Here is a 144179-nt window from a genome sequence, read left to right as displayed (position 1 = left end):
ACCGTATGTGCAGTTGACGGACTTTGAGCGAGGGCGTATAGTGGGCATGCGGGAGGCCGGGTGGACGTACCGCCGAATTGCTCAACACGTGGGGCGTGAGGTCTCCACAGTACATCGATGTTGTTGCCAGTGGTCGGCGGAAGGTGCACGTGCCCGTCGACCTGGGACCGGACCGCAGCGACGCACGGATGCACGCCAAGACCGTAGGATCCTACGCAGTGCCGTAGGGGACCGCACCGCCACTTCCCAGCAAATTAGGGACACTGTTGCTCCTGGGGTATCGGCGAGGACCATTCGCAACCGTCTCCATGAAGCTGGGCTACGGTCCCGCACACCGTTAGGCCGTCTTCCGCTCACGCCCCAACATCGTGCAGCCCGCCTCCAGTGGTGTCGCGACAGGCGTGAATGGAGGGACGAATGGAGACGTGTCGTCTTCAGCGATGAGAGTCGCTTCTGCCTTGGTGCCAATGATGGTCGTATGCGGGTTTGGCGCCGTGCAGGTGAGCGCCACAATCAGGACTGCATACGACCGAGGCACACAGGGCCAACACCCGGCATCATGGTGTGGGGAGCGATCTCCTACACTGGCCGTACACCACTGGTGATCGTCGAGGGGACACTGAATAGTGCACGGTACATCCAAACCGTCATCGAACCCATCGTTCTACCATTCCTAGACCGGCAAGGGAACTTGCTGTTCCAACAGGACAATGCACGTCCGCATGTATCCCGTGCCACCCAACGTGCTCTAGAAGGTGTAAGTCAACTACCCTGGCCAGCAAGATCTCCGGATCTGTCCCCCATTGAGCATGTTTGGGACTGGATGAAGCGTCGTCTCACGCGGTCTGCACGTCCAGCACGAACGCTGGTCCAACTGAGGCGCCAGGTGGAAATGGCATGGCAAGCCGTTCCACAGGACTACATCCAGCATCTCTACGATCGTCTCCATGGGAGAATAGCAGCCTGCATTGCTGCGAAAGGTGGATATACACTGTACTAGTGCCGACATTGTGCATGCTCTGTTGCCTGTATCTATGTGCCTGTGGTTCTGTCAGTGTGATCATGTGATGTATCTGACCCCAGGAATGTGTCAATAAAATTTCCCCTTCCTGGGACAATGAATTCACGGTGTTCTTATTTCAATTTCCAGGAGTGTATATTAAGAACAACAAAGGACCCAAGACCGACCCTTGTGGAACCCCATTCTTGATAGTTCCCCAGTTTGAGGAATGTGCTGATCTTTGCATATTATGAGAACTGCTTACTTCAACTTTCTGCACTCTTCCAAAAAAATGGTTCAAATGGCTCTGAGCACTATGGGACTTAACTTCTGAGGTCATCAGTCCCCTAGAACTTAGTACTACTTAAACCTAACTAACCTAAGGACATCACAGCACCCATGCCCGAGGCAGGATTCGAACCTGCGACCGTAGCGGTCGCGCGGTTCCAGACTGTAGCGCCTAGAACCGCCCGGCCACCCGGCCGGCCACACTCTTCCAGTTAGGTACGAATTAAAACATGTGTGCACTGTCCCACTCATGCCACAACACTTGAGCTTGTCTAGCAGAATTTCATGATTTACACAATCAAAAGCCTTTGAGAAATCACAAAAAATCCCAATGGGTGGTGTTCGGTTATTCAGATTATTCAGAATTTGATTGGTGAACATATATGGAATTTTCTGTTGAAAAACCTTTCTGGAAACCAAACTGACATTTTGTTAGTACTTCATTTTTACATATATGTGAAGCTGCTATTGAATACATTACTTTCTCAAAAATTTTGGATTAAGCTGTTAGAAGGGAGATTGGACAGTAATTGTTGACATCAGATCTATCCCCTTTTTTATGCAAAGGTATAACAATAGCATATTTCAGTCTATCAGGGTAAATGCCCTGTTCCAGAGAGCTATTACACAGGTGGATGAAAATCTTACTTATCTGTTGAGAACAAGCTTTTAGTATTTTGCTGGAAATGCCATCAATTCCATGTGAGTTTTTGCTTTTAAGCAAGTTTATTATTTTCCTAATTTCAGAGGGAGAAGTGGGTGAGATTTCAATTGTATCAAATTGCATAGGTATGGCCTATTCCATTAACAGCCTAGCATCTTCTAATGAACACGTGGATCCTACTATATCCACAACATTTAGAAAATGATTATTAAAAATATTTTCAACTTCTGACTTTTTGTTCGTAAAGTTTTCATTCAATTTGATGGTAATACTGTCTTACTGTGCTCTTGATTGACCTGTTTCTCTTTTAATAATATTCCAAATTGTTTTAATTTTATTATCAGAGTTGCTGATTTCAGACATGGTACACATACTTCTGGATTTTTTAATAACTTTTCTTAATATGGCACAGTAGTTTTTATAATGTTTGATAGTTTCTGGGTCACAACTCTTTCTTGCTGTCAGACACATTTCGCTTTTCTGATTACAAGATATTTTTATACCCTTAGTAAGCCATGGTTTGTTATATGGTTTCTTACGAGTATATTCAACTATTTTCTTGGGGAAGCAGTTTTCAAATGCATTTACAAAAGTGTCATGAAATAAATTATATTTTAAATTGGCATCAGGTTCACGGTACACCTCATCCCAGTCTAACTGCTGTAAGCTTTCCCTGAAATTTACAATTGTTAAATCGTTGACTGAACGTACTACTTTGGACGATTGTTTAGTACTGCTGAATGGAGCTATGTCATATATTGTAACTAACTGTGCACCATGATCAGAAAGACCATTCTCAACAGGCTGAGCATTTATCTGGTTAAACTTATCTTGGCCTATAAATAAGTTATCTATCAGTGAGCTGCTATCCTTTACCACCCAAGTAGGAAAATCAATAACAGTTGTCAAATTGAAAGAATCGAGTGATACTTCAAGGTCATTTTTCCTATTACCCTCTTTCAGAGAATCTACATTGAAGTCCCCACAAATAATAATTTGCTTCCCCCTGTCTGACAGATAGCACAACAAGAAGTCCAAATTTTTCAGAAATAGATGAAAATTTCCCGGTGGGGACCTATATACAGTTACAATTATAAATGTGCCTTTATTTAATTTAAGCTCACAGGCACATGCTTCTATATGTTTCTCCACACAACATTTTTTTTCTATACTTTTTGCACAATGGTAACTTTTGACATATATGGCAACTCCTCCTTTCTCCATATTTTCTCTAATTACATGTGCAGAGAGCTTATATTCACTTACATTTACCTTATCCATATCAGTAACAATGTGATGCTCAGACAGGCATAGTATATCTATTTCATCCTCAGCTTCTAAATCTTCTGAACAAACCAGAAGCTCATCTATTTTATTCTTTAAACTCCCAATATTTTGGTGAAATATACTTACATTATTTTTAATTATAGTTTTATGAGAACCTTTCCTTAATCTAACATTTGCAGTGCTCTCCTGTCTGAGTTTCTCATATTGCTTAGGCCTAGTTCCTATACCAGTGGTCACATGGTGTTCAGAGAGGCAGATTATGTCAACTGGGTTGGGTGACTTTAATTCATCAATGCAATTACCTAGGACTGAGATACAACTTGGTGGAGATAACATTTCTGGTGGTTGGTGAAAATTTATAATTGACAGCTGTGATTGGTGATCCAATGTGCTAGAATTGTGCTGTTTAATTTCTTTCCTAAACTGAAGATTTGTTTCAATCCTGACCTCTCGTAGAACTTGACATCATTCTGTCTTACCTATCTTAAAAAAGGTGCTGCTCCAACGCCTGTAACCACTGGTATTTCACCATTCATGGCAGTCTCTCCCCCCCCCCCTTAAATTTCCTGCTATTACCCCAGCCAGTTTACCCTTCCCTTTCTTGTTATGTAGGCTGTACCTGGTATAGTCCCACCTACTGAGAGAATCAACAGGAACCACACCAATATAAGCCCCCGCACCCGACCCAAGCAGCCGTTCCAACTCCAAATTAATTCTCTGAACAGAAGAGTTCAAATGAGTCCGGTCATGGCGTCTCAGGACAGATACAAATTCAACATTGGTGTGTCTCGATGCCGACGCAATCTTTACCAGGTCACACTCTATACTGTAGCCAGGATCTCTGTCGATACTGTTCCCTGGCCCTCCCACAATAGCCACGGTGTCTTCCCTGGTAAATCCTTTACAGAGTGAACCTAAATCCTCTGTCACCTGATCCAGACTAGCACTTGGTTTGAAAAAATTTGTAACCTGGTATTCTGGTCCTAATTCCTCCTGCAAACGTTGGCCTACACCTCTGGCATGAGAAATGCCTAACAACAAAACTTTCTTCCTTTTCGATGACTTTCCTACATTCTTTTTCAATTTCCTATTGAAAGTTTGTTGTGTCCTGTCTACACCTACCTCTGCTTGAGGCTCATCAGTTTGTAACTGAAGCAACAGGTCAAACTTATTTTTGACATTCACCACAAAACTGTCAGACTTAGTTCTAGGCCTGTTCCTTCTGTTACCTGTTGCCACTTCCCACCTCTCTTTGCCCTTCTCCCTCCTTAACCTGTCCAGATCTTCCCTAGCCTGATCTAGCTCAGCCTGAAGGGCAGCAATTTTCCCCTCCTGTTCCACTATCTTCCTATCTCTGCTGCAAATCCTACATGACCACTGATGAGCCTGATTCACTTCCCCGACACCCACCCACGCCACTGCAGTCCCCCCAGTGAAAAAAACTACTGCATCCATCACACCAAACCCCGGAACTAACAATTCTACGGCAAGTCAGGCACTTCTCGCTCATGGCAAAAATAATACTTTAGGTAGAATAAATCAATTAAATTACCGAAAATCAAAAAAAGACGTTACACGAATTAAGCCTATTCACAAATGTATATAAGCAAGTTTCTGATTTAAAATTCCGCTGTTTTTCTGAGATCTGTATTAAAACAATGAAGGTATACGCTATTTACTATATATTTCACTCGATGGAATGAAAAAAAGGACAATTAAACGAGATACTTTAAGTTTGATTCTCCAAAAACGTTACGAGAATTAGGCCTATAAACAAATGTATATAAGCAAGTTTCTGATATAAAGTTGCGCTGTTTTTCTGAAATCTGTATTAAAACAATGAAGTTATACGCTATTTACGGTAGTTTACTTATTTGTTACCGAGAAACTAGTCAAATTACCGTGAAACAAGAAATAAACACGTTTACAAAATTTAAGCCTAAACGCGTCTTCGCGAAGTTACGATCTTTTCATGTTTTCTGAAAAAATACGCAAAGAAAAGTAGAACCTTTAACGGCAAGACTAAACGATACACGAATGCACGTATTTAATTTGTTGTCGGTGTTAAACTAAAAGGAATGACATTATGTTTAACATTGTACCGGGAACCCTCTGAAGCTTATATTGAGCCTGAGGCGCAACCACGAAAGGCATGTACTAAAGTGCAGTGCACAAGTGTGAAACGCCTTGAACTAAATATGTCGTGATGGACGGGGAGCAGAAACCAGTACCTACGTGAATTGTTAACTAGGAACAATCAAGTGTCAGATATTAAAATTTATGTTCACCAATAGCATGCTATTGGAACCTGAAACGACGATACAAATGGTTTTTGCGTGGCAGGGTTTCCAACATGGCACCTTTCGCTATAATCTTATAGCCACGAACAGACATGAAATATTTATTGTTTCTTCAGCAGTAGCGAGATGTGCCATGTTCAGCTAGAGATAACGCAACGAAAAGTTCTGTGCTACCTGTAACTCCAACCCCGTACATATTGTCATTGTTGACCGCACACGAAAAGGTGTCAACTGTCAAATTCGCTTTCAGTAGTAGTTAGGATCGCGCCGTTTGTACAGACCTGGAGGAGTTGGGCATCGTGAGGAAACAACGAAATGATGAGACAGTATCATCTCGAAGGGTTCAAATCCAGAGAAGAATTGGAATCGGAGCTCGATTCCCAGTTCAGTGCCAACATATTCAAAATCTCGAGGCCACTTAAAATAAGAAATGAAGGTCCTGTGACCTTACATGAGGATTGTTTCGTGAGCTAAAGTAACATTACTAGTGTGAGAAGGCTTATTAGAGACAGAGTTTCTGCAAGCAGCTTCTTCCGCCACTGACAGCCGAAATTAATTCAATTCTGTTCCAGTCAGTAGCAAATGGACACGTTTAATGTTGATTTGGAACCACGGCACGTCGTGCGTTCTTTACTTGGCTGGAGGTGAAGGGGGTATGTCTGTGGCTGTTAACATCGGGTACCCTAGCGGGAAAAGAACCCACACCTTAGCCATTACATACCAGTCTCACACCTTCCAACCACCGAATCTGGACTTCCACTTGATCTGTTGTTATGAAGAACCTATTCGTGGTCTAGTAGACAACGTCATGCAGTGCGATGATGATGATGTTTGGTTGCCGGCCAGAGTGGTCGAGCGGTTCTAGGCGCTACAGTCTGGAACCGCGCGACCACTATGGTCGCAGGTTCGAATCCTGCCTCGGGCATGGATGTGTGTGATGTCCTTAGGTTCGTTAGGTTTAAGTAGTTCTAAGTTCTAGGGGACTGATGACCTCAGAAGTGAAGTCCAATAGTGCTCAGAGCCATTTGAACCATTTTTGATGTTTGATTTCTAGACTGCTCAACTGCACAGTCATCAGCGCCCGTACAAAGTCCCAATTTTTACACAGTCCAATTTAGCCACTGACACGAATGATAGCGATGATGAAATGATGATAACACACTCACTCATTCTGCGGGCAGAGAAAACCTCAACATGGCAGAGAATCGAACCCGGGACCCCGTGATCCAGAGGCAGCAACGCTAGTCACTAGACCACGAGCTGCGGACGTCATGTCAGTTAGTTATTTAGTTAGTTCGTAGCGTGTTCCATTGATCAGTTGCTCGGTACAGTAGCCGTTAGATGTGGAACATGTCAAGTGCACAATGGACAATGAAACAAAATATTTAATACATATATATATATATATTAAAAATTTTGTTTCATTGTGCATTGTGCACTTGATATATATATATATATATATATATATATATATATATATATATATATTACAGTACAGTGTTAAAGGTTAATATTTCTATTAATATTTACATTATTTACCCCATTCCCTTAAACAGCACAATATGCATATACTATATTTATAGATTTATTTATTCCTATTCAGAGATTCATCTATGGTATAGAAGGAGTTGTCAAGGAGATATGTTTTCAATTTATTTTTGAAGCTATAACCGCTATCTGTCGGACATTTTATTTCATCTGGTAATTTGTTAAAAAAATTTTTAGCAGCATATTTTACCCCTTTCTGTGCCAAAAATAGGTTGAATACGAATACAAAGCCATGATTCCAGAATGAGATTATCACTATGCAGCGAAGTGTGCGCTGATATGAAACTTACTGGCAGATCAAAACTGTGTGCCGGACCGAGACTCGAACTCGGGACCTTTGCCTTTTGCGGGCAAGTGCTTTACCAACTGAGCTACCCAAGCACGACTCACGCCCCGTCTTCACAGCTTTACTTCTGCCAGTATCTCGTCTCCTACCTTCCAAACTTTACAGAAGCTCTCCTGCGAACCTTGCACAACTAGCACTTCTGAAAGATAGGATATTGCAGTGACATGGCTTAGCCACAGCCTAGGGGATGTTTTCAGAATGAGATTTTCACTCTGCAGCGGAGTGTGCGCTGATATGAAACTTCCTGGCAGATTAAAACGGTGTGTGAAAATCTTATTCTGGAAACATTCCCTAGGCTGTGGCTAAGCCATGTCTCCGCAATATCCTTTCTTTCAGGAGTGCTAGTTCTTTAAGGTTCGCAGGGGAGCTTCTGTAAAGTTTGGAAGGTAGGAGATGAGGTACTGGCAGAAGTAAAGCTGTGAGGACGGGGCGTGAGTCGTGCTTGGGTAGCTCAGTTGGTCCGCAGGCACGATAGCTCAGCGTGTTGGGTCAGAGGGTTAGCTGCCCTCTGCAATAAAAAAACTGAGTTAATGGATCAACAACGAACTTAAACGGATGTCTTACAACGTCCGCCTCAAACAAATGCAACGAACAAAAGCGAACAAAATGAGATTTTTAAAAAAGTTGGTAGAGCACTTGCCCGCGAAAGGCAAAGGTCCCGAGTTCGAGTATCGGTCTGGCACACAGCTTTAATCTCCCAGGAAGTTTCAAAAAGCCGTGATGTTAAACTCATCCTTTTTTTTTTTAAGCCGTATTCCGTCAGTGTGCTAAGAGCATCAGCCTGACAGAGGGTCAATGGCTATATCATTCAGTTTATAACCAGCCAGTAATAGAAAAATCTTTTGGACACATGTTCGTGAAAGGGCTTGTGGGTGTCTGTCATGATAAGACCAGTTTCAGCAATATCAGCCAGCGGCCGCTTGATAAAGATCGGCCTCCGTATCAGGCATATAGCTTATGATATCAAATCGGACTTTCCTGCGCTCGTATAAAGTATACCATTGCGTAAGTTGCGTATGCTATAATACGAAAATCTTTATGTTCGAGTTCTAATGTCTCTTATGTTATTACAGCTGTAATATCATCCTTTGTATGGTGGTGGCGATAAGAACTGTTTGCATTTGGAGGAGAAAGATGGTGGTTGAACGTCGTGGAAATAACGTGCCACAGTGAAAAAGCGTTTGTTTTAAAATTGAATCCCCAACTCGTCCTCCTGCCCCCGCGCACTCCAATCTCAAGGAAAGATAGATAAAACATCCACGACACTCTCCCCCCTAATTCGCTACACTACAAAATCAACTGCCTTCTTTCAACGTTTTAGATATCCTCCGTCAAACCCATCAGGTAATGATTGTAAAAGTGCTCAGCAATGTTCCAAAAGATGTCGAACAACTATAATGCGGGCTGTCTCCTTAGTAGACTTCTTGGGTGTTCTAAGGGTTGTGTGAATAACTCAACACTTGTTTCACCTTTGCCACGGCATGTGATGTTTCCCAGTTACGTTGTATGTATTTGTAACCCCCAGGATTTTCGTTATATCCTTAATCCTCAAATTTGTTTTTCTTGTCGATTTCTCGAAGCTTGACGAAACCTTCTTAGTAATCATGTGGAGAATCTCACTTTTTTTGTTTACGATCTATTGTCAGGTTTTGTACCGTGAAGGTATATTTTCAACGCCATTCTGCAATTCGATTTGCTCTTCTGAGGAGTTTACTAGATAGCTGCATCACCTGCCACAAATCTAAGAGAAATGCTCTCACTGTCTCCTAAATACACTCCCGGAAATGGAAAAATAACACATTGACACCGGTGTGTCAGACCCACCATACTTGCTCCGGACACTGCGAGAGGGCTGTACAAGCAATGATCACACGCACGGCACAGCGGACACACCAGGAACCGCGGTGTTGGCCGTCGAATGGCGCTAGCTGCGCAGCATTTGTGCACCCCCGCCGTCAGTGTCAGCCAGTTTGCCGTGGCATACGGAGCTCCATCGCAGTCTTTAACACTGGTAGCATGCTGCGACAGCGTGGACGTGAACCGTATGTGCAGTTGACGGACTTTGAGCGAGGGCGTATAGTGGGCATGCGGGAGGCCGGGTGGACGTACCGCCGAATTGCTCAACACGTGGGGCGTGAGGTCTCCACAGTACATCGATGTTGTCGCCAGTGGTCGGCGGAAGGTGCACGTGCCCGTCGACCTGGGACCGGACCGCAGCGACGCACGGATGCACGCCAAGACCGTAGGATCCTACGCAGTGCCGTAGGGGACCGCACCGCCACTTCCCAGCAAATTAGGGACACTGTTGCTCCTGGGGTATCGGCGAGGACCATTCGCAACCGTCTCCATGAAGCTGGGCTACGGTCCCGCACACCGTTAGGCCGTCTTCCGCTCACGCCCCAACATCGTGCAGCCCGCCTCCAGTGGTGTCGCGACAGGCGTGAATGGAGGGACGAATGGAGACGTGTCGTCTTCAGCGATGAGAGTCGCTTCTGCCTTGGTGCCAATGATGGTCGTATGCGTGTTTGGCGCCGTGCAGGTGAGCGCCACAATCAGGACTGCATACGACCGAGGCACACAGGGCCAACACCCGGCATCATGGTGTGGGGAGCGATCTCCTACACTGGCCGTACACCACTGGTGATCGTCGAGGGGACACTGAATAGTGCACGGTACATCCAAACCGTCATCGAACCCATCGTTCTACCATTCCTAGACCGGCAAGGGAACTTGCTGTTCCAACAGGACAATGCACGTCCGCATGTATCCCGTGCCACCCAACGTGCTCTAGAAGGTGTAAGTCAACTACCCTGGCCAGCAAGATCTCCGGATCTGTCCCCCATTGAGCATGTTTGGGACTGGATGAAGCGTCGTCTCACGCGGTCTGCACGTCCAGCACGAACGCTGGTCCAACTGAGGCGCCAGGTGGAAATGGCATGGCAAGCCGTTCCACAGGACTACATCCAGCATCTCTACGATCGTCTCCATGGGAGAATAGCAGCCTGCATTGCTGCGAAAGGTGGATATACACTGTACTAGTGCCGACATTGTGCATGCTCTGTTGCCTGTATCTATGTGCCTGTGGTTCTGTCAGTGTGATCATGTGATGTATCTGACCCCAGGAATGTGTCAATAAAATTTCCCCTTCCTGGGACAATGAATTCACGGTGTTCTTATTTCAATTTCCAGGAGTGTATATTAAGAACAACAAAGGACCCAAGACCGACCCTTGTGGAACCCCATTCTTGATAGTTCCCCAGTTTGAGGAATGTGCTGATCTTTGCATATTATGAGAACTGCTTACTTCAACTTTCTGCACTCTTCCAAAAAAATGGTTCAAATGGCTCTGAGCACTATGGGACTTAACTTCTGAGGTCATCAGTCCCCTAGAACTTAGTACTACTTAAACCTAACTAACCTAAGGACATCACAGCACCCATGCCCGAGGCAGGATTCGAACCTGCGACCGTAGCGGTCGCGCGGTTCCAGACTGTAGCGCCTAGAACCGCCCGGCCACCCGGCCGGCCACACTCTTCCAGTTAGGTACGAATTAAAACATGTGTGCACTGTCCCACTCATGCCACAACACTTGAGCTTGTCTAGCAGAATTTCATGATTTACACAATCAAAAGCCTTTGAGAAATCACAAAAAATCCCAATGGGTGGTGTTCGGTTATTCAGATTATTCAGAATTTGATTGGTGAACATATATGGAATTTTCTGTTGAAAAACCTTTCTGGAAACCAAACTGACATTTTGTTAGTACTTCATTTTTACATATATGTGAAGCTGCTATTGAATACATTACTTTCTCAAAAATTTTGGATTAAGCTGTTAGAAGGGAGATTGGACAGTAATTGTTGACATCAGATCTATCCCCTTTTTTATGCAAAGGTATAACAATAGCATATTTCAGTCTATCAGGGTAAATGCCCTGTTCCAGAGAGCTATTACACAGGTGGATGAAAATCTTACTTATCTGTTGAGAACAAGCTTTTAGTATTTTGCTGGAAATGCCATCAATTCCATGTGAGTTTTTGCTTTTAAGCAAGTTTATTATTTTCCTAATTTCAGAGGGAGAAGTGGGTGAGATTTCAATTGTATCAAATTGCATAGGTATGGCCTATTCCATTAACAGCCTAGCATCTTCTAATGAACACGTGGATCCTACTATATCCACAACATTTAGAAAATGATTATTAAAAATATTTTCAACTTCTGACTTTTTGTTCGTAAAGTTTTCATTCAATTTGATGGTAATACTGTCTTACTGTGCTCTTGATTGACCTGTTTCTCTTTTAATAATATTCCAAATTGTTTTAATTTTATTATCAGAGTTGCTGATTTCAGACATGGTACACATACTTCTGGATTTTTTAATAACTTTTCTTAATATGGCACAGTAGTTTTTATAATGTTTGATAGTTTCTGGGTCACAACTCTTTCTTGCTGTCAGACACATTTCGCTTTTCTGATTACAAGATATTTTTATACCCTTAGTAAGCCATGGTTTGTTATATGGTTTCTTACGAGTATATTCAACTATTTTCTTGGGGAAGCAGTTTTCAAATGCATTTACAAAAGTGTCATGAAATAAATTATATTTTAAATTGGCATCAGGTTCACGGTACACCTCATCCCAGTCTAACTGCTGTAAGCTTTCCCTGAAATTTACAATTGTTAAATCGTTGACTGAACGTACTACTTTGGACGATTGTTTAGTACTGCTGAATGGAGCTATGTCATATATTGTAACTAACTGTGCACCATGATCAGAAAGACCATTCTCAACAGGCTGAGCATTTATCTGGTTAAACTTATCTTGGCCTATAAATAAGTTATCTATCAGTGAGCTGCTATCCTTTACCACCCAAGTAGGAAAATCAATAACAGTTGTCAAATTGAAAGAATCGAGTGATACTTCAAGGTCATTTTTCCTATTACCCTCTTTCAGAGAATCTACATTGAAGTCCCCACAAATAATAATTTGCTTCCCCCTGTCTGACAGATAGCACAACAAGAAGTCCAAATTTTTCAGAAATAGATGAAAATTTCCCGGTGGGGACCTATATACAGTTACAATTATAAATGTGCCTTTATTTAATTTAAGCTCACAGGCACATGCTTCTATATGTTTCTCCACACAACATTTTTTTTCTATACTTTTTGCACAATGGTAACTTTTGACATATATGGCAACTCCTCCTTTCTCCATATTTTCTCTAATTACATGTGCAGAGAGCTTATATTCACTTACATTTACCTTATCCATATCAGTAACAATGTGATGCTCAGACAGGCATAGTATATCTATTTCATCCTCAGCTTCTAAATCTTCTGAACAAACCAGAAGCTCATCTATTTTATTCTTTAAACTCCCAATATTTTGGTGAAATATACTTACATTATTTTTAATTATAGTTTTATGAGAACCTTTCCTTAATCTAACATTTGCAGTGCTCTCCTGTCTGAGTTTCTCATATTGCTTAGGCCTAGTTCCTATACCAGTGGTCACATGGTGTTCAGAGAGGCAGATTATGTCAACTGGGTTGGGTGACTTTAATTCATCAATGCAATTACCTAGGACTGAGATACAACTTGGTGGAGATAACATTTCTGGTGGTTGGTGAAAATTTATAATTGACAGCTGTGATTGGTGATCCAATGTGCTAGAATTGTGCTGTTTAATTTCTTTCCTAAACTGAAGATTTGTTTCAATCCTGACCTCTCGTAGAACTTGACATCATTCTGTCTTACCTATCTTAAAAAAGGTGCTGCTCCAACGCCTGTAACCACTGGTATTTCACCATTCATGGCAGTCTCTCCCCCCCCCCCTTAAATTTCCTGCTATTACCCCAGCCAGTTTACCCTTCCCTTTCTTGTTATGTAGGCTGTACCTGGTATAGTCCCACCTACTGAGAGAATCAACAGGAACCACACCAATATAAGCCCCCGCACCCGACCCAAGCAGCCGTTCCAACTCCAAATTAATTCTCTGAACAGAAGAGTTCAAATGAGTCCGGTCATGGCGTCTCAGGACAGATACAAATTCAACATTGGTGTGTCTCGATGCCGACGCAATCTTTACCAGGTCACACTCTATACTGTAGCCAGGATCTCTGTCGATACTGTTCCCTGGCCCTCCCACAATAGCCACGGTGTCTTCCCTGGTAAATCCTTTACAGAGTGAACCTAAATCCTCTGTCACCTGATCCAGACTAGCACTTGGTTTGAAAAAATTTGTAACCTGGTATTCTGGTCCTAATTCCTCCTGCAAACGTTGGCCTACACCTCTGGCATGAGAAATGCCTAACAACAAAACTTTCTTCCTTTTCGATGACTTTCCTACATTCTTTTTCAATTTCCTATTGAAAGTTTGTTGTGTCCTGTCTACACCTACCTCTGCTTGAGGCTCATCAGTTTGTAACTGAAGCAACAGGTCAAACTTATTTTTGACATTCACCACAAAACTGTCAGACTTAGTTCTAGGCCTGTTCCTTCTGTTACCTGTTGCCACTTCCCACCTCTCTTTGCCCTTCTCCCTCCTTAACCTGTCCAGATCTTCCCTAGCCTGATCTAGCTCAGCCTGAAGGGCAGCAATTTTCCCCTCCTGTTCCACTATCTTCCTATCTCTGCTGCAAATCCTACATGACCACTGATGAGCCTGATTCACTTCCCCGACACCCACCCACGCCACTGCAGTCCCCCCAGTGAAAAAAACTACTGCATCCATCACACCAAACCCCGGAACTAACAATTCTACGGCAAGTCAGGCACTTCTCGCTCATGGCAAAAATAATACTTTAGGTAGAATAAATCAATTAAATTACCGAAAATCAAAAAAAGACGTTACACGAATTAAGCCTATTCACAAATGTATATAAGCAAGTTTCTGATTTAAAATTCCGCTGTTTTTCTGAGATCTGTATTAAAACAATGAAGGTATACGCTATTTACTATATATTTCACTCGATGGAATGAAAAAAAGGACAATTAAACGAGATACTTTAAGTTTGATTCTCCAAAAACGTTACGAGAATTAGGCCTATAAACAAATGTATATAAGCAAGTTTCTGATATAAAGTTGCGCTGTTTTTCTGAAATCTGTATTAAAACAATGAAGTTATACGCTATTTACGGTAGTTTACTTATTTGTTACCGAGAAACTAGTCAAATTACCGTGAAACAAGAAATAAACACGTTTACAAAATTTAAGCCTAAACGCGTCTTCGCGAAGTTACGATCTTTTCATGTTTTCTGAAAAAATACGCAAAGAAAAGTAGAACCTTTAACGGCAAGACTAAACGATACACGAATGCACGTATTTAATTTGTTGTCGGTGTTAAACTAAAAGGAATGACATTATGTTTAACATTGTACCGGGAACCCTCTGAAGCTTATATTGAGCCTGAGGCGCAACCACGAAAGGCATGTACTAAAGTGCAGTGCACAAGTGTGAAACGCCTTGAACTAAATATGTCGTGATGGACGGGGAGCAGAAACCAGTACCTACGTGAATTGTTAACTAGGAACAATCAAGTGTCAGATATTAAAATTTATGTTCACCAATAGCATGCTATTGGAACCTGAAACGACGATACAAATGGTTTTTGCGTGGCAGGGTTTCCAACATGGCACCTTTCGCTATAATCTTATAGCCACGAACAGACATGAAATATTTATTGTTTCTTCAGCAGTAGCGAGATGTGCCATGTTCAGCTAGAGATAACGCAACGAAAAGTTCTGTGCTACCTGTAACTCCAACCCCGTACATATTGTCATTGTTGACCGCACACGAAAAGGTGTCAACTGTCAAATTCGCTTTCAGTAGTAGTTAGGATCGCGCCGTTTGTACAGACCTGGAGGAGTTGGGCATCGTGAGGAAACAACGAAATGATGAGACAGTATCATCTCGAAGGGTTCAAATCCAGAGAAGAATTGGAATCGGAGCTCGATTCCCAGTTCAGTGCCAACATATTCAAAATCTCGAGGCCACTTAAAATAAGAAATGAAGGTCCTGTGACCTTACATGAGGATTGTTTCGTGAGCTAAAGTAACATTACTAGTGTGAGAAGGCTTATTAGAGACAGAGTTTCTGCAAGCAGCTTCTTCCGCCACTGACAGCCGAAATTAATTCAATTCTGTTCCAGTCAGTAGCAAATGGACACGTTTAATGTTGATTTGGAACCACGGCACGTCGTGCGTTCTTTACTTGGCTGGAGGTGAAGGGGGTATGTCTGTGGCTGTTAACATCGGGTACCCTAGCGGGAAAAGAACCCACACCTTAGCCATTACATACCAGTCTCACACCTTCCAACCACCGAATCTGGACTTCCACTTGATCTGTTGTTATGAAGAACCTATTCGTGGTCTAGTAGACAACGTCATGCAGTGCGATGATGATGATGTTTGGTTGCCGGCCAGAGTGGTCGAGCGGTTCTAGGCGCTACAGTCTGGAACCGCGCGACCACTATGGTCGCAGGTTCGAATCCTGCCTCGGGCATGGATGTGTGTGATGTCCTTAGGTTCGTTAGGTTTAAGTAGTTCTAAGTTCTAGGGGACTGATGACCTCAGAAGTGAAGTCCAATAGTGCTCAGAGCCATTTGAACCATTTTTGATGTTTGATTTCTAGACTGCTCAACTGCACAGTCATCAGCGCCCGTACAAAGTCCCAATTTTTACACAGTCCAATTTAGCCACTGACACGAATGATAGCGATGATGAAATGATGATAACACACTCACTCATTCTGCGGGCAGAGAAAACCTCAACATGGCAGAGAATCGAACCCGGGACCCCGTGATCCAGAGGCAGCAACGCTAGTCACTAGACCACGAGCTGCGGACGTCATGTCAGTTAGTTATTTAGTTAGTTCGTAGCGTGTTCCATTGATCAGTTGCTCGGTACAGTAGCCGTTAGATGTGGAACATGTCAAGTGCACAATGGACAATGAAACAAAATATTTAATACATATATATATATATATTAAAAATTTTGTTTCATTGTGCATTGTGCACTTGATATATATATATATATATATATATATATATATATATATATATATATTACAGTACAGTGTTAAAGGTTAATATTTCTATTAATATTTACATTATTTACCCCATTCCCTTAAACAGCACAATATGCATATACTATATTTATAGATTTATTTATTCCTATTCAGAGATTCATCTATGGTATAGAAGGAGTTGTCAAGGAGATATGTTTTCAATTTATTTTTGAAGCTATAACCGCTATCTGTCGGACATTTTATTTCATCTGGTAATTTGTTAAAAAAATTTTTAGCAGCATATTTTACCCCTTTCTGTGCCAAAAATAGGTTGAATACGAATACAAAGCCATGATTCCAGAATGAGATTATCACTATGCAGCGAAGTGTGCGCTGATATGAAACTTACTGGCAGATCAAAACTGTGTGCCGGACCGAGACTCGAACTCGGGACCTTTGCCTTTTGCGGGCAAGTGCTTTACCAACTGAGCTACCCAAGCACGACTCACGCCCCGTCTTCACAGCTTTACTTCTGCCAGTATCTCGTCTCCTACCTTCCAAACTTTACAGAAGCTCTCCTGCGAACCTTGCACAACTAGCACTTCTGAAAGATAGGATATTGCAGTGACATGGCTTAGCCACAGCCTAGGGGATGTTTTCAGAATGAGATTTTCACTCTGCAGCGGAGTGTGCGCTGATATGAAACTTCCTGGCAGATTAAAACGGTGTGTGAAAATCTTATTCTGGAAACATTCCCTAGGCTGTGGCTAAGCCATGTCTCCGCAATATCCTTTCTTTCAGGAGTGCTAGTTCTTTAAGGTTCGCAGGGGAGCTTCTGTAAAGTTTGGAAGGTAGGAGATGAGGTACTGGCAGAAGTAAAGCTGTGAGGACGGGGCGTGAGTCGTGCTTGGGTAGCTCAGTTGGTCCGCAGGCACGATAGCTCAGCGTGTTGGGTCAGAGGGTTAGCTGCCCTCTGCAATAAAAAAACTGAGTTAATGGATCAACAACGAACTTAAACGGATGTCTTACAACGTCCGCCTCAAACAAATGCAACGAACAAAAGCGAACAAAATGAGATTTTTAAAAAAGTTGGTAGAGCACTTGCCCGCGAAAGGCAAAGGTCCCGAGTTCGAGTATCGGTCTGGCACACAGCTTTAATCTCCCAGGAAGTTTCAAAAAGCCGTGATGTTAAACTCATCCTTTTTTTTTTTAAGCCGTATTCCGTCAGTGTGCTAAGAGCATCAGCCTGACAGAGGGTCAATGGCTATATCATTCAGTTTATAACCAGCCAGTAATAGAAAAATCTTTTGGACACATGTTCGTGAAAGGGCTTGTGGGTGTCTGTCATGATAAGACCAGTTTCAGCAATATCAGCCAGCGGCCGCTTGATAAAGATCGGCCTCCGTATCAGGCATATAGCTTATGATATCAAATCGGACTTTCCTGCGCTCGTATAAAGTATACCATTGCGTAAGTTGCGTATGCTATAATACGAAAATCTTTATGTTCGAGTTCTAATGTCTCTTATGTTATTACAGCTGTAATATCATCCTTTGTATGGTGGTGGCGATAAGAACTGTTTGCATTTGGAGGAGAAAGATGGTGGTTGAACGTCGTGGAAATAACGTGCCACAGTGAAAAAGCGTTTGTTTTAAAATTGAATCCCCAACTCGTCCTCCTGCCCCCGCGCACTCCAATCTCAAGGAAAGATAGATAAAACATCCACGACACTCTCCCCCCTAATTCGCTACACTACAAAATCAACTGCCTTCTTTCAACGTTTTAGATATCCTCCGTCAAACCCATCAGGTAATGATTGTAAAAGTGCTCAGCAATGTTCCAAAAGATGTCGAACAACTATAATGCGGGCTGTCTCCTTAGTAGACTTCTTGGGTGTTCTAAGGGTTGTGTGAATAACTCAACACTTGTTTCACCTTTGCCACGGCATGTGATGTTTCCCAGTTACGTTGTATGTATTTGTAACCCCCAGGATTTTCGTTATATCCTTAATCCTCAAATTTGTTTTTCTTGTCGATTTCTCGAAGCTTGACGAAACCTTCTTAGTAATCATGTGGAGAATCTCACTTTTTTTGTTTACGATCTATTGTCAGGTTTTGTACCGTGAAGGTATATTTTCAACGCCATTCTGCAATTCGATTTGCTCTTCTGAGGAGTTTACTAGATAGCTGCATCACCTGCCACAAATCTAAGAGAAATGCTCTCACTGTCTCCTAAATACACTCCCGGAAATGGAAAAATAACACATTGACACCGGTGTGTCAGACCCACCATACTTGCTCCGGACACTGCGAGAGGGCTGTACAAGCAATGATCACACGCACGGCACAGCGGACACACCAGGAACCGCGGTGTTGGCCGTCGAATGGCGCTAGCTGCGCAGCATTTGTGCACCCCCGCCGTCAGTGTCAGCCAGTTTGCCGTGGCATACGGAGCTCCATCGCAGTCTTTAACACTGGTAGCATGCTGCGACAGCGTGGACGTGAACCGTATGTGCAGTTGACGGACTTTGAGCGAGGGCGTATAGTGGGCATGCGGGAGGCCGGGTGGACGTACCGCCGAATTGCTCAACACGTGGGGCGTGAGGTCTCCACAGTACATCGATGTTGTCGCCAGTGGTCGGCGGAAGGTGCACGTGCCCGTCGACCTGGGACCGGACCGCAGCGACGCACGGATGCACGCCAAGACCGTAGGATCCTACGCAGTGCCGTAGGGGACCGCACCGCCACTTCCCAGCAAATTAGGGACACTGTTGCTCCTGGGGTATCGGCGAGGACCATTCGCAACCGTCTCCATGAAGCTGGGCTACGGTCCCGCACACCGTTAGGCCGTCTTCCGCTCACGCCCCAACATCGTGCAGCCCGCCTCCAGTGGTGTCGCGACAGGCGTGAATGGAGGGACGAATGGAGACGTGTCGTCTTCAGCGATGAGAGTCGCTTCTGCCTTGGTGCCAATGATGGTCGTATGCGTGTTTGGCGCCGTGCAGGTGAGCGCCACAATCAGGACTGCATACGACCGAGGCACACAGGGCCAACACCCGGCATCATGGTGTGGGGAGCGATCTCCTACACTGGCCGTACACCACTGGTGATCGTCGAGGGGACACTGAATAGTGCACGGTACATCCAAACCGTCATCGAACCCATCGTTCTACCATTCCTAGACCGGCAAGGGAACTTGCTGTTCCAACAGGACAATGCACGTCCGAATGTATCCCGTGCCACCCAACGTGCTCTAGAAGGTGTAAGTCAACTACCCTGGCTAGCAAGATCTCCGGATCTGTCCCCCATTGAGCATGTTTGGGACTGGATGAAGCGTCGTCTCACGCGGTCTGCACGTCCAGCACGAACGCTGGTCCAACTGAGGCGCCAGGTGGAAATGGCATGGCAAGCCGTTCCACAGGACTACATCCAGCATCTCTACGATCGTCTCCATGGGAGAATAGCAGCCTGCATTGCTGCGAAAGGTGGATATACATTGTACTAGTGCCGTCATTGTGCATGCTCTGTTGCCTGTGTCTATGTGCCTGTGGTTCTGTCAGTGTGATCATGTGATGTATCTGACCCCAGGAATGTGTCAATAAAGTTTCCCCTTCCTGGGACAATGAATTCACGGTGTTCTTATTTCAATTTCCAGGAGTGTAGTTTACATATATTATAAATAGCAGAAGGTCTATATCACTTTACTTGCGGAATCACACTCATTACTTTTGTCTCACTGGGTGACGTCCCGCCAGTTACTGTGACCTTTCAGACAGGAAATCAGGAATCCCGGCACACAACTGAGACGGTAGTCCATAGGAAAGCAATGGGGGGTGGAAGCCGATTATGAGCAAAAATGTCAACAGCCTTTTTGGAACTCTATAAATACAGAATCAATTTGAGAGCCTCTGTTCGCAGTACGTTGTGCCAATAAAGTACCAACTGTGTCTCACAACGAGTGATACTTTCCAAACCAATGCTGGTTTGATGTCAACAGGTAAAGTATTTCGTGGTATTTCATAACGTTGGAACGTACTATTTGTTCACTCGTCCTGGTACACATCGATGTCAATGAAACAAATCTGTAACTCAGTGGATTACGTTTCTTTTCTTTCGTATGTACTGCTGTGATCTGTGCAGCTTTCCATTCTTCTCCCTCACCATTTATACTGCATTACTCCTCATGACGTCGTAGGAAAAGTAATTAAGCCTCTGCATCGTTGATACAAGAGATGCACTCCTAAATTGTTAGTCCACTCAAGAATGATTTTGCCTGTAGAAACACAATCGTTCTGCTGTGACTACGATAGGGTCACGACAACGTAGTGGGACGTGTCTGGTTAGGCTGTGATAATTTTGTTATTTCCCGGAATGACACAGAAATACCTTGCAAGATTCACTCGATATATTCGTGGTATAGTAATCAAAGATTCTGAATGCTCTCCACTTTGGTGTGTCGTCAACTTACCAAGTATATGTTTACAGACAGGAGAGATTACTTTCACGCAGCAATTACAACTAATCTCGTTGTCTACATTGCGAATTATTTGTATCAGCCGTCAAAAAGGCAATGAGGAGACGATGAACACTGCAGTTGGTCACTTGCTCCATTGAAATGTCTCGCTATGTTCAGTAACCAGTAGATCTAGATGTAACAACATAAAATACTGGGGAATTGACACTGTAAATACACAAATCGGCTAATGAAATCGTATCACTGAATACTCTGTTAACTGTGTTTCTTTCAGCGACTACTCTCACAGCCACATTGTCAGATTTATGTCGTATTCCGGTAAAGCTACTTGAATATGACAAAAGACTTCATGTACAATTAAGATAGCCATTCGTTGTATGATATTGTGATCAAACACTAACTGTATTAATGTAGTGCATACTAATAGCGTTTAACGTTAGGTTATTGCGCAAAATGGACAAAAATATCGGAGAAATTGTCAACAATAATTCCATCTCGTTAACGAAAACTGTCTGATGATGATGTACAGGTAATTTTCCGATCCCACACATGTAGCGACTTTGTGATTCTATGCCACGTCTAAAGTGCAGTCGCCAAAACAAAACAAACAGAAACAAGTAAAAGAAAACAAAAGCCAACTTTCTTTGTGTTTTATCGATAAGGGGCGATAAAGGTAAACACATATGGGTGCCAGATTAGAAGTAGTGCAGTAGGCGTGTTTGCCAATCAAGCTCCTTCGTGCCGTCTTCCATCTCGCATTTATTACTCTTCGACTGCAAAACATCTCATTTGTTGGCTAGAAATATCAGCTGCGAAGGACACATCCTAGTGTAACAGTTCGTAACACGAAACACCTTCTTTGAACCAGCAGATGTATATCAATAACAATACATTTTGTAAATGTATACGGGCAATCGTTTGAGATAATGTTTGTTATGGCTTACCCACTATTTTCTCCTTATGAAGATACCATATGGTACATCAAATTGCCATCAGGCTGACTGATTTAGGTTCATGGTGAACTCCTTAAATCTATCACGGTAAATGCCAGAATGAGTCCTTTGAAAGAGCAAAGACAGCTTCCTTCCCCACCATTCCCAGTTCGAGATTCTAGTTCGCTTCTAATCTCGTTTTCAACGAGACGTTGTATTGTAATTTTTCCTTTCTTTTAATCTCAGTATGTCTACTGAAGGCAAGTGTCGCATGAAGCTTAACTGGTAGTCACACAGGCCACTTATTGGATGTACTGTCATCGACCATGGTAGTAAATCGACGAAACATCCACCATCAATGCCTGTTTGTCTTACTGAATTTGGTGATTAATTTATTTCAAAGTGATCGTACTTGGAACGATACAACTTAACTTTCTCGATAGTACTCACTCCATACAGGGCACAGGTGGTTTCAACTGCCTCCACTGCTTTACTCTTTTATTAAACTCGAACAGAACATAATGTCACAAATACTAGACTTTACTCCGTCTTAGACTTCGTTTTCTAGTGTATAAAATACGGTCCTCATAAAGTTAAAAATGAGAAATATTCAAGTTGTCATGGAACGAGTTATATTACAAACTTCAACAAAATAAGATCATAGTTAACACGCTTATAGCAACATGCCATACAAAACCGCCACGGAGCGTGCTGAAACATAGTATTGTACCATACGCAACGTTACATAATGTTATATTTGCTAACTCAAGCGCAGTTAAGTCCGCTGGAGATCACAGGTTGTATGCCCGATGGGTCACGATCGCTTGGACGGACCCAGGTCTGTATCAAGCGGCCGCTGGCTGATGGCGCTGGAATTGATCTTACCATTACAGACACCCACAAGCCCTTTCACAAACATATCTCTAACAGATTTTTCTATTACGTGTTGGTTAGAAAGTGAATGTCTCTGACCTTCTGTCAGACTGACGCTCTTATCAGGCAGACGGATATGGCTTAAAAAACAAAGAAAAAGGATGGCTTTGCATCCGCACTGCAAGACGTTGACTACGACACTACGAACAGGCTATTCACAACAACAGCTCAAATGGAAGTCCTCACTTCTCGTACTGTGCGCTGCATAGCCCATTGTGATAAAAACATGATGCTAATGCGTTTGAAATTCGTGGTTCCAAATCAACATTAAACATCTCCATATGCTACTGACTGGAACCGAACTGGATTAATTTCAACTGTCAGTGGCGGAAGTCGCTGCTTGCAGAAACTCTGTCTCTAATAAGCCTTCTTACACTAGTGAGGTCACAGGGCCTTCATTTCTTATTTCAAGTGACCCTGAGATTTTCAAAATATTGGCACTTCACTGGGATTCGAGCTCCGACTCCAATTATTCTTCGGATCTGAACCCTTCGAGATGATACTGTCCCATCATTTCGTTGTTTCCTCACGATGCCAAACCCATCCAGATCTGTACAAACGGTGCGATCCTAACTACTAGTGAATAAGGGAATTTGACAGTTGACACCTCTTCCGGTGCGATCAACAATGACGGTATGTACTGTGTTAGAGTCACAGGTGGCACATCACTGTTCGTTGCGTTAGCTCTAGCTGAACATGTGCACATCTCGCTACTGGTGAAGAAACAATAAATATTTCATGTCTATTCGTGGCCAGAAGGCTATAGCAAAAGGTGCCATGTTCGAATCCCTGCTAAGCAAAAACAATTTTTATCGTCGTTTCAGGTTCCAATATCATGCTATTAATAAACATAAATTTTAGTATCTGACATCTGATTGCGCCGAGTTAACAATTCATTTAGGTACATGGTTCTGCTCCCCGTCCATCACCATAACTTAACTTCATGGCGTTCCACACTTGTGCATTGCACTTTAGTACATACCTTTCGTGGTTACACCTCAGGTTCAATATAACTTCAGGGGGTTTCCTGGCGCAGTGTTTAACGTAACGTCATTCCTTTCGGACATTCGGCCTTGTAAACTGCTTCTGGTGAAAACTCCGATATTTTACGTTTCTTTATGTGTAGTCAAGTCTTGAGCGGAAAGACAGCCTTTGTTTGGTTACCAGTGGGTTCAAATTCAGATCACGAACAAAAATGTCATGTCATTCAATGAGTCTGATAAGTCTTCTGAAGTGTCAAGTATTGTAGTGAAGTTTAATTTACCAGTGTTAAGAACTGTTTCATCTCTAATAATGTATTTTTAATATTTGCTGTATAATGGTATTAGTTTACATCTGGAATGACTGTCATAATGAGCAAAGCTCTCTAGTGGTCTCTTGTGGTAACCATTGTGTATAGTCAAATGACTGTACCCCACGGGGTTTTGGCGTTACGCATTCGCCAGTGGCCCACTATTTAGCGTTCAAGCGTACATCAACAGGTATAGTCTTAATTGTATCACATTCAACTCTATTATACTTCCTCAGTAATTTGTGGGAGAAGGTCTAGTCATGTGTATGAACCACGAAGATCAAATTGTATCCACATATGGGTTTTCTTCCGAGCTAGCATTGCCTGCTTTCATGTGGTCATGTGGGAGAATTTTCAGGAGTGGTTTATTCCTTACCACTCTATTACACACTTGAAATACTTATTGTAAAATTCACCTCCATGGTCAGTTTGTAGATTGTCAGCACACTGATTTGTACCAGTGTGCAGCAGTTCTTCAAACATTCATGCAGTTCCCCTCCCAGTCTTTGCCTTCACAGAAAGGGGCCATTAAAATTTGGAATACGAGACTATGGTCTTTAAAATATATTTCAACTCTTTATTGAATCGTGAATATTCTCTCGTATCCATAAGATTGGTCTGACCTAAATCATCTAAATCACATATTATGAGTTGTCTGCGTTGTAAAATTTTGAGTGCAGGCCTGTGGAGTTCATGATTTGATTTGATTGATTTGATTTATTTTGTGGCTTATAGGTCCAACTGTGTTGGGTTCACAAGGACGTGGAACGAGTCAGTTTTTTACAAATACAATCTGATAATCTTATAGCATATACATAAATTTTAGTACATAATTATATAAAAATTTATACAGTAAATTCTTTCGGCAGCAATACAGAAAAAGAAAATACAGATTTTCTTAGAATCATTAAAGCACTACAGAAAACAGATTGAGAGCACACACATATACAGAGCTCAGGTTAAATAACATTCTTAGTGGCATTATGTCAACTTGAATTATATAATATTGAAATTTTACAATATATTTAGTTAAAAATTCATCTAGACTGTAAAAAGCTTTTTCTGGCGGAAATATTTTTAGTGCTTTCTTAAGCTTACTCTTGTTCTGTAAAAAGCTTTTTCTGGCAGAAATATTTTTAGTGGTTTTTTAAACTTACTCTTGTTATGAATCTCTCTTTTTATTTCAGGAGGAAGAGCATTGAAGAGTTTTGCTCCAATGTAGTGGACACCCTTTTGCGCCAAGCTCAAATTTCTGTGCTAGCTGTGTATGTCATTCTTCCTCCGTGTGTTATTCCCATGATAATTACTGTTTGGTTGAAATATCTCTATATTTTTACAAACAAAACACATGAGAGAAAAAATATATTGGCATGTAGTTGTGTATATTTTCAGTTTTCGAAAGCTATTTCTACACGAGTCTCTTGGGCACAATCCACTTATAATTCTTAAAGCTCGCTTCTGTGCAATGAACACTTTCCTTGCTAATGGTTGGTTGCCCTAAAAAATAATTCCGTACTCAATGAGAGAATGAAAGTAGCCATAGTATACCACTTTTGCAGTGTTAGGTTCAACACACGTAGTGACAACCCATAAAGCATAGGTAGCAGAGCTAAGCCTCTTACAGAGATCAATAATATGTGAAGACCAGTTCATTTTCTTGTCAATGAGCACTCCAAGAAATTTTGTTGTTTCCATTCTTCCTATTGGTTGACTACCACATGTCACACTTATCTCTCTCTCTTTTTCTGTTTTTGTACAGAACTGAATAAAGCTGGTCTTACTGGAATTTAGTGAGAGACCATTCACCATGAACCAATTAACCAGATCTGAGAGTATGTGATTAATGAGTTCCTCAAGTGTCACATACTCCACCCGAGAGCTATTTTCTGTCTTGGAGGTACGACTGTAGCCGATTGCCTGCAACACCACTTATTCCTACTAATTTTGATTTTTGCAAGAGAATCTGGTGATCAACACAGTCAAACGCTTTGGATAAATCGCAGAAGACACCAAGTGCTAGCATTTTTCATTAAGGGTTTTTAGGACTTCATTTGCAAGTGCATAGATTGCATCTTCTGTTGAACGGCCTTTTTGAAAGCCAAATTGGCTCTTGCTGAGAACTCCATTCTTCATGAGATGATCAGTAATTCGTACATGTATTAGCTTTTCTAGAATTTTGTAGAAATCTGTCAGCAAAGAGGTAAGTTGATAGTTAGTTAGTTCAGCTTTATCGCCCTTTTTGTACATGGGCTTCACAATGGCATACTTAAGTCTACTGGGAACAACACCTTTCTGAAGGGAATCATTGAAAATATGACAGACAATGTCCCTTATTCACACACAAGAATATTTCAATAAAATACTAGATATATTATCAACCCCTGCAGAGTTCTTACTTTTTAGAGACATGATGAGTTTTTGAATTTCTTCTACAGTGACAGGATTATGGTGCATTTCTGAAATTCTGTTTGAATATACTGCTTGACAAAGAGTTACAGCTTCATCAACATTGGGCTTGCAACCAATCTGTTGAGTTACTGATAGGAAGTGTTTATTAAAAATTTCAGCCTCCGTTTTGGGGTTATCTACTAGAGTACCTTCATATCTGATTTTATTTACATCTTCTTTGCTTGTTGTATCTCTTCCTGTTTCTTTTTTTACAATGCTCCAAATTGTTTTTGTTTTATTATTAGAATTATCTATTTACTTCTCATAATAAAGGACTTTTGATTTCCGTATTAGTTTCTTCAAAATTTTACAGTATAATCTATAGTGTTCCCATTTTTCTACATCTTTACAGAATCTTATTGCAGCATAAGTTTCCCTTTTGGTTTTACATGACTGTTTTATACCTTCTGTAATCCAAGGCTTACTTACAGAATTGGAAGCACTGTTTCTGACCCATTTCTTGGGAAATATTTCTTCAAAATGAGCACAGAATTCATTTATAAAACAGTTAAATTTAGTATCAACATCATCATCATCATACTAAAGACCAATCCATTTGCTGCAACCTGTGGTTGAAAGCTCCTTTTGCCTCTTCATTCATTACTCTTATGAATTTCCATTGAGGAAATTCTTTTTTGAACATACCAATGTCATAAAGAGTGAGAATTTGTCCATCATGATCTGAAAGCCCACTTATAACCTGCCTGACAGTATAATTCTGATGTGTACTTACATCTAAAAAAGTGTTGTCTATCATAGTTTGGCACTTGGGTGTAATTCTTGTTGGGAAGTTTATTACTGATGTCAGATTATGTAAGGTCATCACAATCTCAGAGTCAATTTTATTCTTATTTTCTGTCATGAAGTTTATATTGAAATCACCTAAAACTACAATATCCTTTGCTTTTGAAATGCAGAAAAGTTTTTATGTCACCTAAAGGAGCCCTGTACACAGCCAACAATATTATTGTCTAGAATTTAGTTATTATTTCTGTTGCACATGCCTCAAATTGTTGTTCCACACAATATTTCTTAATATTTATAGCTTTGTATGCTACACTATCTTTAACATAAATTGCTACTCCATCTTTGTCTTTACTTTCCCTACAGTAGTATGTTACTAAACTATAACTTACTATAGATGGCAAGGCACATTTATCAGTAACATGGTGCTCAATTAAGCACAAAATCTGAGCATTATTTATACTGTCCTTTTCACTAGTGTTAATAAGAAGTTGATCTGTTTTGTTTAAGAGGCCCCTATATTTTAATGAAAGAAAGAGATGCCTTCCTTTTGCTTTTGCATTCTGTTAGTGCTGTTACGTGACTGAGAATCCATTGGAGTCTGTCTTCAGACAGGAGAGAGGAGACACTTGACACTACCTACTGTTGTCCCTCCTTTTTCTTCAGTCCCACACATAAAAAATCTTTGAGATAAAAAGGAGGCTCAGCATTTCTTCTGCCCAACAGCCTTCTATTTGTTGTTGTCGATGGTGAAGCTGTCTCTGACACTTCAAATGTTGGTTCTGCCACTACTGCTGTGTTTCCTTGTGAACTTGGAGTCTTATCGTTTTTATTTTTTCCGTCGAATATAATATTTGTATGATGAGGAACTGTAGTTCTTTTGTCGTTGAAATCGATGTCCACTGTTCTTTCTGTTAAAATTTCGCCTTTTTTTACATGTTTTGCTGGTGCTGATGATGGTTCTAATGCTTTTACCATTTTTTGAAGTGTTTTCGTTATGGAGTCAGGTGATGGTGAGGCAATTATGGTTTTCGTTTTGAATTTATTTTGGTGGTTTTTTATTACCACTGTTACCAGGTTTGCCATATATTCTTTCCCCAAACCGTTCAGGTGAAGTCCATGTTGCGTGTGGAATCTACATCCAATACTGCTTATATCAACGCATTTCACGTTATTAAAATGTCTGCAGATTTTTGCAAACTGATTGTTGGCACTTTTTATTTCCCTGTTAACACATGACCATCTTACAAGATCATAGCGATGCGGAATATTGACCGGTATTACGTTAGTGTGAGTGAGGTTCCTCAGACACTGTTTAAGATCGCGCGTTGCACTCGCTGCTTCATTTTTGTAGACGTCGTTTGCGCCTCCCGGAAGTACAACGAAGTCTTTATCATGCAGATTTTTTGCCTCTGCCGATACATTCATTTATTTAATTTCGCTAAGTGGGGCTCCCAGTTTCACTATACCACACGAATATGTTTTAGTTGTTTCTTTTAGTTTACTCGCAAGTCCACGACCATGGCTGTCTGAAAATACAAACAGTTTGCCGTTATTGGAGTTCCCAATGTGCGAATCGTTTTGTATTGTTTTACTAAACAAAAAATGGTTCAAATGGCTCTGAGCACTATGGGAATTAACTGCTGTGGTCATCAGTCCCTTAGAACTTAGAACTACTTAAACCTAACTAACCTAAGGACATCACACACATCCATGCCCGAGCCAAGATTCGAACCTGCGACCGTAGCGGTCGCGCGGTTCCAGACTGTAGCGCCTAGAAGCGGCACAATTTTTGGTCGGCATATTTACATTGACCTCATTCACGGTTGTTTGCGTCAGTAAATTTTCTTCTCTTACCTTACTCGCAGTGCATTTTTGCTTTTCCCATCGTTCATGCGAACTGTAAGTTGCATTTTCACTATCGGCGGTTGAAAGTACTTGAAATGTGTTTTCGTGCACAAAGCTTGCGTAACTTTGGCACATTTTCCGAATTTGCACTTTGGTCTTGCTGTTATTGCACTTTACATTTGACCACTTTTCCATAACGAACGAACTATCTCGCGCAAGTTTTAGCGTGTTCAGTTCACTATTTTCTTGTTGTATTTTTTAAATATCCGTTTTCAAACTGCCGATTATGAACTGTAAGCTCGTTATGCGTTCATTCAGTTTCTTTATTTCGTCCTTACAATTTTCACACGATTTCTTTTTTACGGAAAAATTTGTATTTCTGGAAGGACACTTGCTTAACTTTTACTCTAGCCGCCATCTTGAAACACATGGATCACTGTCTTCATTATTACTCAGTAATGCATCTTTCTCGAAGCTCCAAAATAATTAATGTTGTTTTGAGCATTCGTATGAATTGTATTCTCTGTGGTGGCTGATACTGTCAGTTGTCGTAGTCAGCCTATGATTTCTTTGGGATCATTGCATAGAGTAAATATCTCTGGAGTGAGCATTCACATGCGCAGAACAGATTTCGCATTGTCAACATACACTGCCGGCCTGGTCACGTGATCTCGGGACGTCGTGTGTTTGTCCGTATAGCGCCCTGTATATTTAGAATGTCACTACATCCCTAATGCAGACGGATTCTTTTCGTACGTGTCGTGGATTATTTATATATGTTGCGCAGGCATTTTAACAGTATCCTTTTGATAACGGGAATAAACCAGCTACGTAACTTTTAAGGAAAAGTGATATTGCATTCTGCTTCTTTGCGATAGGTGTCAGAGCTCAGATGCACAGTAGCAGTACCCCAAGGAAGTGTATTAGGCCCCTTGCTGTTCCTCATTTACATTAATGATATCCAGGTGTCAGAGAGAAAAGCTAGAATCATGTTATTTGCTGATGATACTAGTTTAATAGTTAGTGATATGAAGCAGTCATTGCACAGTACTGTGGACCATGTCCTACAAGATAACAAAAATGGTTTTGTGCTAACAAGCTAACACTGAATGCAAAAAAACTAATTATGTGCAATATGGAAAAATAAGTGAACAGGACGACCTAAGTCCCACCATGGAGGGCAAACAACTTGAAAGAGTACAGTGTGCAAAATTCCTGGGTATGCACATTGATGAGAAGATTAATTGGAAGGACCATATGGTGAATGTAGCACTAAAACTAAATTCAGCATGTTTTGTGCTTAGAATAATTTCAAGAGTTTGTAGTAATGACTGTACCAGATTAGTATATTTTGGCTATTTTCAGTCCATTACATCCTATGGGATAGTATTCTGGGGAAAAATAAATTGTCATCTAAATGAGATTTTCAAATTACAAAAACGTGCTATTCGGATAATGACCGACAGCCCACCTCAAACACATTGTAGGCCCCTTTTTAAAGCATTGAAAATTTTAACAATTCCATCATTATACATTGTGAAATGTCTGTTGGTGATCAAAAGAAATCAGGACAAAATGAAAACCAATACAGACTGCCATAATTACGATACACGGCAATGTAAAGATCTCCACATACAAGCTGTAACAAGGACCCGAAGCCAGAAACATGTATGTAATCAAGGCATCAAACTTTTTAATGCACTACCAAAACATATCAAAGAGCTGGAAAATGAGGATAAATTTAAAACTGTTCTAAAGAACCACATGCTTGACAAATGCTATTACAGCATAAGTGAATATCTCTGTGCAACTGTATAAAATATATGTTTAAGTTAATGTGACAAATGAAATTACATCAGTGCATAATAAATTATGTTATAAAAACACTTATTAGTTGTATATTGTATTAAACATAAGATAGATTAATATGAATTCAGCACAGATACAAATTTTGTAAAGATATTATATAGTTGTTAAAATGTACCCTGACAAATCCTATATCACAAATGTGATCATTGGGATGATAATAAATAAATTTTTGGTAGTTTTCGGTATGATACGGCACTTTATAGTATTACAGAGTCTGACGTACATTTTTGCAGTGATAGTACGCTAGTACTTTTGCAAATGTCCGAAAAACACCGAATTTGCCACACATTAACGATTATATCCCTACTAATTCGTCCTTTTTCCTGCTATTTCTGCGTATTTATTTTCTCGTTTTTGCGATCTAAAGCACAATTTTTCTTATTGGTGACACTTTGGAGTATTTATTTAACGCATTTTACGTACTTGCTCCCAGTTTATTAAATAAATAGTAGACTGAGTAATCTATATATATAATCGACAAGTCACTCATAAATGCATGGAGGATAGTATTTGCTGAAACAACTAACCATTCCCTTTCCTGTTCCACTAGCAAATTTACGAGAGGAAGCGATTGTTTGTAAGCTTTTGTACGAGCCGTAATATCTATTATATAGTCATAAAATCGTAGAAAAATAGGTCTACAGAATCAAGCCTTAATTATAATGCGTCTCGAAATTTTTAAACATATACAGTGTCTCTTACTAATATAACTATAATTAGAGCTATATGGTATGTACCCATGAAAAGTTACTATCCCTCCTTTCACATATTTTTCTTTGCATCCGTAACAACAACAGTAATTCACCATCGCTATTACACTATCAACAAACGGTGAAACACAACAAAAACTCTTGATATTATAAACTTCAAACGCTGCGGAAAGCACACAGGTACAGCAAAGTCCCGAAAACACGTGACAGTCCTGGTTTAATGTTGACAACATGTGCAGAATGCAATGCTCACTCCAGAGGTATTTACTCTATGGATCATTGTAATGAATATACTCCGAAGGTAATCTGTTCAGCTTTTTTATGCTTGCCCTCCACTATGTTCACCACTTAACATAGGTCTAATAATGCCAATGTATGTTCATGTTGACTTACCTACGTGCATTAGTCATACATAGTATTTCAACATATGGTCTCTTATCTTTTTTCGAATACTTTTTAGGGTTCGCAGTTTTTAGGAATATTAACTCCAATAAACCAGGTGTCCACGCGAACTTCCTGTCTCGAACATGTATGGTATCTTTAATAAGCATATAGGTAGTTTTTACAGCATATATGGCTGATCTTGACTAACGCCCTATATTGTATCTAATTCGCTAGTACTCTGAAGGTTTGTGAAATTGGTGGTAGTATATCCTTATTCTCCTTCTTTGACTTTTTCCTCTTCCTCTTCTTCGTCTTTCTGCTCCAATGTGTGAGAGCTGTTTACTGTTGTGGGTCCACACGTTTCAGAGAAAGACTGTTTACTTTCCAGCTGTCCCAGTTTTAGCAGTCATAGTTTGTCATGAATAACTTTCTGCCCCTCTGACTTTGCATTTTTTGACATGCTGTCATATATTCATCGCATTTTGATATAGTGCACATCTTCTATACTGTTATACATAGCTTTCTCAAGCTCGTCAATCTTTCCATTTACTGCATTGAGTAGCCTCACAACGGTTTCATTGCCTTCTTCTGGAGATTTTTTTCCATGATATTTACAGGAGGGGATTTTTTAAGTACCTTTTAACGTTTTTTTTTTGGACCTTTACAGTCACTGTAAGAACTTTGTTGATCCTTACGTCCTCACCTCGATGTATGTTCACATTTATCATTCAAGTGTTACATCTGCAATTCACCTTTCATAGCAGATACCTTGTGCTGATTGCTTGCTGAGTTCGCTGGATTCTGTCATTCACTGATATTCGCCTTTCACAGCTGCTTACTTGTCACATATTGGTGCACACGTCAGTAAAAGCAGAAACGAAGGCAGCAGCCAGACGGGAGAGGCACCTATGGAAGAGTAACCCAAATCAACGAAATGCGACAGGCTATGAAGAAGACAACAGACCAGGACACACGTAGCTCTTAAACAAGTGATTCCCAACCTGGAGCTAACTACCCCCTAAGGGACAAAATGAAATTTTCTGAGGGGTAAAAACTAAACGAATCGATTCTGTTTCAGTCAATTATTTTCAAAAGATCATTACTATTATCACAGTTTTAGAAGACTCTAATATTGATCATATAAGTTATCAATAATTACTTTTTCTCAAATTGTAGCATTAATGTGGTGGTGCTTACAGGTTCCTCACATAATCCACCCACGACACACAAATGTTGTGCTTTGTCCGGTAAATAGCTGATGATAAAAGTAAGACATATACGTAAGAAATACTAAATGTATCGAGACAATGTCTTCTCCAAGTTGTAGATAGTACCCATGGTGGTTCAGAAATTGCTTCAGTACTCATTTCTGCACAGATAAACGAATTAAGTGACAGCGCGACACATCAGTAACTATATAAGGGCTACTATAGTGCAGTATACATTATTATTATTATTACCATTACTATTAATGGCTGTGGTCAGACACAAAGCATTAATAGCCTGAAGTCTTTCAATTTCTGCCTGTTTGGAAGAAAGGAGTGCAGCAATCAAGTGATTTACGAACAGACAGTATAGTGCACACATTTTAGCTTGGTTGATTTCAAATTGGGTTGCAGTGTGCAGATCAAGCAAGTGCGGCAGTGGAGAGGAGTAATGCAGGGGAAGGTTATTTTGTAACAAGTTACAATCCTCAATAGGGATAGTTTTCTTTCTTATCTGAGAAGGAGGTGAGGTTAGCACTTACGATGAACCACAATCTCCTTTATCATTCATACTAACACACATATACAGACACACACACACACGCACACAAACTAAATATCATTCATCTCTCACCCTTTAAAGAATAAAAGTGTTCCAAGAAAAGTCATTCATTCTACAGTTTATGTGGGGGAGTGGAGCAATAGATGGCGAGGGGGGGAGGGGGGGATGACGACAGGGGTACTAGCTAATGTCTAATTTCACTCAGTGGTGATTGTTTCCCTCCATACTGGCACAATATGAATCACAGAACTGAGCGAGCTAATTCCAACAGTTAACTCCACAATGTCCCATAGAATCGATGGCTTTACGATACCCGTTATAATCGACAGTCTACACAGTCTACAGCTACTTTATACACTGAAGTGCCAAAGAACTCGTATAGGCATTCGTATTCAAAAACAGAGATATGTAAACAGGCAGAATATGGCACTGCGATTGGTAATGCCTATATAAGACAGCCAGTGTCTGGCTCAGTTGATTGATTCGTTACTGCAGTGGTAAGTTATCAAGATTAAAGTGAGTTTGAACGGGGTGTTATAGTTGGCACACGAGCAATGGGATACAGGATCTCCGAGGTAGCGATGATGTGGGGATCGGAAAACGATCCTGCAAAAACGGGACCAACGACGATTGAAAAGACTCTTTCAACGTTTCAGAAATGCAACCCTTTCTCAAATTGCTGTAGATTTCAATACTAGGCCATCAAGAAGTGTCAGCGTGCAAAGAGTTCAACGAAACATCATCGATATGGGCTTGCAGAGCTGAAGGCCCACTTGTGTTCCCTTGATGACTGCACGACACGAAGCTTTATGCCACGCCTGGGCCTGTCAACACTGACATTGGACTGTTGATGACTGGAAACATTTTGCTTGGTCAGACGAGTCTCGTTTCAAATCGTATCGAGCGGATTCACGTGTATTGAAATGGAGGCAACCTCATGAATCCATGGACCCTGCATGTCAGCAGGGCACTTGTTCAAGCTGTTGGAGGATCTGTTATAGTGTGTTACACCTGCAGTTGGAGTGATATTGGACCGCCGAGACGTCTAGATACGACTCTGACAGGTGACTCATACATAAGCATCCTGTCTGATCGCCTACATTCATTCATGTCCATTGTGCATTCCGGCGGACTTTGGCAATTCCAGCAGGGCAATGCAACACCCTACACGACCAAAATCGCTACAGAGTGGCTCCAAGAACACTCTTCTGAGCTTAAACACTTCCGCTGGCCACCAAACTCCCTAGACATGATCATTATTGAGCATATCTGGGATCCCTTACAATTTGTTGATCAGAAAAGATCTCCACCCCGTTGTACTCTTACAGATTTATGAACAGCCCTGCAGGATTCATGGTGTCAGTACCTTCCAGCACAACACTACTTCAGACATTAGTCCATGCCACATCCTGTTGTGGCACATCTGCATGCTCGCAGGGGCCCTACACAATATTACGCAGGTGTAGCAGTTTCTTTGGCTGTTCAGTGTAGAATAACTCGTGTACACTAGATTCTTAAACATCTGTTCCTGCAGATGTATTCACACTGTCCTATTAAATATTTTTATTTTCCTAGGGAAGTCTCCTGCTGTGATCATATGAACTCCAGTGGTGACTTGGTCCATTCTGTTCCAAAAAAATATTCCCTCGGAAGTGCCGAATCGCCGTTCTGGTGTGTTCTGGACCAAATTAAACCCTGTACTCGACTATTTTATTCATATTTTGACTATCCCCCTATATTCTGAAGGAATCTTGCCCATGCTTTTTAGAATTTTCTGTGCTGCTTTGGAACTTCATCCAATCTATGTACTAATCATTTGTGCAGCGCTGCAGTATCAGTTACGCTGTGTATGTTTTATTGTTGATATTATCGCTTTATTGAGCGCTAAGTTGAATTTCTAATAATACCAGGTGCGTGAGGAATGTTTTCCTTGCACGTTATGTATTACTTTTTCAACACCTCAAGGACACATCAGGATTGAATAAGTTTAATAATTACTGTATTTTAAATGTCAGTCTTCTCTTACTGATGAAATACTTTAATGTTATAATCTTTGGTAGAAAAATGTACCACATACGAATATCAATGGCTCTGCAAAGAAAGTGCTTCTATGAAATACTACTTGTATTTGTCAAATCTCTACCATAGCAGTCGGGCAGCATGACAAGAAAATGGTGTGTGTGTGTGTGTGTGTGTTGCTTGCACTGAAATAAGATAGTGCAGGACTCAACAACCTATATAATATGGCCCTCTTCGACGTTGCAGATCATCAAGGAGGCCCATGAAACAATTTGGTCTACTAGATGGTCTTCAAGACACAATGCTTTATCAGCTGTAAAAATAAATTACTCATTAATAATGAAAACTTTGTATCAGACAAATTTAATTTCCACCAAAAGAGACAACCTTGACAAATGTAAAAGTATGATTAATATTTTAGAGAACTACGATTTTATAGTACTTGTTGTCTTTTTAATTCATTATTTGAAATCATTATTTCAGTTTCTAAGGTTCTACTGCTTGAAAGTAACGACTTACAGGAAGCTAGTATTTTACTAAGTAATGTTTTGGACAGTCTGAGTCAAATAAGAAATCAAAATTCATTCCACAGTTTGCTAAACGTGTCCAGAGACCTAGCAAAAGAGTGGCAGGTGACAACTGTTTTCAAAAAAGAGCCAGAAGATGATGGAGCGATATTTTGGTGAGTTATCAGAATATGAGAGAATTTCATACCCAGAATCGTACTTCAGAGCCAATGTGTACTATTGCTGTTTAGATATATTAGTTTCTCAAAGTATACAAATATTTCAAAGTCTTGTGACCTTAGTAACACATTCTAAACCTCTGTGACCATAGTAATACATTCGAAGTGTTACAATAGGAGAAACTCTTGTCATTTTCAAATGAAATAATAAAAAAGGAAGCAGGAAAAATAACTGCTAAATACAGTAAAGACATGTCGCTTGATGTGTATGAACAGTTAATTTCTCTAAAAATGTGCTTAAAAATTAAAATTCAGAAAATCCATTCATTTAAGAAACTTGCGGAATTTTTACTGGTTAAATTCAGTAGCCTTCCATCCAGTTTTCCAGGGGCAATAACAGCATGTTTCCTATTTTTGACTCTTACTGTAACAACTGCAATAGCTGAAAGAAGTTTTTCCAAATTAAAATTGATTAAAAACTATCTTAGGACTTTTATGACCCAATACCGACTTACAGACTTGTCAGTGCTGTCTGCAGAGGCAGAACACCTTGAAAAACTAAAATCGTCTGCAGCTATGGCTAATTTAATAAGTAAGATAGCTAAAAAAGAAGGTGAGAAAAGTATATATTTTAATTGTTTGCCTAACTTAGCTCCTAGGAGCATTAATTGTAAATAATTACTTACCTGTGAAACCTATACTTAACCAATAAATATTTATTTTATTGAAAATGAGAGTTTTTATTTCTTCTATGGAAAATCTTAAGCCTCGATTTGGTCTTCTCCACAGTCGAGTAAAAGGATCTCGCAACAAATTTTGATATAAGGCCCGTGTAAGACAAGCTATGTCACTGTTAGAAAACTAGTGAAATGCAATCACTACACAAAGGAGACTGATTTAAACAGTCATGTGAATAATCCTACAGTACTACTCAAGTTTGTAGAACCTGTACCAAATACTATTAACAGAGCACATTGACCACATACAGAGAAGGGCAGCATGAATAGTCTCAGATTTGTTTCCCATGGGAGAGTGTTGTGGACATACTGACAGAACAGAACTGTTCGACACTTGTAGATAGACATAAACTATCATGAAAAACACTGGTTACAAAATTTTAAGAACCAGCTTTAAGGGATGACTCTAAGAATGTACTACAACTTCCTATTTACCGCTTTCGTAGGGATCTTGAGGACAAGATTAGATTAATTACAGCAAGTACAGAGGCAGAGTATAGCTACAGATATAGAACTGAAAAAATGGAAAAATGATCATCCATAAATTTGCAAATACCTTATCTACATTTATTTGGTAGAGAAAATATTTACATACAAACACTTCAAACAAATTTAGAAGGTACACATAGAGGCTCTTTACCTTAACCTCTGTTTTATTCCTCTATAAGTACCAAATAATGTCAAAAAGAACCTTACTTTTCTTCATCAATTGAGCTGACTTCTGCACTGTTTAAAAATGTAGTTTTATGAAAAGTATTTAATCAATTTCCATTCTTATTTGTCGACAATATAGGATTTTCCTTTATTCAGGTATTGTTACTCCCATAATTTTTCGCTGTCCGATATAGTAGTAGTATGGTATTCTGCGTTATGGCAGGTCTTGTCGTGGGTTAAGCCTCTTCCACTTATGTCTGTCCATAGCAAGTCTTTTCATTTCTGAATATCTGTCTCCTTTGATACTGTCCAGCATTAGATATCTTCTTTTTCCCTTCAGCATTTCTTCTATTCCTTCCTTAAATAAACAGTCCCTCTTCAAACAATGTCGAGTCCAGTTCCGTTTTCTCGTTCTGATGACTTTCAGCATGTTTCTTTCGTCTCCAACTCTTTTTAATACCTCTTCATTCCTTACTCGGTCTTCCCATTTCACTTCTCCATTCTTCTCCACATCCACATCCCTAGTGCCTCCAATCTTCTTTCATCTTCCTTCCTCACTGTCCAGGTCTCCGCACAATACAGTGCAACGCTCCAGGTGTAACATTTGGCAAGTCTTTTTCTCGGATCTTTGTTTAGTGGTCCTCTAAGTAATTTCTGTTTCCCCTTGAATCCTTCTTTTGCCATTGCAGTTCTTTTCCTAATTTCTGTTGAGCAATACATATCATTCATTATTGAAGTTATTCACTTGCTCTATTTCCTCTCCCCCTATTTTCACACGGTTCATTGGATGGACCTCTTTGTACATATCCGATATATGGTCTCTTTTGTGATAGCACACACAGGAAACATGCAAGGACACGTTCCATCTTTGAATTGTCTCTTACAAACAAAGTAAACACTGAAAGCAAGATTAGAAGAAACAAAAGCAGATTATCTACAACTGTGACATGAATGGAGCAGAGACAACAGGTTGACTTCCTATGTCAGCGTCAAAAGTTCTTCCTCAGAAAAGTTGACATTTCGTTGTCTTGATACGCAGTGTGATGTCACCATTTGAAATGCATTGTGTAATGTTTTGATTTTCAGTAACACAACGTATATCGTGAATTGAGCTTAACTTCCGATGCTAGCAGACGACGCCACTGTCGGACCATAAAAGACGCGTGTATGATTGTTGTAAAACCTTTGATGTACTTGCTTTATCTAAGATCTTTTGTGCAGTAGCGCTTGAACTTGAATTAGCAGTGGCGTTCACAATGCGAATCGTATATATGTGTTTTGTGTGATACTGTTGTGAAGTATACGTAAAGTGCTTGTCTCGAAAATTTTGAGAGCAAATGTTTTTTTAGTTTTTCTGGTAAGTTTATCCACGATATTCTTGCATAAATTTTTTATCTGCACGAGCTGTCGTATATCAGTGACATTGTAGGCAGAACAAACACTATTTAAACCAATTCGGAAACGATAAAGCAACTTGATCTATTGGAGAGGAAAATATTTATTCCTATGCTCCGTATACGACAAATCAGAGCTACTAAGAAGCTGTATGATTACACACAAGCCCACTGTTTGGCGACTAATAAGCTGTAACTATTGTGTACAAAATATCAGTGTATATATAAACAAATAAGGCATGTCACGGCAGTAAAATTTTACTGAGGGAAACAGGTAATCAGATCTGGAATTTGCCAGTGTTTGAAAAATAAAGTTGACAAAAAATTACATAGTTGTGTAGTGTCAATGTTTGACGTTACACATTTACCGAAAGTACTAAGATTGTGTTGGAAGCAGTTTGTTGCGTGGAAAGAATGAGAGCTGTAGTTCATTGAATATGAAGTTGTGGTGTAGCAACTGGCCAGTAGTGGGTGATAGTCACATTCTATTGGTTGCGTTTGCAGTAGCTCACTGCTGAAAGATTGTAAACTGTTTCGGTCTGCCACTAAATGACCGCAGCATACATTCGAAATCTTGGTTGTGGTCATCTGCTGTAGCTAACCCCAAGTTCCACTACGTAATTGGGGTCAGTCGATATGAAGTGGTCCAGTGATGGTTGCTTGACAATTTTTTAATATGTGATTGGCCTATATTTGAGAAGTTCAAAACAGTTTTTTAAAATAATTTATCTTGCATCTTTACTGGATGGCGGCCATTTTTATTTGTAGGCGCGCGACGATTTCTTAGGCTGGAGACATTAGCGAAAATTTGAATATCTCTACAGCGGGTTAAGTTACAACATTGCAATTGACATGATTGTTTTTAGAAAAGTGTCCTTTACAACATTGTCTATTACACAAAATACCCTAAAATCAAAAACAATTAGCAATATTCATTTACTTTATTTATTTTTAATAATGCAATAATGGTTCATGGTGTGGGTTCCTGTAGTCATGTCCTAGTTCATGAACCATGGGCAACATATAAGTGGCCAAGTAAGTGGTCCTGACAGTCAGGATACTAGTTACTTCGGAATAAGGCTGGGCATCTCGGACATATTCCGAGTCGTGGTCACCTTTGTGCTCATATGGCAAAGACTACCAAATCCACCGGTTAGTCCCTCAGCCGTTAGGGGTAAAACCCAATGGGACTCGGGGCAAGTAAGGCTAGCAACCTGCTTCCCTGGTACTTTAAATATGATGCTGGCAACAATCACAGCAAAATACCTCGGACCTTCGAAGGTGACGGAGCCCCACCTCTAACTGACAAACCAGGGACTCCTAAGATACGACTTGGCAAACAAATGGTAATGAGATGGGGAGCTATTAATATCAATGGGGGCTACTCTGAGAAGAAGGTAGAGCTGGCAGAGGCTGTAAGTAAGATGGGGCTGGACGTTTTAGCTGTTAGTGACATTCGAGTAAGGGGTGAGAAAGAAGAGGAAGTGGGAGAATACAAGGTCTACCTGTCAGGAGTCAAAGCAGAAATAGCACAATGGGGTGTAGGGCTTTACATCAGGAAAGAAATGGAACCCAGCGTAGTTGCAATAAGGTATGTAAACGAACGACTGATGTGGATAGAATTGACAGTGTCTAGCAAGAAAATTAGGATTGTGTCAGTATATTCGCATTGTGAAGGGACAGATCAAGAGAAGATGGATAGTTTTTATGAGGCACTCAGTGATGTAGTTGTTAGAGTAAAGGACAAGGACAAGGACAGTGTTCTGCTCATGGGTGATTTTAATGCCAGGATTGGTAATCGAACAGAAGGGTATGAAAAGGTTATGGGTAAATTTGGAGAGGATATGTAGGCCAACAGGAACGGGAAACAACTCTTGGATTTCTGTGCCAGTATGGGCTTAGTAATCACAAACTCCTTTTTTAAACATAAGAACATTCACCGGTATACTTGGGAAGGCAGGGGAACCAGATCTGTCATTGACTATATAATAACAGATCAGGAATTCAGGAAGGCTGTGAGGGACACACGTGTATTCAGTTCTTTGATGACACTGATCATTATTTAATCTGCAGTGAAATTGGGATTGTGAGGCCGAAAGTGCAGGAGGTCAGGTCCATATGTAGGAGGATAAGAGTGGAGAAACTTCAGGATAAGGAAATCAGGCACAAGTACATAACAGTGATCTCCGAAAGGTACCAGTTAGTTGAATGTAGTCAATTACAGTCATTGGAAAAGGAATGGACAGGGTACAGGGACACAGTACTAGAAGTGGCTGAAGAATGTCTTGGAACAGTAGTGTGTAAAGGTAGGATGAAGCAAACAGCTTGGTGGAATGACACAGTCAAGGCAGTCTGTAAAAGGAAAAAGAAGGCGTATCAAAAATGGCTACATACTAGAACTCAGGTAGACAGAGAAAGTTATGTCGAAGAAAGAAACAAAGCCAAACAGATAATTGCAGCATCCAAGAAGAAATCTTGGGAAGACTTTGGAAACAGGTTGGAGACTATGGGTCAAGCTGCTGGAAAACCATTCTGGAGTGTAATTAGCAGTCTTCGAAAGGGAGGTAAGAAGGAAATGACAAGTACTTTGGATAGGTCAAGAAAACTGCTGGTGAATCCTGTGGATTCCTTGGGTAGATGGAGTGAATATTTTGAAGAGTTGCTCAATGTAGGTGAAAATACGATCAGTAATGTTTCAGATTTCGAGGTACAATGGGACAGGAATGATGATGGAAATAGGATCACATTTGAGGAAGTGGAGAAAATGGTCAATAGATTCCAGTGCAATAAAGCAGCTGGGGTGGATGAAATTAAGTCGGAACTCATCAAATACAGTGGAATGTCAGGTCTTAAATGGCTACACAGTATAATTGAAATGGCCTGGGAGTCGGGACAGGTTCCATCAGACTGGACAAAAGCAGTAATCACACCAATCTTTAAACATGGAAACAGAAAAGATTGTAACAACTACAGAGGTATCTCTTTAATCAGCGTTGTGGGTAAAATCTTCTCAGGCATTGTTGAAAGGAAAGTGCGAGTATTAGTTGAGGACCAATTGGATGAAAATCAGTGTGGGTTTAGGCCTCTTAGAGGTTGTCAGGACCAGATCTTTAGCTTACGGCAAATAATGGAAAAGTGTTATGAGTGGAACAGGGAATTGTATCTATGCTTTATAGATCTAGAAAAGGCATATGACCGGGTTCCTAGGAGGAAATTATTGTCTGTTCTACGAGATTATGGAATATGAGGCAAACTTTTGCAAGCAATTAAAGGTCTTTACATGGATAGTCTGGCAGCAGTTAGAGTTGACGGTAAATTGAGTTCATGGTTCAGAGTAGTTTCAGGGGTAAGACAAGGCTGCAACCTGTCTCCACTGTTGTTCATATGATTTATGGATCATATGTTGAAAACAATAGACTGGCTGGGTGAGATTAAGATATGTGAACACAAAATAAGCAGTCTTGCATATGCGGATGACTTAGTTGTGATGGCAGATTCAATTGAAAGTTTGCAAAGTAATATTTCAGAGCTAGATCAGAAATGTAAGGACTATGGTATGAAGATTAGCATCTCCAAAACGAAAGTAATGTCAGTGGGAAAGAGATATAAACGGATTGAGTGCCAAATAGGAGGAACAAAGTTAGAACAGGTGGACGGTTTTAAGTACTTAGGATGCATATTCTCACAGGATGGCAACATAGTGAAAGAATTGGAAGCGAGGTGTAGCAAAGCTAATGCAGTGAGCGCTCAGCTACGATCTACTCTCTTCTGCAAGAAGGAAGTCAGTACCAAGACTAAGTTATCTGTGCACCGTTCAATCTTTCGACCAACTTTGTTGTATGGGAGCGAAAGCTGGGTGGATTCAGGTTACCTTATCAACAAGGTTGAGGTTACGGATATGAAAGTAGCTAGGATGATTGCAGGTACTAGTAGATGGGAACAATGGCAGGAGGGTGTCCACAATGAGGAAATCAAAGAAAAACTGGGAATGAAATCTGTAGATGTAGCAGTCAGGGCGGACAGGCTTAGATGGTGGGGTCATGTTACACGCATGGGAGAAGCAAGGTTACCCAAGAGACTCATGGGTTCAGCAGTAGAGGGTAGGAGGAGTCGGGGCAGACCAAGGAGAAGGTACCTGGATCTGGTTAAGAACGATTTTGAAGTAATAGGCTTAACATCAGAAGAGGCACCAATATTAGCACTGAATAGGGGACCATGGAGGAATTTTATAAGGGGGGCTATGCTCCAGACTGAACGCTGAAAGGCATAATCAGTCTTATATGATGATGATGATGCAATATTAAACAGTAGGAGCTTTCGCTTTTGTTCTATGGTAACAAAAATACCCACTTACGTTTAGGTTTATTGTCAACAAAGAAGTACGTTATTGCTGGGTGTGGCAAAACTCGGTGATCTTAACTGCCAAGAGTTGCTAGATGTAATGATGTGTGACACTATATTAACAGTTATGACTACATAAGGAGTTGGTGTAATAAATTCCCTGCTAAGGAAACCGTTATTGAATTTTCATGAATATGATGATGACACTATTACTTTCATACAGTGGGTCACAACTGACAGGGCAGAAATGATAACAGTGGTTAAATCTCAGGAAGAGTACTTGGAATCATTGGTAACTTAAAAACTCAAATGTTACCACTATGTTTCTAAAACCCAAAGTACGTTTTTGGACAAAGAAGCACAACTTCATGAAACTGAATGCATAGTGCTAGCTGATTTTGCAGAAAATTTTACATTTGCAGTTCAGGATGCAATACAGACAACAGTGCAGCCATTTATTCTCTACTTTAAAAATGGGAAAGATGACGTTAGCAGTTCTTCAGTTTGCATTCTAAGCGACTACTTGGAGCACAACACTTTGGCTGTACATGTGTTTAAAAAGTGTGTAATGAATTACATAAAAGAAAATTTTCCCAAGATTGAGAAGCTGATATACTTTTCAGATGGAAGTGGTAGTCGGTATAAGAATAAAAAGAATTTTTCAAATCTGTGCAACCACAAAGTAGACTTTGGGTTGGAGGCTGAATGGCACATTTTTGCATCTTGCCATGGTAAAAATGCATGTGATGGAAGTACAACAAAATGTGAAGTAGGGCCTACCAGTAAGTAAAGCCAGCCTACAAAGACCAACCACGGACCAAATTCTCACAGTACAGGACATGTAGGTCTTTTGCAAGTATAATATTAAAGGCATTAGGCAGACCTATTTTTTGATCAAGCAAGAAGAGGTTCTGTATATGAAAACAACACTTCAAACCAGATTTGAAAACTGTATAGCAATAAAAGGAACAAGGCATTTCCGCAAATTCCTTGCCATTACAGAAAACTTAGTTTGATACTATGTTACATCAGAAACAGAAATTTGAGAATTGTTGTCAGTAAAATTACATCTCTGTCTTTAACTTTGAATGACATAGTGGCATGTGTGTATGATGGACAGTGATGGCTTGCAGAGGCTGAAAGAATAAGTTTGGAAAACAATGATGTTTTTGTGCATTTTTACCATCCTGCTGGCCCAAGAACATCATTCAAGAAATCTGCTAGTCATAAAGTTTGGATTCCAGTGAAAAATGTTTTAAGGAAACTTTCAGTGCTTGAACTTACCACAACAACTAGGAGGTCTTATTCTATATCACAGAAGCCATCTGAAGAAATACGTGTTCTTAACATTCACCACCAGCTTTGGGAACAGTCACATCTCTAAGGATATTAATTGAAAATAATTATTTTAAGTATGTCAAAATAAAATAAATGTTAATTTCAATGATGTTTCCACTTTATGTATATAATTCAGTACCTTACTTCAATAATAATTGATTATATCCAACCAATATCACACATGAATAGGCAACAGCCATAAGATAAGTTGTAGAGTAATGTCAATTATTTCCTCATTTTCAAAAATTCATATCGTTGTTCACAGTCAGATATCAGTGCTGAAATTTTTACAGTATGTTGCTATCACATAGGTGTACAAACTGTGCACAAATCATATTTTTTATGTTGAGTCCCACTTGAGATAACTAAGTCCAAACTTCACAAAAAATGAAAATTTTCAAAAATTCATAAAAATTAAAGAAACATTTGTAGGTAAGTGTTCTTGCTATATATGAGACTAGTAGTGTATGATATCTAATTATAGGAAAAAATACTCTCATAAATCACTCCTTGTTTGTTGTTTTTTGGGCCTAAAAAGTGGATTTTTAAAAATTTGTATACCAAACTTTGGAGGTAATTTTGACTGGTTATTTTTGAATTTAGGGTATTTTATGTAATAGACAATGTTGTAGAGGACACTTTTCTAAAAACAATCATGTCAATTACAATGTTGTAAGATTACCCAGTGCAGAGATATTCAAATTTTCACTAACATCTCTAAACTGAAACATTGTCGCGCCCTTTCAAACAAAAATGGCCACCATTTAGTAAAGGTGAAAGGTAAATTTTTTTAAAAACTTTTTTGAACTTCTGAATTATAAGGTAATAACATATAAAAAAATTAATATTTGAAAATGGTCAAGCAACCAACTTAATTTTTATTGGACCACTTCATGTGGATTGACCCAACTTTAACCTCCGTTAGAGTATTGCTCTGCTTTCATGTGACATCGTCATTATTCATTAGCAGACAGGTGTCGGACTATTGGTATAGAGAGCATTGACTCTGGCAGTCACCAGTTGGGTTGGTTAGGTACAGACCTCAAACAGAGAAGGAATTATCTAATGTCTGTATGAGGGAAGATTTTGTCTAATTGGTCACAGGTGTTGGTCAACAAGAACTAAAATTTGTCTATTGTTTCCCTTTTTGCCACCAGTAGGGCTACTTTATTGATTAAATTTTTGTTTTGGTATCAGGAATCAAAGTGCAGATTTTTAGTGGAGTAAATCAATTGTAAACAGATCAGAAAAGATGCTAATGAATTTAAAATACTACGGTGTCGTCCAGTGCTTACATTTTACTATTTCTCGCTGTCTCGTATACTTTATCAAGTTGTGTCCACCTTAATTCTCAATCTTACCGAACGAAAGCGCTGGCAGGTCGATAGACACACAAACAAACACAAACACACACACAAAATTCAAGCTTTCGCAACAAACAGTTGCCTCATCAGGAAAGAGGGAAGGAGAGGGAAAGACGAAAGGATGTGGGTTTTAAGGGAGAGGGTAAGGAGTCATTCCAATCCCGGGAGGGGAAAGACTTACCTTAGGGGGAATGTTTCCCTCTATTATATTAATTCTCAATCTTGCATATATGATGTGACTGATCCTAATTTGAACATATTTCTTCATTTCCACTCTGCTCTGTGTGACCTGATCAGTAGTGCAGTAAGCAGTTAATTGTCAGTTTTTTTTTTTTTTTTTTTTTTTTTTTTTTTTTTTTTTTTTTTATTTACAAGTGGCTGCCCTACTCTTGCTTGGCAGATAGAAGTTTTGTTTGTATTTTTGAACTGCTATTTATGTGCTACTGTTCCCTTATGGTGCCAATTCTGTCTTTTAAGAAAGCATAATGACTTATGACAAAAACAGGAATTTGGGCTTATGGAGGTGTAAAATTTTCTTTAAATACAGTAACCTGAATGTTATAACTTTAGAATTTTGTTAATCTTAATGCAATATGGTATTATTGGTTGCAGATCATTCCAGTGTTACAGCTGCTTTTTGGTGTGTGTGGAAATAGGTTGTCGTAAAGCAGGCTAATCATCTCTGGAGTATGTGCTTGTGGAACATCTCAGGTATTGTACTCAACTCAAGTTTTATATTTAGGAGATGTGCTGCATTTGATGTGAATGTTTAGAGTTTATCAACATAGTAATTGTGTGCAGTGTCATATGGATTTGCGACAGGTGGTGTTGAAACATAAACTGTTTATTTCATTGGCTTATCTTTCTTCCTTCAGAAACCTTAAAAGAGGGAGTGGGAAGTTGGATGTTTCTTGTGCTTATCTAAATGTACAAACAGAAAACTTTGATATTGTGGTATACATTTATTGCTGGGAGATAAAAATTGTTCTGGAAAATAACAGTACCTGCCTAGAACGTGCATCATTGAGGCAAACAAGCTACCCACCCTCAGAGAAAATTTTTTAAAATCTTTATCTGAAGTATGCCAATTCTCATGCATTATGACCTTGGAATCGGTAAAAATGCTGAAAAAAATTTTCAAGGTGATAGTTTCAAAAAAAAAAAAAAAAAAGGTCACTAGTGCAATCGTGCTAGTTAGGTTTTATCCCAGTCCATAAAACATTTATTGTGCTGATCAAGAAGTGCTTTGATTTATTTTTATTTCAAGGACTTACAATAGTATGACAGAAGTGGTATAAACAAACTGAACATGCACACTCAAATATTGGTCACACGTGATGTTATATGACTGGACCCTTGCTTTTGCGATGTTCATATCTGCAAAATCTTGGGGAAGATATGTCATCCACTGTGGGCCAACAGTTGTAACACTTGTCCACAACTAGTTTTGCTGATGGCATGTAAGTTTTCATTTTTTCTTTTCAAGTTGTTAATTTTCGTGATCATCATTTTCTGCATGACTTTACTTTCTCTCTGATGTTGATACTGGAGCCTGTGCAATGGCCATCCTAAAACTTGAGCAAATCCAGGATGATACTTTTAGGATATTTGTTTTTCTGTATTCTTCTCGGCACTGCAACCAACTATTTACAGTGCTCAACTCAAAAATGCGAAATATTAATCTTAGAGCCTATGTCTTAGTTTTGTCCTATAGCACTCCATCTGTTGATCACATATGGGCCCAGTTATGCAATATATAACCAGCCCCAAATTTATAGTTTTGAGCTATATCATGTTTTGCAGAGCATTAAAAACAAAATTCTAAAAGTACGATATAGACAAGGTGAGAATGTTATTACAGTGTACATTTTAGATAACAGACGTTTAAAATAAAGAAAGGTATGAAATATAGATTTCTCTAGGTGTAAGGGTCTAAATGGGAGTTGGTTCCTTATTGCTTACCTCAATAAGTTAAAATGGCACTTGGATCTGTTGTGTTGTATTTTAAGGGACTAGGTAGTGTGCATCAGCAGATTAAAAAACCTGGAAACAGTTATGTTTGCGTGTATTAATATATTAAACTTCAATTATTTTCCAAATAATATGAACATAATGCAATGCAGTGGCAAGAAAAATAACACATTTTGCATAGTGAATCAAATGTTAGTCCAAGGTAAAGTCCAGTTCCCCATCAACCCCATCAGTATTGTCCACAATACCACAGTCTACTGAAAGATCACTGTAAAACGAGGTAGCATCACTCGGAATGAGATGCATGAGGGATGCGATGTCATCCAATTTTGGCTGTGATATAGGCTTCCCCTTAGGCCACAAAGGTAACAGGAGTGATGAGAAGTTTACTGTAGACTTTGGGCGACCAGCTCTTCTTTTCTTGACGTTGTCAACAAAATTCTCATCTAATTCTGTATTCATAAATATAAAGAAGGGTTTGCTCTTTAAGATTCTAATCTGATTGAGTTGCAGCCAGCTTGTTGTCATGTACGAGGGCCGTTCAGAAAGTAACCTCCGGTTGATTTAAAAAAATACACCAAGTTAAATAATAATATTTTAATATATACATCTTACAACTACATCTTTGCACTATTTTTCTACATAGTCTCCATAGCGATTGAGGTACTTATCGTATCTCTTCACAAGCTTTGAAATTCCTTCTGCATAAAAATCACCCGCTTGTGCCTGGAGCCAGCCTGTGACCGCATCTTTGAGTTCTTCGTCGTCATCAAACCGCTGTGACCCGAGCCATTTCTTCAAATGCATGAAGAGGTGATAATCACTTGGCGCCAGGTCTGGGCTGTAAGGTGGATGGTTGATAACGTCCCACTTGAAGGACTCAAGAAGGGCCGTTGTTCTGCGAGCAGAGTGAGGACGGGCGTTATCGTGCAAAAAAACGATACCGGAAGTCAGCATACCACGGCGTTTGTTCTGTATAGCCCGTCGTAACTTTTTTATTGTTTCACAGTACACGTCTTGATTAATGGTCGTACCACGTTCCATGAATTCAACCAACAACACCCCTTTGGCATCCCAAAACACCGTTGCCATCAGTTTTCTGGCAGAAAAATCTTGCGAGGCTTTTCTTGGTTTGGTAGGCGAATTTGAATGTGCCCACATCTTTGATTGTTCTTTTGTCTCAGGGTTCACGTACTTAATCCAGGTTTCATCACCGGTCACGATTCTGTTTAACAATGGTTCTCCTTCGTCCTCATAACGTGACAGAAAGTCTAATGCCGAGGCCATTTTTTTAGTTTTGTGGTGGTCGGTAAGAATTTTGGGCACCCATCGTGCACAGAACTTACGGTAACCCAATCTTGCTGTCACTATCTCGTACAAGAGAGTTTTAGAAATCTGTGGAAAACCAGTAGACAACTCCGACATTGAGAAACGTCGATTTTCACGAACTTTTGCATCAACTGTCTGAACGAGTTCGTCAGTCACCAATGATGGTCTACCACTCCTCTCTTCATCATGAACGTTTTCTCGTCCACTTTTAAATAAACGTACCCATTCACGGACAACTCCTTCACTCATAACTCTTGGTCCGTACACGGCACAAAGCTCACGATGAATAGCTGCTGCAGAATATCCTTTGGCTGTAAAAAACCTTATGACAGCACGCACTTCACATTTGGCGGGGTTTTCTATTGCAGCACACATTTCAAACTGCCACAAAAACTAAACTAGCACAGGTACGACGTTCACTCGACCACGGCTTGATGCCGACTGACCTGTTGAGTGCGTGAACGCACAGATGGCGTCGCTACTCCCCCCACAACCCGCACTGTGACCAATCGGAGGTTACTTTCTGAACCGCCCTCGTATGTCTTGTTTCCTATTAACAATACTCTTTTAAAGTTGTACAGCTTCTTTAAAGTCATTTTTTATGTGTCCTATGGGTCTGAAGGGGTTCGTTTTCCTTGCCCTCTGCAGTACACGGATATAGTCTTCTGCTGTATAGAGTCTATCCTTCATCTTCAGAGCGTGTTGTATATCACCAAAATCGCTATTGTTAGGTGTAATTGCCTCCAAAGAAGTATGCTCTTCTAGATTTGCTTTTAACATTGAAATGAAATGAGTGCATGGCATTGTTGGCCTTGAGGCCCCATTCGGGGAAGTTTGGCCGTCTATTGTAAGTCTTGTTTCAGTCGATGCCACATTGGGAGACTTGCATGCCGGTGATGAGGATGAAATGATAACACAACACCCAGTCCACGAGTGGAGAAAATCCCCAACCCGGCCAGGAATCTAACCCGGGCCTGCTGCATGGGAGATAAGCACGTAACCTCACAGCTAAGCAGGTGGATGCTTTTAACATTAAAAACTATTTAAATTACGGTTTTGTCCCCCACAAGAATCCAACCACAAAACCATTTCCTCCACTCCACGATTTACATTGTTCAGTATGTGGTGTCGAAGACATGACCCTACTTCTTGAGCCCCACAGCCAGCAGTGCCTTCAATCCAGGTATAGCAGTGCTCTTCATTACATTTACCAATATGGACTCCGCAGTTGTACATCCAGAGTTGTCTTTTGTAAAAGATTATATTTGTTGGTATCCGTGGTAATGGCAATGTTGTTGGTTTTTTTAATCATGAGTGAATGTTTCAATCTGATCTTCCTCCTGAGCTCTAATCATATCTTCTTTCAGCATTTTCTGAGCTTGTTCTGCTCTAAATATGTGTTTGTCATGCTGGTCTTTGTGCGTTGTCTTATCCACTGCAGCGTTTGCTGATGCAGCTTGTGGCTTATATCTGTCACAAACATTACATGTGTCTTTTTGAACTGTCTTCCTTCTTAAATTCAACTCATTCATAAATACTTTATTATACTTGGAAAATAAGACTGGTCCTCCTTATATAATTCAAACATTTTGCTTATCTTTAAATCAGGTGCTATGTATTCTGTGACTTATATATTTTGGGAACTTACTAATATGGTGCATAATGTCCCATTTTTGCTGATGTAATCTTATTATGACCTCCACTACATTGGTTGGTAGCTCTGCACAAGGCCGCACATACGGAGACAGAGCTCTCGTAAAAGATAAGTAATTTAGGTTGTAATTAATTGTAGTTGAACACTTTAAACTAATTAAATACGTTCTTTAGTGTACTCTTCAAGCTCACCATTAAAGGTTTTTTTTATTTACGTATTCCTCCACTTATCGCAAAATGTTCATTTTGGTTACATTCGACTGTTTAGGCCTAATTTTTGATCGTGCATATTTAGCGTTATACCACAAATTTAAGTACATTTGGCAATAGTTTACTTACATATTAGTTTCCAAAACATATTTAGTGTCCTTTTGCATCTGTATTTAATATATTATCGTTATCACTTAGTAAATCTGTTAGCTAATTTCCAAACTACCATGAATACTAAGTGTGTGAGCTGCAGTAGGAAAGTTAGTTCAGGGGTTTTATGCAGCTGTTGTGACAGGTGGTTTCATTGGGGAGATTGTGGCGGCGAAGCAAACGTGACTCTTTCATTCTTTTGCATGGTTTGTTCAAGAGATAGGATTATAGCTGAACAGGAAGAGAAAATTAGAGCCCTTCAGGCTGATTTGGACAGAGCTAGAGAGGAACTGAAGAGGTTGGGGGGGGGGGGGTAAACAGCGGTGGGAAGTGGTAGCTGGGGACAGGGGCCACAGAAAGAGGACAGTGTCTGACAGTTTCCCAATTGGCACAACCAATAGATTTGCCTTGCGACCACAGTTAAGTAAGGAAGGGGCTCCAGTAGAAGTAGATGTAGTTAAGATGCAACAGTATCTCACAAGGAAAGTTCTGTTGTTAGGTAGCAGCCATGGAAGAGGTGTCGACCAGATTTTGCAAGAAAAATTAGGTGACAGGTCACAAAGTTTTTCAAGCAAAGTGCATGTCTTAGCCAGGTGGTAGAGGATATAGGTTCCTTGTGCAAGGGTTTCACAAAGCAGGATCGTGTGATGATAGTGGGTGGAGTGGGAAACAGTATTGATAGGGATCAGGGCTATAGTATTGAGTGTGACCTGGTGAAAATAGCCTTGGCAACGACCCATACCAATGTTGGGCTGGTGCCTGCTTTCATGCGGCATGATCAGCCCCAGTTGAATCGCTCTGTCAGGAGGGTAAATATGGAGTTGGATCAGTTGTGTAGAGCGGCCACTCTGTCAGACATTTGATTGGTTCCTGTCGAGGCCATTGATAGGGGGGATTTCACAAGGCATGGCCTACACCTCAGTAGGAAAGGGAAGGGTAAACTGGCAGGGTTGTTAGCGAAATCCATAAGGGGGACACTAGTACTCATGGATGTACTTCTTTTTTAGACTAATATCTGTGTCCAATGAGAAGTTCCGGCAAGCAGGTGCTAAACAGGTCCAAAACTCACAAAATTCTCACAAGAAGAAAGTAAATAATAATGTTGCCAAATTTAACGAAAATATTGGTGGATTAAAGAAAAAAGTAGATTCCCACAAAAGTAAAGTAAAAAATAATGTTACCATTTTTCACCAAAATATCCCGGGATTGAAGAATAAAGTAGATGAGCTCCTAGTTTGTTTAGATGATATTGAATCTTACACTGTAACAGATATACTATGCCTGTCTGAGCATCACATTGTGTCTGATATGGAAAAGGTAAATATCAGTGGTTATAAACTAGCTGCACCTATGAGTAGAGAGAATAAGGAGGAGTTGCCATATATGTCAAAAGTTTTCACTGTGTAGTAAGCTTACATACAAAAAAGTTTTGTCTAGAGCAACATATAGAAGCATGTGCCTGTCAACTTAAACTGAAGGAGGGCTCTTTTATAATTGTAACAGTATAAAGGTCCCCTTCAGGAAACTTTCATTTATTCCTGGAAAACTTGGATGCCTTGTTTTGCTATCTATCAGATAGGGGAAAGCAAATTATTATTTGTGGGGACTTCAATGTTGATTCACTGAAAGAGTGTAATAGGAAGAATGACCTGGAAGTCTTGCTCAGTTCTTTCAATTTGACATCTGTCATTAATTTTCCTACTCGGATAGTAAAGGACAGCAGCACATTGATAGATAACACTTTTATAGACCAAGATAGGTTTAAAAACATAAATTCTTGTCCTGTTGAGAATGGCCTTTCTGATCATGATGCTCAGCTAGTTACAGTATATGACATAGCTCCATTCAGTAATTCAAAGGTACCCTGCAAAGTTGTGCGTTCAATTAATGACTCAACAATTAGAAATCTCAGAGAAAATCTTCAGAAGTTAGACAGGGATGAGGTGTACAAGGAACCCGATGCTAATTTAAAATATAACTTATTTCATGATACACTTGTAAGAGAATTTGAAAACTGTTTCCCCAAGAAAGTAGTTAAATCTAATTATAAGAAACCATGCAAAAAACCTTGGCTTACTAAAGGAATAAAAATATCTTGTAACCACAAAAGGGAACTGTATCTAACAACAAGAAAGAGTAATGACCCAGAAACAGCCAAATATTATAAAAACTACTGTACTACATTAAGAAAGGTTATTAAAAAGTCCAGAAGCATGTGCATCATGTCGGAGATTAATACCTCTGATAACAAAATCAAAACAATTTGGAATATTATTACAAGGGAGTCAGGCAACCAAGAGTACAGGATGACGGCAGCACCGTCAAAGCGAATGGAAACTTTATAACCAACAAGCCGGAAGTCAAAAACATTTTGAATAAGCATTTTCTTAATGTTGTAGAGAAAGTAGGATCTAAATGTTAATTAGAAGAAGCAAGGCAGTTTATGGAAGAGGCCTTACCCACACCATTTAATACAATTGAAATTCCACCCACCTCTCCTTCTGAAATTAGGAAGATGATAAACTCTCTCAAGAATAAAAGCTCATGTGGAATTGATGGCATTTCCAGCAGGATAATAAAAAGCTTGTTCCCCAAGAAATAAGTGGGATTCTTACCCACATATGTAATAGCTCTCTGAAGCAGGGTATTTTCCCAGATAGACTGAAGTATGCCATTGTTAAACCACTGCACAAAAAAGAGGACACATCTGATGTCAACAACTACCGTCCAATCTCTGTTCTGACTGCCTTATCCAAAATTCTTGAAAAAGTAATGTATTGTAGAGTAGCTTCACACCATTGTAAAAATAAAGTTTTAACAAAATCTCAGTTTGGTTTCCAGAAGGGTTTTTCAATGGAAAATGCTATGTATACTTTCATTAATGAAATATTAAATGCTCTGAGTAACTGGAAGTAACCCGTTGGGATTTTTTGTGATTTATCAAAGGCCTTTGATTGTGTAAATCATGGAATACTTCTAGGTAAGCTCAAGTACTGTGGTATGAATGGGACAGTCCTTCAATGGTTTAAGTCATACTTAACTGGAAGAGTGCAGAAAGTTGAAATAAGCAGTTCACATATATGCAAAAAACTGGTGATTTCTTAAACTGGAGAACAATCAAGAATGTGGTGCCGCAAGGTTCGGTCTTGGGTCCTCTGCTGTTCTTAATATATATTAATGACTTGCCATTCCATATTCACGAAGATCCAAAGCTGTTACTTTTTGTCGATGATACAAGTATAGCTATCACACCCAACAGACAAGAATTAACTGGTGAAATTGTAAACGATGTTTTTCAGAAAATCATTAAGTGGTTCTCTGCAAATGGGCTCTCATTAAACTTTGACAAAACACAGTATATACACTTCCACGCAGTAAATGGAATGACACCATTAATAAATATAGACTTCAATCAGAAATCGGTAGGTAAGGTAGAATATTCAAAATTTCTAGGTGTATGCGTTGATGAGGGGTTGAACTGGAAAAAACACACTGAGAATCTGTTGAAACGTTTTGAGTTCAGCTACTTATGCTATTAGGGTCATTGCAAATTTTGGCGATATACATCTGAGTAAATTAGCTTACCATGCCTATTTTCATTCTCTGCTTTCGTATGGCATCATATTCTGGGGTAACTCATAATTGAGTGAAAGAGAGTTCATTGCACAAAAGCGTGTACTCAGAGTAATTGCTGGAGCTCATCCAAGATCATCCTGCAGACACTTATTTAAAGAGCTAGAGATCTTCACTATAGCCTCACAATATATATATATTCACTTATGAAATTTGTTATTAACAATCCGAACAAATTCAAAAGTAATAGCAGTGTACATGGCTATAACACTAGGAGAAAGGATGATCTTCACTACTCAAGGTTAAATCTAACTTTGGCTCAGAAGGGGGTAAATTATGCTGCCACAAAAGTCTTTGGTCATTTGCCTGATAGCATCAAAAGTCTGACAGATAGCCATATAGCATTTAAAAGGAAATTAAAAGAATTTCTTAATGGCAACTCCTCCTACTCATTAGATGAATTTTTGGATATAGTAAGTGGGTAATTTCCCCAATCCCCACAAAAAAAGTATCATATAATATTTTGTGTAATGTAATATCTTGTATAGACACCTGTTATTAACCTGACACGTTCCACATCATTACGAAATGCTGTATTCATGATCTATGGAACAATTACTAATCTAATCTAATAATGCGTTGTTATCTTTGGATCTGCTCTTCTCCATTGCTGTATTCAACCTCTTAGTTGAAATACACAATGTCTGACAGAATAAATCCCTGCAGACTGTAATATCATTAGTTGTGTAAATCCTACTGTAAGTATGTTTATTATTGTCCCTTTCCTCTGTGACAGCAGACTTCATCTTGCGTAATCATTCTAACACCGCAGTTCGTACATTATAACCTCGACTATTCCAAAAATTATCAAAACACAGTTTCCTCTCCTGTATGCTTAGTTTTTCACTAAATTTTCATGGACAGTTACAGATATAATCTCTGAACAGTTTTGGCTCCACTGATTTCTTTGCAGCATTAACATATTTTTTGTTATTATTTCTTAAGATCTTCCACTGCTCTCTTTACAAGCCTCCAAATTTTCTCTTCCTTCCTTCCTTTTGCCATTAGCACAAAGAATACTATTTACAAAAGATTTTGCATGGAATGAAAATTACGAAAGTTGCCCTAAAACATGTCAGCTTTGTGACAAATTCATGCTTTATTTTTAAGAAAAGGGTATAGTGCACACATTTTTAAATATTGCTGTTCTTTTATGACATAATCATCCTTTATTTATTAAATGCAGTTGTTTCATCAGAATTTTTGTCTGTGGGAGCCAGAATTTTATAGGTGCTACAAAGTTGTATCTACTTGTAGTGCAACTTTGTAAGAGTTGCATTTCTACTTAACCAGCTCATATGTTTATGGCCTGTTCAATAGTTGTAATTGTGGAGGTCTTATTTAAGAAGCGCTACTGTCATCACCACTATAGCTGTCTCCTGCATCATGTTCTGTAACTGAATTTTCTATATCAATAAATCCATTAACATCCATGACACCTTGTCTTAACTCACATATGATATTTCCATCTTCCTCTTGTAATACACAAAAAATAGGCCCTTGTTAGTATGCAGTACCATGAATATATCATCCAGTTCAATATCAATGACAATCACAAAATATAAGTGAGTTTAAATGTTATACTAGCCCCACATTTTCTTAATTCATTTTGGGCCTGTGGAAATTGTTCTGTGACATTCCCTTCCTGCTACAATAACAAGCAAGGCCTTGTAAGTAATAGGTTCTATTTTGCATAACATGCACACACCTTCAAGAACATTTTGCAATATAAATCCAGAAAGTGGTGTTTGGATACTTACTGCATAACTAGGCCCATGTATCAACCCCTCCCACGTATTTGTTATAACTCTTTACAACATATGGACAATTGATTTCCACATACTCGTTCTCCTTTTTGCACCATCTCTACTTTGTGTTTCTATTCCTTCACAAGTTGATGGTAAAACCACTTGATGGTTGTCTTTCCATTCTACTACAACCTGGGCACCATTACAATGGACATATTCATGGCACTCGCCCCTTTGAGCTTTTTCTTCTTATAATTTCACATCTGTGTTGTGGTCTTCAGTCCTGAGACTGGTTTGATGCAGCTCTCCATGCTACTCTATCCTGTGCAAGCTTCTTCATCTCCCAGTACCTACTGCAACCTACATCCTTCTGAATCTGCTTAGTGTATGCATCTCTTGGTCTCCCCCTACGATTTTTACCTTCCACGCTGCCCTCCAATACTAAATTGGTGATCCCTTGATGCCTCAGAACATGTCCTACCAACCGATCCCTTCTTCTGGTCAAGTTGTGCCACAAACTCCTCTTCTCCCCAATCCTATTCAGTACCTCCTCATTAGTTATGTGATTTACCCATCTAATCTTCAGCATTCTTCTGTAGCACCACATTTCGAAAGCTTCTATTCTCTTCTTGTCCAAACTATTTATCGTCCATGTTTCACTTCCATACATGGCTACACTCCACACAAATACTTTCAGAAAAGACTTCCTGACACTTAAATCTATACTCGATGTTAACAAATTTCTCTTATTCAGAAACGCTTTCCTTGCCATTGCCAGTCTACATTTTATATCCTCTCTACTTCGACCATCATCAGTTATTTTGCTCCCCAAATAGCAAAACTCCTTTACTACTTTAAGTGTCTCACTTCCTAATCTAATACCCTCAACATCACCCGACTTAATTCGACTACATTCCATTATCCTCGTTTTGCTTTTGTTGATGTTCATCTTATACCCTCCTTTCAAGACACTGTCCATTCCGTTCAACTGCTCTTCCAAGTCCTTTGCTGTCTCTGACAGAATTACAATGTCATCGGCGAACCTCAAAGTTTTTATTTCTTCTCCATGGATTTTAATACCTACTCCGAATTTTTCTTTTGTTTCCTTTACTGCTTGCTCAATATACAGATTGAATAACATCGGGGAGAGGCTACAACCCTGTCTTACTCCCTTCCCAACCACTGCTTCCCTTTCATGCCCCTCGACTCTTATAACTGCCATCTGGTTTCTGTACAAATTGTAAATAGCCTTTCGCTCCCTGTATTTTACCCCTGCCACCTTTAGAATTTGAAAGAGAGTATTCCAGTCAACATTGTCAAAAGCTTTCTCTAAGTCTACAAATGCTAGAAACGTAGGTTTGCCTTTCCTTAATCTTTCTTCTAAGATAAGTCGTAAGGTCAGTATTGCCTCACGTGTTCCAGTATTTCTACGGAATCCAAACTGATCTTCCCCGAGGTCGGCTTCTACTAGTTTTTCCATTCGTCTGTAAAGAATTCGTGTTAGTATTTTGCAGCTGTGGCTTATTAAACTGATTGTCCGGTAATTCTCACATCTGTCAACACCTGCCTTCTTTGGAATTGGAATTATTATATTCTTCTTGAAGTCTGAGGGTATTTCGCCTGTCTCATACATCTTGCTTACCAGATGGTAGAGTTTTGTCAGGGCTGGCTCTCCCAAAGCCGTCAGTAGTTCCAATGGAATGTTGTCTACTCCGGGGGCCTTGTTTCGACTCAGGTCTTTCAGTGCTCTGTCAAATTCTTCACGCAGTATCGTATCTCCCATTTCATCTTCATCTACATCCTCTTCCATTTCCATAATATTGTCCTCAAGTACATCGCCCTTGTACAGACCCTCTATATACTCCTTCCAGCTTTCTGCTTTCCCTTCTTTGCTTAGAACTGGGTTTCCATCTGAGCTCTTGATGTTCATACAAGTGGTTCTCTTATCTCCAAAGGTCTCTTTAATTTTCCTGTAGGCAGTATCTATCTTACCCCTAGTGAGATAAGCCTCTACATCCTTACATTTGTCCTCTAGCCATCCCTGCTTAGCCATTTTGCACTTCCTGTCGATCTCATTTTTGAGACGTTTGTATTCCTTTTTGCCTGCTTCATTTACTGCATTTTTATATTTTCTCCTTTCATCAATTAAATTCAATATTTCTTCTGTTACCCAAGGATTTCTACTAGCCCTCGTCTTTTTACCTACTTGATCCTCTGCTGCCTTCACTACTTCATCCCTCAAAGCTACCCATTCTTCTTCTACTGTATTTCTTTCCCCCATTCCCGTCAATTGTTCCCTTATGCTCTCCCTGAAACTCTCTACAACCTCTGGTTCTTTCAGTTTATCCAGGTCCCATCTCCTTAAATTCCCACCTTTTTGCAGTTTCTTCAGTTTTAATCTACAGGTCATAACCAATAGATTGTGGTCAGAGTCCACATCTGCCCCTGGAAATGTCTTGCAATTTAAAACCTGGTTCCTAAATCTCTGTCTTACCATTATATAATCTATCTGATACCTTTTAGTATCTCCAGGGTTCTTCCATGTATACAACCTTCTATCATGATTCTTAAACCAAGTATTAGCTATGATTAAGTTGTGCTCTGTGCAAAATTCTACCAGGCGGCTTCCTCTTTCATTTCTTAGCCCCAATCCATATTCACCTACTATGTTTCCTTCTCTCCCTTTCCCTACACTCGAATTCCAGTCACCCATGACTATTAAATTTTCGTCTCCCTTCACTATCTGAATAATTTCTTTTATTTCATCATACATTTCTTCAATTTCTTCGTCATCTGCAGAGCTAGTTGGCATATAAACTTGTACTACTGTAGTAGGTGTGGGCTTCGTATCTATCTTGGCCACAATAATGCGTTCACTGAGCTGTTTGTAGTAGCTTACCCGCGTTCCTATTTTCCTATTCATTATTAAACCTACTCCTGCATTACCCCTATTTGACTTTGTGTTTATAACCCTGTAGTCACCTGACCAGAAGTCTTGTTCCTCCTTCCACCGAACTTCACTAATTCCCACTATATCTAACTTTAACCTATCCATTTCCCTTTTCAAATTTTCTAACCTACCTGCCCGATTAAGGGACCTGACATTCCACGCTCCGATCCGTAGAACGCCAGTTTTCTTTCTCCTGATAACGACATCCTCTTGAGTAGTCCCCGCCCGGAGATCCGAATGGGGGACTATTTTACCTCCGGAATATTTTACCCAAGAGGACGCCATCATCATTTAATCATACAGTAAAGCTGCATGCCCTCGGGAAAAATTACGGCCGTAGTTTCCCCTTGCTTTCAGCCGTTCGCAGTACCAGCACAGCAAGGCCGTTTTGGTTATTGTTACAAGACCAGATCAGTCAATCATCCAGACTGTTGCCCTTGCAACTACTGAAAAGGCTGCTGCCCCTCTTCAGGAACCACACGTTTGTCTGGCCTCTCAACAGATACCCCTCCGTTGTGGTTGTACCTACGGTACGGCTATCTGTATCGCTGAGGCACGCAAGCCTCCCCACCAACGGCAAGGTCCATGGTTCATGGGGGGGAATTTCACATCTCTTATGGGATTAATCATGGTGGTGCCTGTGGCATCAATTCCTACTTTTTGTACGGCCTCTAGTAAAGGAATTGTGGTAAAATATTGGTCAGACATCATTTGCTCATCGATAGAGTAAAACTTGATACCTTTGCAACTTTTGGCATTGACTTCTGTGTCGATGACCCATTGTACTTTCCACAACTTGTTTACTTGAGCTACCTCTGGAGGTGACTCTGTGCTGACAAAATGAGTGTTCTGTCTGATTGAGGGAAACCTATCTGTAGACATGCTCTCACTCACCACTGATAGTGCCAGACCTTTTTCCCAGTACATAGATAACCTTGGGTAGAGGATACAGCCCATTGCTAAGTTCATGCCAAAAAAAGCTTTTTTAGTTTCACAGCTGTAGTATTTATAGATTACCTGTCATCCTTACACTGTACATATTAGTGTACAATGCACCTATGTCATAAAAATCGTCACTAAAGTAATCAGCCAAATCCACCATTGGTGGATTCTGAAATTTAGAAATAAATGCCCAAAATTTATTAAGGTTTAATCTAAATGAATTCATGCAGTCTGTTGTGGGCATGTTCTGACAGTGAACCATTATAGCGACACTAACCTGATTTGAGGTGTAATCTTTTGGAGGAGGATGTGGTTTGGATGCAAATTCCTTCTTGTAGAATAAAAGCCTCCTACCTGGAATTGGAATTGATTTCTGTTATACCTCTTGTTCTTCTTCCTTCCTGTTATGTTCACCACCATGAACATCAGAATTGTCATTGTCATCCACAACACTGCACGATGAGGCCATTATCTCGGACAGTTTCCAGCCTCTGGCCGGGTCTATTTGGAACATAAGCCTCTCCATTGTCTTCTGTCTTCACCTTGGTCCAGTCTTCTCCTTCCTTCTGGATGCATTCCTCCACTCCTTTCAGCCATCTGTCTCTGTCTTCCTCTTGGTCTCGTTCCTTCCAGTTTGATCTCGTGTATGCTCCTGGGTATCCTCTTCTCATTGGTTCGCTTAACATGCACGTACCGTCTCAGCCTTGATTTCTGTATCTCCTCCTGTAATGGTTCCACTTTCATTAACACTCTGAACCTCTTGTTCCTTAACTTTGTCACTCCAGTACTGTTCCTCAAGAACTTCATCTCACTAGCTCATGCTTTGCTTTTCTCTCTCTCTTTCATAACCCAGGTTTCGGATGCATATGTCAGGATTGGGTCATAGTATGACTGTTATATAACCTTTGTACTGATTTGGGGTACATCCTTGCTCCATATCATGCTTCTGACACTCTTACGAAATGCTTCTGCTTTTCTCCCCTGCTCGTTTATTTCTCCGTTGTTTCTTCCATCTTCCGCTGCCAGTCTTCCTAGGTACTTGAAACTCTCCACTCTCCTCAATTGTTTCCCACCTATTGTTATTCCAGTTGTTCGTCTATCCTTCATTCTTGTTGTGATAATCATCTCACTCTTATTTGTACTAAATTTCATCCCATATTCTTGTACTATTCGGTGGTTAGACACTGGACTCGCATTCGGGAGGACGACGGTTCAATCCCGTGTCCGGCCATCCTGATTTAGGTTTTTCGTGATTTCCCTAAATCGCTCCAGGCAAATGCCGGGATGGTTCCTTTGAAAGGGCACGGCCGACTTCCTTCCCCAATCCGATGAGACCGATGACCTCGCTGTCTGGTCTCCTTCCCCAAACAACCCAAGGCCCCCCCCCCCCCCCACACACACACACACTTGTACTATTCATTACCATACGTCCAACTGCTCTTGTACTCCCTCCTCCTTATTCCCCCAAATCATTTGATCATCTGCAAACACCATAGCTTCTTTCCTTCACCAATTACTTGTGCTACTGTACTCATTATGTCATCCATCACTAAAGTGAAGAGTAATGGTGAAAGTGCACTTCCTTGCCAGAAGCCATTCTTATGTTTAATCCAAGCTGATTTCTCTCCTCCCACTTCCACACAGCTCACACTTGCACCGTACATTTCCCTTATCCTTCAAATAATCTGTTTTGCTACTCCTCTGTTCTCCAAGGCTTTCCACATTATGCTTCTACGTACACTATGATATGATTTTTCAATATCCAGGAAGGTCATCAGTAGATCTATTCCATACTCATAATGGTGTTCAGCAAAAATTAGAACCGAGCGAGGTGGCGCAGTGGTTAGCACACTGGACTCGCATTCGGGAGGACGACGGTTCAATCCCGTCTCCAGCCATCCTGATTTAGGTTTTCCGTGATTTCCCTAAATCGTTTCAGGCAAATGCCAGGATGGTTCCTTTGAAAGAGCACGGCCGATTTCCTTCCCAATCCTTCCCTAACCCGAGCTTGTGCTCCGTCTCTAATGACCTCGTTGACGACGGGACGTTAAACACTAACCACCAACCACCAGCAAAAATTAGATCCACTGTAGACCCTCTTGTTCTGAAGCCATGTAACCCTTCTCTCATACCACCTCCTAATTCTGTCCGAATTCGTGCTTCCAAAATTTTCTCAAAAATCTTTGCACAGTGACTCATCAGTGTTATCCCCTGATAGTTTTTGCACTCTTTTCTATTTCCCTGCTTAAAGATCGGGACAATTATTCCCTTCTTCCAGTCTTCTGATATCATCTTCCGTCTCCACACAATTTTCATTACTTGATATAGCCGTTGTATCCCTGCCTCTCCTGCTGCTCTCACCATCTGTACACTTAGCTCATCCATGCCTGGTGACTTCTCTCCCTTCATCTTGCCCATTGCCTCTTCCATGATGAGGTAATTGGTTGAAAATCATCACTGGAGAGGTCACTTAAATTGGAATCCTCCAAAATAAGTTGTATTATTTCTTCATCAGTTAACCCTAAAAGACAAAAGGATATTGTATTTGTATATAAAAACCAAAGCATTACTACTTGTTCATAGATCTTAGAGCCCATATTTACTGTACTGCCTTCTTGTAAAAATGATGTCAGCATCAAAGCTTGGCATCATTAACACCTGAGATGTACGATTATGCTACTCCAAATATAAACATTTATAAAATCCAACTGGCACTTGATGCACTTGTTTAGACAACTTATATATGTTAAGTGAAACATTCTCTGACTAAAATAATGTAGCATTGCCTTAAATTAATGAAATGGAGGAAAATACATTGTATTTACCTCACAGATGCATGCCTTTGTCTTCTCGTCAAAGTTTGAAGTCATCTGGTGCCCTCTAGTGGTCGCATTATGAAACAAAACAGCCACCAAACACAAGCCGAGAGCCCGCATATTCGTTGCCGTGCGGAGTGATTCAGAAAAGTTGTGTGTTTAAGGCATGATAACTTTAAAAACAAACCCGCGCTATCATGCGGGGCAAGATGGAAAGACATATCCATGGTTTAGGGTGGTGTGCTCATCAAATGTCCTCTCTTCTATCTCTTTCTTAATTACACATCTGCAGTCTACCAAGAGACCCACCAGATTCTTTTCACACGCCCTCTTGTTCGTTTTGTACCCTAACCCTTTTGATGAGAATGAAAATGGTATTCATTCCTCTTCATCAGTTTCCTCCTCAGACTTCTCTTGAAGCCCAATTTGTTAACCACTTGCCAAGAACCATAGTGCCATTACTATATACTGAAACAAACGATTTTATCGCAAGCATGACACACGCTAATGAAAACTTGCATTAATATTGTCATTTCCTAACTCATACAAGGTAAGTGCACTGGTGTTTGTCACTCTTAGATGACGAATTTGTTGGATTTTTTGTGACTAGTAATAGTATACTGTAGATGAATGTCCCATGTGCGCAATATTCCTTGGCACATGTACATCAATACTAAATCCCACAGAAAGTCATTATCTACACATTTTAAATTAAGTCTTTAATATTTGTGAGGAAGCACTAATAATTGACAGCTCAACTTTTAGAATGTTCCTTTTATTGGCTCCTGCTGCATTAGTAAGTGCCACTTGCATTATACGTGTTAAACATAATCAGAATACTGTAGATTATCATTAATTAGTGTTAAAAATTATACAAGGTACATCTAAATGTCAATATCGTCAGTATTCACTATGTATGAAGGTCTTTGGTAATTTACAAACACCACATAAAAACAGAATACCTGTACAATTGGTGCCTGTTATAACTGGACCAATTTTCAATTAATTTTATGAAGAATTCAGTACTTTTATTTCAACATCTGCCTGCATATTGCCATTAGCACAAAGAATACTATTTACAAAAGATTTTGCATGGAATGAAAATTACGAAAGTTGCCCTAAAACATGTCAGCTTTGTGACAAATTCATGCTTTATTTTTAAGAAAAGGGTATAGTGCACACATTTTTAAATATTGCTGTTCTTTTATGACATAATCATCCTTTATTTATTAAATGCAGTGTTGTTTCATCAGAATTTTTGTCTGTGGGAGCCAGAATTTTATAGGTGCTACAAAGTTGTATCTACTTGTAGTGCAACTTTGTAAGAGTTGCATTTCTACTTAACCAGCTCATATGTTTATGGCCTGTTCGATAGTTGTAATTGTGGAGGTCTTATTTAAGAAGCGCTACTGTCATCACCACTATAGCTGTCTCCTGCATCATGTTCTGTAACTGAATTTTCTATATCAATAAATCCATTAACATCCATGGCACCTTGTCTTGCGGTGTTTTTTTCGACCACCTTCCTAAGCTACCGCAACTGTTCAGCTTTACACCTACTTTCTGCATGAATTCCCTCCAGGAAACCTGGTTCCCGTCAATGCGGACCCCTGCCCTTCGTGGCTATAGTGGATATTAAAAGAACAATATCATATATAATAGTGTCAGGTGAAGTTCGCAACTATGTCCTGAACTCAGGATGTAGTGAACCTGTGCCCCTTCAAACCCCTCTTGAAGCTGTGGCTGTCAGGATAAGGACAACACAGGAAATAACAGTCTGTAATGTATATCTTCCTCTAGATGGTGCAGTACCACTGAACGTATTGGCTGCACTGATTGATCAACTCTGTAAACCTTTCCTACTCTTGGGAGATTTTAACGCCAATAACCCCCTTGTGAGGTGGCACCATGCGTACTGAGCAAGGTAGGAAGGTCAAAAATTGACTGTCACAACTTGACCTCTGCCTCTTAAGTACAGGTGTTCTGGGGGTAAGAATAGGCCTGAGGTATTCCTGCTTGTCACAAGAGGTGACTAACAGGAGTCTCACACGTTTTGGCCTTTGTGTGATGGTCCCCTGTAGAGTTTGACCTCCATCCTTCAAAAGTTTGGGGAAGAGCGCCTAACATGGTGCATCATGTCTATCGTGCCTTGAGATCTGTAGTCTCCCATTGCAGTCTCGCTCATTCTCATGAGGACACCTTCCTGCGTGTGTTTTCCACCATGCACTATGCAGTGTCGCTTTCTGTGCCGATGATGACCATGGACTTCTTTGCACCTGATATCGAGCATGGTAGCCAGTCCATTGTGGTAGGGTCACCATGTACCCTGTTGGTTGTAGCCCCCTGACAACACAGGGATCACTCTGCTGATGCCATTCACCGTTAACTCCCCACGTATGCCCAAGAGTAGATGCCTGTCACTCTGGGGCATCGGGACTCCCGGCAGTGGCCATTCTGTCTGAACTGGAGTCCTTCCCTTCACCATATATACTAGAGATCCATTCACGTACACTTCCACGGTGTACACTGAGACTGCGGCTTCGCCTGGATCTTTCACTTGGCCCTAAGGATTCGTTTGATCCTGTAACTCTCCTCTGTCACTTCCTCTCGATTCTCAACATGTACCGGGGCCATGAAGTGGTTTACACTGATGGCCGATGGTCATGTTGGCTTCACCTATGTTCATGGAGAACATACAGAGATGCACTCCTTGCCCGATGGCTGCAGTGTTTTCACTGCAGAGCTGGCGGCCATATTTCGTGCTCTTGAGCACATCCGCTCATGCCCAGGCGAGTCATTTCTCCTGTGTGCTGACTCCTTGAGCAGCCTAGAAGCTATCAACCAGTGCTACCCTCGTCATCTTTTGGTAGCGACCATCGAGGAGTCAGTCTGTTCCCTGGAACGGTCCAGTCAATCAGTGGTGTTTGTCTGAACCCCAGGTCATGTCGGAATCCCAGGCAACTAACTTGCCGACAGGCTGGCCAAACAGGCTACGCAGAAACAGCCTCTGGAGATGGGCATCTCTGACCTGACCTGCATTCATATGTTACAGGGTTTATCGGCTTTGGGAGATGGATTGGCATAACAGTATGCACAACAAACTGCATGTCATTAAGGAGTGGAAGTCTTGCATGTGGGCCTCTCGCAGGGAATCAGTTGTCCTCTGCCGGCTCCACATTGGCCACGCTCGGGCGACCCATGGTTACCTCCTGCACCGTGAAGACCTGCCTCAGTGTCGGTGCAGTGCCCGGTTGACTGTGGCCCATCTTCTGATGCACTGTCCTACTTTGACTGCCCAGCGATGGAATATTGGTTGACTGAACTCATTGTCACTAATTTTATCTGACCACGCATCATTAGCTGATTTAATTATAAGTTTTATTCGTGAGGGTTGGTTTTATCATTTGATCTAAGTTTTAGCACATGGTCCCTTGTCCCTCTGTGTCCTCCACCCTCGTGCTTTTAGGGTGGAGGTTTTAACGTGTTGCAGAGCGGCTGGCTTCTCCTTTTTATTCTCATGGTCAGCCAGCCATAGTCATCTGGTTTGTTGTTTTACTCTCTTCATCCTGTTTCTGTGGTTTTCTTGTCCCCCTTTTGTGCATTTACATGTTTGTTGCCCTACATCATTCCTTTTTTTTTTTTTTTTTTTTTTTTTTCAGTCTCGTTTGTTTTATTCTCACACTTGTGGCATTGTTTTATTCGGAATAAGGGACTGATGACCTCATAGTTCGGTTCCTCCCCACCCCTCTTTTAACCAACAGGTGCCCCCACGCATTTTAGTCTGGCGCATGGCACATATTCAGCCATTGATTTCTCATTTTGCAGTCCTGGCCTTCTCCTATCTGGTCACTGCAGAGCACATGACGACCTGTGTGGTAGTGACCACTTCCCCATCTTCCTGTCACTCCTCCGGCATCATGCCCATGACGCTTACCCAGATGGGCTTCAAACAAGGCAGACTGGGAAGCCTTCACCTTTACTGTCACTACTGAATCTCCACCACATGGTACCATCAATGCTGTCATTGAGCAGGTCACTACGACGAATGTTTCTGCAGCGGAAAATGTGATCCCACATTCTTTAGGGTGCCCCCGGCGAATGACAGTCCCTTGGTGGTCGCCGGAAGTTGCTGAGGCAACTAAAGAGCGTCGGTGAGCTTTACAGCGACATAAGCAGCAACCTTCCCTAGAGCATCTAATAGCCTTTAAGCAGCTCCGTGCCCGCGTTCGCCAGCTTATAAAACGATGGAAACAGGAGTGTTGGGAGAGGTATGTGTCGACCATTGGGTGCCATACTTCACCTTCCCAAGTCTAGACGAAGATAAGACATATTTTTGGGTACCAGACCCCAACAGGCGTCCCTGGTATTAACATCAATGGTATGTTACCTACTGACGCAAACGCAATTGCCGAGCATTTTGCTGAACACTATGCTCGAGCCTCAGTGTCGGACCCCCAGTGGGCCCTGGGGTTAGAATAGGCCCACAGTATTACTGCCTGTCGTAAGAGGCGACTAAAAGGAGTCTCATATCTTTCGGCATACATGTGCTTGTTAAGGGGCTCCGGAACGCCCTATACTTGCAATGTTAAAATAACGCTTATAAATTACATCTTTCCTCACAAAGTATTTGAGGTAGGAAGTTGAACTTTTTACAGATTATTTATTGGAATATGGGCTACAACTTAACACAGGGATTTTACAAAATTTTAGTTCAGTTATTAAAGATGATTTTTTTCAATTGTAATGAAAATTCACAACATTTTTTTGCAATTTTTTATTTATATATTCAAAAATATGCAGTTTTTTGGAAAAAGGCTGTGTTAAATTATGCAGAAGGTACTGTGTAACATTTACTGAAAGTTTGAAACAAATATGTTTGGAAGATCCTTAGAAAACATGTAATTAGTATGAGAAAATAAAAGTTTTGGGAATCGAGCGACAAAGATTGGATTAACTTTTTAGTGCATTCCAGGTCCATAGGATGGATTATCTTCATCCTCTGCAAACTCCTCCTCCAGCTTCCTCTTGTTCCTCCTCCTGTTTACTCTTGCTTGTATTTCTAGACTCTTTACAGCCCTGTCTGCAGCCCAAAGGCGTTCCTTGTCTAAAGCAAGCATCGCTCGTACCATGTTAGAACCTATCTTCATTCCCATATTTCTAAATACCTTGCACCTTACAATGTTGCCATCATTGAAAGTCGCAACAGCATCATACACACCAAAGTGAAGTGTTTCTATTCCAGCAAATACAGTCTTGGGGATTCTCGACCATATAACACTATTTACACTTTCATTGGGGTTTTGAGTTTTTCCGTGAATACACTTTTTCAACAGTTCAGGTGCTGCTAAGTCTCTGAAAATAGGTTTTATCACCTCCATTATTGCATGAGGCAGACTATGCTTATGAGTGTACACTTCACCAGTTAGCAATCCTTTGTTATATTTACACCAACTGTCTTCTTCTTTGGGACACAAGCTACACTCCTGGAAATGGAAAAAAGAACACATTGACACCGGTGTGTCAGACCCAACATACTTGCTCCGGACACTGCGAGAGGGCTGTACAAGCAATGATCACACGCACGGCACAGCGGACACACCAGGAACCGCGGTGTTGGCCGTCGAATGGCGCTAGCTGCGCAGCATTTGTGCACCGCCGCCGTCAGTGTCAGCCAGTTTGCCGTGGCATACGGAGCTCCATCGCAGTCTTTAACACTGGTAGCATGCCGCGACAGCGTGGACGTGAACCGTATGTGCAGTTGACGGACTTTGAGCGAGGGCGTATAGTGGGCATGCGGGAGGCCGGGTGGACGTACCGCCGAATTGCTCAACACGTGGGGCGTGAGGTCTCCACAGTACATCGATGTTGTCGCCAGTGGTCGGCGGAAGGTGCACGTGCCCGTCGACCTGGGACCGGACCGCAGCGACGCACGGATGCACGCCAAGACCGTAGGATCCTACGCAGTGCCGTAGGGGACCGCACCGCCACTTCCCAGCAAATTAGGGACACTGTTGCTCCTGGGGTATCGGCGAGGACCATTCGCAACCGTCTCCATGAAGCTGGGCTACGGTCCCGCACACCGTTAGGCCGTCTTCCGCTCACGCCCCAACATCGTGCAGCCCGCCTCCAGTGGTGTCGCGACAGGCGTGAATGGAGGGACGAATGGAGACGTGTCGTCTTCAGCGATGAGAGTCGCTTCTGCCTTGGTGCCAATGATGGTCGTATGCGTGTTTGGCGCCGTGCAGGTGAGCGCCACAATCAGGACTGCATACGACCGAGGCACACAGGGCCAACACCCGGCATCATGGTGTGGGGAGCGATCTCCTACACTGGCCGTACACCACTGGTGATCGTCGAGGGGACACTGAATAGTGCACGGTACATCCAAACCGTCATCGAACCCATCGTTCTACCATTCCTAGACCGGCAAGGGAACTTGCTGTTCCAACAGGACAATGCACGTCCACATGTATCCCGTGCCACCCAACATGCTCTAGAAGGTGTAAGTCAACTACCCTGGCCAGCAAGATCTCCGGATCTGTCCCCCATTGAGCATGTTTGGGACTGGATGAAGCGTCGTCTCACGCGGTCTGCACGTCCAGCACGAACGCTGGTCCAACTGAGGTGCCAGGTGGAAATGGCATGGCAAGCCGTTCCACAGGACTACATCCAGCATCTCTATGATCGTCTCCATGGGAGAATAGCAGCCTGCATTGCTCCGAAAGGTGGATATACACTGTACTAGTGCCGACATTGTGCATGCTCTGTTGCCTGTGTCTATGTGCCTGTGGTTCTGTCAGTGTGATCATGTGATGTATCTGACCCCTGGGACAATGAATTCACGGTGTTCTTATTTCAGTTTCCAGGAGTGTATGTTGGGGATTTTCATCGGTTGAAGAAGTATGAAAAAAAAGAGCCCAAACAGCCTTCTTCATTTCGTCGACACTTCGTGTATTTTGCCTAATAGCCATTCCATAACAGTTCTGTATTTTGTCAATTACACTGTCAGTTAACCTTCCCTTCCCATCCAACCCTTTACCATCACTGAGTTTTTGTTTTTTGTACGAAGCTTTCAGTCGCCGAAGTATTGTTCCCATTCGCTTCTGTACGTGTCCAATACACTCAAATTTCTGCACTACAACATCATTACCATAGGGCTTCAGTCCTTGAACATGTTTGAAACTTTTAGAATCACCGTCACCAAGGTAATTAATTAACATATCGCACTTTATCACACGCCTCAGAACGCTGGAATATACTGGCAACACCAGCCACTTCTATTCCTCCACTACTGCCACTATAGTTAGCTTTGCAATTATTTTCATGTGTACCTTTATGTTTTTGTGGACATCTACAATACTTTGATATTACTGCTACATCTAAAACTTTCCCTGTATACATACTGGTGGCAGATACTACACCATGAAGAGATGTGTGTCCCCGTTTATGCCAGGTACCATCGAACGCTGCAGTCAAATCTCTGTTACCATTATTTTCCATTACTGCCTCTTCCACAGCGTTCTTCATAGATTCTATACAGACATCATCTACTTTAGACCCTATTAATTTATTATAGGTCGTAAACTTAGTTGGGGGATTTGGAAGATTCATGATGCCACAGAAAATTGCACCTGCAGTAGCACCCTTACCAACTGAACGCAAGGAATAAACAAATCTAATGTTGTGTTCGTAGATTTTGCTACCATTTTCTTCAGTTGCAGTTACTGCAACACTGTTCCAAAAGGTGGTCATGTATGAACACTTATCACATTTCAGTTGTATTTCACTAGCAAGTCCTACGTGCTTTATTATGGAGAGTTCCAGACCAACTTCACTACAATGAATACATCTTACACAGTTTGAAAAAATTCCTTTGAGAACCGACATATCAAATATTTCATTCACATCCGATTCGCCCATAAAACATTCATAGTTTTCACTCATTGAACCAAGCTTCTTCTGTGAAGTATTTTCTTTCCCACTTTGCTATGGGCAGGTGTACTTGAGAGGTTAGGTTCACTCACTTGGTTATCGTCTTTATTGTTTACAGTAATAACACATACCTTTGGCTTTCCAACATCTCTCCTTTTCTTAAAAGCCTTCAGATGATTTCTAATAACTTTAATTTTACTCATTATTATACTTCAACAAAACAGAGACTCAAGAAACAGAATTAATTACGAATATTTTCGAGATAACGACAGAGTAAATAAACATGAAACAATCGACAATCACACCAGCGATATATATTGAACCATCACAGGTTAGCCACAACACATACTTTATCTCACATCACTAAAATGTACCTGATGAACACGGACGTTAATAATAACACCATTTGACAGCAGTTTAACAGCGCCACAGTGGGTCACGCCCATGTAGAACACATTTCAAAAAAAATTTAAAAATAGTTGTAGTCTTCGGAATTGAATAAATTATATATCTATTAAAAGGTAATAGTCTGCAGATTCAGAAAACGCAAAAAAGTAAAAATTGAACTTTTCATGATTTTGAGCCTTTCCGGAGCCCCTTAATGGTTTACTGAAGGAGAAGTCAGTTTTGAGGATTTTACGACTTCTTCTTCTTTTTTTTCCATCATCTGTGTTGTAGCCTGCTGTCTGACACGACAAAAACTAAATGGGGGCGAAATAATTTTAACTGTTGTCAAATAAGGAAATACTCTTCATCATTTAGATTTTTTGTATAAAGGTTGTTGTTGCTGTTCTTCCTATTATTATTATATTTTGTATCATTTATTTAACAGATCTTACAAAATAGCTGTACTGTAATTTCCGTTTCTTATTAATTTTCACGAGAATAGGCATTTAAACAAAAACGCTGAAGTAATCGAGAAATGTAGGGCATTACAATCGACGTCCATTTTGATCAATTATGTTGGAGATTGATCAGCTGGTCATGCTGGAACAACTGCGCTTTCTGCCAGACTGCAGACAATTTGTGGCGACTTGCAATGTCTGTTCATTTCATCTTTAGTTTCTAACATAATTGCTTACTGGAAAATGCATTTCCTGGATATATGGCATATGTTTTACTTTATTAAGAAGTCAGCTTCATAATTTTAAAAAACTGGCCATTTCGTCCCCATAAATATGCAATAACTGTGATTCTATTAACTTTATGAAAAATGTTTTAAAATAAAAATTGTAGAGTATAATATTTCATTTTCAGAACGTAAATTTTACCCTTCCTGTTGTTGCTTGTTGTTAAAAATACAACAGACGGGTAAGTTATGAATGGAGACATTTCATTACCTGGTGTTTTTGCAGGTTTGTCGACTTTCTTAAACAGTACTTGTAGCTTTGCAGCTTTTATTTCATGTATTTTGCATTAAATTGGTCAAGTCACAAATATTACATTCTGCATTAAAACTGAATGTGTGGTGCAGCTTGTGATTAGCCGCTGAAAAATGTGTTGCCAATTTTGGCTGCAGTTGGAATTTGTTACTTTTGTCATAGTTCCAAATGTGCATGCCCTATATCAGATAGTTTTTTATAACTACAGCTGCTCTGCTCACATTTTGATGGTTTCTCAACGTGCTTCATAAGTGCCAAAAACACTTATTTTGAGGTGCAGTTGAAAGAAATAAAATACGTAAGTGGTTGACTTCTTCGGCACTCAGTAGCTGCGAATTCTGTGTCTACTATAATATTAGATGCTATAGGAACAATTTAATAATCAACATAAAAGTAGTATTGTAGTAAAGACTTAACATAAATTACCAAGATTCGTTAAGTTTACTTTAACTATGACAGGGCGCCGATAACCTCACCATTTCCCCCACTAAAACCACAACCGTCATCATCCTCATTAATTAGGAAGCATAGAGTGCCACAAAAATGAATTCATCTTAACTACACTGAAATATTTTAAGTCTTTTTTCTTGTGTAGTACTGTTTAGTTGATCTCGGATGTTGCAGCAGAAGCACAGTTCTTCGTATTTCTTGAGTGTCAAAGAAATCTACCAGTTACTTTAGGCCTACTTCATTCAATATCATTTGGAAAGAAGGGTAAAGACTAGGGAATGTATGTCATTTAAATGGGAAAAAGGGGCACACACTGTGGCAAACAGTAACACAACCTCATTTTTGCCCTTTAATGCAATTACCACGTCTCTCTTAGGATACATGGCCACTTCAAAACGTGAAAATAATGCCCACTAGATGGTATAGTTATTCGGCAAGAAGTCTGTCGCTTACAATGTCAGACAGGCTTGCTACCACCCTAAGAGTATGCGCGTCTTGTAATGATAAGCAGATGTAGGAGACGCTAAACATGTAACAATTGTTCATGGAAACACATTATAGAAAAGTTGTCTAAAAATGTGGTATTTATTTGTAACACAGGCTGTAAAATTAAATTAATGCTGTTTCAGTACAGTGTAGTGAGGAGGAGGAAAAATGATTACTAAAGAGCCATTTCCGTTAAGGTCATAGAAAGCAATTGAAATCCGAAGAGAATCGGCACAAAATGTTCCAAATGGCACGAAATTAACTAGAGAACATGGGGTCTGCTTGTCTGGTACAAAATGTACACGAATAACAAACGATTACCAAGTTTTCGAATATTGTAGAACTGAGGTTCTCTGAAATACAAGGTCCGGCAATAAACCCTCCCTCATTTTAATAAGTTGTCAAGGAAAATTCTAAATATGATAGAGAAAATTTACTTTTATTTATGAAAAATACATACTTCGCATTTTGGATCATTTGTTTTAAGAATTATATTTACACTCCTGGAAATGGAAAAAGGAACACATTGACACCGGTGTGTCAGACCCACCATACTTGCTCCGGACACTGCGAGAGGGCTGTACAAGCAATGATCACACGCACGGCACAGCGGACACATCAGGAACCGCGGTGTTGGCCGTCGAATGGCGCTACCTGCGCAGCATTTGTGCACCGCCGCCGTCAGTGTCAGCCAGTTTGCCGTGGCATACGGAGCTCCATCGCAGTCTTTAACACTGGTAGCATGCCGCGACAGCGTGGACGTGAACCGTATGTGCAGTTGACGGACTTTGAGCGAGGGCGTATAGTGGGCATGCGGGAGGCCGGGTGGACGTACCGCCGAATTGCTCAACACGTGGGGCGTGAGGTCTCCACAGTACATCGATGTTGTCGCCAGTGGTCGGCGGAAGGTGCACGTGCCCGTCGACCTGGGACCGGACCGCAGCGACGCACGGATGCACGCCAAGACCGTAGGATCCTACGCAGTGCCGTAGGGGACCGCACCGCCACTTCCCAGCAAATTAGGGACACTGTTGCTCCTGGGGTATCGGCGAGGACCATTCGCAACCGTCTCCATGAAGCTGGGCTACGGTCCCGCACACCGTTAGGCCGTCTTCCACTCACGCCCCAACATCGTGCAGCCCGCCTCCAGTGGTGTCGCGACAGGCGTGAATGGAGGGACGAATGGAGACGTGTCGTCTTCAGCGATGAGAGTCGCTTCTGCCTTGGTGCCAATGATGGTCGTATGCGTGTTTGGCGCCGTGCAGGTGAGCGCCACAATCAGGACTGCATACGACCTAGGCACACAGGGCCAACACCCGGCATCATGGTGCGGGGAGCGATCTCCTACACTGGCCGTACACCACTGGTGATCGTCGAGGGGACACTGAATAGTGCACGGTACATCCAAACCGTCATCGAACCCATCGTTCTACCATTCCTAGACCGGCAAGGGAACTTGCTGTTCCAACAGGACAATGCACGTCCGCATGTATCCCGTGCCACCCAACGTGCTCTAGAAGGTGTAAGTCAACTACCCTGGCCAGCAAGATCTCCGGATCTGTCCCCCATTGAGCATGTTTGGGACTGGATGAAGCGTCGTCTCACGCGGTCTGCACGTCCAGCACGAACGCTGGTCCAACTGAGGTGCCAGGTGGAAATGGCATGGCAAGCCATTCCACAGGACTACATCCAGCATCTCTACGATCGTCTCCATGGGAGAATAGCAGCCTGCATTGCTGCGAAAGGTGGATATACACTGTACTAGTGCCGACATTGTGCATGCTCTGTTGCCTGTGTCTATGTGCCTGTGGTTCTGTCAGTGTGATCATGTGATGTATCTGACCCCAGGAATGTGTCAATAAAGTTTCCCCTTCCTGGGACAATGAATTCACGGTGTTCTTATTTCAATTTCCAGGAGTGTATGTGATGTCCTCCACTGTTGACGTATTGACGAAGTCTATCCCAAAAGTTCTCCATAAATCATGTCATTTCTCTTGGAATGGCTGCCGCTTCTTGGGTAATAGCGTCTTTAAGTGCTTGCAGTGTTGTGGGACGGTGTTTGAACACTACAGCCTTTAAGTGTCCCCAAAGAAAAAAATCATAAAGTGACACATCAGGTGACATTGGGGGCCATGCGATGTCTCCTCGCAGAGAGACAAGATGACCTTGAACCAGCTCGCACAACATTTCCATAGAACGCCGAGAGGTGTTGGATGTTGCTCTGTCTTCCTGGAACCATACATCTTGATGTTCATGATCTGCAGTAAAATGGTTTAGCCTAGGTCGGAGAAAAGTTTCTAGCCCGTGACAATAACGGTTTAAATTAAACGTTACTGCGTGGCCTCCTACTTCGAAAAATTATGGTCCCCACACAAAACATTCAGCAACTGTTAAGCTTTACACCTGCTATCTGCATTGCCCTGCAGGAAACCTGGTTACCAGCAATGCGGATCCATTCCCTCCACGACTATAAGGGATATTACAGTAACCGTAGCGACTATAATCAAGTGTCAGGTGGAGTTTGCATTTATGCCCTAAACTCGGTCTGTAGTAAACATATGCCCCTTCAAACCCCTCTTGAAGCTGTGGCTGTCAGAATAAGGATGACGGAGGAAATAACTGGCTGCAATTTATATCTTCCTCCACATGGTGCAGTGCCGCTGAATGTATTAACTGCACTGATTGATCAACTCCCTAAACCTTTCCTACTTCCGGGAGATTTTAATCCCCTTAACTCCCTATGGGGTGGTACCATGCTTACTGGTTGAGGCATAGATGTCGAAACTTTACTGTCACAATTCGGCCTCTGCATCTTAAATACTGGAGCTGCCACACATTTCAGTTTGGCTCATAGTAGTTACTCGGTCATTAATTTATCAATTTGCAGCCCAGGACTTCTCTCATCTATCCACTGGAGAGCACATGACGGCCTTTCGACCTGTGTGGTAGTGACCACTTCCCCATCTTCCTGTCATTGCCCCAGCTTCAGGCGCACGGACGCCTGCCGATATGGGCTTTGAACAAGGCGGACTGGGGAACTTTCACCTCTGTTGTCACCACTGAATCTCCCCCACACAATAACATTGACGTAATGGTTGAGCAGGTGACTAGCACAATTGTTTCTGCAGCAGAAAATGCGATCCCTCGCTCTTTAGGGTGCCCAAGGTGTAAGGCAGTGCCTTGGTAGTCACCGGAAGTCGCTGAAGCAATTAAGGAGCATCGACGAGCTCTACAGCGGCATAAGAAGCACCCTTCCCTGGAGCACCTCATAACCTTTAAACGACTCTGTGCCCGTGTTCGCTACTGTTGTGTACATAGTTCCGCGTAGTCAGCGCATACACAACTTTCCCACTAGAGTGCTCCCCGCTAAGCACAACAGCGCAGGCGCAGCGCTCGTCTTGTCTCCGCAGTACGAGATGGCGCTGCCATAGAGACGGACCAAATTCTGCTAATATGTAACGCAGCCAATGAGATTGCTGCTAACATAGGACCTTTTCTCCTCGCAGATCACACTCGCGCAGTGATACATGAACGCGCGAGGTATTATAACGAGTGTACAGGCATCCGATTAGTCAGTCTGACTTTGTCTGCACCAGTCTGTACCAGTCTATAGTCAAGTTTCAGTCTGCACCTGATAAGATTACCATATTCCTGTACATAGTCATGAAGAAAAATGTATAGACACTTTTGTCAAGTATCAGAGATATATGTGAGAATAAGATTAACGTACCAATACCAAAGGAACTTCAGATTGTCAATTGTAAATAGCATCCAGAACCAAGTTAAGTAATTATTATGCTTATTATTTTAATAAATGTGTGTGAAAATTAATCAAGTTCTGTTTAAAGTTTGTCACCATCAATCTGCTACTCGAAGCGTGTAAGTGACATTTCTATCATCTGACCTAACGGTAGAAGATAAGACCACGAGACATATTGCTGACACTCGCCTACTTCGTTAGAGCGACAAGTCAAATAATCTGATGGTGTGTGTACTGAAGGTCTTACAGTATGCTCACCACAGCTACCATATCAAACAACGGAAGGAGGAGTGATGGGAGAGTTACGTCTCCACCATTGGGTGCCACACGTCACCTTCTCAAGTCTGGGCAAAGATCAAATGTATCAGACCCCAACAGCTGTCCCCATTGTTACCATAAATGGCGAGTTATGTACCGACGCAAATGCGATTGCCGAGCACTTTGCTCAGGCCTCTGCGTCATAGAATTACCACCCCCCAGCCTTTCGCACACTCAAATGGCGGCTGGAAGGAAACGTCCTCTCATTCACTACATGCTGCAGTGAATCCTATAATGCTCTGTTTACAGAGGGGGAGCTCCTCAGTGCCCTTGCACATTGCACCAACACAGCTCCCGGGCCTGATCGCATCCACAGCCGAATGATTAAACATCTCTCATCTGACTAAAAGTGGCATCTGCTCATCATCTTAAACCGGATCTGGTGCAATGGCGTCTTTCCATCAGAGTGGCGGGAGAGCACCATCATTCCGGTGCTCAAACCTGGTAAAAACCTGCTTGATGTGGATAGCTATCAGCCTCACTAACATTCTTTGTAAGTTGCTGGAATGTATGGTATATCGGTGGTTCGGTTGGGTCCTGGAGTCACGTGGCTTTTTGTCCCCATGTCAGGGCGGCTTCCGCCAGAGTCGCTCTACCACTGATAACCGTGTGTCCCTCAAGTCTGCCATCTGAACAGCCTTTTACAAACACCAACAGCTGGTTGCCACCTTCTTGATTAATGACAAGCGTATGACACCACCTGGCGACATCATATCCTTGCCCCATTATACGAGAGGGGTCTGAGGCCCACTCCCGATTTTTATCCAGAATTTCCTGTCGCTCCGTACTTTCCATTGCTCCCATAGTTCCATCCATATCCAGGAGAATGGAGTCCCGCAGGGCTCTGTATTGAGTGCCTCTCTATTTTTAGTGGCCATTAACGGTTTAGCAGCAGCTGTCGGGCCCTCCATCTCACCTTCTCTGTATGCAGACGACTACTGCATTTCGTACTGCTGCTCCAGTACTGTTGTTGCTGAGAGGCACCACCAGGGAGCCATCAACAAGGTGCAGTCATGGGCTTTAGCCCACGGCTTCCAGTTTTCAGCCGCAAAGTAGTGTGTCGTGCACTTCTGTAGGCGTCGTACCGTTCATCCGGAACCCGCACTTTACCTTGATGACGATCCACTCACAATAGTGGAGACATATCAGTTCCTAGGACTGGGTTTCAGTGCTCAAATGACTTGGCTCCCTCGTCTTTGTCAGCTTAAGCAGAAATGCTGGCAGCACGTCAATGCCCTCCGTTGCCTGAGCAACACCATTTGGGGGGCAGATCGCTGTACACTGCTGCAGCTCTAGAGAGCCCTTGTCCAATCCTGATTTGACTATGGGAGTGTGGTTTATGGTTTGGCAGCACTTTCAGCATTGCATTTACTCGACCCTCTGCATCACTGTAGGCTTAGATTAGTGACATGAGCTTTTAGGACGAGTGCGGTGACCAACATATTGGTGGAGGCTGGTGTCCCTCCGCTGCAGATCAGACGTGCGCAACTGCTCGCCAGTTACGCAGCACACACTCATAGTTCCCCTTAGCATCCGAATTACCGTCTCCTTTTCCCACCCACAGCAACCCATCTCCCGCATCGGTAGCCCAGATCGGGGCTAACGATTGCGGTTCGCGTGCGGTCCCTTTTCTCCGAACTGGAGTCCTTACCTTTACCACCTCTATTTGCAGTCTGTTCACGTACGCCTCCATGGTGTACGCCTCGGCCGCAGTTTCATCTGGCTCTTTTGCATGGCTCTCCGTTAACCCCACTGCTATCCGCTGTCGATTCTTGACGTGTTCTGGGTCTCTGAAGTGGTTTACACCCACGGCTCAATGGCTGATGGTCACATAGGCTTCGCATATGTTAATGGAGGGCATATTGAGCAGCACTCCTTGCCAGTTGGCTGCAGTGTTTTCACTGCAGAGCTGGCAGCCATATCTCGTGCTCTTGAGTACATCCACTTGTGCCCTGGCGAGTCATTTCTCCTGTGTACTGGCTCATTGAGCAGCCTACAAGGTATCGACCAGTGCTACCCTCGACATCCTCTGGTTGCGTCCATTCAGGAGTCCATCTATGCCCTGGAACAGTCCCACCGTTCCGTGGTGTTTGTGTGGACCCCAGGACACGTCGGAATCCCCGGGAACGAACTTTCCGACTGGCTGGCCAAACAGACGACGCGGAAACTGCTTCCGGAGATAGGCATCTCCGAAGCTGACCTGCGTTCTGTCTTATACGGCAGGGTTTCCCAGCTTTGGGAGATGGAATGGCATAACAGCACGCTCAACAAACTGTGTGTCATTAAGGAGACTATGAATGTGGGGAAGTCTTCCATGCAGGTCTCTCACAGGGAACCAGTTGTCCTTTGCCGGTTCTGCATTGGCCATACATGGCTAACGCATGGTTACCTACTCCGTTGCGAGGACCCACCTCTGTGTCGCTGTGACTCCCAAATAAGTCGTCCACCACTTGCTGGACTGCCCACTTTAGCCACTCTGTGGCAGACTTTTAACTTGCCCAGCACCCTGCCTTCGGTGTTGGGCAACAATGCCTCCACAGCAGCTTTAGTTGTACGTTTTATCTATGAGAGTGGATTTGATACTTCTATGTAGGTTTTAGCGCATGTCCTTTGTCCCTCTGTGTCCTCCACCCTAGTGCTTTTAGGGTGGGGGTTTTAATGCGTTGCAGAGTGGCTGGCTTTCCCTTTTAATTCTCATGGTTGGCCAGCTACTGTAATCTGCTTTCATGTTTTACTCTCTTCTGTTTCTAGTGTCTCTGTTGTTTTCTTGTCCTCTTTTATTCCTTTAAGTGTTCGTTGCCTTCCCTTCGTTCTTGTGGCCTTTCCTTTCTTTCTGTTTTGTGTTATATGTTTCGTCAATTTTATTCTCTCACTTTTGGCATTGTTTTATTAGGAACAAGGGACCGATGACCTCGTAGTTTGGTCCCTTCTCCCACCTTTAAACCAACCAACCAACCACCCACCTATTTCAGTGCTGGTCACAGTGCCTTTCCTGACATTGATCTTCCCCTTTCTTCTTCCTCCCTCCTCCTTTCATTACACTGGTCACCACACGACGACCTTTGCAGTAGTGACCATTTCTCATTGATTCTCTCTCTACCTTCCCACTCCCCGATGGATAGGTTACCTCGTTGGTCTTTCCAACGTGTTGATTGGCCTCTATATACTGCACAGCTCGTTTTTTCTTCCTCTGTCAGGTTGTATTCATGACATCCTACGTGACGTGTCTGATACGATTGTTCACGCTGCCAGCCTTGCCATCCCACTCTCATCTGGACCATTTAGCCGAAGGCAAGTCCAATGGTGGAGTACGGCCATTGCCATCTGTGAACGCCGTCGAGCTTTGCATCACCTAACGAGATGCCCATCCGCTGTCAATCTTTGCACCAAAACCCTTTACTTAATCAAACGGAGCAAATGGGTGTGTTGGAAACGCTTTTTTCTTTTTTTTCCTTCAGTTCTACTGTCCCTCCGTCACTGGTATGGGCTACACTTCACTCTCTCCATGGTTGCCATTGGCAGTCTACCCTCCTGGATAGCCTTGGCATGAACCCGTTGATTCTCGCGGAACATCTTGCGACCCATTTTGTATCAGCATCAACCTCCTATCTGGCTGCTTTCGTTCACCAGAAACAGAGGGCCAAAGCTTCCGCCTTATATTTTACCCCTTGTCAATCAGAATCTTACAAATGACATTTTACTGAATGGGAACTTCTTTCCACACTTTCATCTTCTCATGATACGGCCCCTGGCCCAGACTCCATTCATAACCAATTGCTTCAGCATCTCAGTGCTCCACAACAACATCATCTCCTCTGAGTGCTTAACCGTATTTGGCTTCAGGGTGACTTCCCTTCTCAATGGAGGGATAGCATCGTGGTTCCCGTCCTTAAGCCTGGTAAGAACCCCGTTTGTCGACAGCTATCAACCAATTAGTCTGACAAACATTGTTTGCAAGTTACTTGAATGGCTGGTAACCCGTCGGCTCAATTGGGTCCTCGAATGTCGGGATCTGTTGTCCTCTTACCAATGTGGCTTCAGAGAGGGACGATCTCCGATCGATCATGTACTTCGCTTGGAATCTGCAGTTCAGCAGGCTTTTTCACACTGCTGCCGTTAGGTTGCAGTATTTTTCGACCTTCACAAGGTGTATGGCACTGCTTGGTGCCATCATATCTTGCTCACACTTCATGAGTGGCATCTTCGGGGCCCACTCAAGATTTTTCTTCACCAGTTCCTGTTCCATCAGTATTTCAGGGTTTTGTGTTGGTACTGTTCGTAGTTCTCCATGGACCCAGGAGAATGGCATCCCACAGGGTTCCGTATTGGGTGTACTTCTTTTCCTCATTGCTATAGATGGACTTGAGACCTCCATCGGTCCTTTGGTCACCCCTGCTCTGTATGTGGATGATTTCTGCATTTGTGTTATCTGCAGAGCGGCAGCTACAGGCTGCAGGGAGCCATACAGCATGCCTCTGCGTGGACCATCTCACACAGGTTTCAATTCTCTCCTTCAAAATCTCAGGCGGTCCACTTCTGTGACCGTACTACAGTGCAGCCCAATCCGGAGCTCTACCTCAATGCACAATGATTACCTGTGGTCCCACAGTTTTGTTTCCAAGTTCTTCTTTTCAACAACAAGCTCACTTGGCTGCCTCATACCAGACTTCTGAAGATAGGTTGTTTCCGTAAACTCAGTGTCCTTCACTTCCTTGCCCACATCTCTTGGGGTGCGGATCGTTCCACTCTTCTCTGCCTTTATCGGGCTTTAGTGCTGTCTCACTTGACTATGGTTGTCAAGTTTATGATTCGGCTGCTCCTTCCACACTGTGCCTCCTGGATCCGGTCCACCATCGTGGCATCCGTTTGGCCACCGGTGCCTTCCCTACTAGCCCTGTTGATAGTCTCCGTGTTGAAGCTGGCGCATCCCCCCCTTTTCTGTTGGGCGGTCCCAGCTTCTGGTTTCTTATGCAATCACTGTCCGTTTCTCTCCCACTTATCCTTCCTATTCTATACTGTTCCCAGACCAAGGATGTCGACCACCTGATTCCCGCCCTGGGGTGGGTTTACCGGTTGGGCTCTGCCTTGCGTCTCTTCACCGTGTTTTTCAGCTTCCTTGTGTGTCCTGTCTCCCACGTTTCCTCCCCAACACCTCCCCTTGGTTAGTTCCTTGGCCCCGGATTCAGATGGATCTCCGCCAAGGTTCGAAAGATTCTGTTCCCCCAACGGTGTTCCGTTGTTTTTTCCACTGAATTTTATGAGAGTTTCGGGATCCTGTGGTTTTTTTTACACCGATGGCTTTAAATCTACTGATCGTGTGGGATATGCCTTCACATCCTCTGTTGGCATGGAAAATCATCTGCCAACTGCATGTGGGGTGTTTACTGCAGAATTGATGGCCATTTTCCAGGCCCTTACCTTTATTAAACAGTCCCAACTCACCCGCATTTTGTTATGTACGGACACAATGAGCTGTCTTCAGGCTATTGATCGGTGTTTTTCCTGCCAACCCTTGTTCTTGGCCATCCATCACCCTTTCGCTGATCTTCACCATGCTGCTTGTTCAGTTGATTTCCTTTGGGTCCCTGGCCAATGGGTATCCCAGGTAATGAGCCTGCTGATCGTTTGGCTGGGGCAGCAGTCACTTAACCCCCTTCTCTGTAATGCCTCCTGCGGCGGATTTATGGCTTCATATCAAATCCCACTTCGCACAATCATGGCCCGACTCTCGGGAGGCTACCTTTCTGTCTAATAACTTTGTGCAATTAAGATGACACCTGTCCCATGGCGTTCTTCCTTCTGCCTGTCCCGAAAGGACTCAACCACGCTGTGTCGTCTCTGCATCAGCCATACCAGACTGACCCATGGTTTTCTTTTGTGTAATGAGCCACCCCCACTTTGTGGTTGTGGAGCCTTCCAGTCAGTAGCCCACATTTTTGTGGAATGCCCCCCCCCCCTCCCTTCTTTTAGCTCTGCATACTAAGTACAGACTTGCCTGCACTTTACGTTTAATGTTGGCTGACGATTCCCAGATGATTGAACTGGTTCTTAGTTTCCTCTGTGAAAGTGGTTTTTAGTTTCAGTTCTAAGGTTTTTAATCTCCCTCTGGAGTAGGGGCAGTGCGGTGAGGGTTGGTGTATCTCCCACTGTAATCTGTGTTGGGAGATTCTTGACTCCCCTCCCTGGCCGAGATTCTCTTTTCTTCCCCTTTTACTCTGTTTTTATCATTCTTTTTCAGGATTGGTTTGTCTCCTTTTGCCATACGCACTTCTACATTCTAGTGGTTGCACCTTTTAAGTCGCAGGTGGTCTTGCCTGTGCTGCTTCAGAGGTGGGATTTTTCCTGCCTCTTGCATAGCGTTGGGTTCGCTCTCTTGCTGACTTGCCTCATTTTGTTTTTACCATTGACAACATGACTGCCCTTTTACATTTTGTAGCCTTTTCCCTTTTATCGTTCTGACTTTTCTGAGATGTCACACTATTGGAATGGACCACATTTGAAACAAGGGACTGATGACCTTGCTGTTTGGTCCCTTCAACCCCAACCAACAACTGCACTTTCACGTCTTTTAGCCTTTTACCTTTTATTGTTATGACTCTTCTCCGAATGGACCCCCTTTGAAACAAGGGACTGATGACCTTACAGTTTGGTTCCTTCAACACCAAACAAACAACCAACCAACCAACCAACCAACCATCATCGCCTCACTGTTTCTATCAGCTCTGTCATTTTCATTGCTATTATCATCGTTTCTCTTTCAACTTCTGTATCACTACAAGCACCAATGGTGTCTTCAATACATATCTGAAGCAGCAGCAGCAGCATCCATTTATCTGTTGAAACTTCATTGCTAAAATCTGTAGCTTCATCCTCTTCCATATAAACAGTAGAGAATACTTTCAATTATATGCTCTTCTTTCGCTTCACAGTTTAATCTGCTGTATTCAGGTTTAGTGTGTTCCAGTTAATCACCCATGAGAATGCAGAGTTCAGGTTCACAGTACCAAAGCTTACACGTTAGTGAACAGTTTATAATGTGCAACAGTTGCCAGCAGCAATTAGAATGCCTCAATGAAACGATTTCATATACACCCAGAGCCGAGTGTTGCCAACCGTGACTGTATGACAATAAATTCATTCGGTTTTAGAACAGAGTATAATTTTTTGATGGTGGGCGAAAAGGTTAAAGGTTAACTTTTTTAAACCCTGTTGTTTTCTTCCATTGTGATGAAGAAGTTCGAAATTAGGCTGTAAGTTGACTACAATCCCCCGCACTCAGCGAAACTCTGAGCAGCAAGAAGTTGACACGTGATGAAAAAATGCCAGAGCTCAGAAGTTCATGTGAGGTGTAAGGTGGCACCAAATTTCACAACATTTCTGGCCAAAGCCACCGTAGACTTGTCACATGACAGAAAGATCTTCCACCCCCACCCCCTGGCCTACATCGCATCGCCTTTATTGATGCCTCTTGTGACGGAGGTTAGAACTGCAATGCCCGTATTTTAAATTATGTGGTTTTCTGGGCGGCAAAGGACAACATTGCAGCACACCACCACCCAGAATCGCTATGAAAAGGCCCCAGGAGGTGGCATAGGGGGCGCCATTAAAATCATAACCTCTCTTGGTGTGTTCATTTACAAAACCAGCAGTTTGCAGTCCAGTGTGCAGCAGAATGACATTCTTGACATTCATAGACACTGCTGACAATACTCCCCTTCTGCCCCTGCATCACTAAGCGAATTGTAGACGTGCGTGTTATAACCTTTACGCACTAATAATTTGCGTGGATTTGCAAAAGTAGAAACACTAGCGGGTTACATACTACTGACTCCGCATCTGTCATTCGACTGCCATGCCGTGACATGCGGCCGGCGCCGCCGTTCATAGCCAGGTGGCGCTCCCGCGCTCGGCCGAGCTGCGGAGCGCCTCTATCGCCGTGTTCTCGTACTAACGTAGCGGCACTTTTGAATGTCGTTGCACTGTCACAACACTTTTCCCCCCTTGAAAAAAAAAACACTCACTTCCTTGGAGACACGGACAGTACGGAGACATCCATGGCCTCTTGGGAGGCCCCGAGAAGATCCCGCGGAGAAACACGAGAGTATGGTTGAAAATGTCCAGGACGGAAGCTTGCGCGTGGAACGTGCCTCCTGGACGAGATGATGGGTGAAAACTCCGGAGCAGCATCCATAGGTGTCGTGGACCTGGGGGTGTGCTCCAGCGAGATGGGTCCCGGAGAAGGCGGCGTCGCGACTGGGGCCGGTTCCGGCGTACTCGGAAGTGGTAGCGACGTCGGCTGCAGCAACACGCCCGGAAGATCGGCAGCAGCGACAGGATTGGCTTCTCGGGCTGGTGGAGACGAAAGAAGGGGCGGTGGCACCGGCGTGGCCACCACTCGTGGGCGCATCTAGTCGTAATGGCGAACAACCGTGCCGTCGTCCGTACGTATTTCACAAAGCCGGCGGCCGCGAAGAGCCTGGACCACCCCTGGAATCCATTTAGGGCGAGATCCGTACACCCGTGCCCACACGTCGGCGCCCACCGGGTATTTTCCCGCACTACGGGGCACAGTACAAGGCCTGACGGGGTGAAGCAGGTGCAGTAGAGTGCGCGGTTGGCGGCCATGCAAGAGTTCAGCAGGGCTGCGATCACCCAGAGGTGTGAAGCGATAAGAACTCAGAAATTGCAACAGAGCGTCATCTGTGGAAAAATCACTAAGGAATTTTTTCATTTGGCTTTTGGCTTTGGCTAAGTGCGGACAAGGCGCTCGACCTCCCCATTCGATTGCGGATGGAAGGGCGGTGCTGTAACATGATGAATCCCTTGTCCAGTACAAAAATCACGGAAGGCCTGCGAAGAGAACTGAGGGCCATTGTCCGTGACAATCGTGGATGGAAGACCTTCTAGCGCAAAGATTTTGGACAAAGCCAGCGTCGTCGCCGCAGTGGTGGGCGACGGACATCGAACAACAAACGGAAACTTCGAGAAGGTGTCAACCGACAGTAGCCAATAAGTGCCGAGGAAGGGGCCGGCAAAGTCAGCGTGCACCCGTTCCCACGGCTGCGCCGGATCAGGCCACGAAGAGGGCATAGTACGAGGTGCAGCCAGTTGTTGAACACACTGATCACACGCAGCGACCATGTGGGCGATGTCCGAATCAATACCGGGCCAATAAATGTGCCTGCGGGCCAGGGACTTAGTCCGAGAAATCCCCCAATGGCCCTCATGCAACAGTTTGAGAACAGTTTTGCGAAGAGAGGCTGGCACCACGACCCGTGGAGATGCGCCATCCGTGGCCAGAAGAACAACACCCTCACGAACAGACAGACGAAGGCGCAAGGCATGGTAGTTGCGAAGGGGATCCGATGCCCGGCCCTTGGTCCTGTCCGGCCAACCCCGTTAAACAAAACCGATCACCTGACGCAGGACCGGGTCCCGCGCAGTAGCCGACGCGACCCGCGAACCTGTAAGTTGAAAACCCTCGACCGCACGACGTTCTTCCTCATCGATGTGGAAACAGAGTAGTTCATCTCGATCGAAAACAGGGTCGGGGCCCATCAGCAAACGCGACAACGCGTCAGCGTTGGCGTGCTGGACCGTGGGGCGATAGTGAATCTCATAGTGAAACGAGACAAGTATAAGGCCCAACGTTGCAGGCAGTGAGCTGCCTTATCCGGAAGCGACGCCGAGGGGCTGAACAGAGATACCAGCGGCTTGTGGTCGGTGATGAGGTGAAACTTAGAACCATACAAAAAAACGCATAAATGATAGCGAGCGCCTCCTTTTCAATTTGAGAGTAACGCCGTTGAGCATCGTTGAGGGTCTTGGAAGCGTAGGCGATGGGTTGTTCCGACCCATCCTCATACCGATGGGCGAGAACAGCCCCTAGGCCATACTGTGACGCGTCAGTCGCCAGAACCAAGTGCTGACCCGGACGGAATGTGGCAAGACAAGGCGCCGACTGCAAATGAGCCTTCAGGCGGACAAAAGCCTGCTCACACTCGGCGGACCAACAGAAAGGAACGTTTTTGCGTAACAGCTGATGCAGAGGATGAGCCACTGCCGCCGCAGATGGAATGAATTTGTGATAATAAGCAACCTTGCCGAGAAACGCCTGAAGTTCTTTGACCGTAGACGGCCGGGGTAGAGCGGTAATGGCCGCAACGTGCTGTCTTAGAGGACGTATACCCTCAGGGGGCAAGTGGAAACCAAGATACACAATGGAGGGTTCGAAAAACTGAGACTTGTCCAGATAGCACTTCAATCCAGCTGAATGCAGGACCCGAAACAGTGAACGCAAATTGCGAAGGTGCTCCTCAGTGGAGGCCCCCGTGACAACAATGTCATCTAGGTAGTTGATGCAGCTGGGAACGGAAGCCGTGAGCTGTTCCAAAAACCGCTGAAAACTGGCTGGCGCGCTAGCGACGCCAAATGGTAACCGCTGGTACTGATACAACCCACAAGGAGTGTTGATGACGAGAAATTCCTTGGAAGAAGCATCCAATGGCAACTGATGGTATGCCTCCGATAAGTCAAGTTTGGAAAAGAACTAGCCCCCAGCGAGCTTGGTAAATAACTCCTCAGGACGGGGAAGAGAATAAGTGTCAATGAGGCTCTGAGCGTTGACAGTGGCTTTAAAATCACCGCACAATCGCAGACTCCCGTTTGGTTTAGAAACCATTACGACGGGCGATGCCCATTCGCTGGAGGTAACAGGAAGGAGAAACCCTGAAGCTGTTAACCTGTCGATCTCATCTTTGACAGGCGCACGCAACGCCATCGGAATAGGGCATGCCCGGAAAAACTTAGGGCGAGCTGTAGGTTTAAGAGTAATGTGGGCTTCAAAATCCTTGGCCCGACCCAGACCAGCAGAGAACACGGACGAGAATTCAGAACACAATCCATCCAGTTGTTGATACGGAATATCCTCAGATATGAGGTGCACAGCATCATCAATGGAGAACCCGAACAACTGGAAAGCATCATAACCGAACAAGTTTTCCGTTCCCGCATGATCCACCACATAAAACGTGAGGGGCCGAACAACAGACTTGTAGGCAGTGGAAGCATCAAATTGGCCAACGATAGGAATTTTCTGCTTATTATAAGTTCCCAGATTTCGCATAACGGGAGACAAGGGGGGGGGGGGGGGGGGAGCCCAACTCCAAATACGTGCGAGAATTAATTAGAGTTACTGCAGAGCCCGTGTCCACTTGCATGCGAATGTCTTTATCCAGAACACGAACAGTAACAAACAACTTATTTGTTTGAGAAAGCACACAGTGAACATATATGTCCGATGCCTCGTCCTCGTCGACAGGAGCTTTAGGGGACTGACACACAGAAGCAATGTGGCCTTTTTTCCTACAGGAATTACACGTGGCCCAACGTTTTGGACACGCGGCCCTGTCATGCTGTACGAAACAACGTGGACAAGAAGGAAATGCGGAACGAACCTGCTTCTGTGGTTGCTGTTTTCGCTGCGAGCGTGGGGGCCCCACGCGACGTTGTTGACGCGAGTGAACCGCCGCCACATCGTCGTTCCCCTGTGAAACAAGCAAATTGTCTGCGTCAAAAGCGGTCTGTACAGCGCCCACATCACACCACGCGTCTATTTGCGCACCAGCAGCGTGAGACACTTCAAAAGATTGAGCGATGCTGAGAACTTCCGACGACGACGGGTTTGGCAGTTGTAAGGCACGTTGCCGAACTTCTTTATCAGGAGCAAGCCGTAGAATAGCGTCCCGAACCATTGAATCAGCGTAAGACTCATGATGAGTGTCCGTGACAAACTGACATTTCCTACTCAGACCGTGTAATTCCGCCGCCCAAGCCCGGTAAGATTGATGGGGCTGTTTACGACACCGGTAGAACGCCATGTGGGCGGCAATGACGTGGGTGTTTTTACGGTAATAGTTAGACAATAATTCACACATTTCTTGGAAGGACAGAGAGGCAGGTTCCCGCAGAGGGGCTAACTGAGATAGCAGCTGATAGATCCATGGGGAAATCCAAGATAGAAATAACGACTTACACATAGGAGCGTCGACAACGCCGAAAGCCAAGAAGTGTTGCCGCAAACGCTTCTCGTAATCCTCCCAGTCTTCAGCGGCCTCGTCGTAAGGAGGGAACGGAGGCGGAGAAGAGGAAGACAGACGATGAGTAAGCGACGTCGACAACGCCTGAATAGCAGCCGTCAGCTGTGTTTGTTGTTCAATGAGCGCTTGCATAAGCTGTTCCATGTCTGCCCCGACATGAACACTCAAGTCCACAACGCAGGGGGGAAAAAAAAAAAAAAAAAAAAAAAAAAAAAAATATCCGACCTAGTCGTCAATATGTTATAACCTTTACGCACTAATAATTTGCGTGGATATGCAAAAGTAGAAACACTAGCGGGTTACATACTACTGACTCCGCATCTGTCATTCGACTGCCGTGCCGTGACATGTGGCCGGCGCCGTTCATAGCCAGGTGGCGCTCCCGCGCTAGGCCGAGCTGCGGAGCGCCTCTATCGCCGTGTTCGCGTACTAACGTAGCGGCACTTTTGAATGTCGTGGCACTGTCACAACAGTGCGGGCCCATTAAACCTGATCTGACATCCTTCGAGTAGAGTGTGCCCGCAATTTTTGACCTGGTCAACAGGGTGGAACCACTAGGGACCATTCAATGAAATATGAATGTGATCAGAAGCAGCAAAGAATGTTCACCCTTTCAGCCCTCCTGTTTCGCACCCTCATGTCGCATGATCACAGGAAGTAAGAAAGGAAAAGAACATGACAAGAGCAAAGTGTCACCTCACTTTGGCAACACCCTCGGTGCCACCCCCCAGGGGATCCACAACTCTTTTGTGGATACGTGCGTAGCGAGCACGGGACCCCGAGCTGATGTGGCCTTCCTTCCTTTCCGGGCTGCATGCCTTCCCTTTCCGCATCCTTCCCCATCCCCCATCTTCGCCCCCCCTCTTCACCTCTGGCTCTTTCTTTCCCTTTCTCTGGGGTTATGGTTTGTGCCTACGTCCGGAGACGGACGCTTGTAAATATACTACATTCTTCGCCTTCCTTCCTTGCTTGTAAGTCTTCATCCTTCCCTTGTCCTTCTCTTTTCCTTACCTCTTCTCTCTACCTTCTCCGCTGCGGCATTTGAGACCTCTCTTCTTTCCTTTCCCTTTCTCTTTCTTCCTCCCTGTGCGTGTCTGAAGGCCAACCCACGCACTTCCATGCATAGCCGGTGACGGGGTAACGCGTAATTCTCCGCCCCGGGTAGACAGGTAGGACACGTACGTACCCCCTAGTAACGGCCAGGCCCAGGGAGGGGTGATTACCCGAGCTGATACCTTCCGAAAGTGCCGATTGGTCCCTCCGTCCGTTTGTCGGGAGGTGTGACCTGAGGTGTGAACAATCACCTAAGGCGGGAGTGCCCTCAGAGAGGGCCCCCACAAGGGAGGAGCGCGCCATCGGAGACGCCGGTAATCATGGGGGATTCTTCCGCAATGGTTTCCTCACCTTCCACTATGTCTGCTCACAAACGTAAGTTCACTGAGTCTCAACCACAGTCAGTTCTTCCATCGTTGCCACAGTTCCTTGTTGTTTCTCGGTCTGACGAAGGTCACGACTTCTCCACGGTCAACCCTTTCATTATTCAGAAAGGTGTCGACGCAATTGCAGGTCCTGTAAAGTCTTGTTCCAGATTACGGAATGGCACCCTGTTGTTAGAAACAGTCAGTGCCCTCCAGGCACAAAAATTGCTGCGTACGTCACTACTACACACCTTCCCTGTCCGGGTGGAACCGCACCGTACCTTAAATTCCTCACGTGGAGTCGTTTATACACGCTCCCTCGATGGACTGTCTGACGAAGAAATTCAGCACTACCTGTCTGACCAGGGCGTAACGGCTGTTCATAGGGTTATGAAAAGGGTTGACACGAACATCATTCCAACCCGCACTGTCTTCTTGACATTTGACAAAGTTCAACTACCATCGAATATCAAAGCCGGCTATGAGATAATTTCCGTCCCCCCTTACGTCCCGAACCCTACGCGTTGCTATCGGTGCCAGCGGTTCAATCACACCAGCCAGTCCTGTTCCAATCCGGCCAAATGTGTTACGTGTGGCAGGGATGCCCATGAGGGTGCTTGTCCACCTCCATCCCCTCGCTGCATCAACTGTATGGGTGACCACGCCGCTTTCTCTCGAGATTGTCCCGTTTTTAAGGACGAAAAGCTCATCCAGGAAATTCGAGTAAAGGAAAAGGTGTCGACCTTTGCTGCTCGAAAATTATTCGCCAGTCGACAGCCCACCGTGCCTCAGAAAGGAAAATACAGCACTGTCCTTGCTTCTCCTCGGCCAACAAAGGAGGCGGCCACGCAGACTTGCGACCTCACCTTTAGTGCCACGGTCGTCAGATCGGCCAGCGCAAAGATCGCCCGTTCAACCTCAGCACTTTCGCCTGCCCACTCTCTGGTTCACCCTTCGTCGAGTTCTGCTAAATCTCGAGCCCAAAAGTCAGACACCAAGACTTCGAAAAAAGAGCATACTCGTGAAGAGTTTTTACGTACGGCAACTTCGCAACCATCGGTTCCTCCTTCCTCTAAACATCATACTTCCAAGAAGGCTACAAAGAAACCCAGTTCCTCTCCTTCTCCGCCAAGGCGTGTCCCATCTACAGCACCACCTGGCGGAAGTCGCCCTCGGCCATCTTCTGTGTCGCCGAGGCGTACTGCTGGCGGCCGATCAACCGGCCGGTCGCTGGTGGCAGGAGCTGCTCCTGACCAACCTATGGATCAGGATCTTCTGCCTTCGGCTGAATGCCATTCCGTGCTGTCGGTCGCAAGCTCAGAGCAGTCGTTGAGTTGACAGCGACCTTGGTCACATTCCTCCATTTCCAGTTCACCCTATGTCCATTATCCACTGGAATATCCGCGGTATTCGAGCCAATCGGGATGAATTGTCGATCCTCTTAAAATACTACTCGCCGGTCATCTTTTGTCTTCAGGAAACAAAGCTGCGTCCCCATGACCGCTTTGTTCTCCCTCATTTTCAGTCCGTCCGATATGATCTCCCCTCTGTTGAAGGCACTCCAGCACATGGAGGACTCATGATTCTTCTCCATGAAACTCTCCATTATCACCCAATCCATTTAAACACTTCCTTCCAAGCTGTCGCCGTGCGTCTTTCCCTTTCCGGATACACGTTCTCTCTTTGTACTGTATACATTCCATCGTCCACACCAATGGCACGAGCTGATCTCCTTCATCTTCTTGGTCAGCTTCCGCCCCCATATTTGCTGGTTGGGGACTTCAATGCCCACCACCCGCTTTGGGGATCTCCACATCCTTGTCCACGTGGCTCACTATTGCTAGACGTCTTCCACCAAGCAGATCTAGTTTGCCTCAACACTGGGGTCCCTACGTTTTTGTCTGCCTCCACGGCAAATTTATCTCATTTGGACCTTGCGGTCGGTACTGTTCCACTAGCTCGGCGCTTCGAATGGTTCGCCCTTGATGATACACACTCGAGTGACCACTTTCCATGTGTCCTTAGACTGCAGCCTCAACAGCCATATATGCGCCCGCGACGCTGGAAGTTTGCTCAAGCCGATTGGACACTTTTTTCGTCTCTAGCGACATTCGATGACCGTCACTTTCCCAGCGTCGACGATGAGGTCACACATATTACCGACATTCTTACAGCTGCGAAACATTCAATACCACGCACCTCCGAATTGCCCCGGCGCCCCCCAGTTCCTTGGTGGAACGAGGCATGCCGTGATGCACTACGTGAGTGGCGACGTGCTCTCCGCGTTTTCCGCCACCATCCTACTTTGGCCAACTGTATCCGCTATAAGCAGCTCCGAGCGCAATGCCGTCGTGTCATCCGCGATAGCAAGAAGGCAAGCTGGAAATTCTTTATTAGCTCATTTAACACCTTCACTCCCTCCTCGGAAGTTTGGAGTCGGCTTCGACGGTTCTCAGGCGCGCCTGGTTTCTCCCCGGTCTCTGGGCTCACTGTCGCGCATGACACATTAGTGGACCCCGTCGCAATTTCTAACTCGTTGGGTCAGCACTTTGCCGAGATTTCGAGCTCTTCAGATTACCCGCCAGCGTTTCTCCCGAAGAAACGTGCAGCGGAAGTGCGACCTCTTGCTTTCTCCTCTCAAAATCGCGAAAGCTACAATACTGTTTTCTCCTTGCGGGAACTCCAACATGCACTCTCTTCTTCTCGCTCCTCCGCCCCAGGACCAGATGGTATCCACGTCCAAATGTTGCTACATTTATCAACCCATAGTCTGCGTTACCTCCTTCGCCTTTATAATCGAATTTGGACCGACAGTACTTTTCCCAGACGATGGCGGGAAGCTATCGTCGTTCCTGTTCCGAAACCTGGAAAGGACAAACATCTCCCCTCTAGCTATCGCCCCATTTCTCTCACGAGTAGTGTCTGTAAGGTTTTGGAGCGTATGGTGAATTACCGTTTAGCGTGGTGGCTGGAATCCCGCAGTCTTTTAACACCTGCCCAATGCGGATTCCGAAAGCATCGTTCTGCAGTTGACCATCTTGTTGCTCTCTCCACTTATATCATGAACAATTTTCTCCGGAAACGCCAAACGGTAGCAATATTTTTTGATCTGGAGAGAGCATACGATACCTGTTGGAGGACAGGCATCCTCCGCACACTGTTCTCATGGGGCTTTCAAGGCCGGCTGTCCCTTTTTCTTCGCGAATTTATGGCAGAGCACACATTTAGGGTGCGGGTGAACACTACTCTCTCCCGCACTTTCTCCCAAGAAAACGGGGTACCCCAGGGCTCCGTGCTGAGTGTTGTACTGTTTGCCATCGCTATAAATCCAATTATGGATTGTCTCCTTCCCGATGTCTCGGGCTCCCTCTTTGTGGATGATTTTGCGATCTACTACAGCTCTCAACGGACCAGCCTTCTTGAACGACGTCTTCAAGGATGTCTCGATCGCCTCCACTCTTGGAGCATCGAAACCGGCTTCCGGTTTTCTCCCAGTAAGACCGTTTGTGTTAATTTTTGGCGACATAAGGAGTTTCTTCCGCCCTCCTTACATCTAGGACCTGTCAACCTTCCGTTTTCAGACGTCGCTAAATTCTTGGGTCTTATGTTTGACAGAAAACTGTGCTGGTCCTCCCACGTTTCCTATCTTTCGGCTCGCTGTCTGCGATCGCTTAACACCCTCCGTGTCCTGAATGGTACCTCCTGGGGAGCGGACCGAGTGGTCCTTCTCTGCCTCTATCACGCCTTAGTGCGCTCGAAATTGGATTATGGAAGCATAGTCTACTCCTCTGCTCGGCCGTCTATTCTTCGGCGTCTCGACTCTATCCACCACCGTGGATTACGTTTAGTGTCTGGAGCGTTTTACACTAGCCCTGTGGAGAGCCTTTATGCTGAGACTGCTGAACCTCCGTTGTCCAATCGGTGAGCAGTCCTTCTGAGTCGTTATGCTAGCCATCTGTCTTCCATGCCTGCTAATCCAGCCCATGCCCTTTTTTTCGACGCCTCATTTGATGTAGGGTATGCAGGCCGCTCCTCCTCCCTACTACCCCCGGGAGTCCGCTTCCGTCAACTGCTCCATTCTCTTTCCTTCCGCTTTCCTAAAACCTTCTTGACAACTTGGGGTACAGCACCGCCTTGGCTCCGTCCCCATCTGCCTGCTCCGTGACCTTTGTCGATTTCCCAAGGATGGTACCCCTACACTTGCTTATCGTCGGGCATTTGCTGCTCTACGTGCACAAATGACGGACGCCACAATTATTTACACCGACGGCTCGAAAACATCGTTAGGTGTTGGGAGTGCCTATATTGTTGGCGACACCCCAAATGAATTTCGGCTTCCCGACCAGTGTTCGGTGTATACTGCGGAGCTTTACGCTGTTCTCCAGGCTGTCCACTACATCCGCCGCCATCGGCGGATACAGTACGTTATCTGCTCGGATTCTCTCAGCTCTCTCCTCAGTCTCCAAGCTCTTTACCCTGTGCACCCTCTGGTCCACCGGATTCAGGACTGTCTGCGCTTGCTCCACCTGGGGGGCGTCTCGGTGGCGTTCCTCTGGCTCCCGGGACACGCTAGTATCTGTGGGAATGAGGCGGCCGATATAGCGGCCAAGGCTGCAGTCTCTCTTCCTCGGCCAGCTATTCAGTCGCTTCCCTTTACCGATCTACGGAGCGGTTTATGTCGCAAAGTTGCTCATTTATGGCATGCGCATTGGTCCACACTTCCCCATAATAAATTGCGGGAAGTGAAAGCCCTTCCTTGCGCTTGGACCTCTTCCTCCCGAACGCGTCGTCGGGAGGAGGTAATTTTAACTAGACTCCGGATAGGGCACTGTCTTTTTAGCCATCGACATCTTTTAAGCGGCGATCCTCCCCCAATCTGTCCCCACTGCTCTCAGCTGTGGACGGTAAGACACCTTTTAATTGAATGCCCCTATTTTAATCCGTTACGCGCCCGTCTACAGCTATCGCCTGATCTATCGTCGATTTTAGCCGATGACACGCGCTCAGCCGACCGCATTCTCCAGTTTATTAGTGACAGTGAAATGACGTCAGTTATTTGAAGCTTTTTTTGGGGATAACAAACCCCTTTCTGTAGTGGATTTTTAAGCCTTCCTTCTGCTTTTAGTTTCTCCAATTTTATGACTTTGTTCCCATTGCTGCTTGTTTCCAGTTTCGGTTTTTTTACTGTTTCCTAAGTTACGGGCTGGGCGCTAATGACCATAGCAGTTTTGCGCCCTAAAACCAAACAAAAAAAAAAACCTCGGTGCCACTTGCACACCGTTGATGGTGGCTATCTCAAAAAAGTATAGAGAAATGCATTTACCGATGATTGTGTGCCAGTGGGATAGGCAACACTACGGATCTAATCTCAGTTGAGTGTCATTCAGTTATAGCATTACCGCTTGCTGACTGGATGCGAAATGAAACTCGAGGGCTCTTTAAATTATTGCCTATCCCATCAGTGCGCAGTCATCGGTGAATGCTTACCTCGGTACTGGGACATTTTGAAAGTGCTCAGTAAAGGTGCACAGGGCTTATTGGCAAACTTAGGATCTTAGGGGACCCTTCACTGTTTTATTCATGCATGTGTCGAGGTCGTATTCATCTGTGAAGTTACATGAGGGTTGAAAAAGCTTAAACATGCTACACTGCTTTGAACCATGTTCAAACATCAAGTGGTTTCAAATGGTCCTTTGCAGTTTCACCCTGTATACGAGAACAAAGTGGGGTTGCAGCCCTGTAATGTCTTTAGAGAAGGGTTGAATCGTCTGGGAGTGTGTCAGAAAAGTCTAAGACTGTGAAGAATATTGCTCTGTTGCACATTGCACTGCAGACTGTCGTTTTCAGCAGCGAAATATATATGAATGAACGCTGCAAAGGATGGGGTGCTTTCGTTGAAGTCTCAGTGTAACATGTCACTGTGGACATGTGTTGCATAGAACTGCAGTGAAATTTGGTGCCAATGTGGCATCATTAACCCACCTGACACCTCACATTTACTTCTGAGCTCTACTTTTATTTTGCTTATGTCAACACCTTGCTGTTTAAAGTGTCATCAAGCCTGAGGATGACCTCACAGGGCACCATACCTTTGCCGTATTATGGAAAGAGGTTGTAGGCATTTTTGAGCCAAATTTTGAATTTCTATGTAGCAGTGAGAGAAAATGATGGGGGTTTAATATATAGTAATTCCTTTTGTACGATTTGTGTGTGGGGGGGGGGGGGGGTGGAGGGGGTTCGGCAATGGCTCAGGAAGTCTCGTATCAACCGATCTCTTCTTTTAGTCAGTTTGTTCTGTAAAATTCTTTTTTACCCAGTTCAATACAGAATCTCGTCATTTATTATTCAGTCAACACATCAAATCTTAAGCATTCTTCCATAGCATCACACTCGAAAAGCTCTTCTCTTATTGGCTGAAATCCTTATTGTCCTCATTTCAGTTCCATATGAGGCTATTCTCAAGATATGGCTTTAGAAAATAGTTCCTAATACTGAAGTTGAAATTATGCCTCTTTCTCAGAAGTGCTTTTCTTGCTATTGCCAGTATGAACTTAACATCCTCCCCACTTCGGCTGTCATGAGTTATTTTGCTGCCCAAATAGTGAAACTTATTCTGTACTTTCATTGTCTCATTTCCTAATTTATGAAGGTGGTTTCAAAAGTTGTTGGAATCACCACAAGAGGTCAGCACTAGCCCAACAAGTTGTTCCTGTGATATTCACTGGTCTGCAAGGAGACTGCATTGAAAAAGAAAGTTTCAGTGATGTAAGTACTTTTTTTCTATTCAATTCAGAGAACATTTTCAAATCACCCTCGTAATTCTCTCAGGATCATCTCATGTAATCTCGGACACCCCTGTGTTATGTCACTTGGCGGAAGCAGCGGCCAGTGCCCCTCGCGGCAGGTAGTGCCTAACAAAGGGACAAACCAGTCTGCCACCCTACTACAGGCTGCTCAGCGGAACGCGTCAGAGCTTTTAGCAGCTCACTGCAACATCCAGTCTTTACCTGCACATTACGAAGAACTTAGCCTCCTCTTCAACCAACTACAATACCACGTAATCCTCTTATCCGAAACGCGGTTGAAACCACACATATCCTCTGCATCTTTTCATCTCCCAGGGTACACATTTCTTAGGGCAGACAGATCAAAAAAGCGAGGTGGCGGGGTCGGCGCGTATATACGAACAGATCTCAAAGCGAAAGTCTTATGTACGTCAAATCCTGCTGAAGAAAAAGAGGCTGAATTCATGTTCATTGAAATAAATATACAAAGTCGGAAATTCTTGACTGGCGTCGTGTATAAGCCGCCAAAAATAAGCTCAATGAGTTCCTTCCAGTCGGAATTACATTCACTTCAGTGTCAATACGAACATGTCATCGTAATGGGTGACTTGAACATAGACCTGCTAAGAGACGCTCCCTCCGCAATAAACCTAAGAAGACTGTTTAGTTGCAATAGCATGAACATTCTTCCATTACAACCTACACACCATACGGCGCACAGTCATACTCTTATAGACGTAATCGCAACGAAACAGACTGACAAAGTAAGAGATGTTGGTCAAACATCGGCCCCTGGCCTCTCAGCACATGATGTAATATTCCTGGCCTACTCTGTGCAGCCCCCAAGGATCAAATCGCGTTACATAACTTGTAGGAACATGAAATGTATTGACCTTGACGCTCTAACAGCCGATTGCTCAGAAATCTCATGGCATCAAATAATCAGAAAACCCACAATCGACGGCAAAATTAATGAACTTGGTGATAAACTCACTGCCCTCTATGATAAACATGCACCTGTACACAAAATCCATGTAAGAAAATCTCCTGCTCCATGGCTGACAGCTGAATTACGTCAAATGATGACTAATAGGGATGCTGCCCACAGGCGTTTCAAGGCAGATCCGAAACCCGAGCGTTTCGAAGAATATAGAAAGCTACGGAACAGAGTGAAACAATGCATTCGCAATGCTAAAATCAGGCACGCTCGCTCCCTTGTATGCAGCGATCTGACGCCGACGACTCTATGGAAGAATCTCCGTAGCTTGGGGGTCGGAAAGGCAAAATCAGAAACTACTTTTCATGTGTCAGCTAACGAATTAAATGAATTCTTCTCTGCACCTCTGAATACCAGTACAGCTGATAATTACCGTCCACAAGAATCCCCAAACAGGATAACTAACAATGATACCTTCCATCTAAAACATGTAACAACAAATACGGCAAGAAAAGCAATAATGAGAATCTCTTCTGATGCAATAGGCAACGACAGTATCGGTATAACCATGATTAAGAATGTTGCCGATATCTTAGTACCTGTCTTAACTGACATATTTAATTTTTCCCTCATGAACGGAATATATCCCACTGCATGGAAAAGAAGCCTAATTCGACCCATCCCTAAGATCGAAAACCCGCAACTGCCTAGTGATTACCGACCAATTAGCATACTGCCTGCTGTTTCCAAAGCACTTGAATATATTGTTCATGACCAAATCACTGAACACTTGCATGAATTCAGCCTATATGACAAATTTCAATCCGGTTTCCGTAAACATCACAGCACAAACACTGCTCTAATTAAAGTAACTGATGACCTGAAATATGCCATCGACAATCGAAAGGCAACAATTTTGACGCTAGTGGACTTCAGCAAAGCTTTTGACACTGTTAGCTTTGACATATTGCTCAGAAAAATGCAACAGCTTAATTTCTCTGATAGTGCAATGAGATGGTTTGAAAGCTACTTAAAAGACAGACAGCAATGTGTTGTCTGCGTAAATGAAAAATCTTCCTGGAAACATGTTTCCTCGGGAGTGCCCCAAGGATCAGTCTTAGGACCACTTTTGTTTTCTTCATATGTCAACGATATTTCATCGGTTCTGTCCTCCTGTAAATATCATTTCTATGCCGACGACCTCCAGCTCTACCTAAGCGTCAGACCTGAAGATGTAAACAATGCAATCGCTCAGATGAATGATGATCTGTCTTCAGTAGTGACACGGGCGAAAAACCTGGGGCTTAAACTAAATGCAAAAAAGACGCAAGTAATCTTAATAGCCCATCAGAAATTAATAAGTTCAGATTTCCGCGAACGGCTACCTCCTATTCTGCTCGACGGTACTCCAATACCATATCAGAAAACAGTGAAGAACTTGGGTGTAACTTTGGATGAGCATCTCAACTGGGCGGAGAATACAGTCGCAGTGTGCCGAAAGACATCTGCTTGTCTCTATGCTCTCAAAAAGTTTCGGAACATATTTCCACAGGACTTGAAACGCCAGCTCGTGCAAGCACTCGTTCTACCGAACCTCCACTATTGTGATGTGATTCAACAAGGCATGAGTAGTGAAAACAAAAGACGGCTAGAGCTAACCATGAATGCCTGTGTGCGTTACACCTGCAACATTCGCCGATATGATCATGTTAGTGCTTCATACTCCGAGCTAGGGTGGCTGCGGCCGGACAAATTGCATGACTACCACACTCTATGTCTACTCCACCGACTCCTCGTCGCGCAAGCACCCCAGTACCTTGCTTCAGAGATTAAAAACCTGTCATTCCATCATAATCGAAACACGAGGTCACTCTTATTTGGTATCCTAACTGTGCCCACTCACAAAACAAAAACTTTTGCAAACTCCTTCTCAGTTGCCGCTGTCCGCCTCTGGAACAAACTGCCCTTACCTTCCGCAAAATTCAATCTCCTGCTGCTTTTAAGAAGAAGTTGAAGCATTTCCTACTATCATCCTCATAAAGTTCTCCACAAAATTAATGTACAAGGCCAATCCTCTCATCTGTCAAATAGCAAAGCTAGCGTCTCCTATCTTGCTCCTGAGATGCCTTCCTCTTCATCTATCTCTATTAGCCACGCAATCTTCTTTTCCTTTATATTTCCTTAATTATGTTTCATCATGTCTCTCTATTCCTCTCCTCCCTTCACCATGAGTCTCCCTCATACTCCCTGCTGCCAGCACTCCTATCTAAAATCTGTCTCTTCTATAATGTCTAATTATAACAGTACTTGTGATCTAAGAATATAAACTCTATATGTATGTATTTTTCCAGGTGTACCTTTCAAATTGTTTATTTCACTTTTTATACTAGATGTAGTTTAACATGCCTACTAAAACATATGAATGTAAAATAAGTAGAATGCCTGGTTAGATGTAAGAGAGGGCCTGATGGCCCTAATCTTGCCAGGTTAAATAAATCAATAAATAAAAATAAAAATAAAAATTAATGACCTCGCAGACAATATTAATAGTAAACTCAGGCTTTTTGTAATTGATGCAGTTACCTATTATGAAGTACATCTGAAAGAAGTTGCATAAATATTCAGTCACATCTTGATAAAGTGTCAAAGGGGTGCGAAGTTTGACATTTTACTTTAAATGTTCATGTATGTAAAATTGTGCAATTAACAAAATGAAAAAACATAGTGACCTATGACTACAATACCAATAAATCACTGTTGGAATTGACCAACTCTTACAAATACCTGGGTGGAACTCTTTGTAGGTTTCCAGAATGAGATTTTTACTCTGCAGCGGAGTGTGCGCTGATACGAAACTTCCTGTCAAATTAAAACTGTGTGCCAGATCGAGACTCAAACTCGGGACCTTTGACTTTCGCGGGCAAGTGCTGTACCATCTGTGCTACCCAAGCACAACTCGCGCCCCGTCCTCACAGGTAGGAGACGAGGTACTGGCAGAAGTAAAGCTGTGAGGCCGGGGCGTGAGTCGTGCTTGGGTAGCTCAGATGGTAGAGCACTTGCCCGCGAAAGACAAAGGTCCCGAGTTTGAGTTTCGGTCCGGCACACAGTTTTAATTTGCCAGGAAGTTTCCTTGAAGGTTCATAAAATGGAATGATCACATAGGCTCAGTCATAAGTAAAGCAGTTTGTAGACTAGCTTTCTTGGTAAATTACTGGTGAAGTGCAATCGATCTACAAAGGATATTGCTTACAGATCACTCGTGTGACCCAACCTAGAATATTGCTAAAGTGTGTGGAACCATGCCATATAGGACTAATAGGGCATTACAAATGGGGATACTGCGGGAACTGAATGGGAAGACTCTTGAAGATAGATGTAAATTATCCAGAGAATGTCTGTCAACAAACTTTCAAGAACCAGCTGTAAATGATTCTAGAAATATGCTACAACCCCCTATGTATCACTCATGGAGGGATCATGAGGATAGGATGAGAATAAATACTGTACGCACAGAGGCATTCAAACACGCATTCTTCCTGTGCTCCATACGTGAATGGAACATTAAGAAACCCTAAAAACTGGTACAATGGGAACCTTATGGTAGTTTGCAGAGTGTAGATGTTGCATTTGATGCATCATTGACAAACTTGAAAGATCATTTTTCTTCTTCCTGAACTTAATTCCATTTTTAAATTTCTCCATGGTTTCTGTCACAGCTTGCTCGATGTGTGTATTGAATACCATCAGGGATAGGCTGCTACAATGTCTCAGAACTTCAACCACTGCTTCCCTTTCATGTCCTCCAACACTTATAACTGCAGTCTGCTTTCCGTATGAATTGTAAATAACCTTTCAACCCCTGTATTTTATCCCTGCTGCCTTTAAAATTTCAAAGAATGTGGTCCAGTCACTGTCAAAAGCTTTCCCAAGGTATACATGAGCTATCAATGTAAGTTTGCCTTTCTTCACTCTGTCTTCTAGGATATGTCATAGGGAAGATCAGTTTCGGTTCTGGAGGCAGTAGTAATCCCGAGTTGGGCTTCTGTCAGTTTCTCCATTCTTCTGTAAATAATTTGTCAGTATTTTGCAGCCATGACTTACTAAATTGTTGGTTCAGTGATATTCACACTGGTGAGCATCTGCTATGTTTGGAACTGTAATTATTACGTCTTCTTGAAGTCTGAACTGTGGAATAGTTCTGTCATGGCTGGCTTTCTCCAAGGAACTCGGCAATTCAGAGGGAATCCCATCTACTCCAGAGGCCTTGTTTTGGCTTAGGTTTGCCTTTACTCTGTTGAATTCTTTGTGCAGTATTACTCTCTCATCCCATCTTCCTCTTCACTTTCTGTAACATTGTCCTCAAGTTAGTTTTATGTAGGCCTCTGTACATTCCTTTTTCAGCTTCCCTTCCTTGCTTAGTACTGGATTGCCTTCTGAGCTTTTGATATTCATATGTTACTTCTCTTTTCTCCAGAGGCTTCTTTCATTTTCTATAGGAAATGCTTCTATAGCCTTGCATTTGTCCTCTAGCCATTCCAGCTTAGCCATTTTGCACTTACTGTCAGTCTTGTTTTCTAGATTGTATTTCTTTCAGCTACTTGATGTACTGCACTCTTATATTTGCTCCATTTTTCTGTTCAGTAACTCCTGTTATGCAAGGATTTCTAAGTCACTCAGTTTATATATATAAAGATGATGTAACTTACCAAATGGAAGTGTTGGTATGTTGACACACACACACACACACACACACACACACACACACACAAAATTCAAGCTTTCGCAACCCACGGTTGCTTCATCAGGAAAGAGGGAAGGGGAGGGAAAGACGAAAGGATGTGGGTTTTAAGGGAGAGGGTAAGGAGTCATTCCAATCCTGGGAGCGGAGGGAGCGGAAAGACTTATCTTAGGGGGAAAAAGGGACAGGTATACAATCTCTCGCGTGCGCGCCCACACACACACACACACACACACACACACACACACACACACACACACACACACACAGACAGACACAAGTCTGCTTGTGTCTATATGTGCGGATGGATATGTGTGTAAGTCTTTCCGCTCCCGGGATTGGAATGACTCCTTACCCTCTCCCTTAAAACCCACATCCTTTCGTCTTTCCCTCCCCTTCCCTCTTTCCTGATGAAGCAACCGTGGGTTGCAAAAGCTTGAATTTTGTGTGTGTGTGTGGTGGGGGGGGGGGGTTGACGTGGACAGAGGTGTGGATGTGAGCTTCAATAAGGTGAAGGTCAACATCCAGGAAGGTGGCTTGGGTTTTGGAGAAGGACCAGGTGAAATTCAGATTCAAAAAGGAGTTGAGGTTATGGAGGAAATTGAGGAGTGTTTCTTCACCATGAGTCCAGGCCACAAAGATGCTCCCTTCCCTACAGCCTAGGTATTCGTGGCAAAAGTATCTGCTCCAGTGACGAATCCCTCAACAATTACACCAATAACCTGACCAGTGCTTTCCTCTCCCCCAACTATCCTGCAGATCTTGTCCACAAACAGATCTCCCGAGCAATACATTCCTCACCGGTCAACAACAATGTTCCTACCCCCAGACCACACAGAAGCATCCCCCTTGTCACCCAGTACTATCCTGGCCTCGAATACATCAACAAATTACTCCGCCACAGATATGACAGCCCTGAAATGAGATCAGCCCTTGACAATATTCTCCCCACACCACCCAGAGTTGCCTTTCGTCGCTCCCCTAAGCTCCGTAACATCCTTGTCAAATGCTACAATATTTCCAGACCACCTTCTCTACCCTGCTGCAAAACCTGTCCCATGCATCCCCCCACAACCACCTACTCCAGCCCCGCTTCTCGTAAAACATACACAATTCCAGGCAGGGCCACATGTGAAACAACACATGTCATTTATCAGCTGACGTGCCTGCACTGCACAGCCTTTTAAGTCGGTATGACGACAACTAAACTGGCTGAGCGCATGAATGGGCACAGACAAAATGTCTGCCTAGGAGATGTCCAATACCCAGTAGCAGAGTATGCCCTCCAGCATAATTCTAGGTACCTAGGAACCTGCTACACCGTACATGCCATTTGGCTGCACTCCAACACATCCTTTTATCCTGCCATCCCCCTGGACTGAACCTACATTAACCAACCTCACTCCCATTTACTCTTCAGTCTTTTCCTTTGTCCCTCTCCTCTTTAGCCATTCACGCATCTTTTCATCCTACATAGTTGTGTTTATCTTTATACTATATACCTCTTTACTTCTGTATGCATCCTCTTTGGTTTGAATCTGGCACAGTACTTACAGTAGAATATCTTTGGCTTCCCTCTGACAACCATGCCTCCATCCTTGCTACCCTCCCTGTTTACCTTTCCCTCATAACCTGGGTTGTGAGTAACTGAATCCACTTTCCCTTCTTCCCTTTTTTCCCCTCTCTCCTCCCTGACGAAGGAACAAAGTTCCGAAAGCTAGGAATGTAAATTTTCTATTCTGTTTTGTGTATCTATCGGCTGTACTGAGCTGAGGTAAGTACTGGCCAGCACCTCTATCTCTATCTCTCATATATAATTTTCACCTAACAATAACACAACCTCCTTTTTACAGAGAGGTTCCTTGAGAAATATTGATTATCATGTTCAGATTTACTGTTTCACTGGAATCAAATGGCTCAAGATCTGCCTAAAACAACTCGACAATCATTTGTAACCTTTAGGTAGTTTGTATGGTGCTGATATGCAAGTAATTCATCAAAAGCTAGGGAAAGTTGCTGAGCAAGTGTCCTATGTTGCAATGTAATGCCTAACCTCTTCATAATAGTCACATATTAGTTCATACTTGCTTTGAATTCTGTGACCTAGGCACTTGGAAAAGTCCTTTTTATCTCCTGCAGCTTCATTGGGGTGATTACTCAAATAATCAGGAAGTGCCTTGCACATACTGAACAGCCTGCTGCTGCAATTAACAAAACGCTTCCTGATTTAGCCCCATTGAGGTTGGCATGTAAAACTAGTGACTTGTAATTTATTCTTCATTGGATGCTATCCACCAATATTTTCCTGTGTGGCATCAAATTTTCTTTGTGTTACACAGTTGTTTGTGGCCTCTGCATTATGAATAACCACTAACCCAAAAATAGATTTGTATTTTTTGCATGAACAAGTTGTGAACTTCAGGCATATAGATCCACATTTCTCCTTATCAATCACTACAATTTACTGTTGCTAATCGGTGCCTGTGCTGAAGTTTGCAACATGTTTTCATTGCAGATGTGTTGCTAGCACTGTTCTCAACAATGTTTCTTGTTAAGATCTCTGCCCACACTGCCGGCAAACCTTTCTCGTGGGATATTCACATCATCTATACCTTCATTTCTCGTAGTGTATTCACATGGTCTGCTACGCTATGTCTAGTGCCAAAGAACCTATATTGATAAGTGGCATTGTACTATTTGCACCAAAAAGTTCAAGCAAACGTAGAGGAAGGACTAATTGTGATTGGTGGAACAATCTCATTACTTAGGAAAAGTGGTGCAAATAAGCTGCAACAGCGGCTGAATATGGAAGACTGTGCAGCAGTCCATTTCCTTGTTGGGAAATGCAGCTCCAGTGGTATGCATATCCTCCCAAGGTAGAGTTTTAACAAGCTTCTGGAGTTGTACCTGCACAAAACGTAGTGTGCAGAGCATAATTCTCGGCATCATTCATTTGGAGAATGAAATGTGTTCCCCGATGCTCTCAGGTGGGACACAGACCTGATTTTTCTCCCAGCTGAAATCAGCCAAGTGCTCAACAAAAAAGTGAGCATCATACCCACGTAAATTGTGGAATAAAACAGGTTTGTGGCTTGGTAGCTGGTACTTCAAATTGCCATGTATTGTGAGCTGCCATGTAACTTCCCCGTTAGGTGTCAGTGGTCTCTACAAGGAGTTTCGGCATGTCTAACAGCAGCTCACAGATATGACAGTCAAATGTGTTATTGTAGAAATCTTCATTTTCTTTTGATGTTGTCATGAGAACGTTTTGGTTGTAAAGCCTATCAACCTCTGATGAAAGTTTTTGAGCACAGTGAGCAGCCAAACCGCAGGATTATCATTGACGTAAGATTCCTAGTGGTTGAGACTCAAATCATAGTACAATACAGTTTGGTACGCTGCGACATATGGTATGTGTTTCTCTGTAAAGGCGGTATGTGAGGTCATCGAGTCACCTTTACAGTGGGTCAGAAGCGAGGAGGCATTCAAAGTCGGCATACACTACAAATGGGCATTGCTCCTGGTGGTGAGCATTCATAAACTTTGATTTCTTTTTTATTTATTTATTTTTTTCCGCAGTAGGCATAACAATATGTACTGCGTCCTTGGAAGTACAGTCTCCAAGATGAACCGCTAATAACGTGCGTGCAGAAAAGGTGTTGAGTCACCTTAAGCGAATATGCTTTAGACACTTGTGGTTACTCAGTTGAGAGAACAGAAGTCAGGACATTCATTGATCCAAACATAATGATAATTATCACATTCAGAGAACAGCAGCATATTCTATGCATCTTACACTCACCGGCAAATTTTGAGAAATGGAGGGGGCTGACAACCATACGCTTGTGAGATCCCCTGCTATACCTGCAGGACAGGGCAGATAGTTTAATTTGTGGAAAGGGGCCAAAATGAGTGGCTATCAGTTTCACTCGAACATACTACTTTATTCATTTGACAAACATTACAAGAGTAAAGGAAGCATTAAAAACAGAGCAACCCAAACATTAATTTTAGAACTTAATTCCCAGCTAAATGCACCATTCAATCTCACGCCTCGAGGGCAAAACAACTTTAATTTAAAATCAGCTAGAAGCCATACATGAACAACAAGAACAAATAAGAAAAGGCAGCACATCAAATGGCGCTCAGAATTTTCCAAAGTTTGGCCTGGAATTCAAACACTAACACTCACTTAAGTGGGACAGGCAGTCGGCCCAACAATTCTCAATCCGACGACAACTCAACCAACAGACAGTCAGCAGACCAAGCGACAGGATAACTTCTGCTCCACCCGACGAGCACACAACAGGGAATTCCATGGAACAACGCAGGAGGTATTGGCACCCACAACGAATTACACATTCAGCTGTCAAACTACACGACATGCTAAACAGTCACAGCAGGACCAGGAAAATACACTGCCTCAATTTATGTAAATGGCCAGGGCAGGTAACCGAAATGTTAACGGCCATAAGGCAGAAGATTCCACTTGTGCACTTCAATTCCAAAATAATAAAGGTAAGTTAAACTCCACAGGAGGGTGGCTAGAATTTCACCAACTTGAAGACACACGCTGTTGCTCGCAGGGATGTCCCAACAGCCCACAACGAAATTGAAACGACACATTGTGAACAGTTGGGGCTGGCTGGTAGATTAAGTAAAGACTCAACTTTAGTGTCCGGGATTTGTGAGCCACAGACCTCGTAGCAGGGAACTGCCCCTCACATTCCAACCGTGTGTCGATGCCACCAGCGGCCCCGGTGAGACACACGCCACAGAGACTTCCTCACTGCTCCGACCAACTGCCCCACACATGGTACAGGTGGAAACTATAAGCACAAGGCCAAAGATAGTACAAGGGTGCAAATATTGATACAGGGTGCTGCTGCCACTCACGGAGAGAGAGGATAACAGCATAATCGCAATAACTGTGGGAGACTAATCACAGAATAGCAACCAAGGTTTAATGCAAAGCATAACATGAGTCAACCATGGCTCAGCTTGTTCTGTTCATCTGTCTTGCTTTTCTTCACCAGGCCACAAACCTGAACCTATGTTCCAGTATTCTGTGCCTCAAATTTAGGTATGTCCTGGATCTTGACAGGAACTCGATACCATCAAAGTTACATCACCCACGAATATTATCACCTACATGGTATGTACTGGAACGCCCAGGATGATCTCCATAATTGTAATTTCTCTCGACCCTGCAAAACAGGCCTGATCCTTCCTGTTTTAGACATTAATGCATGCTCTCTTATTAGCTATATCCTTACGGAGCTTGATGCAGCCAGAGCCTCCATTTACCAGATCATATGCATGTGTTTGGATGTCCAGGTGTAGTATACAGCTGAGCACTTTAGCTGCCCTCTCACTTCCGTCTCGGAAAACCAGGCCAGTATAGCCCTCAATGCAGATTCACACCACCACCTGGCAATTGACGTGCTCCACATTATCACACCATTTTCTCCCAAAAAAATAATGAAGACTTGTCTCTCCAATGCCATAGATACATTAGGTGTGTTGCAACAAGTGCGATGCACAGCACCACACTGCATTTAATGGCAGGATACCACGGGTCATGGACTGTTTTGAGGAGCTCTCTTTCCATGAGAGGAAGACACGCCCTGAGAAACCCGATAGTCCTGCTGGACTCTTGATCCTTGTGAATGGGATTTGCTCCTCAAAGCCATCTGCTACACTAAGTATTCTAACTGCAATATGGTTTCACTGACCTGATGTCCTTCACTAAAAAGGACAGGAGAGGGTACTGTAGTTGGCCACAGGATCATCTGGTTTCAGCCTACTTTCCGTCCCTAGTACTATGTGAGCCTTGTGACCGTTTATTAATGAGAGCAGTTCTGGGATCTTTCTATACACGCTCATGCAGTTTACTATTACCACATTAATATTGTCATTCCTTGTTGTATTTTGCCTACTGCTTCCTTGTTGCGTCTCAGGAGGCGTCTTGACGGGCCTAGGGAGGGAATTCTCTAACCTAAAAACCCCACATGTGCACTCCACATGTACTCCGCTACCCTTGTAGCTGCTTCCTGCGTGTAGTGCATGCCTGACCTATTCAGTGGGACCCTACATTTCTCCACCTGATAGCGGAGGTCGAGACGTTTGCACCCCATATCTCTGCAGAATCGTCTGAGCCTCTGGTTTAAGCCTTCCACTCGGCTCCAAACCAGAGGGCTGCGATCGGTTCTGGGAATGACACTACAAATAGTCAGCTCGATACGGTGCCTCTGATCCATCACATCATCACCTCCACCAAAGATATATACCCCCCTGCCTGTTGCAAGAGGAGACTAAAAAGACTCTCACGTTTCGGCCTTAATGTGGTGGTCCCCCGTAGGATTTGACTTGTCACTTTCAAAATTCTACTGAAGTGCGAGCCATATGGTGAAGGACACCTTACACAGTGCACGAGTTGTCCATAGTGCCCTTAGATTCGATCTCCTGAATCTCTTGTCATGGCTTTGCATCTCCACCTGCAATTCAGCTATTTGTATGAGGACACTTTCCGGGGTATGTCATCTTCTTCAGTTGCCTCCTGTCCTCTTTTGCCCCCATGACAATAATGGATTTCTCTGCACCCAGTATCCAGCACGGTAGCCAGTCCATTGTGGTGGGGCCGTCATGTACCCATTTGGTGGTAGCCCCCTGACAACACGGGAATCGCACTGCTGATGCCTGAGCTGTCTTCCTGGGGTATCAGGACTCCTGGCAATGGCCATCATGCCAGTTGGCCTTCGCTGTGGCTGGGTGGTGCCCTGGGGGAAAGCCCTAATCGGAGTGGGTGGCATCAGAGTGGATGACACTCAATGAAGTAGATTAAGTCATCTCTTGCTGGTGACCGTATGGCACCAGATGTCTCTAAGGAGGGCAAGATCGAATACAATGCCACCAAGAATGACCCTAATCATTTCTTTCCCTCGCTACACCGTGGGAGGAACACAGGTCTACAGAACGGAGAGAGCCACATTCGCCTCAGTTTTTAGTGTGTAGCAGAACTGATCGGGACTCCTTTCTACCTATGAAGCCTCAATTTTTCATTGAACACCTTGAGGATAAGTTTGGAGAAGTGACAGTGCTGTCCAAGATGCGAAACGGTGCAATCTTGATTCAGACAGCATCCCCAGCCCAATCCTGAGTGTTACTTGCCTGCGACAAGCAGGTGATATTACTGTTTCTGTCACTCCCCATAAAAGCCTCAACATGGTCCAAGGGATCATTTTCCATCGCGATCTCCTCTTGCAGTCTGATGACGAACTTCACACCAATTTAGAACAGCAGGGTGTTCATATCATCCGGCGCATTTACAGGGGACCAAAAGACAACAGGGTTGCTACTGGTGCCTTCATCTTGGCCTTTGAGGGTGATTCATTGCCTGAAAAGGTAAAGGTGATAGTTTACCGCTGTGACATTAAGCCATACATTCCTCCCCTTTTGCGGGGTTTTAAGTGCTGGAAGTTCGAGCACGTCTTCCCGCTACACTTCGTAAATTTGGAAGATTACACCCCATTAGATTGATGTCGACATATGCTGCGGCTATGCCACCATCGCCATCCCAAGTGCCAGTTGTTCCTCACTCCATGCAATGAACAGTGGGCCCTCTGGGCCACCAGAATACATGGTAGGGGGGCAAATCTTCCTTTGTTGCTCCCAAAGCTCCTACTTCAGGAGCAAGCCCCCCACCCCCAAGCACAGGGACATCGGTCCCCTCCCCCTGCCGGAGAAGCAACAGCCTCCTCTGGCTCCTCTCATGCGGAAGGGGTCCTTTGGGGCACTCTTTCCTTTGGGGCCCTCTCTCCCAAGGTCTCCACTAATGCCATGGCAGACACTTGCCAGTGGCCAAAGGAGCCAAAAGCTGCTGGACAAAGAGCTTCACAGTCTTCCTCCATGCCTGAAGCTGCTTCGGAGAAATCTTCCTAGCAAGCCCCTAAAGAGAAGCAAGAGAGCAAGCAAACTAAGTAGTAGTGTGCTAAGAAACAGGACCCTCTGGTGGCCCCAACACCACCACTCCCTGTCAGTTCTGCATCTGAGGATACGTTGGAGATCTTAGTGTCCACTGTGGACCTGGATCTCACTGATGCCTCATCCATCTTAGAAACGGCTACAAATACTCAATCGGTGGCAGCAGGTGACCCTGAGGCATAACCTGCCTCCCATGCTTCATGCCTTCCCAGCCTCACGATAATGTCGTCCTCCAGTGGAATTGCGGCATTTTTTTTTTCCCCCACCTGGCTGAGCTACAGCCCCCTGTTGACAGTGGCCCACATTCTGGTGCAGTGTCCCACTTTGGCTGCCCTACGACGAAATCTTCAGTTACCGGACTCGTTGCTGATAATTTTATCTGAGAACACCTCATTGGCTGATTCAGTTTTATGTTTTATTCGTGAGGGTGGGTTTTATCATTTCATCTAAGTTTTAGTGCATGTCCTTTGTCACTCAGTGTCATCCGTCCTAGTGCTTTTAGGGTGGACATTTTAATGGGTTGTAGAGTGGCTGGCTTCTCCTTTCTATTCTCATGGTCAGCCAGCCATGGTAATCTGTTTTGTCGTCTTAATCCCTTCTACCAGTTTCTCCCGTTTCTGTGAGTTTCTTCTCCCCTTTTGTCAATTTAAGTGTTTGTTGCCCTTCCATCGTTCTTGTGGTGTTGGAGACTGCTGTGCAGTTGGTGAATAGTTTTCAGCTGCCTTTCTAGGAGGTCAAAAGCCGCTAGAATTTTTGTCATAATAATATAAAATACAATACAAATAGCTACTACTGCATAGGTGTTTTTTCATCTACGCTTAGGTGACTGTTGGCACTGTATATTCGCCACTGGAGGCTGTTCCTCAGTGTGTGGCAGGTGTATTTTTTCAGCCTCCAGCTGAAGCTAAGTTTTCACTAAGTGAGCTAGAACAAGAACAAGCATGAAATAAGAAATAAACCAACGATACAAAAACAAATTACACTACTACTACTACTACTACTACTACTACTACAACTACCATGAAATTTTTTAATACTCACATGGCAGTTACAGTCATGGGCTGGACCTCAACAGGGAGTGTTTGCTATGTCCAGCCTCGCATTGCTTAAACAGATTTTAATAATGCCTGAAGCAGTTCTTGTCAATGACAAGGAGTATATGTGCGCCATATAGAAGGGTGAGGTAATTCTAGTAAGAGAGGATGTGCTTAGTGCAACTGTCCTGCAGTTGCAGTGGCAGTTGCAGTTGCCAGTGGCCAGTGCTTCAAACCCGGTGCATGGCTGCTTCCAGCGGGTGCGATTCTGGTGCACAGAGTGCTCCCGAGAAAGTTTTTCAGATATGTTTAGTGTGATCTGTGACAGTGTAATTACGTGGTTCATGTCGCTATCAGAATTTAAAAAAAAGTATCATAGTAGCTTAACATTGTCTAAATTGTTTAAACACAAATGTCACTTTCGAGATGTTAGATTTCAGAAGTAAATGTACAATATTCTTAAACAAATTGGTTAAACAATGCCATGTGCACGATATATTAGCATACTGTCATGAGGTCCTCGGCGTCTAGCAGCTAGATGAAGATTGAGCGAATTTCCCACAATTTTTAATCTTGGCTACCATCTTGGATTATGTCATTGGAGGTCAAGAGCGCATTTTGGTAGTGGTGTTGTGAAGTAGGTCAGATGGCCCCTGGACCTCAAGGTGAACACACTGGATGGAGCTACTGTATAGTGCTCAATCAGTGGCAATTCAAAATGTTTAAATAAACAATATACTGCACTGCATAAAAAATAAAGACTTACATCCATCCTATCTGGCAGCCCAGCACAGACTCTTTTTTTCCCTGCCAATTTCTGGATGGGAGAGGGGAGGGGAGGGGAGGGGAAGGGAGTTGGGTTAGTGGAGGTAGCCCAGTTGACCTGTTTTCCCGGCAAAATTTGAATTTCCCGCCATTACATCAGTGGCCGTCATCTTGAATAAATTGGCAATAATGCAAAGTGGAGTGATGCCCCTTTTGCCCCACTACTGACGATGTGGTGGCACATACATCTTGGCACTCATTTAATGGTCTCCCAGGTTGTTTGTTGCTCACGTTACTCTTTCTTTTATTGCGGCAATCTCTCTATATGTGGCCCTGTACCCAGCAGTTGTAGCAAATTATTTCTCCTTACAGTGATTAGGCTTGTTACATGTGTAACATTCAGGATTTGTGTTGAATAAGTGTTGTTCTTCTCACATGTCATTTGGCCATCATTAGTAATAGGACAAAGAGAGCACAGCCACATTCTGCATTGTTGCCAAATTTATTCAAAATGGCTGCCATGATGCAGTGTCATCATGGTGGGAAGTTCAAGTTTTGGTGGGAAAATAGGTCAGTTGAGCTACCTCCTCTAACCTAAGTCATCCAACCACCACATCTACCTTGGAATTGGTGGGAAATGGTCAGTCTCCAACCAGCTGTTGCAGAGGAAGCAGTGTACTTCAGCGGGAAGCTGAAACAATTTATTTAGGGATGGATTTCACGTAGTTTATTTATTACGCTGATACAAAACACTAGCCCTGATTGCAATACATAGCCTACAATGTGCAAACTACTCTTAAATTAGAAAAATAATGCAGTACACCGATGTACAGACACATTCACTATGTGTTAAATTGTCAGAATAATGCATGTATAATGCTCAGGAAACACGCTCACAACACTTAAATGAAATAATGCAGTGCACAAACACTCACTGCATGTAAAAATGTTTTCAAACTATCGTTAAGAAATCCAACTGTGTCTTACCAGCTATCTGTTCCCTACAGAGGTCCAAGGTGGAATGATGACCAGCTGTGACAGGCACGCTCTCTTGGGCAGTGCACTGACACGGATCCAACCTGTCCCACAAGCGAGATTTATGGGCATGCCCACCTGGAGAGGGTGGTAACATGTTTACGGGGCCGCCATGTCAGGTGCGCTGACGCGTCACCTTCATATCTGCGGGTCCAGTGCAGATTAGCATAAATAGGAGACGCGGTCTTCTAATTGCTCTACATGCCAGCCTGTCCCACAGGTGAGACGTATCTGGCTGGCACCTATGACATGAACAACAACTCATTGAGAGCTTCTATATGTGATAGCTCTGACATGGCCTAATTGCTGAGCAAGATGTTATCCTAGCAACTCACCGTCGCAGGTGCGGCTACAAGGTTGTCAGTGTTATACTGATGTCTCATGTGTATGTAAATGAAAGTCTAGCCTCCCTCTGGACATTCTATAGGAATCTTTTGCACTGCTTATGGAAACTGTTGACGAAAATCTCCCAGAATAACATCGAATGCATTCTTCCTTATGCTCCTAATGAGGCACCCCATCCATTGTGTGTCACCCTTCCCAGAAAACATAATGTCCTGTTTTCAACAAACTTCTCAGAAATGGTAAACATTCACTCTTGTTCTCACTGCTAAAAGCCTTCATTGTGTCTGTACATGCTTGCAAAAATGCTGTTAATCATAAAAGCATTCCTGTTGTTTGGAAAGAGATATGATAGCCACATCGAGCCCTTCCAGGAAATAGTGATGTTCCATAAAGGCTTCTCATTGGCTGTCCATTCAAATGAAGCTCTCTCATTGGTCGTCTAAGTCTGTATAAACCCACAACCTGCCCTCCATAGTCCTCAGTCCACTGCTGTCAGCCTTGTTGTGTGTACGCTCATATGTGTGTGTCCTCTCAGGAGGAGTCCACTGTTTTATGCCATCTATGCATTGGTTATATCAGGCTCACCCATTGTTTCCTCCTATGTAATGACCCACCCATACAATGTGGTTTTGGAGCCAGACAGTATCCCACATATTGGTGGAATGTCCCCTTCTTTCCACCTTTGTGTTAAGTGTCGTCTTCCCAATTCCTTAAATTTAATATTAGATGATTGACGGATGGTTGAACTGATCCTCAGTTACCTCTGTGAAAGTGTTTTTTACTTCCAGGTATAAGATTCTACTTTAGTCTTCGAGCATTGGCTGGTTGGTTGTGGTTGGGCCCTCTTTTCCAGTCTTCTCAGTCGGTGACCCCATGAACCACCCCTTTCTTCCAGTTTTTAGATTTGGTCTCACCTTTTATACCTTTTACTGTGGGTGTTTAATGTTTATTATTAGGACTCCCCTGACTGGATCCATCCACTTTTAGCGGACCCTATTTCTTGTGATTAACTTCTGAACTACAGGACTGATGACCTCGCCGTTTGGTCCCATAACCCCTCTCAATCAGTCTGTGTTACGTACATTTTTGTCACCAAGATGAGGAGAGCTAGCAGCAACAATTCAGAGTATAGCGGCAAGATAAGTAGAGTTCTGGAGACAGTATTACCAACTTAGTAAATAATTAGTATTTTGAGTTTGTATTTCATGTGTATGTTAAATTCACCTTGTTAATTCAGTTTCCGTTTCTTGTTATAGTACAACTCCAGGATTTTATCTTGGATTTTGAGGAGAGACGGGAGGGGACTGGACCGTGGCACTGTAAGTCCAGCCTCCTGTGATGGGCTAGCAGCCAGGATTGCCTTGTGAGTATAATTTTCATTGAAATTTGTTCCTGTATAGTAGTGGTTCAAACATTTTCTTGTTTCATACTTCCCCCCTCCCCCCCCCCCCCCTCTCTCTCTCTCTCTCTCTCTCTCTCTCTCTCTCTCTCTCGTTCACTTGATGCAAATGCAAACTGAGCTGGAGGCTGAAAAGAACTATCCACTTCACAAGCAGCAACACTAGTAGTAGTAGTATAGGAAATTTTATTTTCTCTCACAAAATGGTTTATATGTCTTGTCTGTTGTAGACGAGACAGACCAATTACCAGATGCCGGTTCTGATGAGGTTAGTGACATTCGTGAATGGGTCAGGCAGAGGGTCACTGAAATAGAGGAGAAAAGGCGTCTCGATCTGGCCCTGTTTAATGATGGTGGTGATCACTTCTTTGAGGGTGTGGGGGAGTCACCCAGTGAAATGTTCATGCCTTGGAGCCAGAGCAAAAAAGGTAATTACTCACTCTGCTTATAACCTTGTGATCATCAGTATTCTTCCTTTCACTGTGTCAACAGTGGCAAGAAATGTACTTAACTATAATTTTTTTCATCTCTTCTTCTAGTGCCTGGTAAAGTACGCGTCTCCTCTAAGGGCGCCGCTACACATAGCATGGGAGGTCACGATTGCCACCCAGCACCATCGCTCTGGTGTCTGCGGACCTACCAATGATCTACCACCCCTCAAGTTATCGATCGAGTCTGCAACAGCAGCAAAAGCAACAGCATTGGGAACCATAGCCACAGCCTGGCTGTTCTCATTGGTGTGACCCGGTAGCACTGCAGCATCCTCCTCTGTCATCCATATCAGCCTCGTCAGAATTGGTATAAACACAAGGTATGTGTGGCTTGGCGCATTCCGATTTGCCTCTCCCCAGCATCATACCAGCGGGGTGAACACAGAGCAGTATTAATAGTAATAGAGATGATCATGTGGATAGTGGCAGTTCCCTTTCCCCGTCCTTTCAGTGAAGGACATCAGGTCAGTGACACCATATCGCAGTTAGAATATGCGGTAATTAGACACTTTCAAGGAGCGAGTCTTGTTCACAAGGATCAAGAACCTGGCAGGAGGGTATCGCAACCCTGTTGGTTTTCTAAGAGCATACCTTCCTGTCGTGGAAAAGAAGCTGCTCAAAGTAGTCAATGATAAGTTTTCTGGCCATTAAATGCAGTGCGTACTTTGCATCAAACTATCACATCCCGACAAAGTTGATGCTCGCGTTGAAGAGACAAGTCTTAATCATCTTCGGAGAAAAAATGGCTCGATGCCACGGAGCACGTCAATCGTCCAGTGGTTTCGTAAATCCATCTTGAGTGCTCTACTGGCCTGGTTTTCCCGAGATGGAAGTCGGAGGGTTAGTTGAAGCACTCAGTCAGATACTACACCTGGACATCCCTACACATGTAAATGATCCAGTAAATGGAGGATCTAGCTATATCAAGTTGCCTAAGGATATAGCTAATAACCAGGCATGCATTAATATAAAAAATAAAAAGGACCAGGCTTCTTTTGCAGGCTTCTTTTACAGACGCCAACACCTGGTTGCCGTCTGTTTTGATTTTTAAAAAGTGTATGACACCACCTGGCGACATCATATCCTTGCCACATTATACGATAGGGGGCCTCAGAGGCCCACTCCGGATTTTTATCCAGAACTTCCTGTCGCTTTGTACTTTCCATGTCCAAGTTGGTGCCTCCCTTAGTCCCCCCCCCCCCCCCCCCAATCCATATCCAGGAGAATGGGGTCCTACAGTACAGGGCTCTGTATTGTGTGTATCTCTATTTTTAGTGGCCATTAATGGTCTAGCAGCAGCTGTAGGGCCGTCCGTCTCACCTTCTCTGTTTGTAGATGACTTCTGCATTTCGTACTGCTCCATCAGTACGGGTTTCCTGAGCGGTGCCTACAGGGAGCCATCCACGAGGCACAGTCATGAGCTCTTGCCCACAGTTTCCAGTTCTTGGCTGCAAAGTCGTATGTTATGCACTTCTGTCGGCATCGTACCATTCTTCCAGAACCAGCACTTTACCGTAATGACGATCCACTAACTATAGTGGAGACATATCGATTCTTAGGACTTGTTTTTGATGCCCGATTGACTTTGCTTCCTCACCGTTAACTTAAGCGGAAGTGCTGGCAGCACCTCAATGCCCTCCGCTGCCTGAGCAACACCAACTGGGGTGCAGATTGCTCTACGCTGCTGCAGCTCTACAGAGACCTTGTTCAATCCCACCTTGACTGTGGGAGTCGCCTGGCGACAGGGGCTTTTAGGATGAGTCATGACCAGTGTCCTGGTGGAGGCCAGAGTCCCTCCATCGCAGGTAATGCGTGCGCAATTGCTCTCCAGTTACATTGCACACTTTCATAGTTCTCCTGTGCATCCGAATTACCATCTCCTTTTCCCACCCATCGCGGTTCTTCTCTCTCATCGGCGGCCCACGTCAGGGCTTCCAATTGCAGTTTGTGTCCAATCCCTTCTTTTGGAACTGGAGTCCTTGCCCTTACCACCTATAATTGAGGTCCATTCACATACACAGGTCCATTCATGTACACCTCAATGGTGTACACCTAGACCGCGGCTTCGCTTGGACATTTCACGTGACCCTAAGGACTCTGTTAACCCTGCGGCTCCGCTGCCATTACCTCATGATTCTTCACATGTATGGAGACCATGAAAGGGTTTTGGACAGCAGCTAGATGGTTGATGATCACGTCAGCTTTGCGTATATCCATGGAGGACATATTGAACAGCATTCTTTGCCTAATGGCCGCAGTGTTTTCACTGCCGAGCTGGTGGCTATATACCATGCTCTTGAGCACATCCGCTCATTTCCTGGGGAGTCATCTCTTTTGTGTACTGACTCCTTGAGCGGCATACAAGCTATGAATCAGTGCTACCCTTGTCATCCTTTGGTAGCGACCACCCAGGAGTCCATCTATGCCCTGGAACAGTCCAGTGGTTCGGTGGTGTTTGTCTGGACCCCAGGTCACGTCAGAATCCCAGGCAACAAACTTGCCAACAAGCTGGCCAAACTGGTTACACGGGAACCACTTATGCAGATTTGCTTCTCTGCAACTGACCTGTGTTCAGTACTATGCCGCAAGGTTTTATGGCTTTGGGAGACGGAATGGCATAACCTCAGTATGCACAACAAACTGTATGCCTTTAAGGAGACTACAAATGTGTGGGAGACCTCCACATGGGCCTCTCACAGGGACTCTATGGTTCTCTGTCAGCTCCTTATTGGCCACGCTTGGGTGACACACGGCTACTTTCAGTGTTGTTGCGGCGCTAGGCCGACAGTGATCCATATCTTGGTGAGCTGTTCTTTGGCTGCTCTACGGCGCACTCTTAGTTACCGGACTGGTTGCCATTAATTTTAGCTGACAACGCCTCATTGGCTAATTTAGTTTCGCCTTTTATATGTGACGGTGTATTTTATCATTCTATATCAGTTTTAGCGCATGTCCTTTGTCTCTTTGTGTTCTGCACTCTAATGCATTTAGGCTGGATGTTTTAATGTGTCACAGAGCGGCTTTAATGTGTCACAGAGCGGCTGGCTTTTCCTTTTATTCTCGTGGTCGGCCAGCCATGGTCATCTGCTCTCTTGTTTTTACCTCTTCTACCTGTTTCTTGCTGCTCTCTGTGGTTTTTTTTTTTTTTTTTTTTCCTGTTTTGTTCATAGTAGTGTTGGTTGTCCTCCTGTTGTTCTTCAGGTTCTTCCGTTCTCCTGTTAATGTGCTGTATATCTCCTTTCTTTTCTTCTTTCCCTTGTGTACTTATTTTACCGTGAGCAAGGGATCAATGACCTCGCAGTTTGGTCCCTTCCACCCATCTTTGAAACCAACCAACCAACCAACCATGGACACTCCTGGCTCATGAGAGAGAGAGTAGGATCGTAGGGATCATCCTGAGCATCCCGGTACGTATCATATAGGTGACGATATTCGTGGGTGTTATATGACTTTGATGGTGTAAAGTTCCCCATCAAGATTCAGGACATACCTAAATTTGAGGTGCAGAATATTGGCTCATGTTTATATCCTGGAGAAGAAAAGTATGTCAGATGAGCAAGGTATTGTCATTGGACGCCTTCATTTCTCAAAATTTGCCGGTGAGTGAGAGTTGCATGTAAACATGCTGCTCTTCTCTGAAGGTGATAATTATCATTATGTTTGGATCAAGACATGTCCCGACTCCTTTCCACCCAACTGAGTAAGCATAATGGTAAACAGCATATTTGCTTAAGGTGCCTCAGTGACTCTTCCTCAGACAGGTTATTAGTTGTGCATCTAGTAGATAGTACATTGCACTTCCAAGGACCCAGTATGTGTTGTTATGAGTACTGAGGAAAGCAAATTCATAAGGTTTAAGAATGCTCACCACCAGCAGTGATTCCTGTTTACAGTGTATGCAGACTTCAAATGCTTCCTTGCTCCTGTGACCTGCTGTGAATGTGACCTGGCAGCATCACATACCACCTTTACAGAAACACACATACCATATGCAGCAGCGAACCAAATTATATTGTCCTGTGATTAGAAAACTGCTACAAATCTTATGTCTGTGATAATCCTTCAGTGTGGCTGCTCACTGAGCTCAAAAAACTTTATGGGAGGTTAGTAAGCTTTACAGTGACACATTCCCCGACCAAATCGAAGGAGTATGAAGATTTGTATAATAACAAGGTTGATTATCGTATTTGTTTGCTGCCATTAGAAAAGGGGAAACTCTTTGTAGCAGTCACTGTCATCTTACAGGGAAGTTCCGTGGCGCAGCTCACAGTACGTGCAATTTCAAGTTCCAGCTACCAAGGCATTTTCTTCCCCAATTTAAGCAGGTATGATGCTCGCTTTCTAGTTGAGCACTTAACTGATGTCGGTTGGGAGAAAAATCAGGTCAGTGTCCTACCTGAGAGCGTCGAGAAATACATTTCATTCTCCAAATGAAGGGTAACATGAATTCTGCTGTCTTGCTACACTGTTTTATGCAGGTGCCTCTACAGAAACTCATTGAAATTCTACCTCAGGGTTGCGTTTCCCGACGAGGAAAAGTTTAACATTTTCCCATATGAGTATGTGGATAGTATTGCGAAACTAAACGAGGCCAGCTGACATAACTGCATTCTCCAGCAGCCTTAAAGGCGACGCCATAACGGATGCAGAGCGTGCCATGAATGTCTGATTGGAACTCAACATCCCCACTTTAAGCCAGTATGCACAGCTTTACATGGACACAGACATGCACTTACTTGCGGACGTTTTTGAGAAATTCTGGAGTCTATGTATTTCCACACATTCTCTGGATCCTGCCTTTTATTACATTGCACCTGAGTTGTCTTGAGACTTAATGCTTAAGAAAATGAAGTGATGCTGACATAGTTAATTTCTTTTAGCGAGGTATTTGTGGGGGACTTTGCCATTGTATCCATAGGCATGCAAACGCAAATAACCCACAGGTTCGACGCATCTCTTGATTCAAGTTACGTAATGTACCTGGATGTAAATAACTTACATGAGCACGCCATGCATCGATCACTGCTGATTGGCGAGTTTCAGTGGATACCCGAAGATGAATGCAAGGGATTAGGTGGAAAAATCCTGGGGGGTATGGCAGCTGATTCTGTGGTAGGATATGTGGTGGTGGCAGAACCCACATACTGTATTAGTTCACATGATACACATGCTTATTTGCCATTGTGTTCAGAGCAACTAGATCCGTAAGGAGGCTCCACCCCAAAACTGATTCGTTAAGCCAGGTGTTTTCTCAAGCCACGTATCACCAATCTGTATTTTGTCATCATGGTGAACACATTGGATGGTGCAACTACCTATGCCACCTCAAAATTGTTTAAATAAAGAATGCATAAAAAATAAGACTTAGGTCTGTCCTATCCAGCAGCCCAGCACAGACTGAGTCCTCCTCTCGCCAACTTCCAGATGGGGCAGGAGAAGGGGGTTAGGTTGGTGGTGGTAGCCCAGTTGACATGTTTTCCCGCCAAAATCTGAACTTTCGCCATGTCATTGTGACTTGGCCACATCTATGGCCGCCATCTTGAATAAATTTGGCAACAATTTAGTAGGTCATGTTCTCTTTGTCCTACTACTGTCATAATACTTCCACAAAGCCAACAGCTGCTTCCTGAAAGGTCTTGCACTGCACTAGTCTGACTTCTTTGCTTGCTTCCTTGCCATGGATGAGTGTGTCCAAAACTCTCTGGTCGGCTTCGAACAGCTGAATGCAGTTCTCATTCAAGTCTTCTACCAGCTTGTATGTTGGAGTGTTAACGTTTCGTATCCTGTCTACAAACTGCTGAATAGATTCGTCCCATCGATCTACAGACTATGAAGTTGCACTTTATAGAATCAGATAGAATTTTTGCATTTGAATCTCTGAACAACTGTTGCTTTGAATTCACTGTGATCTGACTTCACGCAAATGGGCTTCACACTAATGAAATCTCGTGCGGCTCCCAGAATTCTTAACTTAGCAACTGGTAATTTATTTGAATCAGTCCAGGAACCTAACAAGGCATCTCCTTCAAGTTTAGGGGAGAACACTTTGACACTTTCCTCGGGTTTATTGCTAAACACGGGTACTGATGGTAATAATTGGAAATTCTTTATGTGGCCACCATGGCAAGAGCTATCATTTGACAAGTCATGTGAAAGGCTGTGCTCGGAATTTTATATGGAGTTCGAATCTGTGATCAGAATTAAAGGAATAATTTTATTTCTCTCTCTTTCTTTATGGTAAGGACTGGTTTGGATAGATGCCGTGGCATTGCCACGTACTTGACAAAGTTACTGAGTCTTGTGCAACTTGCCAGGAAAAGCCCTTTGCGCTAGCGACTTGCAATGGGCAAAGTGTAGCGCACAAAATGCTTTCTCTGTATGCTTCAACACCATTTCGGAAGTGCCTTTGTCGATGGTTTTCCAGACTAACTTTCTGGCACTATGTACAGTATGTGGATGACAAAGTCTGAAGTGGTGTTTTTACCATTTCTTTCATATGGTGAGCAATTTACCAAAGTCAATTTTTAAGATGTTTCATTGGCTTTATGATTACCCTAGTGTTCTTCAGTCTTAATATAATTAAAACATGTATTGGTCCATGGTGATGGTTGAGTGGATTCTTTAAAATGGAAGTGCGTGAAGCTCACACTATGCGATGTGAAATTGAGAGTAACCGGTCGTTCAAACAATGAGACTGCGAGAAAGAAATCTGTACGTAGTAACGTTTACGTACTCTACCTGACTGACAAAATGACTTTCTGTTAAATGTTGGCAATGAATGTTGCGAATCTTTGTTTTCCAATCTATTGCAGTACCAGAACTATAATCGTAACTACGAAAATGATCACTGAATAAAACTCTTCTGTCTTTATCTGTTAAATCTGTTGGAAATCACAAAGGAGCACTTAAATATTTTGCTCCCATTAAACCTCTGAACTAATACCGAGATTACTCTCGTAAATGCTGTGCGTGACTCTGAATATGAACTACAGTGATAACAAAATTTGTGGCTTACCTGTGCAAAGTGTACCACTTCTCATAATCAGCACGTGCCACCCCCCCCCCTCCCCCACCCCACACACACACACACACACACACACACACACACACACACACACACACACACACACACACACACACCCCTTGTGATGTGCAGTGCGAGTGTGCAGTCAAATAAAACCATAAATACAAATGAAAAATCGGGTATTAATCTCACCGACAAAGAAATAACTTAAACGACACTTCAACTAAGCTTCATTAAGTCACAACAACAATACAACTTTCCACACTTCTCACACATGAGCTAATTACTAATATAACAAACCACGTTACCTTTAATGTTATTGTCCCCCACTCGTACAATATTACAATCCTACTGCTTAATATTTCTCTTCAAACATCATGTTACAAAAATTGCTCCAAAGAATGCTGCCTCCACTCTAGGGCAGGCCAGCTTCCATCCATTTCAAACCAAGTAAGTTACTACATAGTTGCTACTAGCACGCTCTGACTCCACTCTGACAAAGTAAAGCTAACCTCTCTTACCAACATCTCTGGTCTCGAACATAATTCCCAAATGTTTAATTATGAAGACAATGTTAAGCGATATTACAAGACTTACGAACATTTATCAGACTTACAAATTAACTCATATTTTAGTGTGGTCCATGACATACCCAGAATTACCATAACAAATATGACAGACACCTTTCATTGTGGTTTTTAAAAAATACTGGCATCCCTATTTCCTAGTAGCCACTCTCAATAACCAGGCGAGTGTAGTCACGGATGGGGGGCTTTTTCCCAGCTCTCAAGCCTGCTAGTGAGTTGCTTAATAATGGAGCCCAAGCCTTTGGGGAATTTAGTAGTTCCCCAAGCCTCGTGCTGGTGTATGTTCATGACTCCCAAACCGAAATCATAACATTCATTAAAAAAAAAAAAAAAAAAAAAAAAAAAGGGCATTAGAGCCGGAGCGATTCAAATTTATCAACTTTCATGACTTAGATAGGAAGGACCATCTGCCTGTGGGCTGAACAGTTGCATTCACGTTATACAAAATATTCTGATCCAATTCGTTTCCGTATATTTCTGAGCCTTTGTAGTGTTCACCGTCATCAGATGGTTTTCGTCAGGTACATACGAATCATCAGTCAGTTTCAGACTGTTATCAGAAAACTTCATCTCCAGAATTCGTCTGCTTCTGTTAGACACATTCCCAAGTATTTTTTCAGGCTTATCTTCATAAACAACCAAGAAATTGTGATAAAATGAATGAGCTGTAATAAATTAACGCTTACAGGCTTAAAATGTATTTAGCATATATTTGAAAAATAAAAGGTTAAAACCTGTCGTCCTTTGCGATAAATAATACAGGGTGAGGCAGTGAAACGGCACGATTTTGTAAAACCACCAAAGATTTATTTACAAGTAAAATCATAATAGTTGAACGTGGATCTCAAGTACAAGAGTGGAAATTAAAGATTTAACTTAAAAACAATCATTTTTTAAATATGGTGTCAGTGAGGTGCCGTCCTTGGTTTTGCACACATTGTCTAAGCCTGAGATGAAATTGTCCCATGACGTTTCGTAGCATCTGTACTGGAATGTTGTTAATTTCCTGTCGAATTCGCTCCTTCAGGTCTTCTTTTGTTCTTGGTGGATTTTCCTGGAAGACTTTGCACTTGAGGTAGCCCCAAAGAAAAAAGTCTGGTGCCGTCAGATCTGGTGAACGGGCAGGCCAGGGGAAATCGCCATTCCTGCTGATTAGACGTCCTGGAAATGCAAGTCTGAGCAATTCCATTGAGACATTAGCAGTATGGCTTGTTGCACCATCTTGCTGGAAGAGTGTTTCAGCATCTGGATCATGTCGATCAATTCCAGGCAGGCCAAAAATGGTCAACATGTCAGCATAACGTCCAGAGTTTACCGTCACTGTGTTGCCATCTTCATCTTCAAAAAAATGGGGCCCCACGATTCCACGAGATGACATTGCGCACCAGACTGTTACTTTTTCAGAATGGAGAGGTTTTTCATGAAGTTCGTGCGGGTTATCTGAGGACCAATATCTGAAGTTTTGCTTATTTACGTACCCACTAAGATGAAAGTGGGCTTCATCACTCATCCATAAGTTATGCACTCTTTCTTCATTTCGTTCAATAACGTTAAGCATTGACTGGCAAAAGCGTATACGGTTATTGTAGTCATTAGGTTGAAGGGCTTGCACTACCTGAATTTTGTATGGATGATAGTGAAGGTCACTCTTCAAAATCCGTCTTACTGATCGATTGCTGAGACCAAGTTCTGCGCTGTGCCGTCTCGCGGATTTTCGCGGACTTTGTCCCAACGCTTCGCGCACACGATTAATGTTCTCGGGTGTCCGGATTGTTTTTGTGCTGCCGCCTCTTTTCTTTGTTGTGCTAGCAGTAGCTTCAAAGGTTTTAACCCAAAGGAGAATGGCTTTCCTTGATGGCACGGGAGCCCGTGGCGGCAGGTTGAATTCACGACGAAAGGCGCGTTGAGCACCAACCACACTATCCGCGTTTTTGTAATATGCCTTTACGGCATATGCACGTTGCGCACTCGACCAATGCTCCATGGCTACTGAAACTTCCACCACTCTAGACGCCCAAGGTCACTTCCCCCACTCTCGCAACCCCCCTCCGCGCCCGACAACCACTATCGAAATCGTGCCGTTTCACTGCCTCACCCTGTACTTCCACTACAAAAAGAAATTAAGCTGATCTATTTTGAAAATTGGTGAAGGGGGATGGGCACGTGTGTCGAATGAACGTAACTAGATGCATATTTTCATGTGAACATAGGATTTTCAGAGTTAATTTTTTATTTTAGGTTGGTTTTATCAGGGCGGCAGTTATGGGTGGGAGGGGGGGGGGGGACAGTAGCGAAACACATTTATTCTTCTGGCAATGGAACACACAAAACATTACACACACATTTTCAGCAAAACATTTGAAAATACCTTTTACATACAACACTTCAATGTTTTCTGTGTTCTATAAAGTTTACTGGGACATGGGTGTCCCACTACATAAAAATTATGTTCAAACCAGCAGAATAAAATGTTAAGCAATGTTTGAAAAAATGTCTGTGATGTGTGAGAAAACACAATTACTTAATTCAGACATTCTTGGATTGGAGAAGATCGATTTGATCAGATTTTCGTGAAACAGGCGTTATAAACACACCCCCTCCCCATTTAATTGCTTACAGCCTTCTATAGAACCATCCCATGGTCTGTAGTATTTTTCTCCACGCTCCGAAAGGATCTCGCTACTAACTGGCACTAGGCAAAAGAGACACAGAGACGTCCCAACGCTCAAAACTGCATATTGGTTTAGTAGGACGTATGTACCCCATCAACTACGAAAGGGTTAAATCAAAACTGATACCAGCAATTGACCCAGCTCTGATTCTGGGGGCGGGGAGATCACAAGTTGTTCTTGATTTAGGAATATTATCAAAATATTTTTATCTTTTTTTGAAGCAAAAGGGGGAGGGAATGAAAGTAACATATTTTTAGTGTGTAGGTTAATTTTATTGTAGATTATCCATGCTGCCTCCTCCTGCCCCCCTCCCCCACCCCCTCCTCCCTATCTCAGAGTAATCATAAGTAAGTACTTTTTCTGCATTGGACTGTAATATTAATAAAGATACCAACAAAACATATATTTTATTACATTAAAATACACTTCACAGTACAAACTCAAGCTGACTCTTTTTTTACTTTCTGCAAATATAGTAGTAACTCCATCAATATCTATATCTTGCTAGATAGACAATAAAGCTAGACTAGTGAGTCATTCTTCCCCCGTAGCTGTTCTAAGCCAAGTCATGAGGCGACCAAGGGTTGAGAATGTACGTTCTGCTGTTGCTACACTAACTGGTAGCGTGGGAAACATTTTTAGAATCGTGCAAATGGAAGGGTACGTTTGTCGCACACCTCCAGAATTTTAAGACCTGCCTCGACATGGTGCTTCTGCCTAACAACACAAAATTCGAATTCTTACACTAAAAATCAAATAGAAGTCCTTAGAAACTGCTTGTTTACCTCATGTTTCTTTCACAATTACAGTGTCTTCGTCACTGTGTGATGTATGCTGAGAAAAACTTGGAGAGATTTAGCACTTCTGGGGAGAGCCTCTCCTTGACATCCGATCTCTAACAAGGGCATGTCCAAGGGCCTTCGAAAGTATTCTTAGGTGGTCTGTGCGGGTAGGTGAGTGTCTGGGTATACCTATCGGGAAACGATGCGCGGTGCTTTCATTTCCACATCCAGTTGCTCGGCGACATTTTGAACTTCAAAAGGGGCGTTTACACTGTGATTTGCATCGACACATTAATGAGATACATGTATATGCGACTTTGTGACATGTATCGCGACTTGTATGAGTTGACAAGTATCAACCTCATACATGGATGAGTGTGCGTTTACACTGGTTGATTTGTATCACTGTGCGATGGCTTCCGACAACGATTTGGAAGATTTCACATTTTTATGTGCTGGTACACTTGCTCTTTTGGAAGATGATAGGAAGAAAAGGCGAAGGAAGCGTAGATGGTGGCAGAGAGAGTTTCTTCTCAAACGCGCTACTCACGGAGCTTACGCAATGCTCATTCAGGAATTAACGCTAGAGGATGGCGCGTATTTTAGAAATTATGTTAGGATGAGTATGGAGGATTTCCACGGTTTGTTATCTCTTGTGGCTCCTCTTGTGTCCAAAACCAACACAAACTTTCGGGAAGCAATTCCACCAGAGGATGAGTTGGCAGTAACACTCTGTTTTTTGGCCACTGGGGATTCCTTTTTGATGTTAATGTATCTGCATAGAATATAAAAAAGTGCCATATGCAACATTATTCTTCGTGTTTGTGAGGCCATTGTGCAAGTTTTATCCCAAGAAGTGAAGGTAAAGGTTTTATATATATCAGAGTATGTAATACATTATATAATTTTTTCATGCATCTGGCACATATATCAATTTTTTGCTATTATTCTGGCAGCCTCACATGATAATGTTGACAACGGATGCTAATGCTGACAATCGTGTGAGAGACGTTGGCATTAGCAATCGCGCAACAATGCAAATGTTTTTTCATGAAATCTTCGTTTTACGAGGGCAATTAGTTTTAACGAGCGGACGAGGGTACATACAAGTATTTGTCAACCTGGAACAGCAGCACAAATTTTCTACCGCGTCGTTGATGTTGCCAACGTAACCACGTGAGGCTGCTGGAATAGGAACTAAAATTTTAACGGCACATACATTTTGCACCATAAATTTCTCAAATTTTGCTGAAATGGATTAGCTTTTAGTTCTTTGGAACGACTGACGTGCTTCACTGAGTAATACAATATCACAATTTCTGAGGACACTTTCTGCACAGTAAAGATATCCAACAACATTAATTTGTATTTAGTATTATTAATTACTACTTGACAGCAAATGACATGCATATTTCAACATTTATACATGTTTTTAAAGAATCCCAAAATTATGTTGCATTTGCATCGTTTGCCTCCTGCAAACATCTGTATATTCCGTTCTCAAGTCTTGCCATAATTCTAGTATGGCCATTTTCATAAATAAATATGAGCTTATTGGCGACAAAGTCACCTAAGTGGGTAAACTGGTCCCTTTTTCTGCCTGCTAAATTGTCGCCAACTTTTCTTAAGGTCTGTAAAAGACCTTCTCGGTCTTCATCCAGGTCTCTCCTGGCTCTCTTCAGTGCACTTGATCTACCACTTCCACTCGGACTTGGAGTGGTACAGGGTGACACGGTTGCAGATCCACTATCTTGTGGAGGCACAGAGATGACTGGAGTGGTTTCCTCTTCCACAATGTCTTCCGGGGGCGTGGCAAATGTCACCTCCTCCATTTCTGTTACGTCGAAAGGGAAACTAACGCTTCCTTCTCCTTCTCCTTCATCATCTCCTTCTGTGGCTGGGGCTTCTATGACCTTTAAAGTACATAACACATTTCAAAGGCAAAGTGAGCTATATGTTACACATACATTATAATCAAAGTATCTTAATGTATTGAGAATTTTTTGAGTGTCCATGCGTAAATTAAATTAAAAAGGTAACAATTTTCTTTCCAGCTTCCTGCTACTGAAGAGGAATTAGCAATTTCCTCCCACTCGTTGTACCTTTTCTGAGTGTTCTTATAGTCTCTTAGATTCACATCCCATAATACAGGGATGCCTGCGCACTGCCTCTATAAAATGCAGTGTATTTTGTTTTGACCAAGACGAAATGGCAAATTTTAAAGTATTACACGCGGGTACAACACACGACACAATACACAAATACCTACACAACAAACGACAGTTTGCACCTCCAAAACTCCAACAGCCACCAAAGAGCCTGGTACTACGTATGCACTAATTGTCAAAATAAGCGGCAGGTGACAAGACGACACGAAATGATAGTACTGTGCATGCGCGAGTTCTTCAAATGTCGCTCATACATGTCGCGTATATGGCCAAAAAGCGATATACAAAATGTATATGTGACATGTATGACCTCGAGGGTCCGCATAAAAGTTCGTGAATTTTTGTACGATGTGATGTATCGCGACATGTCAAATTGACATGTCGCGATACATGTATCCCAGTGTAAACGTACCTAAAGAACAACTGCCAGAAAATCGAATCCACATCTTTATCACTTGTGTTCAAGGAAGCTTACAATGTTCCTCACAGTGTCCATTGCTCTCTTCAAATCTATGGTGGTCTACAAAGAAAATGGCTGAGCGACACTTATCCCTTTCGGCTGAATGAGAAAAATAAACATTAATAACTGAAGAAAATAAGAAACATAATTTGTGTCTTAATAGGTAGAAGAAAGGAAATATAAGAAATGTGGGTACATTTCACAACTTACTTAAAGCACTATGTTTTGCGTTAATAGCTGTCTTGGTAAGCTAAATGGCATCCTTTCACAAAAAACCATAACAGAACAGCTGTCAATGCCAGTTCCAACTCGCATCTTCACATCAATATTAAATTTTTTACAAAGATCTTTAACTATATGTGCAGGGGCGAATCTAGTTAGACGACACTCTTCACTTGCATCTTCGAAACGGATTTCCTCATAAGCATGACAAAATGTAATATGAATTCCTTCATGAAGGTAATTGATGGGTTAACTGAGCAGTTCAATGTGAGAAACACCGTTATTTCGTCAAACATAATGGAAAAAAAATACTTTGCTTTCCTAACTCTGGATAGAATTTTCTTCTCTAACTCTGGATAAAATCTTGTCTTGAATTTTTTCTTTACGCACATCGATTAGTGACTGTGTGTATGTATGTGGCATTCAAAGAGGTGTTTTTGAAATCTTGAAATAGATCAGAATAACCCGAATCAACTCGGAAGTACAAATCAGCTATGAAATTCCTATCATTGGTAATCACAATATTATCTGTCTCATGATCAGGAGCATTAGTTTCTGTGCTAATACTTCTTTGGGACAAATCCCTGTCATCTTTATGATCACGCAAAGAAATATTTTAACGGCCACAGAAGATAATGCTGATAATAATTGGACACAACTGTTCTCGGTTCTCTTTAGCTTCAGCATCTCTTTGTGAACAAACCTGGTTGTTACCGTAAAGTTCAGGATGATTAAATCTAAGAAGAAATTTCTTACCAGCTTAACAGCCCATTGATGACATTTGTTCCCCTGAGGAGTCAAAAGGGATGCTTTTCCTCCAAGCAAATCATCGAAGGTCTTCAGAGGTTTACTGACAAGTCACTTTAGACAACTATTTGCCGAGAAACCACCACGGGAGCCATGATTTTTGTGTGAGAGTATGAGCCAGTGAAATTTCTCCAAATGTGATCTCTGAGCATATTTTCTGTTTCTGCTTTTACACTTTTTTGGTAATGACACAGTAAAGGAATTAAAAATCGGAACAAAGTGTCGAGTGTCACTCCAGCAGCATAGCCAAGGTGAAGTCATCCACACTGCTGAAAAAAAAAAAAAAAAAAAAAATAGTCCACATTTTTAGACATTCACTACTCACTCCAGGTTTACTGTTGCAACAGTGCATATGGAGTACATGAAATGTATGAAATCATTTATAGGTCAATAGCACAAGTGATTCTTAGGTACCAAGTATCGATCCATGCTGAAACAGCCATATGAGTACATGGTGTCGTCACCATAGGCGGCAGTGCGAGTGCTGACTCTGGTATCCAGTCTGTCGTACAGATTGTGAATAGTGTCCTGGTCCTGCTTGACCTGTTCATGTAGTTCTGTAAGAGATGTTGATCAACGTGTCGCACGAATCACTTCTTGTTCCATCATATCTCACACGTTCTGGATTGGAGAAAAGTCCGGAGATCGTGCTGGCCACAGAAGTTGCTGAACATGTAGCAGAGCACTTTGAGTTTCACGGACAGTGTGTGGATTAGCCTTATCCTGTTGTAAGAACAGCAAAAAAAACCTGATTTAACAATAATCTGCACGTAATGAGTGCTGATTAGCATCCACTCCTGAAACAGATGAATGAGAGTTGTAGTTTGTCACACCCCAGACCATAAGAGCTGTTGTGGGGCCAGTGTGTCTTGGAAACAGCGCTCACGGGTCTACTTCATAATCGCAGACGACCATCAGTTGCGTGTAGTGAGAATCTGCTTTCATTGCTGAAGACCACAGCACGCCATTCCATCTTCTCCAAGTGATCCTCTGATGGCACCAGTCAAGCTTTGCATGTCGGTGCTGCAGCGTGAGTGGAAGACGGACTACAGGTTTGTGTGCGCCTATTCGCACTGCTAATATCCGGTGTGCAACAGTTCGTGTTCACATGTCACGGCTCACAAGCTCTCTCACTATGCTGTGGTAGACGTACGATCTGCCACTGCTTACCTTCAGTATCACCACTCTCGCGGGCCTCTTACTGTGTGGACTGGTGTGAGAATGTTCACGTGACCACTGTTACCAGCATCGTTGTACAGTTAACGCAACATGTCCAACTTTTGTGGCATTTCTCCGAAAGAGTCACACCTCCACTGGTAAGACCACAATTTGACCCCTTTCAAACTCACGTCTTTGGCTGTAGGAAGCACGAGAACGTCTCCACGGCGTGGTTACCTGCTTGCTTCACACATTTGCACCGCACTAAGCCTTATGGCAGTTAGCCTTCCTTGTTGAAAGGGTTGACACAGTTGTGCTCTGGTAGCTGTGCCACTAATCTATAGCTACCCATTGGCGGACGACGTTGAAACCATTATCAGTACATCTACTATGCCCCGGGTGGAGTATGCCGTCATCGGGTCAAAATCGATGTCGTCTTTCCAGGTGTACTTTCTTCTTCAGGGAGTGTGCAGCAGACTAACGCACGGAACACGCAGTATCAGACAATACTAAAAGGTGAAACTTTTTCTACGACTGAAAACGGTAATGTACCACAACAACAAAGTTTGGCGAGGCCTGCTCAGCTTTGGTAACTGCAACATCGGAACAATAAACATCTGAATCATTACTGCTGGGAGAGGGAACTCATAACGTAGACGTCGATTCTCCTCCCATGTCATTTTAAGACTTGAACTTCTTAAGTTAAAAGTGTCATTCACCCTGACAGATGAATGGCGTCTCAACTTATTCACCTGCTTCAAGCAATTGTCCTGTCAGAGTAATAATTTACGTAAGAATAAAATAAAGTATTATGTTGATTCGTTATTGCGCTGAACGAAGCACTGATAATTTGCAACGAAAATATATACGAGCTAAATTAGCTTATATTTCAAAGTACAAATGTAACGTATTTATAAGTTATTTTGTAATTGCTTCTTTCTTCAGGTACATTTAACTACTCTTTGGTTTTGCTTTATTTTTGACGTGTACAGTGATGCAGTTTCTGCGTGTGGGAAAAAAATTTGCTGCAGTTAGGTACACCTCAGACCTACTCTTACTCTCAGTGCACGGGTAAAGTTAGTAGAAATCATCAAATCTATCAGGAGAGATGGGGAACACCATCGAACAATTCCCGTAGTTATACATTAGCATAAGGTCTTTCCGAGAATCTTGGAAAATTGTTGCCAGAACGAATCAGGCGTTTATCAAACCACGGTACTACTTTCACGGTTATCAAAGAATCCCGCCCTCTCAGTTTATTCAACCGGTTCTTAATGGTGGTGTGAGATACATCTTCTGTTTTCCCTTATTCACTTTTCAAAACAGGTGCATGATCCACAATATTTCATTAGAAACACAGTAGTTACCACCGCTGCAGTGTGACGGCAAGCAGAAAATGACAATGCCGAGCGATAACATTACTTTTACATAATGGTTAAGAGAACACCACCTAACGCATATGTGGAAATTGGCTGCACCACCATAAGAACTGCCGGAACGATTTAGATGTCTGTCATGCTGACGCCATGTCGGCACAGTTCAGTTCAGCCGAAGTGCATGTAACTGCTGCAGTTAAAGGTGTTTTTTGTTTTTACAAATTATATCGTTTTACAGCCAATATTAGTTTTTTTTAAGAAAAAAGCTCTCATGCAACTTCAGTACTTTAACGGCAAGCAAAAAAGTTAAGGATCGCAAAAAATCTATGTAGTGTATTTAGTGTAGTTCTTAAGTTATTGACCGATATCTGAGTGTTCAGTGCATTTTTAACAGTGTTTGAGCGGTTGTTGTGATACATGGGACTCTACTTCGGTACTAGCAAGGAGGCAACTATGGTGGAATGTAATTTAACCAAGAAAAATGGCGAAGCAACGCAAATATTTTTGAGACTAGTTACTGTTAGATGTCATTCTGCTATACAGAAATCTATTGATAAATTCAAGAACAAGGGGACGCAGTGCAGTAGGATACAAAAAATCAAGAAGTAGGAAACTTACCAGTAACTAGAGATAATAGTGAAATGAAATGTCCTGTCGGGCACGAAAAGAAAGAAACTCGAAAATGTCACAATTGACAGTAGTTATTGCACATAAAGTCGGAAAATGAATTTTGCGTGAAACACTTCATAGTAAATAGAGGGAGTAGCCCGGAGGACATAATATTGCAACCTGTACGATTAGAGGTTATATGACAATCCGGTAAATGATTAAATGTTTCCTAAGTACTTTGTAGAATTCAGTGTTCACTACATTTTATATGCACAAGAATTCGGTTTTGGCTCTTCTGCCATCATCAGACCTATAAGATACTTCACTTCAAGAATTCGTGAAACATGAACCTGCTACATACAAACGGAAAAACAAGCAAGCGACACAGTGGACGCATAGTCGATAATTGAATAAACTATCAATGTTAAAATTAACCAAATTTAGAGGTAAAAGTTACACAAACTTCAGTTTTACAATTTGTAAGTGTACGACTAAAGGTCGAGACACACATAACCGCACTGAGTCCTTCCCGAGCAGAGTCCACGACACGGACAACTGTTGGTGACGGTGGTAGAACACACTAGCCTGTCACTGCTCCCAGCAACAGCCGTCAGTATTTTCTCAGTTCTGTTCTCAGAGTGGTGTGTTTTTCTGATCTCAATCATGTTTTCAAAATTTCGGAACAGTGAAGTAGCGATGATTGCATTGGCTTTAGAAGAAGAAAGAGAGGAAATTTTGAGAAGGCGAAGAAAGAGAACTTGGGTGGACAGTGCATGGAAATAAAGACCTATTGAAGGAGAATTTAATACCCTGTTTCCTCGTCTCATGGATGATGAAATCAAGTTCTACAGATATTTTCGAATTACACAAAATATCTTCCGTCTTCTCCTCAACAAGTTGCAAGAACACACAAAGAAGAACGATACTTTCTGGAGGAGATGTATTCCACCTAGAGAACATCTGGCTGTGTGCTTAAGGTATGTGCCCATATTTTTATGCAGTTTTAAGGTCACTACATACACAACACATTTTCAAAATGAGATGATCACAATTTTTACCCAGGTTTCTCATTCTCAAGCCCCATGCTTTACTGGTGAAACTCACAATTTTCAGACATAAAACGATTTTGTAAATTATTGTACTACTTGTAATAGAAACACACTGTGTCAAAAAATGAATACTTTAATTGCAGAATTTTTGATAGTAAACATGTTATTTTTGCAAATAAATATAGATGTAGGACAACCTACGTTAGGGGAATTGTATTGAGATGATTCAGTGGTGAATGATGAATCTGAGTAGGAATCATTGCTGCCTGTGACTCTTGAAAACATGTCATCGCTCATCGTTTCTAAACAAGGCGGGTTTGTTACTTGTTGGTGGCTTTCGTTCTTTGATATCTGCTTCAACTCACAAACTCTTGCTCAGTGGTGAAAATAACAGTTTTTGCCTGGTTCAACAATATGGGTTTGAAAGATTTTAGAGGAGGAGCCAAGCCAACTAGAAAAATATCAACAGGGTGCTGTTCATTGGTTGCATTGACTTCCTTTTTTTCTGCCTCTTTTTTGGCTAATATGAACACCATAAATTGGCTCGAAGGAGACTCCTGTGCAGTTTTTTCATGATGGGATCCTCTTCGTTTAACGTTCAATGGCCTAGCAGAGTGGTTCTTTTTCCCCAGGAATGGCTTGTGTGGACTCAGCTGGAGGAACTGGAGAGGTAGGATGCACTGTAGTATGAGAACTGGTACCAGAATATTGCAAAACATCTTTTTGGCTCTCAAGCTCTCTTTCGGGATCATGTTCAGGCTCTCCCACTGTTGGGTCAATTTCAGAATCGTCTCTTTGGTCTTTCATTGATGGCACATTTGAGAGAGTTTCTCTTTCCACAATGTGGGGGAGCAAAATTCCAAAATTTCTTCGTACTTCTATTTTTTGGCTGCAACTTGGCCTGATTTTGTCTTCCTCTTCTGTAGAGTTCGACGAAACTGGCCTCGAATTGAAGCCCATCTTTTCCTGCACTTTTCTGGCCCCCCTGAAAACAAAGAATATCCATTCAGAATAATAATTGTATGTTACAAACTATCAGAATATCATTGTTTTCAGGTTTCTTGCAACTGGGGATACTTCTAAAAAAATTTCATTCAGCTACAGGCTGGGCAGATCGACTGTAGTTGCTATCATTCACAGTACAAGTAAAGCAGTTGAGGACGTTATTCTAAATGCAGTCATGCCTGTGCCAGATGAAGCAAAATGGAACATTGTAGCATCTGAGTTTTGGGAAAAGTGGCATTTAACTGCATTGGCGCCTTGGATGGAAAGCATGTTACCATTCAAACTCTGAAGTTATCAGGCACTGGTATTACAAACACTCATACTCCACTGTACTTCTTGCCTTAGTTGACCCATGCTACAACTTCATTGTAGTATACGTCAGAGCTTACGGGAAAAACTCGGATGGAGGTATTTTTTTAAACTCGAATTTTGGAAGAGATCTGGAACATGGCCAGGTCAATGTTCCCAGGAGTCGAGCACTACCTGGAACGAATTTCGAACTGCCAATGGTAATTGTAGGTGATGAAGGCTTTCCTCTCAAAAGTTATGAGACCTTATCCTGGAAAATGTTTGACAGATGACAAGACGATATTTAAATACCGTCTAGTTTGGAATTTTAGTACAGAAGTTTTGCATATTCTCCCGACGGTTGCAAGGAAATCCTGAAAACATAACGATTTCAATACTAGCTGCTTGCATCCTCCACAATTTCATAAGACAAAATGAAGTAACATGGCAGCATTAAATGAAAGCAATGATGGTACTGAGAGCACCAGACTCCCTGGCAGGGCGTGCAATCTTCAAGACCCACCCCGTCTACGACGAGGGCCAACACGAGAAGCGTTTGTTGTGCGAGAAAGACTCAAGGATTACTTCAACTCTCCAGTTGGGAGTGTAGAGTGGCAAGCGAGGGCTGCACTGGGAATATAATGCACCCAAGATATAACGACAATTAACTGTGGCTTTTAACCTACAAGTAGCGGTAATATTTTGAACTTTAACTTTCAACTGTGGAAAATTCAACTGTGTTAGTGCATTAATCCTGTGTAAATTAAATTGACAAACACTTTTACATGAGCTGTACACGGTGTTTTTGAACTCTCTTGACAGGCTTTGTAGAAATATTTGTCGAAATATTTATTTTTCAGATCAAAATTATGTAGTGAAAAGCAAAATTTCTACAAAGCATGACCAGAGAGTTAAAAAACATCCTGTATACAAAATGACATTATATAAAAATGTAACATAGGGCTACCTGGTGCTTTCATTGTCTTAGAAATGATTTTCCACACCCTTTCCATGTATTCGACATTCCGATATTTATCATCACTTTGATTGTGCAGAACAGGGAATATCCGCACTTCTTCATTAAAGTTTTTGCCATCCATGTTGCACGAGCCCATACCGTTCTCCGTCAAAAAATTAACTGAACTAGTCCGTATGTTGTGGCCTCGGCGCTGCCTCCGAGCACCACGACGGTGCTGGCGCGTGCGGTGTCCCTACATGTTCAAATGCCTTGTTTTTCTTTCTCACTGTAGCACGTTCAACACTTGGCCGTGTGTTGGCGCGGGCTCGATGCAGTTGTGTGTGTCCCGACCTTTTGCCAGAGGTGTAATAATAGCTCGTGTAATGTAGAGTAGAAAAGATCGAGTATGGGAAATAATTCATGTAGTGCTAGTTTTTACAGTGGTAGATGGTAGGGCAATGAACAGCATACTAAAAATCCGTGGAGAAGAGTTGAGGTGGTGAGAATACATTTAAAGATCACTTTGTACATTTTTCTTGAATAACTTGGAACTGTAATTCCACTGAGATGAAAATCTTTTTGATCACAAAACCATATAATTAGGAATTAGAAAGGGCTAAAATATCACAAACTCCAGGCCCCATCGTGTAAGTCAGTCTGCCGTTCTGGTATACAATTTTCATATATCTAGACCAGTTAGACATCTGAACAGAAGAAAAGACAAGCGCAAACTAATACATCGCTCGTATTTAAATTGCGCCCACTTTTCGTCAGCAATGTCATTTCTGTGGCCCACTGGTTCACGTCAAAACTAGCCACTTCGACAACTATTAGAGATGAATTGAAATGGAACCGTGCGTTATTTTGCTGTATGATCACTTACTAAAAACAGATTGAACTAATTCAGTAATTATGATACAAAAGCGTATGTTTAACACAAAAATAAATGTGAATTTCCTTGCTTGTTAAATACGTTTTGTGAACAATTTCTATTAGTTGGTAAACCATAAACATTTTTGTAATCGACATTCTTTGCATCAGTGCTCAGTCCATCGCTCTAGCATAAGTTCCAAGAAATATATATTTGGAGAAATACACTATGTGATTAAAAGTATACAGACACATGGCTGAAAATGACTTGAAGGTTCGTAGCGCCCTCCATCGGCAATGCTGGAATTCTACATGGTGTTGGTCCACCCTTAGCCTTGATGACAGCTTCCGTGCTGCTCTGAGGAGAGGTGTCGATGTTGGTCAGTGAGGCGTGGCACAAAGTCGGCGTTACAAAACATCCCAAAGATGTGCTATAGGATTCAGGTCAGGACTCTGTGCAGGCCAGTCCATTACAGGGATGTTATTGTCGTGTAACCACTCCGCCACAGGCCGTGCATTACGAACAAGTGCTCCATCGTCTTGAAAAATGTAATCACCATCCCCGAATTGCTCTTCAACAGTGAGAGGTAAGAAGGTGCTTAACCCTTCATTCCACACTTTTTTTTCCCCAAATTGTTCAGGGATGTCAGGAAAATGTTGAAAAAAATATGTTTTTAATTCAGAAAAAAAATTATTTTTATTCAGTTTGCATTTATGTAAAACTGTGGGAAACTTACCATATACACACATAAGTGACACTTTGCACATATGCAAAACTGCGTGAAGTTTTACACACAAAAAGGTTATTAACTGTAAAAAATATTTTTTTCATGTCAAATTAACAACAGATATGAAAGAATTAATGACATATTCGAACATTAATGAAAGACACATGTCTTACACACTATGCAAGAAAGCTGTTTTTGTCTCTATTTAAACATAAATTCACTTTGCACGTTTCACATGTGATAAAGGTATAGCCTTTGCAGTTAGGGCATTTGCATGTTGTTCTCTTCTTATTCCACACTGGCCAGTGATCATAAGGATCTAACCTTACTTCCTTGGAGGTAATGATGATCCCTTATATCTCATCCTGTTTATCTCTATTGGATCTGTGCTAGCTGGTCTACCTCGTTTTTTTGCTCCAGGACCAATCTGGCAAAGAGTTTGGGCCAACTCAGTTCTAAATGTCTTCCGATTCATTGGTGTGTTTGCTGCTGTTTTTTCCATAAGTACCCGTCTGTACAGAATCCACACATTTATTACAATTATATTCAATCAGATGGAAAAACAAACATAAATACCAGCATTTGGATCTAATCTTTATATGACATCTTCCAATGTTGCTATCCAAAAAATCTACATTCCCCATATGTGAGCTGTAAACAGAAAAAACAGCTGGACACTGCACCATTCTGTGCTCTCTCTTCTTTCTGTCAAATCTTGTCACTTCAGATTTTGGCAGCTCGTCAACAAATGTAGACAGGAAACAGACAATATTATTATCTTTACACAAAACAGAGGAAATGTCCACATTGTCAACAGTAGTGATGTATTCCTCAGAAGAGCCACGTACTTCTTTCTTCAGTTCCTTTTCACTTTGAAATTTGGTATCCTGTTCCTTTGTATTGTTCCTACACTCTGGATCCCAAGTTTAAAAAGGTATACAACTAGATCCATAGAGGAATAATATCTGTCATGTAGATCTTGTAATTCTGTTACCTTGGAACTTCCCTTATGAGCGAATCACATCATTTCCAGATGCTCCAATATCTGGTTCATTATCTAACCTGAATTTTGGATTATTTTCTTGCCCACTGTAATTTCAATTTTGTGTGCAAACCCCATATCCCCACACAAAACAAATAGTTTATACCCCCATTTATGTGGTTTCTCTTTCATATAAACCTTCATGTGGTGCCTTGCTTTGGTTGCGCAGATTAGTTCATCAGCTGGCAAACGCTCACTAATTGGAATCAAAAGACATTTTTTATTCACATGATCAATTATAGGTCTGATTTTGTACAATTTGTCATGATCTTGACTATCAGGGTCTGGCCGCTTTGTATTGTCATTGAAATGCAAAGTGGCCATCAGACTCTCAAAGTATCTCTGAGATATTGTCTGTTTTACTACCTCAACACCAATAACATCATTCCGGAGATCACGAATAGCAGTAGGTGGAGCCAAAGAACTAATACATATGCCTGTAAGTTTATGAATGTCATGAACATTGCAATTAAATGGTTTCTTTAGATTTTTTGTGTGCTGCAAAGATTAGTTTCATCAACAATTTTTGCCATTAATTCATCATTAAAAAATATTTAAAAAACTGATATCGTGTGGACAACTCTAGCGCTGACTGTGGCAGTGAGGACTTTCCTTTGAATATAAATTTATCATTTCCAAATGAAGCACTTTGTTTTTACCAGATGATTCGAATTTTCTGAACCTTTTGGTGTTTTTAAGAAACTTGTGGTACCTGTGCATCAGCAACAGCTTCATTCTCATCATCCTTCCAACAATAATTATTTGAATTATGTGTATTAACTACAGTAGCCTTCGGCTCGCTATCACTATCTGCAGAGTCCAGATCATTTACGTTTATTGTCGGGTCTTCATCTGAATCATCAAAATCTAACTCATCCTCACTGCCAGAAGGGCATTCTAGGGCCATGAATTCTTCATACGTCATCACTTTACGTCGTCCATTGTCGAAATACGAGAATGTCTCCATTACAGCACTCGAACTATCACGATAAACTAGAAAAAAGCGGAAAGAAGAAAACACTACTTTCTCATCGTTCGATTGTGGATAGAAGTATTATTACGCACTACTGCACATATGCAAACGAAATTGATTTGTATACTACTCACATATTTATTAGCAGAATATACAAGATGAACGAAGCAGAATACTCTCCAAAGGTTGTAGAAGCACTACAAATTTTTTGCACTTACATGTTCTTCAATTCAACTACTAACAATCACCGCCGAAAGAGAGCAATGTGTGGATAGAAGTATTATTACGCACTACTGCACATATGCAAACGAAATTGATTTGTATACTACTCACATATTTATTAGCAGAATATACAAGATTAACGAAGCAGAATACTCTCCAAAGGTTGTAGAAGCACTGCAAATTTTTTGCACTTACATGTTCTTCAATTCAACTACTAACAATCACCGCCGAAAGAGAGCAATGTCAGCCTGACTTACAATGCTACTCACAGCAACACACATTGTCGTGTCATGCACTCAGTAGCGCATTCTAGTGGCAGAATCTTATCATTTACCATCATAATACAACATAGCTCATCAGCAAAGCAGTTTCGAGAGTTAAACTTAAAGAACAACGGCGAAAAGAGAGTTGAAACTTTGCTTTGCACATCTGCAAAGCAACCCAGTGAAGGGTTAAAACATCAGTGTAGGCCTGTGCTGTGATAGTGCCACGCAAAACAACATGAATAACACGACCACAGCATAACACCACAGCCTCCGAATTTTACTGTAGGCACTACACACGCTGGCAGAGGACGTCCTCCGGGCATTCGCCATACCCACACCCTGCCATCGGATCGCCACACTGTGTACCTTGATTCGTCACTCCACACAACGTTTTTCCACTATTCAATCGTCCGATGTTTACGCTCCTTACACCAAGCGAGGCGTCATTTGGCATGTACTGGCGTGATGTGTGGCTTATGAGCAGCCTAACTGTCATAGTACTTGCAGTGGATCCTGATGCAATTTGGAATTCCTGTGTGATGGTCTGGATAGATGTCTGCCTATTACACATTACGACCCTCTTCAACTGTCGGCAGTCTCTGTCAGTCAACAGACGAGGTCAGTCTGTATGCTTTTGTGCTGTACGTGCCCCTTCACGTTTCCACCTCGCTATCACATCAGAAACAGTAGTCCTAGGGATGTTCAGGAGTGTGAAAATCTCGCGTACAGAGGTATGACACAAGTGAGACCCAATCACCTGACCACGTTCGAAGTCCGTGAGTTCCGCGGAGCGCCCCCGTTCTGCTCTCTCACGATGTCTAATGGCTACTGAAGTCGCTGATATGGAGTACCTGGCAGTAGGTGGCAGCACAATGCACCTAATATGAAAAACGTACGTTTTTGGGGGTGTCCGGATACTTTTGATCGCATATTGTATATCACTTGAGAGGCTCTCATCTGAAACTTTGTTGAGTACCTGTGTCACAATTAAGAACAACAACAGCAACAAACTTGGAGAAACATTGACAAAGTAATAATTTACATGATAACAAGTGAAGTATACACTCGCCATTATCAGTATTTCACTCCACACTAAGATTGTGAACACAGATCTGCAGACTATGGATACATACACGAGTGACTGAGGGAATGCTGTTTGTGTCAGTAGTTTCCGTCAGTATTCGGGAAAAGTCAGTCTCTCTATTTTAAGTTTCTTTATTGGCGGTGGGCCCTCTCTCCGTCGCCTTACTCCCTGTGGTGAGCGAGGTCTATCTGTGGACTTCAGACTGTGACTTAGTGTTGGCACGTAAGCCGATCAACAGTCCTTGAGTGGACGCCGTTACCCGGTGGGAATGTCTCGTGGAGCCAGTCAGGCCGGAAACCCATCCGTGTCGAGCATCCCTCAGTCAATGAACAGAGGAGTATCCTATGCTGACCACAACTTGCAATCTCCTAGTACGCCTTGCCTTCGAGGCCCACAGTTTTCATGCTACTTTATTCTCTGAAAGTTGGCTTAAAAAAAATGAAAATTTGTATGTGTAAAAATAGATATGCTTTCAGTTACCTGTTCTTTTTTGGGGGGGGGGATGTCGTGACACCCACCCCCCTTGGTTTAGCGCCTGTTTGATACTGTGTTAAGTACATACTTAAGTACTGAAAAATTTCGAACGAGTAAAGTTAAAGTTAATAAAGAAAGATAACCACACTAAAACAAATTGAAACCGCACTTCAAAAGTAAGTAATTTGGTAGTAGAGATTTTATGAACGAAGTTATTCACTTGAAA

The 144179-nt window shown here is 42.7% G+C and overlaps 1 long non-coding RNA gene across 1 annotated transcript; it reads left to right on the top strand.

The window, feature by feature from the left end:
* Positions 1–46977: 46977 nt before the first annotated feature.
* Positions 46978–117374, top strand: LOC126262983 (uncharacterized). The gene is made up of 4 exons (XR_007546794.1): positions 46978–47082; positions 116496–116602; positions 116869–117066; positions 117178–117374. It is a non-coding gene; the product is annotated as an uncharacterized LOC126262983 (long non-coding RNA).
* Positions 117375–144179: the final 26805 nt, after the last annotated feature.

This window comes from Schistocerca nitens, chromosome 6, assembly GCF_023898315.1.
Source record: "Schistocerca nitens isolate TAMUIC-IGC-003100 chromosome 6, iqSchNite1.1, whole genome shotgun sequence".
Taxonomy (NCBI): Eukaryota; Metazoa; Arthropoda; class Insecta; order Orthoptera; family Acrididae; genus Schistocerca; species Schistocerca nitens.
This window is presented reverse-complemented; position numbering and strand designations above follow the sequence as displayed.